General features: G+C 43.8%; 1 protein-coding gene across 3 annotated transcripts; it reads left to right on the top strand.

Moving 5' to 3' along the window:
• Positions 1-49646: 49646 nt before the first annotated feature.
• On the top strand, positions 49647-96376 carry VEZF1 (vascular endothelial zinc finger 1). Of its 3 annotated transcripts, none has more exons than XM_073616089.1 (8): positions 49647-49802; positions 66939-67657; positions 78157-78220; positions 81258-81444; positions 84279-84311; positions 90942-90992; positions 93369-93422; positions 93599-96376. In XM_073616089.1, exons 1-8 carry the CDS (start codon positions 49770-49772, stop codon positions 94021-94023), a joined length of 1566 nt encoding a protein of 521 aa, XP_073472190.1. In that variant the 5' UTR covers positions 49647-49769; the 3' UTR covers positions 94024-96376. The 3 variants fall into 3 exon arrangements, with proteins under 3 accessions (XP_073472190.1, XP_073472191.1, XP_073472192.1); XM_073616091.1 differs by lacking the exon at positions 49647-49802 and adding an exon at positions 50000-50161; XM_073616090.1 differs by lacking the exon at positions 84279-84311.
• The last annotated feature ends 47803 nt before the right edge of the window (positions 96377-144179 follow it).

Genomic DNA, 144179 nt, shown 5'->3' on the forward strand with positions numbered 1-144179 from the left:
TATAGATAAAATGATATATGGGAACCTAGTGGTAAATGAATAATCATAGTAGTAGTAAATAAATTGAATGGATATAAAATTAGCCCTTCACAATGGCTTAGTGCTAGCATTATACTATTTTGTGTATTTCTGGGTCTTCATTTAGGCCTCCAGGGGCGAGACTGCCGAGGGTGAAGATCCAGAAGGCTTCTCTCTTGCATAGCCTCTGGTGTCTTCTTCCTGTATCCAGCTCGCCTCCAATAGACTCAATACCGAATACTTTCATGCCTGCAGGGTCCCCTTGGTGGGCCTCTACAAAGTGTCGGGGGACTGGATATTTGTCTCTTAGGTTTATGATGCCACATTTATGTTCTCCTATTCTAACTCGCATTGGACGTTGTGTACGGCCAACATATAGACGTCCACATGGACAAACAATACCATAGATCACATACTCTGTTCCACAGTTTATAAATTGTTTAATTCTATGAACTTTCCCATCTCTCCCTGCTACAGTTTTCTTTCTATGCCACATGTACACACATGTGCCACAATTCTTAACGCCGCACCAGTAGCACCCTTTTTGGTCAAATATTGTTGTCCAACTATTAGTTGGTTTGTTGGTAGATATCTTTACCCTACTTGGGGCTATCAGGCTCCTAAGGTCTCGTGGTTTCCGGAAAACAATATTGGGGTGGTCGGGGAGTGTCTTACCCAATACTGGGTCGTGCTTCAGAATATTCCAGTTCTTTTTAATGATATTCTGAATTTCGAACGCCTTATTGGTATATTGGGTAGAGAAACAGGCCTGTTGGATATCAGAAGTGGTCTGGTATCGAGATTTTTTGTTGTTTGAGTTTTCACCTGGTGGATCATCATAGAGAGCCAAATACTTGGAGAAGGCTGATTCTATATGGTTGGCCTCGTATCCTTTTTCTTTAAACTTCTGCATAAGAAGCTTACTCTGTTCTAAATAGTCTTCTTTGTTGGTACACGTACGTCTAAGGCGACAAACTTGGCCAAAGGGGACATTCTGTATCCACCTGGGATGGTGGTTACTTTTGGCGTGTAAATATGAATTACCTCGCTGGGTTTGAAGTGAGTTTTGGAAAAAATATCGCCATCTTGGTCGCTCTGCATCTCCAAATCTAAAAAGACCAGACATTTTTCGTCTAGGACATGGGTAAATTCTATCTCAAACGGAGTGTTCTAAGAAATTCTTGAGACTTTGATCCGACCCATCCCAGATGATCAGAATGTCGTCGATATATCTCGCATATAGGACCAGGTTTGCCCCAAAGGGATTGTTTTTCCATATAAAGTATTCTTGCCAAAATCCCATAAAAATATTTGCATAGCTAGGGGCAAACCTGGCTCCCATAGCTGTACCTTTTGTTTGCAAATAATGTTTGCCTAAAAAGGAAAAATAATTGTGTGTAAGAGAGAATTCTACACAGTCCAGTAGAAATTTGGCCTGCCGAGGGTTCATTCTATCATCCTATCATTGAGTAAAAAGTGATTGATAGCTCTTAGACCATAGATATGATTTATTGATGTATATAATGAGGCTACATCTACAGTTTTTATTTTCATTAGTTATATTTGTGTTTGTAAAGTCTCTTATTGTTGGGGAATTTTCTGCTAGTAATTCTCTAGGTAAGTTGGCATTGGTCTCCATGATGTTACTGTTTTTTATACAAGCCTACGAGTACTAATATTAATATAGATCAGAGTGTTATACCCATAGATGCCCTCAAACAAAATCAGGATGTGATCATCCGAAGGGCAGACAAAGGTGGAAGCTTAGTCATCCAAGATAGAGACGAATATATATCTGAGGCAAGAAGACTTTTAGGTGACACCCAAACCTATGCTAAACTAAAAAGGGATCCTACATTTGAGTACACTAAGGTGCTCAAAATACTTCTAGATGATGCACTATCAAAAGAAGTCCTTACTAAAAATTAATATCTTTTTCTGTTTAACAGGCATGCCGCCACTCCACATTTTTATCATATACCGAAGGTACACAAAAGCTTTTCAAACCCTCCAGGTAGACCCATAATAGCTGGGATTGACAGCCTCTCTAGCAACTTGGGGTGCTACATTGACCACTTTCTTCAGGATATAGTGGTCGGTCTGCCATCCTTTGTTAAAGATTCCGGTCATGTACTGGAGATCCTGTCAAATTACAAATGGCTACCCAGCTATAGATGGCTCTCCCTAGATGTAGCCTCATTATACAGTATACATCAATAAATCATATCTATGGTCTAAGAGCTATCAATCACTTTTTACTCAAGGATGATAGAATGAACCCTCGGCAGGCCAAATTTCTACTGGACCGTGTAGAATTCTCTCTTATACACAATTATTTTTCCTTTTTAGGCGAACATTATCTGCAAACAAAAGGTACAGCTATGGGAGCCAGGTTTGCCCCTAGCTATGCAAATATTTTTATGGGATTTTGGGAAGAATACTTTATATGGAAAAACAATCCCTTTGGGGCAAACCTGGTCCTATATGCGAGATATATCGACGACATTCTGATCATCTGGGATGGGTCGGATCAAAGTCTCCAGAATTTCTTAGAACACTGTAAAAATAATCCGTTTGGGATAGAATTTACCCATGTCCTAGACGAAAAATGTCTGGTCTTTTTAGATTTGGAGCTGCAGAGCGACCAAGATGGCGATATTTTTTCCAAAACTCACTTCAAACCCAGCGGAGGTAATTCATATTTACACGCCAAAAGTAACCACCATCCCAGGTGGATACAGAATGTCCCCTTTGGCCAATTTTGTCACCTTAGACGTACGTGTACCAAAAAAGAAGACTATTTAGAACAGAGTAAGCTTCTTATGCAGAAGTTTAAAGAAAAGGGATACGAGGCCAACCATATAGAATCAGCCTTCTCTAAGTATTTGGCTCTCTATGATGATACACCAGGTGAAAACTCAAACAACAAAAAATCTCGATACCAGACCACTTCTGATATCCAACAGGCCTGTTTCTCTACCCAATATACCAATAAGGCATTCGAAATTCAGAATATCATTAAAAAGAACTGGAATATTCTGAAGCACGACCCAGTATTGGGTAAGACACTCCCCGACCACCCTAATATTGTTTTCCGGAAACCCCGAGACCTTAGGAGCCTGATAGCCCCAAGTAGGGTAAAGATATCTACCAACAAACCAACTAATAGTTGGACAACAATATTTGACCAAAAAGGGTGCTACAGGTGCGGCGTTAAGAATTGTGGCACATGTATGTACATGTGGCATAGAAAGAAATCTGTAGCAGGGAGAGATGGGAAAGTTCATAGAATTAAACAATTTATAAACTGTGGAACAGAGTATGTGATCTATGGTATTGTTTGTCCATGTGGACGTCTATATGTTGGCCGTACACAACGTCCAATGCGAGTTAGAATAGGAGAACATAAATGTGGCATCATAAACCTAAGAGACAAATATCCAGTCCCCCGACACTTTGTAGAGGCCCACCAAGGGGACCCTGCAGGCATGAAAGTATTCGGTATTGAGTCTATTGGAGGCGAGCTGGATACAGGAAGAAGACACCAGAGGCTATGCAAGAGAGAAGCCTTCTGGATCTTCACCCTCGGCAGTCTCGCCCCTGGAGGCCTAAATGAAGACCCAGAAATACACAAAATAGTATAATGCTAGCACTAAGCCATTGTGGAGGGCTAATTTTATATCCATTCAGTTTATTTACTACTACTATGATTATTAATTTACCACTAGGTTCCCATATATCATTTTATCTATAGAGCTTTAGGTTATTATCATTCTACTTTCAATAAGTTATATCCTATTAGATCTTGGATCAATTGTGGAATTTTAGTTCATAGATCACATCAGTGTAATGCCCTTCTTGCAGGATATGTTTAATATGCATTTACCATAAGATTAGACCACAGCATGTATAGGTCTTTACATATGTATATATATATAATCAGTGGCTCTATTCAACTCTATATTTATATTTATTCGAATTCCATTCAATTTAATTTAATTTAATTTTATGTAATCTAATTCAATCTTAATTTAATTTAATTTAATTTAATCTATTTCATTTCATTGAAAATTAAATTCAATTCCTCCTAATGTATTATTTATTTTATATACCTTTCCTACTAAGAAAGTATACTAGAATTAGTGTTCATACTCTCACCTTAAACGATTATCATCATCATCATTATTGTATTATAGTATAGTATATTATATCATCATCATTCACTATTTTTTTACCTAATCTGTTGTTCATCATTATCTAATTAACTAATTTGACATAATGATTCTGTTATCCCTTTCTTTGGTGTCTATTAAATAGCCCCTGTATGTACAGGTAGGGGCATCCTAATTATAGCTACACCTGAAATAATGTACAAAACAATTACATGTACTATATATATGTGGTTCTAACAAACCCTTTTATATTACATTGGTAGTGTACGTAAGGACTAGTTCCGACAATATACGGGAGTCCAAGTACACATACCTCTGTATTTTTATACGGATATTTTTAATACTGCATCTTTATTACTGAACTTGAATCATTTAATTTCATGCATGTATATATATGTGTATATAGATGTATGTATATATATTTTTATTACTAATTTTAGTGCATCTCTTGCTGGTTTTCTAATACATGTGTCTTTTTTATAATAGCTTTTTTTACATCTCATTTAGTATTTATTTATATAACATTTATGCTTAACATCCGACAATTGACTATATCCCCCCTCTCTTTTTTCCCCCTCCCCTCCCTTCTAGTGTTATTAACAGATTTATCATTACTCCTTTAGAGGCTCCACTGTAATCAAATATCCCCTTTTAATCCATTGCCTAGACGTTTTTGTCTGGCTTTGGCCTCTATCTTTCCCTATGGTAAAATGTAGGCTATTGTTTACCACAGTGTGTCAATCTCGTGCGCCAATGGGCGCACAGGAAATGACGTTATGACCGCACTTCCGCCTTGTGGACCGCAACCCGGAAGCGGAGGAGCGGCGTGCGTTCCACTCGGCTCTATGGAGCATAGGAACATGTCACCGGCTAGAAACTGCCAGCAATGGAAGCCGGAATAGCTACAGCCTCCACAGAGGCACCCTGCCTGAACAAAAGAGCCGCCATCTAGCATATACACTACAAGGTATGATACTCGATTCTTGATCTTAGATTTTAGATTTCTGATCTGTTTCCTCTGATGTCTGTAATCCAAAAAAGAGAGGGGAGAGGTGCTCCAAGCAACATCTGATATGCCTTGGCTCACCTACATAGCGATATTTGTAGGACAATCTCAGTTTGCCTGCTATTGGATGTATACACATTTGAATATATGTATGGCTGCTGATTAAAATTAGAATTAAAACTAAAATTAAAATTAAAACTAGAACTAAGACTAAAATCATAATTTAAATCTAAATTTAAATCATATTAAACATAAATATTAAAAATAAAAATCAAACTATAATATAAATACATTATGGTCTTACAATAACAAAGCCAAGGCCCATCCTTCTCGTAGGACTGCCCACTAATTAAGGGAGGGTTTCAGCACCAATCTGAAGAGTCTTTTTTAGATGGACACATGTATAAAGACTAGCAGGAGACTAGCACCACCAAGGCTCTGATGAAGAAGGGTTACCTTCGAAACGCGTTAGCCAGCAGTAGTCCGTACGCCCTCTTCCTAGGACCTGGAAAAACTGCTACCATTGGACCAATTGCCTCTGTGCCTGTATACAATGCGATTTTTTTCTCCCACCTTTGTGAGTAGATTTTAATCTTTGTTTTTAATTAATAAATCTGTCAAGGATAATGCACTAGGCTGGTGCGCTCTTTTTTTATACTATAGACACCCCCCAGGTACGATATTTAAAGGAATTGTCAGGAAAGGTCCCCTCCGCTGGTAATATCGATCATTTGGTGTGCAGTACTGAGGTCCACCAGCAGGTATCTCCTGGCAGTTTGGAGATGTCAGAAGAGCTCTTTCCTGCTGGTATTCTGTCACCTTTGGGCCGCAGTACTGGCGTCCACCAGCAGAGGAATCCTGGCAGTATGGAGCAGGTATTCCCCTCTGCAGACAGGTGTCACCTGACCCTAAAGTGGAGTTCCACCCACTTTTACAACTCTTCAGCATCCCTCACTAAACTGTGCACTGTAAACGAATTGGATATTTTTTAATTTTTTTCTCAGCACCTACTGTATATCTGCTGTATTCATTTTTCACTTCCTCCTCCCTGGCCGTGGCCCATCGCATCATTTCCTGTTTGCAATGCCTTCTGGGAAGGGGCGGCAACTTCCTCTGACACTGCCGTTGCTATGGAAACCTGACCTGAAACCTATTACACTGCTTGTGCTGCACTGAGCATGTGCGAGATCTGCAAGGATGAGATCCAGGAAGAAATACAGTCTGGCTTCAGCTGCCCACACTTAAGATGGCCACGGCCTGCTGTAAGGTCATAAAATAACAAACTACTGCTATAAACTAACAAAACAGACCTTAGTTTACAGACTAACTTTATTAGAATACATTAAGCTTGTGTATTATAGCGGTATTTTTATTTAAAAAGTATAATTTCGGCCAGAACACCACTTTAATTAGCAGCTGCAGTATAAATACCCGGCAAGTACACACTCATCTTGCCCTGGTATTTTCCTTGAGCCCTGATCTGCAGCCTGCATCCTGTTTACCTGATTCCTGAAACCTGATTCCTGTTCCTGAGACCTGATTCCTGTTGTTCCTGTTCCCTGTCTGTTTCCTTGCTCTGGACCCTGAGCCTTGTATCTGACCTGTCCCTCCTGTGATCCATCCATCCTCTCTTGTCCTGTTTGTTTCCCTTCCCCAGCTGCTGACCTCCCATTGACGACCCTGGCCTGGCTCTGTTTATGATCTCGGTATTTCCCTTACTTGTATATATTTGTTCTGTTATTATTATTTGTGGGGTTTTGTTTTGTATTGGTTGTGGTGCGATATTGGAGGTGGTCATGTTATATTTATTCATTTATCTTTAATAAATCATTTATATTTTCACTTATACACGTCTGGGTTTCCTCTGTTGCAGTCCACACAGTTCTGGTCTTATCTTGTACATGACAGAATACCAGGGCCATTCCTGACCAGAAGTGGCTGCACAGAGGTACCATCTTGGTTCTGCTGGCTTTGCTAGAATGAATCCCAATGTGATCCCATATTATGCTCTGCTGGCGTCAGAAAGTGGCGAGTTTCTCCGCCAGTCACTAAAAGAGTAGACCAATGACCAGCTACTGGAGCTCATCCGTTTGGTTCACTCCCTGGTTGACCAGGGCTGTATGTTGTTTGGGGATGTGCAGCCTTTGATCCAAATATGTGCTGAGCTAGCCCTGTTCTGTGTTCCTAAGACCAGTGATGATTTTTCTCCCCCTTTCAGTGCTGATCAGGTGGAGTCTCTGGTGTGGCTGTTAGAGGATGATGCTGCATGCTTTTTTGAGCACTATTCCATCTTTTCTCAGCAGAAGCTTTTGGAGTGTATTCACTCAGTACAGACCCTTGTTAGACAGGCAGCATGTGATCCGTCCTTTGTCCAACCCATACTCTCAGCATGGTCTGATATGTTACAACCAGCCCCAACCAATCCACAACAAACCACCTCTGCAATCAGACACCTACCTGCGCACAAGTCTGTCTCCCCATCACCCGCACCAAACTCAGTTGCAGCTCAGTGTACATTGCTCCCAACCAGATACTTATATCCAGTCTCTGCTCCCTGTACCTATCCTGCATTCAATCCACCTGCCTCTTCTCAGCTGCCTACTAATCCACAAAAACTTCCCTCAGCTAGTTATCTCTTCTCCACCATATCCCAATCCTCCTTTCCAGTCTGCTGCACCCCCACCTACAGAGCCTCAGTGACTAAACCCAAGAAAAAAACAAAGTTTTTTCCAACCAAGACGATCCTGCCAGTAACCCAACCTGCCTCCGCACCAGCTAATGCAATCCAGTCTGACGTCCCAGTGCCTGTTATCCAGTCCGATGTCCTGATGTCCGCTTTCTACCCTGATGTCCTGGTACCCGCCTTCCAGCCTGAGGTGCCAGTGTTCTAGCTTGGGGGGCCAGTGTTCCAGCCTGAGGGGCCAGTGTTCCAGCCGGAGGTGTCAGTGTTCCAGCCAGAGGTGCCAGTACCGCTCTCCAGCCTGATGAGCCCGCTTTCCAGTCTGATGAACCCGCCTTCCAGCCTGATGTGCCTGCTGCCCCGCTTGATGTGCCTGCTGCCCAGCTTGAAGTGCCCATGTCTGCTGTCCAGCTTGAAGTGCCCGTGCCTGCTGCCCAGCTTGAAGTGCCCGTGCCTGCTGCCCAGCTTGAAATGCCCGTGCCTGCTGCCCAGCCTGATGTGCCTGCTGCCCAGCTTGAAGTGCCCGTGCCTGCTGCCCAGCCTGATGTGCCTGCTGCCCAGCTTGAAGTGCCCGTGCCTGCTGCCCAGCTTAAAGTGCCCGTGCCTGCTGCCCAGCCTGATGTGCTTGCTGCCCAGCTTGAAGTGCCCGTGCCTGCTGCCCAGCTTGAAGTGCCCGTGCCTGCTGCCCCACTTGATGTGCCTGCTGCCCAGCTTGAAGTGCCCATGCCTGCTGCCCAGCCTGATGTGTTCCTGTTTGCTGCCCAGCCTGATGTGTTCCTGTCCACTGCTCAGCTTGATATGTTCCTGTCCGCTGCTCAGCTTGATGTGTTCCTGTCCGCTGCCCAGCCTGATGTGTTCCTGTCTGCTGCTCAGCCTGATGTGTTCCTGTCCGCTGCCCAGCTTGGTGTGTTCGTGTCCGCTGCCCAGCTTGGTGTGTTCCTGTCTGCTGCCCAGCTTGGTGTGTTCCTGCCTGCTGCCCAGCTTGGTGTGTTCCTGTCTGCTGCCCAGCCTGGTGTGTCCCTGTCCGCTGCCCAGCTTGGTGTGTTCCTGTCTGCTGCCCAGCTTGGTGTGTTCCTGTCCACTGCCCAGCCTGATGTGTTCCTGTCCGTTGCCCAACCCGATGTATTCCTGTCTGCTACCCAGTCTGATGTGCCACTGCCCGCTGCCAAGCTTGAGGTGCCCGCTGCCCGGCTGGACATAATGGACTTTCCCCAGCAACGGCTAGTTGGAGCGTCCGGAGGTCGCTTCTTCGAGGGGGGTACTGTCGGAAAGGTTCCCTCCGCTGGTAATATCGATCATTTGGCGTGCAGTACTGAGGTCCACCAGCAGGTCCTGCCAGTAACCCAACCTGCCTCCGCACCAGCTAATGCAATCCAGTCTGACGTCCCAGTGCCTGTTATCCAGTCCGATGTCCTGATGTCCGCTTTCTACCCTGATGTCCTGGTACCCGCCTTCCAGCCTGAGGTGCCAGTGTTCTAGCCTGGGGTGCCAGTGTTCCAGCCTGAGGGGTCGGTGTTCTAGCCTGAGAGGTCGGTGTTCCAGCCTGAGGGGCTGGTGTTCCAGCCTGAGGGGCCAGTGTTCCAGCCGGAGGTTTATCAGCCTGAGGGGCCAGTGTTCCAGCCGGAGGTGTTCCAGCCTGAGGGGTCAGTGTTCCAGCCTGAGGGGTCAGTGTTCCAGCCTGAGGGGTCAGTGTCCACTGCCCAGCCTGATGTGTTCCTGTCCGTTGCCCAACCCGATGTATTCCTGTCTGCTACCCAGTCTGATGTGCCACTGCCGCTGCCAAGCTTGAGGTGCCCGCTGCCCGGCTGGACATAATGGACTTTCCCCAGCAACGGCTAGTTGGAGCGTCTGGAGGTCGCTCCTTCGAGGGGGGGTACTGTCAGGAAAGGTCCCCTCCGCTGGTAATATCGATCATTTGGCGTGCAGTACTGAGGTCCACCAGCAGGTGTCTCCTGGCAGTTTGGAGCTGTCAGAAGAGCTTTTTCCTGCTGGTATTCTGTTACCTTTGGGCCGCAGTACTGGCGTCCACCAGCAGAGGAATCCTGGCAGTATGGAGCAGTTATTCCCCTCTGCAGACAGGTGTCACCTGACCTTAATTAGCAGCTGCAGTATAAATACCCGGCAAGTACATGCTCACCTTGCCCTGGTATTTTCCTTGAGCCCTGACCTGCAGCCTGCATCCTGTTTACCTGATTCCTGTTCCTGAGACCTGATTCCTGTTGTTCCTGTTCCCTGTCTGTTTCCTTGCTCTGGACCCTGAGCCTTATATCTGACCCGTACCTCCTGTGATCCATCCATCCTCTCTTGTCCTGTTTGTTTCCCTTCCCCAGCTGCTGACCTCCCGTTGACGACCCTGGCCTGGCTCTGTTTATGATCTCGGTATTTCCCTTACTTGTATATATTTGTTCTGTTATTATTATTTGTGGGGTTCTGTTTTGTATTGGTTGTGGTGCACTAAGTGATATTGGAGATGGTCATGTTATATTTATTCATTTATCTTTAATAAATCATTTATATTTTCACTTATACACGTCTGGGTTTCCTCTGTTGCAGTCCACACAGTTCTGGTCTTATCTGGTACATGACAGGAATATTTCACTTTTATTTTTTCACTTTAAGCAACATTAAAATCACTGCTCCCGAAAAAACGGCCATTATTTAAAACTTTCTTTTGCATGGATAGATGTCCCCTGGGGCAGGACCCGGGTCCCCAAACCCTTTTAAGGACAATAACTTGCATATTAGCCTTACAAAATTTTCACTTTTGACTTCTCACGTTCGAATCCCATAGACTTTAACGGTGTTCGAATGTTCGCGTGAACATTAGTTCTGTTCGTATGTTCTGGTTGTGAACCGAACTGGGGGGTGTTCGGCTCATCCCTATCCATGACGTGGTTGAAATAGTGATTACAACAGGTGAGTGTCTGAGACCACTGCTTCAGGTAATAGATGTATGCCTGCATATTTATAATACATGGTGTGCTTTTTTATTTTAGGTGATGTGGATGTTGTGGAAGAAGAAACTCATTTCACAAGTACACACATCCTCATCAGGGAGATCATGGTGTGCAATCGTGAGTTAGAAAAGATAAAGGAAAACATCAATGATGTTCAACAAAAAATGAAGAACATCATTGATGTTTTAGGCAAAATCTAAAACACACAAAGATTGTACCGTTTTGTCAAGGACTTTTTTTATTTTAATTCAAGTTTTAAAGTATTTTAACCACTTGACGACCGCCTTACGCCGATTTACGTCGGCAAGGTGGCACGGACAGGCAAAATCACGTACATATACGTGATTTGCCTTCCGCGGGTGGGGGGTCCGATCGGACCCCCCCGGTGCCCGAGGCGGTCGTCTTTTGTCCCACGGCGATCGGAGGTGAGGGGGAGGCCATCCGTTCGTGGCCCCCCCCTCGCGATCGCCGCCGGCCAATGAGAACCTTCCTTTGCTGCTGTATGCTAAACAGCAGCAAAGGAAATGATGTCATCTCTCCTCGGCTCGGTAATTTCCGTTCCGGCCCGAGGAGAGAAGACAGGTATGTGAGTGCACAACACACACACACACAGTAGAACATGCCAGGCACACTAAACACCCTGATCCCCCCCCCGATCGCCCCCCGATCCCCCCCCCCAATCACCCCCCCCCCCCCGTCACAAACTGACACCAGCAGTTTTTTTTTTTTTTCTGATTACTGCATTGGTGTCAGTTTGTGACAGTTACAGTGTTGGGACAGTTAGTATTACCCCCCTTTAGGTCTAGGATACCCCCCTAACCCCCCCTAATAAAGTTTTAACCCCTTGATCACCCCCTGTCACCAGTGTCGCTAAGCGATCATTTTTCTGATCGCTGTATTAGTGTCGCTGGTGACGCTAGTTAGTGAGGTAAATATTTAGGTTCGCCGTCAGCGTTTTATAGCGTCAGGGACCCCCATATACTATCTAATAAATGTTTTAACCCCTTGATTGCCCCCTAGTTAACCCTTTCACCACTGATCACTGTATAACTGTTATGGGTGACGCTGGTTAGTTTGTTTATTTTTTATAGTGTCAGGGCACCCGCCGTTTATTACTGAATAAAGGTTTAGCCCCCTGATCGCCCGGCAGTGATATGCGTCGCCCCGGGCAGCGTCAGATTAGCGCCAGTACCGCTAACACCCACGCACGCAGCATACGCCTCCCTTAGTGGTATAGTATCTGTACGGATCAATATCTGATCCGATCAGATCTATACTAGCGTCCCCAGCAGTTTAGGGTTCCCAAAAACACAGTGTTAGCGGGATCAGCCCAGATACCTGCTAGCACCTGCATTTTGCCCCTCCGCCCGGCCCAGCCCACCCAAGTGCAGTATCGATCGATCACTGTCACTTACAAAACACTAAACGCATAACTGCAGCTTTCGCAGAGTCAGGCCTGATCCCTGCGATCGCTAACAGTTTTTTTGGTAGCATTTTGGTGAACTGGCAAGCACCAGCCCCAGGCAGCGTCAGATTAGCGCCAGTACCGCTAACACCCACGCACGCACCGTACACCTCCCTTAGTGGTATAGTATCTGAACGGATCAATATCTGATCCGATCAGATCTATACTGGCGTCCCCAGCAGTTTAGGGTTCCCAAAAACGCAGTGTTAGCGGGATCAGCCCAGATACCTGCTAGCACCTGCATTTTGCACCTCCGCCCGGCCCAGCCCACCCAAGTGCAGTATCGATCGATCACTGTCACTTACAAAACACTTAACGCATAACTGCAGCGTTCGCAGAGTCAGGCCTGATCCCTGCGATCGCTAACAGTTTTTTTGGTAGCTTTTTATTGAACTGTCAAGCACCAGCAGCCTAGTACACCCCGGTCGTAGTCAAACCAGCACTGCAGTAACACTTGGTGACGTGGCGAGTCCCATAAGTGCAGTTCAAGCTGGTGAGGTGGCAAGCACAAGTAGTGTCCCGCTGCCACCAAGAAGACAAACACAGGCCCGTCGTGCCCATAGTGCCCTTCCTGCTGCATTCACCAATCCTAATTGGGAACCCACCACTTCTGCAGCGCCCGTACTTCCCCCATTCACATCCCCAACCAAATGCAGTCGGCTGCATGAGAGGCATTTTCTTTATGTCCTCCCGAGTACCCCTACCCAACGAACCCCCCCAAAAAAGATGTTGTGTCTGCAGCAAGCGCGAATATAGGCGTGACACCCGCTATTATTGTCCCTCCTGTCCTGACAATCCTGGTCTTTGCATTGGTGAATGTTTTGAACGCTACCATTCATTAGTTGAGTATTAGCGTAGGGTACAGCATTGCACAGACTAGGCACACTTTCACAGGGTCTCCCAAGATGCCATCGCATTTTGAGAGACCCGAACCTGGAACCGGTTACCGTTATAAAAGTTAGTTACAAAAAAAGTGTAAAAAAAAAAAAAAAATATATATAAAATAAAAAAAAATAGTTGTCGTTTTATTGTTCTCTCTCTCTCTATTCTCTCTCTCTTGTTCTGCTCTTTTTTACTGTATTCTATTCTGCAATGTTTTATTGTTATTATGTTTTATCATGTTTGCTTTTCAGGTATGCAATTTTTTATACTTTACCGTTTACTGTGCTTTATTGTTAACCATTTTTTTGTCTTCAGGTACGCCATTCACGACTTTGAATGGTTATACCAGAATGATGCCTGCAGGTTTAGGTATCATCTTGGTATCATTCTTTTCAGCCAGCGGTCGGCTTTCATGTAAAAGTAATCCTAGTGGCTAATTAGCCTCTAGACTGCTTTTACAAGCCGTGGGAGGGAATGCCCCCCCCCCACCGTCTTCCGTGTTTTTCTCTGGCTCTCCTGTCTCAACAGGGAACCTGAGAATGCAGCCGGTGATTCAGCCAGCTGACTATAGAGCTGATCAGAGACCAGAGTGGCTCCAAACATCTCTATGGCCTAAGAAACCGGAAGCTACGAGCATTTCATGACTTAGATTTCGCCGGATGTAAATAGCGCCATTGGGAAATTGGGGAAGCATTTTATCACACCGATCTTGGTGTCATCAGATGCTTTGAGGGCAGAGGAGAGATCTAGGGTCTAATAGACCCCAATTTTTTCAAAAAAGAGTACCTGTCACTACCTATTGCTATCATAGGGGATATTTACATTCCCCAAGATAACAATAAAAATGATTAAAAAAAAAAAAAAATGAAAGGAACAGTTTAAAAATAAGATAAAAAAGCAAAAAAATAATAAAGAAAAAAAAAAAAAAAAAAGCACCCCTGTCGCCCCCTGCTCTCGCGCTAAGGCGAACGCAAACGACGGTCTGTCGTCAAACGTAAACAGCAATTGCACCATGCATGTGAGGTATCGCCGCGAAGGTCAGATCGAGGGCAGTAATTTTTGCAGTAGACCTCCTCTGTAAATCTAAAGTGGTAACCTGTAAAGGCTTTTAAAAATGCATTTATTTTGTTGCCACTGCACGTTTGTGCGCAATTTTAAAGCATGTCATGTTTGGTATCCATGTACTCGGCCTAAGATCATCTTTTTTATTTCATCAAACATTTGGGCAATATAGTGTGTTTTAGTGCATTAAAATTTTAAAAAGTGTGTTTTTTCCCCAAAAAATGCGTTTGAATAATCGCTGCGTAAATACTGTGTGAAAAAAAAAAAATGAAACACCCACCATTTTAATCTGTAGGGCATTTGCTTTAAAAAAATATATATTGCAAAAAAAAAATAACTTTTTCATGTAAACAATGAGTGTCAGAAAGGGCTGTGTCTTCAAGTGGTTAGAAGAGTTGGTGATGTGTGACATAAGCTTCTAAATGTTGTGCATAAAATGCCAGGACAGTTCAAAACCCCCCCAAATGACCCCATTTTGGAAAGTAGACACCCCAAGCTATTTGCTGAGAGGCATGTCGAGTCCATGGAATATTTTATATTGCGACACAAGTTGCGGGAAAGAGACAAATTTTTTTTTTTTTTTTTTTGCACAAAGTTGTCACTAAATGATATATTGCTCAAACATGCCATGGGAATATGTGAAATTACACCCCAAAATACATTCTGCTGCTTCTCCTGAGTACGGGGATACCACATGTGTGAGACTTTTTGGGAGCCTAGCCGCGTACGGGACCCAAGCACCGCCTTCAGGCTTTCTAAGGGCGTGAATTTTTGATTTCACTCTTCACTGCCTATCACAGTTTCGGAGGCCATGGAAAGCCCAGGTGGCACAAAACCCCCCCAAATGACCCCATTTTGGAAAGTAGACACCCAAAGCTATTTGCTAAGAGGTATAGTGAGTATTTTGCAGACCTCACTTTTTGTCACAAAGTTTTGAAAATTGAAAAAAGAAAAAAAAAAAGTTTTTTTCTTGTCTTTCTTCATTTTCAAAAACAAATGAGAGCTGCAAAATACTCACCATGCCTCTCAGCAAATAGCTTGGGGTGTCTACTTTCCAAAATGGGGTCATTTGGGGGGGTTTTGTGCCACCTGGGCATTCCATGGCCTCCGAAACTGTGATAGGCAATGAAGAGTGAAATCAAAAATTTTCACCCTTAGAAATCCTGAAGGCGGTGCTTGGTTTTTGGGGCCCCGTACGCGGCTAGGCTCCCAAAAAGTCCCACACATGTGGTATCCCCATACTCAGGAGAAGCAGCTAAATGTATTTTGGGGTGCAATTCCACATATGCCCATGCCCTGTGTGAGCAATATATCATTTAGTGACAACTTTGTGCAAAAAAAAAAAAAAAAAGTGTCACTTTCCCGCAACTTGTGTCAAAATATAAAATATTCCATGGACTCAATATGCCTCTCAGCAAATAGCTTGGGGTGTCTACTTTCCAAAATGGGGTCATTTGGGGGGGTTTTGTGCCACCTGGGCATTCCATGGCCTCCGAAACTGTGATAGGCAGTGAAGAGTGAAATCAAAAATTTACACCCTTAGAAATCCTGAAGGCGGTGCTTGGTTTTCGGGGCCCCGTACGCGGCTAAGCTCCCAAAAAGTCCCACACATGTGGTATCCCCATACTCAGGAGAAGCAGCTGAATGTATTTTGGGGTGCAATTCCACATAGGCCCATGGCCTGTGTGAGCAATATATCATTTAGTGACAACTTTTTGTAAATATTTTTTTTTTTTTTGTCATTATTCAATCACTTGGGACAAAAAAAATAAATATTCAATGGGTTCAACATGCCTCTCAGCAATTTCCTTGGGGTGTCTACTTTCCAAAATGGGGTCATTTGGGGGGGGTTTTGTACTGCCCTGCCATTTTAGCACCTCAAGAAATGACATAGGCAGTCATAAACTAAAAGCTGTGTAAATTACAGAAAATGTACCCTAGTTTGTAGACGCTATAACTTTTGCGCAAACCAATAAATATATGCTTATTGACATTTTTTTTACCAAAGACATGTGGCCGAATACATTTTGGCCTAAATGTATGACTAAAATTTAGTTTATTGAATTTTTTTTATAACAAAAAGTAGAAAATATCATTTTTTTTCAAAATTTTCGGTCTTTTTCCGTTTATAGCGCAAAAAATAAAAACTGCAGAGGTGATCAAATACCATCAAAAGAAAGCTCTATTTGTGGGAAGAAAAGGACGCAAATTCCGTTTGGGTACAGCATTGCATGACCGCGCAATTAGCAGTTAAAGCGACGCAGTGCCAAATTGGAAAAATACCTCTGGTCCTTAGGCAGCATAATGGTCCGGGGCTCAAGTGGTTAAAAGCCAAATTTTGAAGATGCACACAGTGTGTCAACATGTGCTTTCGGCCATCACGGGACATCAAGGTATGCCTTTTGGGGGTGCAACCCCTTCCTCGCAACTAAAGTAGATGAGAGGAAGGGGTTGCACCCCCTAAACACGTCTATTGATCCCCCATGATGGGAGCTAGCACATGTTGACATTAGGCATGGGATCAGGAGGGAAATCCACATTTTGACTCCCAATTTATGTGCATCTTCAAATTTGGCTTTTACAGGGGTGACATCACCCCATCTGATGGAGGCAATATGAACACAGTTTTGACATACTAATGTCTGTTATTGCCTTCACTTTTTCAATGTTGAACTTTGTAAATTCATGAGTTGTGTATGTTATGGTTTGAAACATGCCTGTTTAACCAAAAAATTATATTTCTAATGTCAAACATAAAAACAAAGATGTTGGTTTGTTCAAAATCCCCTTTCTAACTGAATACTCTGAACAGCAGCAGTATACAAGCGGTCCCTGGGTTACAAACAAGATAGGGACTGTAGGTTTGTTCTTAAATTGAATCTGTTTGTAATTTGGAACAGGTACATTTTGTAAGTGTAGCTCCAGCCAAAAAAATCAATTTTTAAGCTTTTTGGATAACATAGGGAAGGGTTATCATCACCCCTGTAACATTTGTTTTGCTGTCTGTGCCCCTGTTCAGAAGATTTCACCTCACTTTCTGTCCCAATGACAATTGGATTTAGAAAATTTTGGGTTATTAGGGAAACAAGGATTGGTGATAAAGCATCAGTGGAGACACCTTTTTTCCCATAATAACTCTTAGAGGAGAGAATTTCCCTTCCTAGGGGTAGATTTCCTCTCACTTCCTGTTGTCTCCCTCTGTTTCTAAGTAGGAGTCATTTGTAAGATGTTTGAAAATATATACGATATATATACTATACGGCCTGCCCTATACACTCTGCGGAAAATTGTGCCTTAGGTGTTGGTGGTACCAGAACAGTGTAAGCCCTCACAGTTACTCTTGGTGGGCAGGGAACGGGCCCTGCTGTGAAATATTATATCAAGAATTGTAATTATGCACCCCTGTTAAACAGGGGCATAAAAATTGGGCCTTAGGCGGTGGTGGTGGCACAACACTGTAAAGCCGGGGGGGCGTGTCCGAATGGCGAGGTGAATGGACGCACTGCAGAGGAGCTCTGTCTAGCCCTCTGCAATCCACTGCCATCCGGCATCCACAAACATCAAAAACTGCCCCAAAGCCTATCTAATAACCACTGGGCACTAGGAGAGCCTTTTACTGAGGACATTGGAGCAGATTAGCCGGCGGACTACTTTGTTTTCAGGCCGCGGCCGGCCTTCTACAATCTACAGCCATCCGGCCTCCACAGACATCAAAAGCTGCCCCAAAGCCTACCTGGTAGCCACTGGGCACTGGAGGAGTCCTTCCCTGAGAATATTTAAGTAGATTGGCTGACGGATTGCTTGTTTTCGGGCCGCGGCCGGCCTCACTCCACAGACGCCGGCCGCCATCTTGCGGCCTACGAGACACACAGAATCCCCGGTCTCGGGTGCCGCGGAGGGCGATCGGGGGCCCTGGGGCCGGGAGGGCTGTATCCGGAGCGGAGGGGACACCAGACAAGGCAGAGAAAGCAGGCACTGGATGCTTGCGGCAGGCCCGAGGCCTGTGAGGCCCCCAGCATCACCGCATCTTGGCGCCACGACCGGAGGTAAGGGGGTCATATAATTCACCCTCACTTAAAGTGGCCCCCCCTGGGCATATCTGACAAGTTTATAGCCAGCTCAGACCCATCGCTGACCCCGGTAACACTAGAGACTTCCAGTGACGGCCGCCATCTTACCATCTTGCGGCCTAGCTTACAAGACGGGCCCGCACTATCAGAAACTGTGCCCTGGCTGGACGGTGCTCTCCCCCTTGAACCCATACGGTGTCCCAGCCTTGCGCCCATGTTAATAGGGTGACACCGCTGCTCCCGCAGGCCTGGTCACCCTCCCCAGTCCCCCTCATCTCCGTGGAAGATAGGTTTTGATGGAGAGAGACTAACTATGGATGGCTGAAGACCCGCACCCCTGAGTCCCGTGCTATCCCGACAGCTACAGGCTATTTACATAGCATAGCACACCCACATAATACATGGCGGCAGCTAGCTCACACTCCACGGAGCTTACCGACCCCCAACAAGGCACCATACAGAGGTATCTACTTAGAACTACGCCGATTGATCCCCGAACTCCCAAAGACAAGATGGCACCCGGCCGCAACCCGGGGAAGACCAAGCCTCCCGCCTCAGCAGCAGCTCACACGGCAGAGGACAATAATGAGAGACTTCAGAATTCTACGGGAGAGCCCTCAGCCTCCTCCACAAGGTCAGTCTCATCGTCCGACACAGGCACCGGGGAATCCCAGTCTGCTACGCATCCCCTATCAGGAGAACCCATTAGATCGGAAGCTGCTGCCCTCCTCTCTGCCTTCAGAATGGATTTCGAATCCTGGGCAAGCAAAATGGAAGATTCCCTCCATGTGGAGCTGAACGCCCTGAGGCAACAAGTCACAGCTAACGAGGAAGCAGTATCGGTCTTAACCACGGCTCAGGATGACCACGAGGCACGTATAACAGCCCTTGAATCCTCATCCGCGACACATCTTAGGCGCATACGTCACCAGCAACTCCGCATAGAAGACAGCGAAAATCGCAGTCGCAGAAATAACATTAGACTGCAAGGCATACCGGAGGCAACATCTGGAGCAGAATTGAAACCCACTGTCATAACTATCCTCAATAAAGCACTGGGAAGAGAGGCAACATCACCAATTGAACTGGATCGTGTTCACAGAGTAGGAGGACCAGGGGGGGCCCGAGATGGTCGCCCCCGCGATGTTCTATGTCGGGTCCACTATTACACTTTAAAAGAAGAGATCATGCGAAAGGCATGGAACTTGGGTCCTGTTGACTTCTTTGGTGCCCCTATTCACCTATACCCTGACTTATCTCGCAATACGCTGTATATGCGTAGAGTGGTGCGCCCTCTACTTGACCTTATACGGCAAGCTGGAGTTACCTATACATGGGGTCACCCCTTCAGCATCAAGGTGACACGGGGCGGCAACAGGTTTACGCTCTCTGATCCAGACCAACTGCCCGACTTTTTCCTCTTTATCGAACAAGATCCAGTGGAAGTTTTGAACTGGTTAGACCCTCCAGAGGATAGATCAGGCCAGGTGGGACTTGGTCCACTTCCACAGCGCCGCAGACGTCCTAGGTCCAGATCAGTTTCCTCTGGCCCAGGGATAAGAAGACCTACTTCCCCAGAAGATTAACTCAACAGTTAATTAGAGACTGATGGCTTGTTTTGTCTCCACTGGTTCTTTCCCTGCTCTTTGCCAATTTACAATTTGGCTGGGGTTCGGGTGAGAACATAGATTGGAGTCAATCTTATGCCTCTCATTATGAAGAGCGTCAGGTAATGCGAATGTCTACCAATGCTATGTTTTTGTGTTTTTCTTTTTTCCTTTTTATCTGACGTTTTTCTAAAGATGTTTTGCATTGTCTCAGATTGATTCCTCTCACCTTCCCATGATGATATATGCAGTGGGGGAGGTGTAGCGGGAGTGGGGGGATACCTTCCTCGGAGGGGGGTTTGGTACCCGGTTATACTCGGTCTCTGCTACAGAGAATATAGGGTTTAAAGGACGTTACACATGGAGCAGAGGATTGCCCCCATGGAGGGATCCCCCACTCTCCCTGCCCTCCATATACCCACCCAATTGTCTTGGCGCAATAACTTTCTTTATATACATGAGACAATGCAATAGTTTTATATATACCTCAGGGTTACTTATTTAAATCCAATGCACACACTTGGTTGATTGTTATCATTTGTTGTGGTTAAGCTGCCTTATGCCCCACACTCGTTTTAAATATCAAGTGTGCCACACATACTACTTGCATGCCTGATATGCTGTCGGGAACACGGCTCAGACCCATTCATCTCGACTTTTCCCCCACAATAGGACAGGCACGGTTTGTGCCTAAAACGTGAATTTTCACGCAGTGTTCTGCGTTTGCGGACACATTAGTTTTCCAGACACATCTTTTTAGGTGTCTTTTCATTTATATCGTATTTCTTCCATTATCCTCACGCTCCTTTCATTTTTCTTCCTCCCCTCCCTCTCTTCCCCTCCTTTGTCTGTTTATCTTTTTCTTCATCTCTTCTTTCTTTTTCTTTCCTGCTCCCTATATCTTTCCTCCATATCTTAATACTTTCTCCCTTTTACAGCTTTTGGCACTCCAGCATGGCTCACACGGTGACTTTGCGCCCACACCTGAAACTTTGTTCGTATAATGTAAACGGACTTAACATAGCGTCGAAACGTGGGCAAATTCTATATCAGATGCACAAAAGACAGGTCAGCATACTCTTGCTGCAGGAGACCCACTTCCATTCTGACTCCACTCCTTCCTGCTCCAATAGATATTTCAATAGATGGATACACAGTACCAACCCGACACAAAAATCTAAAGGAGTATCTATTGCGTTTCATAAAACACTCCCTATTGAGCTGCTTGATCAGGTGACGGACCCCCAAGGCAGGTATGTCTTTGTAAAAACTTTATTATGGGGGACTAAATTTACAATTGCCAACGTATACTTGCCTAACACACACCAAGTCCCATCAGCCTTGCAATACCTAAAGATTTTGGCGGGTTTCACGGAGGGCAAGCTCATACTCGGAGGGGACTTCAATACTCCCCTGGATCCACTTTTGGATTCATCGACATCCCGTTCGTCTATATCCTTTCCAAAAATACGGGCCCTAAAACGTACCATCTACAATATGCATCTCATAGACGTATGGCGAATACTGTACCCGGACTCACGAAACTACACACACTTCTCCAACATCCACCAATCATACAGTCGTATAGATTATTTTTTAGTCGAGCACGGCTGCTTAGATTGGTCCCCCAATTGTGAAATAGACCCTATGGTTTGGTCCGACCACTCACCCATATTCCTGACGCTTACAATCCCCTCTACACCAATAAAAGAATGGACATGGAGGTTAAATGACTCTCTCTTGACTGAACCAGGGTTTGAAACACAGATAGCAGAGACGATATCAAACTTTTTCACAGATCACACATCTGATGACACCTCACCACCCATGAAATGGGAAGTATTGAAGGCGGTATTACGGGGTAGGTTTATTCAGATGGGTGCTCGCATGAAAAAAGAACGTTCAACTGCGATAGTTACGGCAGTACATAAGCTAAGGACACTAGAAACTACTCATAAACGCTCCCCGACGGTTGAACTGCTTACGGAGGTTTCTTCTGCTCGCACCCAGCTTAGAGAGTTATATGAGGCATCAGCCCGCACGTTTGCGAACAAACTAGCTTTTCATCAATATAAATTTAGAGATAAATGTGGTAGATCCCTGGCTCGCACCCTCCACACCAAACAACCTAACTCATACCTCATATACGGGACAGCTCTGGGAAAACTGTCTCATCACCTTCCGAGATGGGACAGGTGTTCCGGGACTTTTATCAATCCCTATATAATATACCTGCAGCGAGCTCCACTGATCCTCCCCTCACTACAGCGGAAACACAAGCCTTATACATCGAGCAAACTGCATTACCCACTCTAGATGGCGAGACGATAGAGGACCTTGAGGCCCCGATTTCGGAAGACGAGGTTGCCCGCGCCATTACTTCTACCCCATCTGGTAAAAGCCCGGGTCCTGATGGCTTTACTCCGAAATTCTATAAACAATTTGCTACCCTTCTTACTCCCTTCTTGACAAAAGTATTTAACTCCATCTCTGAACGATCAGTGTTCCCACCACAAACCTTAGAGGCACATATTACCCTCATCCCCAAACCAGACAAAGACCTGAATGTTTGCGCTAATTACCGACCTATTTCGCTAATAGGAGTAGATCTAAAGGTGTACGCAAAAATTTTAGCTAATAGGTTGCAACCATTGTTACCCCGTTTAATACACCTAGATCAGGTTGGCTTTGTGAGTGGAAGGGAGGCGCGTGACAACACCCTAAAAACACTCCTCATTGCTGATTATGCTCGGGCCCACAATATCCCATTGTGCCTTCTCACAGTCGATGCGGAAAAAGCCTTCGACCGTGTCGACTGGCAATTTCTCCGCTTATCATTACAACAACTAGGTCTAGGCCAAAACATGATCTCCAGAATAATGTCCCTCTACACATCTCCTTCCGCTAGGATTAGACTAAACGGCTCCCTATCCCCTAAGTTTACTATACACAACGGAACGCGGCAGGGGTGCCCCTTGTCCCCCATTCTTTATGTAATTGTCATGGAACACCTAGCCATTGCCCTTAGAAACAATCCGGCCATACATGGCGTTAGAGTAGGCCCACTACACACTAAAATTGCCCTATTTGCTGATGATCTACTCATATTTGTAACCCAACCACAAATTTCTCTACCCTCCATTATGCAGGAGTTTCAGAGGTATGGAGAGGTTAGTAATTTTAAAGTTAATCTAAATAAGTCAGAAATCCTCAACATTTCACTCCCAACAGCGGTTCTACAACAGCTTACGACTTCCTTCCCTTTTAAGACAAGCTCCACATCTATCCGCTATCTAGGAATCCATATTCCAACAGTCTCATCCCAACTATTCTCCAGCAACTTCACCCCTTTACTTACCAGAACTCAAGCGGATCTGACCACATATGCCTCTAAACAGCTCTCCTGGCTGGGTAGGGTGAATGTCTTGAAGATGGATGTTCTCCCTCGATTCTTATACCTTTTCCAGACCATTCCTATCTATATCCCCACCTCGTTCTTCAAAAGGCTCCGTCAGATCTTCTCTAAATTTATATGGCAGGGACGTCGCCCCAGGATAAAACATGACACAATGATTCTCCCGAAAGTCAGGGGGGGTGCGGGGGTCCCAGATGCCTCTATATACCATAAGGCAGCGGTACTCGTGCGTATAGTGGATTGGTTCCACCACTCTTCCTCCAAACTTTGGGTTCAACTAGAGAAATATCTTAATGAGGCTGATCTTTGCGCCCTGCCATGGACCCCTATGGCTGGGCGTGGGGACGGCTTATTCTCCACTGCTCTTACTCGCCAAACTCTCCAGATTTGGGACCGCATGATCTCAGCGAGTAAATTGTCTAAAATCCAGGGCCCAATGACCCCTCTCTTCGGGACTCCGGCTTTCCCCCCAGCAGCGAACAAGTTAAGATTTGGACCCTGGAGTAGGGATAGCCATAGACGTTTAGCACAGGTCTTACGCGCTGACCCATCCTTGAGAACGGACATACCCTCTCGGATGGAATTAGGGACCTCAACAATGTGGTTACAAAGGGGTCAAATAACGTCATACATACGCACTTTCTCATCCATCTCAGAGATACTGGCCGACCCATCAGACTTTGACGAACTGCTTTTACAACCAGACCCACCAATACATGTAGTATCACTGTTGTATTCCCTACTACTGAATGAATATGCCCCTGACCTTCCAACATATACACAGAAATGGGAAGCGGAGCTGCAACACTCCATCTCCCCCACTGATTGGCAAAAAAGCTTTATCCTAACGCATAGGATTTCCCTGGCAACCAAGAACCAAGAAAAAGGGTTTAAATTATTAACGAGGTGGTACAGATGCCCAGTAGATATTAAAAAGTTTAACCCCTCTTTGACAGACGTGTGTTGGAGATGCCTGTCCTCTAGCGGGACAATGCTTCACATCTGGTGGGCTTGCCCTCCAATCTGGAAACTATGGCAAAAGGTCTTTGATCTTTACAGCAGGCTGATGGCGACATCAATCAAACCCACACCAGAGATAGCCCTATTATCTATACTCCCAGGCCCCCTCAAGTCGATTAAAAAAGATGTACTGCGCCACTTTCTGGCAGCAGTTAGGACAGTGATCCCCCGACATTGGAAAACGACAGATGTGCCTTCCTTGGGAGAATGGGTGGTTGAAGTGGACCAGATAAGAGATCTGGAGCGCCTGTTGGCGGAGGAAGTGGGAAAGGAGGAGCAGTTTACCGCCACCTGGACCTCATGGTCCATGTTTCGCTATTCTGATGAGTTTTCCCTTTGGGTCAGAGATACCCCACCCTTACCCGCCGATTAGCCATGCTGGAGTGCCTGGTGCCTCAGGTACCATCCCACACTTCTACTCACGTTCTTATTTCTGACTTTTTCTGTCTCCTCTTTGTTAAGTACTGAACCGACCACTCACATATATAGTTAAAGATCATATCTTTGGACTAGCTAAATGACTTGATTATCTATAATAGGTGAATAAAAGACTTCTACAGCAGTCTAATTCGTTGAGAGGGAACCCTCAGATAACACCAACCCGCAAAACTACAAGGTTCATCATATGTTGGCCCCCACCCGTATATTATTCCTCTCTTAGAATAAAGATTTCAATATACAATATGATATACCAGTAGTTCACCGAAAGCTGTATGTTAAAATGATCACTCCTGTTTATACATGGGTAAAGTACACCTCACTATTCTATGTATACTATATGTGTTGCCAAACTGTAAAGAATGGTATTTTTCTGTTATATTCTTTGTGTTCTTACTTTTGAAAATAAACTAAGATTGAAAACAACACTGTAAAGCCTCACAGATACTTTTGTTGAGTGCAGGAACAGGCCCTGCTGTGAAATATTAGATCAAACAGTGTAGTTACGTGCCCCTGTTATACAGGGGCAGAAAAATTGGGCCTTAGGCGGTGGTGGTGGCACAACACTGTAAAGCCTTACAGATACTTTTTTTGAGTACAGGAATAGGCTCTGCTATGAAATATTAGATCAAAAATTGTAATTACATACCCCTGTTAAACAGGGGCAGAAAAATTGGGCCTTAGGCAGTGGTGGTGGCACAACACTGTAAAGGCTCACAGATACTTTTGTTGAGCGCAGGAACAGGCCCTTCTGTGAAATATTAGATCAAAAATTGTAATTACGTGCCCCTGTTAAACAGGGGCAGAAAAATTGGGCCTTAGGCGGTTGTGGTGGTGGCACAACATTGTAAAGCCTCACAGATACTTTTGTTGAGAGCAGGAACAGGCCTTGCTGTTAAATATTAGATCAAAAATTGTAATTACGCGCCCCTGTTAAACGAGGGCAGAAAAATTGGGCCTTAGGTGGTGGTGGTGGAACAACACTACAGCCTCACAGATAGTTTTGTAGAGCACAGGAACAGACCCTGCTGTGAAATATTAGATAAAAAATTGTAATTACGCAGGGGCAGAGAAATTGGGCCTTAGGCAGTGGTGGTGGTTCCCTGAACCGAAAATATTCCTAGAAGCTATCATCATGATGATTGAGGAGGAATAGGATAGTCACTCAGCATAATAGGATAGTCACTCAGCATATGCCGTCTTCAAGGGATCCCACATCCATAGAAAAATCAATCGGTTACATCAGTATCAGGGGCTTGGTAGCTGGTGATCCAAGACTGATTCATTTTTATGAATGTGAGACGATCAACAGAGTCTGTGGACAGGTGCACTCTGTGATTGGTTACAAAGCCTCCAGCAGCACTGAATGTGCATTCAGAAAGAATGCTGGATGCAGGACAGGCCAGTAGCTCAATTGTATATTGAGCAAGCTCTGGCCAGTGGTCCATCCTCAAGACCCAGTAACCCAGTGGATGTTCTGGTGGAAAGGTCTCCAAGTCTGATCTTGCCCCTAGATATTCCTGCACCATGTAATTCAGATGCTGGCTATGGTTGCTGGAACCGATCAGGCCTGGGTGCTGAGGACTGAAGAATTGTCTGAAGGCATCGGTCAGCCAGTCACCTTCTTTTCCGCTCTTTCTGTGACTGAACAAAGTCTCAGCAACACGTTGTCCAGCACCAGGAAATTGTAACCTCCCAGGCTCTGGAAATACATTGCACAAACCTTTTTGCAAGGTCTCCCAAAGATGTTTCATCCTCTGCCCCCTCTGCGAAGGCTGGATAAGTTCTGCAACCTTACCCTTGTAACGTGGATCAAGAAGGGTTGCCAGACAGTAATGATCCCTCTCCTTAATACCACAAATCCTAGGGTCCTTTCGCAGGCTTTGCAGGATCAGGGAGGCCATACAGCGTACGTTTGCAGAGGCATTCGATCCTGAGTCCTCTGGGTCACTAAGGATCACACGATCCTCAACCACCTCCCCCCAGCCACGTACAACTCCATGGGTTTCTGGGGACTGCAAAGATCCCTTGAAGACTGCTGCTCATGCTGAGTGTTATCCTCCACCTCCATGCTGACACAATCCTCCTCCTCTTCTTCTTCTTGTGTGATCGACGGGCCTGCAGGAATACTAGTATCTGGATAAAGGGGGCCTTGAGAGGTAAGGAAGCCCTCCTCTTCCTCCCGCTGTTCTGCCTCAAGTGTCCTCTCCATTATTCCACGAAGCGTGTGCTCCAACAGGAAGACAAGAGGGACAGTATCACTGATGCATGCACTGTCACTGCTCACCATCCTCGTGGTCTCCTCAAATGGTGACAGGACAGTGCATGCATCCTTGATCAGTAGCCACTGGCGTGGCGAAAAAAAGCCAAGCTCCCCTGACCCTGTCCTGGTGCCATACTCATTGATGGCCCTCTGCTGTGTGTGCAGTTGCCGCAGCATTGCCAACGTTGAGTTCCACCTGGTGGGCATGTCATAAATGAGGCGGTTCTTGGGCAGGTTGCATTCTCTTTGAATGTCAGCGAGCTGAGCACTGGCATTATATGACTGGCGGAAATTTTATTTATTTTATTTATTTCAGGTACTTATATAGTGCCGTCAATTTACGCAGCGCTTTACATATATATATATATATATATTATACATTCACATCAGTCCCTATACCCTCAAGGAGCTTACAATCTAAGGTCCCTAACTCACATTCATACCTATACTAGGGCCAATTTAGACTGGATCCAATTAACCTACCAGCATGTCTTTGGAGTGTGGGAGGAAACCGGAGTACCCGGAGGAAACCCACGCAGACACAGGGAGAACATGCAAACTCCAGGCAGGTAGTGTTGTGGTCGGGATTCGAACCAGCAACCCTTCTTACTGCAAGGTGAGAGTGCTACCCACTGCACCACTGTGCCGCCACAATGACCACAGACTTTCATGGCCTGCCTCAGGAGATCCTGTAAGCCCGGGTACCTGCTCAAGAACCGCTGCACCACCAAATTCAGGTCGTGAGCCAAACAGGGAACATGGATCAAGTGTCCCTGTCGGGGAGGAAGTTGGTGCCATTGTCACGTACAACCATTCCTGTCTGAAGCTGGCGTTGCGTAACCACCTCTGAGCCTGCCCTTGCAGAGCTGCCAGAATCTCTGCCCCAGTGTGGCTCCTGTCCCCTAAGCAGACCAACTCAAGCACCCCATGGCATCTTTTTGCCTGAGTGCTTGCTTAGCCCCTTGAATGCTTACAGAGCACCGCTGGTTCAGAGGACATCTGCAGAGGAAGAGGCCATAGAGGAAGAAGAAGAGGAGGGGGTGGAGGAGAGAGCTGTGGCAGAATCACCACTACTAGCATTTTGGAGGCATGGTGGCGGAACAAGCTCCACTCAATACTGAACCCTGTCCTGCATTCTTCCCAGCTGCCAGCAGAGTTACCCAGTGCACCGTGAAAGAAAGGTAACGTCCCTGTCCATGCCTGTTGGACCATTAGTCAGCGGTAATATGCACCGTACTGCTGACTTCCCTGTCCAACGAGGCCAAGACATTGCCTTCCACATGTTGGTAGAGAGCCGGAATGGCCTTCCCTGAAAAGAAATGGCATTTGGGAACCTGCCACTGAGGTACCGCACATTCCACAAATTCACAAAAGGGGGCAGTGTTAGGTACCTGGTAGTAGAGCCTGACTTTGTAGGAGAAGACCTCTCATACAACGCTGGTTCAGGAGTCACTGGAGTGGGAACAGTGATCTCCTGAGCACAGTGGGGTAGGAGTGCCTGTAGAGCGGAGTCTCTGGAGCTTGAAGTGAGGAGAGATCCCACAGGGATGGCTGGACTGCAGATCAGGTAGACACTGGAGACAGCACGCAGGAAGACTTGTAGATGCAGAGATCACTGGAGCTAAGGCTAAAGGTGCAACAGCAAGGACAACAGCAGGCACAAGCAGGGTCAGACGGTCCGGGTCAGCACGGATATGAAGCAGGCAAAAACAGCAGGCAGAGGCAGAGTCGGTAGGCAGGCAAGGATTGGCAACGGTATCAGGCAGGTAGCAGAAGAGTAGTCGGGCAAGCCGGGTCGGATAGAAGCGGAACGGGTAGTCAAACAAGCCGGGTCAGATAGGTAACAGCAATCAGGTTCAGGTTTACACGAATCACAAGCTGAGACGAAGCAGCAATGTGCCAGAGGCACAGGGGGATTTTTATGTGCACTTTGGCGCCAAACCGGCGCTATCGCGAACGCGCGCACGCCCGTACACGCGCACGTGCACACGCGCGCGCGCCCGAGCGCCGCGTACCCGCGCGCGCCCTAGCGCCGCGCTGACGCCCGGGAACACCACAATCTTGCCGAGAAGTGTGTAATGGAGCGCGCCGGCGCATAGGCGCGCGCCGACGCCCAGGTCTGGTGCCGGTGATACCCTGACATTGCCCCCCCCCAAGGGTCAACCTCCGGGTGCCCAAAAGCCTTTTTTCAGGATGGTTAGCAAAATAGGCTCGAACTAAGCGCCTAGCATGCACATTACTATCAGGTTCCCATTAATTATTTTCTGGGCCGTAGCCCTTCCATTTGATCAGGAACTGGATCTGCCCTTGTCTTCTCCTGCAATCGAGGATAGCCTCGACTTCAAATTCCTCGTTACCATCAATCACAATGGGTTCAGGAGGTCTAGTTCCTCTACCAGGAAAGGGATCAGGTACAGCAGGTTTGAGCAAAGACACATGAAACACGGGATGAATTTTAAGAGAGTCAGGCAGAGTCAGTTCATACGAAACTTCATTAATTTTCCTTCTAACCGGAAAAGGTCCCATAAACCTAGGTGCCAACTTCTTAGAGGGACAAGCTAGTTTGATATTATTTGTAGAAAGCCATACCTGATCGCCCGGTTGAAGCTTCAATTCCCCTCTTCTCCTTTGGTCAAAGATCCTCTTGCTGTCCGCCTGAGCCTTGGATATTGCTTCCTGCAACATCTGGTTGTTATGATTGATGAAGTCTACCGTACTCTGTACTGCTGGAACTGAGGACTCTGGAAGGAAATCGGGTAAAAAGGTTAGATGGAAACCATAATTAGCGAAAAAGGGAGATTGACCGGTGGCTGAGTGCTTGGCGTTATTGTAGGCAAATTCTGCCAATGGCAGTAAGGATACCCAATCATCTTGTGAAAAGGAAGTAAAACATCTGATATACTGTTCAAGAGTCTGATTGGTCCTCTCTGTCTGACCGTTGGTCTGAGGGTGATAGGCCGATGACAAAGCCAGCTTGATCTTTAAGGACTCACACAGGGCTCTCCAGAAGCGTGAGGTAAATTGTACCCCTCTGTCAGAGGTTATGTTTACGGGGATTCCGTGGAGTCTGATAATCTCCTTGATGAAGATGTGAGCTGTTTCAATAGCTGACGGAGTTCCTTTTAATGGAAGAAAATGGGCCATCTTGGTAAAACGGTCAACTACCACAAAAATAGCAGAACACCCCTCAGAACATGGAAGCTCTACAATAAAGTCCATGGATATCATTTTCCAAGGCCTATCGGGTACTGGTAAGGGTTTTAACAGGCCCCAAGCTCGACTCCTGGAAGTTTTATTCTGGGTACAGATAGGACAGGAGCTAACATACTTCTCGCAAAAGTCCTTTAAATTGGGCCACCAGAAGGTACGTTGTACCAGTTCCAAGGTTTTACGAACCCCAAAGTGACCTGCCAGTGGGTGATCGTGAAGAAGTGCTAAGACCTTGACCCGAACCTCCTCTGGAACAAAGATTTGACTCCCTTTCCAAAACAATCCGTCCTTGTTACTTAAGGTAATCCCTGTGGGTCTGGCTGATTCAGAGGATGCTTCCTTGATCTGGGAGAGGAGATCAGTTTGTATGAGCAGAAAATTGTTTGCAGGTAAAATGGTATCCGGAGCAGATGAGTCTTTTGGGTTGTCATGCATACGTGATAATGCGTCTGGTTTGACATTTTTTGAACCTGGCCGATAAGTAATGTGGAAGGAAAAGCGTGAGAAAAACAGCGCCCAGCGGGCTTGTCGGGGTCTTAGCCTTTTAGCAGATCGTAAATATTCTAGGTTTTTGTGATCAGTATAAATTAGTACCGGATGCATAGCTCCCTCCAGCAGGTACCTCCACTCTTCTAATGCAGTTTTGATGGCAAGGAGTTCCCGGTCTCCAACATCATAGTTCCTTTCCGCGGAGGAAAGTTTTCGGGAGAAAAACCCTACAGGATGCATATCGTTTTTACTGCCCCTTCGTTGTGAGAGTATCGCACCGACCGCTATTTCAGAAGCGTCCACTTCCAAAATAAATGGCAAGGATGGTTCAGGGTGACTGAGGATAGGTGCTGAAGTGAAAAGTCTCTTGAGGTTCTCAAAAGCCTCTTGGGCTAGGTGATTCCAGGAAAAACGGGTATTCTGTTTGGTTAGTTGTGTGATTGGTGCGATTATTGCAGAAAAACCCCTGATAAATTTTCTGTAGAAATTTGCGAACCCGATGAATCGTTGAACCCCCTTCTTGTCTAGGGGTACCGGCCAATCCAGAACAGCAGAAACCTTCTGTGGGTCCATCCTGATGCCAGTTGAGGAGATTATCAAGCCCAAGAACTGAATGCTTTCTTGCTCAAACTCGCATTTCTCCGCTTTTGCATAAAGTCTGTGTAAGCGGAGACGACCCAACACTTGGCAAACATGTTTTCGATGGAGATCCAGGGATTCTGAAAAGATCAAAATATCATCTAGATATGCAATCACAAACAGGTCTAGGAAATCTCTAAGCACATCATTAATCAGGTGTTGGAAAGTCGCAGGGGCATTGCAGAGTCCAAAAGGCATGACTAAATATTCATAATGCCCGAATCGGGTCCGAAAAGCTGTTTTCCACTCATGCCCAGCCCGAATGCGGATCAGATTATAGGCCCCTCTTAGATCAAGCTTGGTGAAAATGACGGCAGTCCTTAATTTCTGAAACAGTTCGGGTATCAAAGGTAGGGGATACCGATTCTTAACCGTGATCTTATTCAGTTCTCGGTAGTCAATACACGGGCGGAGAGATTTGTCTTTTTTAGCAACAAAGAATATTCCCGCACCTGCTGGAGAGGTGGAATGGCGAATGAATCCCTTGGCCAAGTTTTCATCTATGTAAGACTTCAGCACTTCTTGTTCTTTCTCGGATAGAGGGAAGATGCGTCCGAAGGGAATTTCGGATCCTGGCAGCAATTCGATGGGGCAATCGTAGGGGCGATGAGGTGGAAGAGAATCTGCCTCCTTCTTGCTAAAGACGTCAATGTAGTCATGATAATGTTTGGGAATGGCCTGACAATTTTTCTGGTCGGAGTCCAGGCAAAGCAAGGTAGCTTGGGAATCCAGGTCTTCTGCCAAACAGTGTTCCTGGCAGTAAGATGACAGGAATTTCACTTCTCCAGAGGCCCAATGGATGTGTGGGTTGTGAGCCCGTAGCCAGGGGATGCCCAGGATAATGGGGAACATAGGGGAGGAAATGGCATCCAGGATCAGCAATTCCTTATGCAGAGAGTCAATTGTAGTGGATAATGGCTGAGTCTCTTGTGTCACTTGTCCAGATCTGATACGGGAGCCATCGGCAAGAAAGACAGAAAGTCCATGGGTCTTGGTCTGCAAAGGGATGTTATGCTGTTTAGCAAAGTTTAAGTCTATAAAGCAGCTGCATGCCCCGGAGTCAATAATTGCGTTGACTTGGAGTGTCCTTTCTTGAAGCTGTAATGAGAGAAGAATGGCAAGGTGGGTGGAATTGGTAGATAAAGCAGAAAAACTGTTAAGTATAGGAGATGGACACTTACTCATTCTAACTGGGCAATTATGGACGAAATGCCCATTCCCACCACAGTAAAGGCACAGATTTAATTGCCGACGTCGGGCACGTTCTTCAGGGGACAGAGCGGGTCGCATCACACCCAGTTGCATTGGTTCAGAGGTATCTGGTGTGGTATTGACCGAATTAGGACTGGAAGCCGGGGAGTAGCGTGTTGCAGGCATCGGAGCTCGGGCTGTCATCCAGGTCGGACGGTTGGGTTGAACTGATCGTTCAGATCGTCGTTCTCGGAGGCGACGATTGATTTGAATGGTTAGGGTGATCAAGGCCTCTAAGGTATCTGGAATGCCTACACGAGCAAGTTCGTCTTTCAAGCTTTCAGACAGTCCAATGCGGAACTGGTGACGCAAGGCCGCGTCATTCCACTGTGTGTCCGCGCTCCAACGTCTGAATTCAGTAACATAGTCCTCCGCAGGTCTGCGGCCTTGTTGGAGCGCGAACAGGGCAGATTCAGCCGAGGCCGTCAGTTGAGGGTCCTCATATAATTGTGCCATGGCTTGGAAGAAGGCGGATAAGGATTGAGTTAGAGCAGAGTCCCCTTCAAGTAGACGATGGGCCCAGGTCTGAGGCTCCCCTTGCAAAAGGGAAATTACAAATCCAACCTTAGTGGCTTCTAGTGAAAAAGTTCTGGGCTGTAAGACAAAAAAGAGCTGGCAGGCACTGCGGAAGGCCCGAAACTTAGCCCGGTCTCCAGAGAATCTTTCCGGAATGGGAACCCGTGGTTCAGGCGGGAGCATCACAACTGCGGGTCCTGAAGCAATCTGTGTTGGAGCAGCAGCTGAAGAAGAGGCAGGGGGGTTAGACCCTGCCAGATTCTGAACTTGTCCCTCCAGTCTGTTGTAATTATCCTGGAGGGCTTGTACTGCTTGGGTGAGGGCCGCCAGGTGTGTGCATATCTCCTTCAGTGGAGAGGTATCTCCTGCAGGCTCAGACATGGCTGCTTCGTACTGTTAGGTACCTGGTAGTAGAGCCTGACTTTGTAGGAGAAGACCTCTCATACAACGCTGGTTCAGGAGTCACTGGAGTGGGAACAGTGATCTCCTGAGCACAGTGGGGTAGGAGTGCCTGTAGAGCGGAGTCTCTGGAGCTTGAAGTGAGGAGAGATCCCACAGGGATGGCTGGACTGCAGATCAGGTAGACACTGGAGACAGCACGCAGGAAGACTTGTAGATGCAGAGATCACTGGAGCTGAAGCTAAAGGTGCAACAGCAAGGACAACAGCAGGCACAAGCAGGGTCAGACGGTCCGGGTCAGCACGGATATGAAGCAGGCAAAAACAGCAGGCAGAGGCAGAGTCGGTAGGCAGGCAAGGATTGGCAACGGTATCAGGCAGGTAGCAGAAGAGTAGTCGGGCAAGCCGGGTCGGATAGGAGCGGAACGGGTAGTCAAACAAGCCGGGTCAGATAGGTAACAGCAATCAGGTTCAGGTTTACACGAATCACAAGCTGAGACGAAGCAGCAATGTGCCAGAGGCACAGGGGGATTTTTATGTGCACTTTGGCGCCAAACCGGCGCTATCGCGAACGCGCGCACGCCCGTACACGCGCACGTGCACACGCGCGCATGCCCGAGCGCCGCGTACCCGCGCGCGCCCTAGCGCCGCGCTGACGCCCGGGAACACCACAATCTTGCCGAGAAGTGTGTAATGGAGCGCGCCGGCGCATAGGCGCGCGCCGACGCCCAGGTCTGGTGCCGGTGATACCCTGACAGGCAGAGTCTACCAGCTGAAAAGGCAGCAGTTTTAGTGATAGCAATTTGGCCAAGCTAGCATTCAGACTGGCTGGGGCCAAATTTCTTTTGACGGTTTAGCAACTGGGGTAGGGAAATTTGCCTGCTAAAATCGGATGTTGGTGTACCGCTAGCAGATTGGCCGCAAGTACTTGGGACACCTATTTCTATACCTTCATTCCTCTCAGTGCAGGTTTCTGAGAAGACTGCAGGTATAGTGGGGTTGGAGATCCCAGCTGATGAGGAGCAAGGAGAGGTCCGCCTTGTTCTTTGATGAGCGTCTTTTAAGTGCTGTTGCCAACAGACTGTATAGGAAGTTGTCATATGTCCGGTCAAGCATGTGGTGCCCAAGCGGCTGCTGTTTTGGCCACACTTGATACGTTTCAGACATATGTTGCAAACAGCAACCGTGCGATCAGCTGCATACGTGTCAAAAAAGGCCCACACCAAAGAACTTTACAAAATATGCGGGGAGTCAGCAGCGCCCTGCACTTGCTTAGCCCTGCGGTGTGATGCAATAGGGTGGCTGCCCTTAAGCTGCCCCCTGGAGGGCATCCTGCCTCATTGAAAATGTGCCTCCTCCTCCTCCTCGGCACCCAAGTAGAGTCAGTGACCTCATCATCCCTTCCCTCCTCGTCACTGGAGCAAACTTGGCAAATGGCTGCAGCTGGGGGAACATGACTGCCAGTTTCTTGACCTTCTTGGGCACCTCCTCTCTCTAGGCTCACGTTACTCCCTTCCTCAACCTGGGTACCATCATCGGAGCCTTCAAATCGCTGCGCATCCTCCTGCAGCATGTACCCGACACTGTGGTCAAATAGTTCGGGGGACTCCTCAATGCGTGATAGTGGGGCTAGGGAAGGAGTGACTGTTGACATGGAGCCGATGGAATAGGCCGCTTTGGCAGCTGCATTGGCAGGCAAACTACTCTAACCCCCAATGCGTGATGGTGGGGCTAGGGAAGGAGTGACTGTTGACATGGAGCCGATGGAACAGGCCGCTTTGGCAGCTGCATTGGCAGGCAAACTACTCTAACCTTGGCTGACAGAGGATGAGGATGGCTTTGTTATCCATTCCACCAACTCTTCTACATGTTGTGGCTCAATAACACGGCCAGCTGCAGAAAAAAAAGACAAGCGTGCCCCCCCGGCCACGTGCTGAGGGTTCACTGTGTCCACAACCAGCATCGTCGACTGTAGACACAGAGCCTGCTTGCCCTCTTTTAGTGACCCGTGAGTGTCTGCCTCTCCTTGGTGGCCTTCCGGACATGCTGTAAATTTTGTTTAGCAAAACCACACTACACTGTATGGTGTACTGTGTACACCACCAGAAAAGTAGTAGCAACTGCACTAGGGGTGCACGGTACTGTGTACACCAACAGAAGTGTAATAACAACTATGGGTGCACTGTATGTATTGTGTACTGTGTAGTAGCAACTGCACTATGGGTGCACGGTACTGTGTACACCAACAGAAGTGTAATAACAACCTATGAGTGCACTGTATGTATTGTGTACACCACCAGAAAAGTAGTAGCAACTGCACCATGGGTGCACGGTACTGTGTACACCAACAGAAGTGTAATAACAACTATAGGTGCACTGTATGTATTGTGTACTGTGTACACCACCAGGAAAGTAGTAGCAACTGCACTATAGGTGCACGGTACTGTGTACACCAACAGAAGTGTAATAACAACTATGGGTGCACTGTATGTATTGTGTACACCACCAGAAAAGTAGTAGCAACTGCACTAGGGGTGAACGGTATTGTGTACACCACCAGAAGTCTAATAGCAACTATGGGTGCACTGTATGTATTGTGTACTGTGTACACCACCAGAAAAGTAGTGCATGGTACTGTCTACACCAACAGAAGTGAAATAACAACTTTGGGTGTACTGTATGTATTGTGTACTGTGTACACCACCAGAAAAGTAGTAGCAACTGCACTATGGGTGCACGGTACTTTGTACACCAACAGAAGTGTAATAACAACTATGGGTGCACTGTATGTATTGTGCACACTACCAGAAAAGTAGTAGCAACTGCAGTATGGGTGCACGGTACTGTGTACACCAACAGACGTGTAATAACAACTATGGGTGCACTGTATGTATTGTGTACACCACCAGAAAAGTAGTAGCAACTGCACTAGGGGTGAACGGTATTGTGTACACCACCAGAAGTCTAATAGCAACTATGGGTGCACTGTATGTATTGTGTACTGTGTACACCACCAGAAAAGTAGTAGCTACTGCACTAGGGGTGCACGATATTGTGTACACCACCAGAAGTCTAATAGCAACTATGGGTGCACTGTATGTATTGTGTACTGTGTACACCACCAGAAAAGTAGTGCACGGTACTGTCTACACCAACAGAAGTGTAATAACAACTATGGGTGTACTGTATGTATTGTGTACTGTGTACACCACCAGAAAAGTAGTAGCAACTGTACTATGAGTGCACGGTACTGTGTACACCAACAGAAGTGCAATAACAACTATGTGTGCACTGTATGTATTGTGTACACCATCAGAAAAGTAATAGCAACTGCACTAGGGGTGCACAGTAATGTGTACACCACCAGAAGTCTAATAGCAACTATGAGTGCACTGTATGTATTGTGTACTGTGTACACCACCAGAGAAGTAGTGCACAATACTGTGTACACCAACGTAAGTGTAATAACAACTATGGGTGTACTGTATGTATTGTGTACTGTGTACACCACCAGAAAAGTAGTAGCAACTGCACTATGGGTGCACGGTATTGTGTACACCAACAGAAGTGTAATAACAACTATGGGTGCACTGTATGTATTGTGTACACCACCAGAAAAGTAGTAGCAACTGCACTATGGGTGCACGGTACTGTGTACACCAACAGAAGTGTAATAACAACTATGGGTGCACTGTATGTATTGTGTACACCACCAGAAAAGTAGTAGCAACTGCACTAGGGGTGAAAGGTATTGTGTACACCACCAGAAGTCTAACAGCAACTATGGGTGCACTATATGTATTGTGTACACCACCAGAAAAGTAGTAGCAACTGCACTAGGGGTGCACGGTAATGTGTACACCACCAGAAGTCTAATAGCAACTATGGGTGCACTGTATATATTGTGTACTGTGTACACCACCAGAAAAGTAGTAGCAACTGCACTAGGGGTGCACGGTATTGTGCACACCACCAGAAGTCTAATAGCAACTATGGGTGCACTGTATGTATTGTGTACTGTGTACACCACCAGAAAAGTAGTGCACGGTATTGTGTACACCACCAGAAGTCTAATAGCAACTATGGGTGCACTATATGTATTGTGTACTGTGTACACCACCAGAAAAGTAGTAGCAGCTGCACTAGGGGTGCACGGTAATGTGTACACCACCAGAAGTCTAATAGCAACTATGGGTGCACTATATGTATTGTGTACTGTGTACACTACCAGAAAAGTAGTAGCAACTGCACTAGGGGTGCATGGTAATGAAGTCTAATAGCAACTATGGGTGCACTGTATATATTGTGTACTGTGTACACCACCAGAAAAGTAGTAGCAACTGCACTAGAGGGTGAACGGTATTGTGTACACCACCAGAAGTCTAATAGCAACTATGGGTGCACTGTATGTATTGTGTACTGTGTACACCACCAGAAAAGTAGTAGCAACTGCACTATGGGTGCACGGTACTGTGTACACCAACAGAAGTGTAATAACAACTATGGGTGCACTGTATGTATTGTGCACACCACCAGAAAAGAAGTAGCAACTGCACTATGGGTGCACGGTACTGTGTACACCAACAGAAATGTAATAACAACTATGGGTGCACTGTATGTATTGTGTACACCACCAGAAAAGTAATAGCAATTGCACTAGGGGTGAAAGGTATTGTGTACACCACAGAAGTCTAATAGCAACTATGGGTGCACTATATGTATTGTGTACTGTGTACACCACCAGAAAAGTAGTAGCAATTGCACTAGGGGTGCACGGTAATGTGTACACCACCAGAAGTCTAATAGCAACTATGGGTGCACTGTATATATTGTGTACTGTGTACACCACCAGAAAAGTAGTAGCAACAGCACTAGGGGTGCACGCCACCAGAAGTCTAACAGCAACTATGGGTGCACTGTATGTATTGTGTACTGTGTACACTACCAGAAAAGTAGTGAACGGTATTGTGTACACCACCAGAAGTCTAATAGCAACCATGGGTGCACTATATGTATTGTGTACTGTGTACACTACCAGAAAATTTGTAGCAACTGCACTAGGGGTGCACGGTAATGTGTCAGGTCACCTTGAGGCTAGGTGACATATGCACACCATTGGGATCAGGAGTGCACCGCAAGGCAGTGGACCCTACGGCTGACTGCTGCAGATGGGAGTCCGGGTATAAGGAAGGCAGGGCCGCTGGAACACCAACGCGGATCCCACCGGGGTTTAGAGCGTAGGAATCCCTGGGGCGCGGAGTCTAAGAGCCAGCAGGTGTTCACCAGAGCCTCTAGTGGTGAGGATGGACTGGGCTGCAACTGGCTCCAGGTCGTGACCCCCAGGGTCCCCCAGCTCACACCCACAGGGATAGTAAAGGAATGAGCCAAGGTCAGGGCCACAAGCAGACAAGGACAACAGAGTACACATCACAGGCAAACAGGGATAGTCGGGGACATGCCAAAAGGTCAGGGTCACGAGCAGACAGGAATAGTATAGAACACACCAAGGTCGGTAACAGAAATAAACGCAGAGGACACGGCAGGCAGGAACAGGAAGCCAAACACACAAGGGTTGATCAGCAGGGCTGACCTGCAGTGCAGAGGTTAATATAGAGTTCTCTGATTGGAGCTGGGGTGGAGCCATGCTAGAGGAGAGTTAATAAAAGCAGTCAGGTGAGACACAGCTGGTCTTTGGAGATGAACACATGGAGACAGGTAAGCTGACAAACAAACTCTACTGCATAACCATGACAGTACCCCCCCTCTTATGAGGCCTCCCCCTTCCCCGCCTGGGACCAGGTTTAGAGGGGAACTTCAAATTAAACTTCCTCAACAGACAAGGTGCAAAGACCTCAGAAGCCTTGATCCACGACCTCTCCTGAGGACCAAACCCCTTCCAATGTACGAGGTACTGGAGAATGCCTCTACAGAGTCGGGAATCCAAAATTTGGCTAACCTCGTACTCCTGATTATCCTCAGAGACCGGCGCTGCGGTAGAGAGAGGACGAAAGAACTTATTGAGGACTAAAGGCTTCAGAAGGGCAACATGGAAGGAGTTAGAGATTTTGAGGCTTTTGGGAATCTGGAGCTTGAAACAAACCGGATTCAGTTTAGAAGTTATGGTGTACGGACCAATGAATCTTGGGGCACATTTGAGAGAAGGAACCCGGAGTTTGATGTTCCTGGTGGAGAGCCAGACTTTGTCTCCTGGCTGAAGAGAAGGCGGCTTACGCCTGCGACGGTCATCAAAACTCTTGAATTTGTTGGCAGCTTTCTGGAGGGAATCATGAACGTCAGCCCACATGGAATTGAATGATTCCTGAACAGCAGCCAAGGCTGGAATGTCGGAAGAACAGGTCATAGGAAGAGGGAGTTGAGGATGTCTTCCATAAACAGTGATAAAGGGTGTTTTCTGAGAACTGACGTTAACATGATTATTGTGGGAGAACTCTGCCCACGGAAGTAGTGATGCCCAATCATCGTGATGAGCCAAGACCAAGGTACAGAGAAAGACCTCCAACTCCTGATTAACCCTCTCAGTCTGGCCATTGGATTGGGGATGGTAAGAAGAGGTAAAATCAAAGGTAATGTTGAGGGATTTGCAAAAGGCTCTCCAAAAATGGGACGTAAACTGAACACCCCTGTCCGAAACGACATGGGAAGGAACACCAAGAAGGCGGATAGTCTCTCATACGAAAATGGGAACCAAGGCAGAGGCAGAAGGGAGACCAGTAAGAGGAACAAAATGAGCCATCTTGGAGAACCGATCGATTACCACCCAAATGGCTGTATTATTCTCTGACAGTGGAAGATCAGTGATAAAATCCATGGCGATGTGAGACCAGGGCTACTTAGGAATGGGCAAGGGCATGAGAAGACCAGCAGGGGCTAGTGTGGAAGATTTAGACTGAGCACAGACATGACAAGCCTTAACGAACTCTTTAACATCCGAGCGGAGGTTAGGCCACCAGTAGAGACGACTGATGAGCAGGAAGGATCGGAGGAACCCAGCATGACCTGCCACCTTGGAATCATGTCTCCAACGAAGGATATTAGCTCTTAGCTCCGTGGGAACAAAGGTCTTGTCAGGAGGAATTTTTGATTCCAGGGTGGTAGAATGGGCAACAATGCATAAGGTCAGAATGATCGGCTCAGGATCAGGGGTGGACTCCTCGTCCAAAGTGTCAAATGACCTAGAGAGCGCATCAGCCCGACCGTTGCAGGAACCAGGTTTGTACGTAATCGTCAATTTAAAACGAGAAAAGAAGAGACTACACCTGGCCTGTCTGGGGTTCAGACGTTTAGCATTCTGTAGGTATTGTAGATTCTTGTGATCAGTAAAGATCGTAATGGAGTGAGGGGAACCCTCCAAGAGATGACGCCACTCTTCCAACGCCAATTTAATTGCGAGAAGTTCCCGATCACCAATGGCATAATTTCTCTCTGCCTGAGAATTTTTTTTGGAGAAGAACGCACATGGTTGACGTCTCTTCTCAACTGAAGAAGCACAGCTCCCACCCCCATCAAAGAAGCGTCTACTTCAATAAAAAATGGGTCCCCAGGATTTGGTCTCCTCAAGAGAGGTCCAGAAACAAAGGCCTGTTTCAGATCGTGAAACGCAGAGACAGCCTCGGGAGGCCAGTCTTTGGCATTCGCACCCTTCTTGGTTAAAGCGATAATAGGCGCGGCAATGGAAGAGTAATTCCTTATGAACTGCCTATAATAATTTGTGAAGCCAAGAAAGCGCTGTGTGGCCTTGAGGCTAGCAGGAAGGGGCCAGTTGGTATTGGCCGAGACCTTTCCGGGATCCATGCGAAGACCCAAACTAGAAACAAAACATCCCAGTAACAGGACCTCAGGACATTCAAAGGAACATTTCTCCAGCTTGGCATAGAGATTATTCTCTCTAAGGCACTGAAGAACGGTGCGGACATGGTTTCTGTGAGCAAGCAGATTTTCCGAAAAGATGAGAATGTCATCCAGATAGATGACAACAAACTGGTACAGTAGATCCCTGAAGATTTCATTGACAAAGTTCTGGAACACAGCTGGAGCATTACACAAACCAAAAGGCATAACCAGGTATTCGTAATGCCCGTCCCTAGTGTTAAACGCAGTCTTCCATTCGTCACCTTCCCGTATTCTAATGAGATTGTATGCACCTCTGTGATCCAACTTGGTGAAAATGGAAGCCACCTTCAACCTGTCGAATAGCTCAGATATTAGAGGTAAGGGGTATCGGTTTTTGATGGTCACTGCGTTTAACCCTCGATAGTTGATGCAGGGTCTGAGGGTACCATCCTTTTTAGCAACGAAAAAGAACACTGCTCCTGCAGGCGACGAGGATTTCCGGATGAAACCTCTCTCCAGATTCTCGGTGACATACTCAGACATGGCCTGGGTCTCTGGAATGGACAGAGGGTAGGTACGACCCCTGGGCAGAGTTGCTCCAGGGACAAGGTCAATGGCACAGTCGAAAGATCTGTGGGGAGGAAGCACCTCAGCAGACTTCTTACAGAACACATCCCGGTAATCGCTGTATGCCGTGGGAAGATCAGAAGATACGGATGTGGTAGCAATGGGAAGTCTCTCCTTGGAGACAACCTTGAGAAGACAGGACAAGAAACACGAAGGACCCCAAGCCAGGATCTGCCCAGAGATCCAGTCCACATGTGGAGTGGAGCTGTAGCCAAGGAAGGCCCAATACAATGGGGGTAGAGGCCTTGGGTAGAATGAGGAAGGAAATCCACTCCTGGTGGAGTATCCCTACCGACATCCTAATAGGTAGCGTCTGGAAACGTATAGGACCCCCTGGGAGCACAGTGCCATCAATTGCCGAGACTACCAGTGGTGTAGCGAGGGGACAAAGGGTAAGCTTCATAGAAGAGGCAGTTCTCCAGTCCATAAAATTGCCGGCAGCCCCGGAGTCTAGATATGCTAGGACCGATTGGGGAGAAGGGCCTACATGGAGGAACACCGGAAAAAGAAGACAAGAACGTGATGTTTCTGGGTCCAATACTCCACCTTCCAAATGTATTAGACCCGATTGTTTCCCGGACGAAGCGAGCAGGAGTCACGAAAATGACCCTTGCCCCCACAATAAAGACACAAGCCTAGAGTTCTGCGTCTAGCACGTTCTTCGGGGGTTAGTCTAGTCCGGCCCAGCTGCATAGGTTCCTCAGCAGGCAGAGGATGCTCCACAGAGCAACGGGGGAAGAGTTCTGGCTGACTAGGACCTAGAGGGTGCTGGCGTCTTTTTTCTAGGGACCTCTCCTGCAAACGAATGTCAATCTGATTGCACAAGGAAATTACATCGTCCAGACCGGCGGGGATGGCTCTTCCTGCTAATTCGTCCTTCACTGGGTCAGAGAGGCCATGTAAAAAGGTTGCGACCAGGGCCTCATTGTTCCAGCTCAATTCAGCTGTGAGGATATGGAACTGAAGCGCATATTGTCCCACTGAACAAGATTCTTGGCGAAGGTGTAAAAGGGCACTAGCCGCTGAAGAAACCTGAGCTGGCTCCTCGAAGATATTATGAAAAAGCTTCAAGAAGTCTGACAGGCTGGAAATCACTGGGTCATTTTTCTCCCACGGGGGCAGCCCAAGCTAAAGCTTCAGCAGAGAGGAGGGAAATGATATAGGCTACCTTAGCCCGATCAGACAGAAAGTTTTGAGGCTGGAGCTGAAAATGAATGGTGCATTGGCTGAGGAAGCCCCTGCAGGCTTTGGAGTCCCCAGAGAAACGGGACGGAGCTGGCAGTAAATATGAATGTGTGGCTGCGACTGGTGCAATAGGTGCAGCTGCTAATTGTACTTGAGGCTGCAGGTTCAGGTTTTCCAAGGAGGCCTGGAGCTGCTCGAAGCGGGAAGCCAGATCCTTAAGGAATAGCATCCCCTGAGTCTGATTAGATTCTTGGGTCTCGAGTCTGCCAACTATGCCCTGCAATGGATCGGCTGCAGGAAGCAGCACATCAGCCGCGTCCATGGCTGATCAAACTGTCAGGTCACCTTGAGGCTAGGTGACAGATGCACACCGTTGGGATCGGGAGTGCACCGCAAGGCAGTGGACCCTACAGCTGACTGCTGCGGATGGGAGTCCGGGTAAAAGGAAGGCAGGGCCACTGGAACACCAACACGGATCCCACCGGGGTTAGAGAGTAGGATTCCCTGGGGCAGCAGGTGTTCACCAGAGCCTCTAGTGGTGAGGATGGACTGGGCTGCAACTGGCTCCAGGTCGCGGCCCCCAGGGTCCCCTAGCTCACACCCACAGTAGGCAACAGAAGGATAGGGATAGTAAAGGAATGAGCCAAGGTCAGGGCCACAAGCAGACAAAGACAACAGAGTACACGCCAATGTTCAGGGTCACAGGCAGACAGGGATAGTCGGGGACACGCCAAAAGGTCAGGGTCACGAGCAGACAGGAATGGTATAGAACACGCCAAGGACGGTAACAGAAATAAACGCAGAGCACACGGCAGGCAGGAACAGGAAGCCAAACACACAAAGGTTGATCAGCAGGGCTGACCTGCAGTGCAGAGGTTAATATAGAGTTCTCTGATTGGAGCTGGGGTGGAGCCATGCTAGAGGAGAGTTAATAAAAGCAGTCAGGTGAGAGACAGCTGGTCTTTGGAGATGAACACATGGAGACAGGTAAGCTGACAAACAAACTCTATTGCATAACCATGACATAATGTGTATACCACCAGAAGTCTAATAGCAACTATGGGTGCACTGTATATATTGTGTACTGTGTACACCACCAGAAAAATAGTAGCAACTGCACTAGGGGTGAACGGTATTGTGTACACCACCAGAAGTCTAATAGCAACTATGGGTGCACTGTATGTATTGTGTACTATGTACACCACCAGAAAAGTAGTGCATGGTACTGTGTACACCAACAGAAGTGTAATAACAACTATGGGTGTACTGTATGTATTGTGTACCGTGTACACCACCAGAAAAGTAGTAGCAACTGCACTATGGGTGCACGGTACTGTGTACACCAACAGAAGTGTAATAACAACTATGGGAGCACTGTATGTATTGTGTACACCACCAGAAAAGTAGTAGCAACTGCACTAGGGGTGCACGGTATTGTGTACACCACCAGAAGTCTAATAGCAACTATGGGTGCATTGTATCTTTGTGTACTGTGTACACCACCAGAAAAGTAGTAGCAACTGCACTATGGGTGCACGGTACTGTGTACACCAACAGAAGTGTAATAACATCTATGGGTGTACTGTATTGTGTATACCACCAGAAAAGTAGTAGCAACTGCACTATGGGTGCACGGTACTGTGTACTGTGTGCACTGCCTGAAGTATACAGTGGAACCTCGGATTACGAGCATAGTCCGTTCCAGGAGTATGCTCGTAATCCAAAGCACTCGCATATCAAGGCGAATTTTCCCATTGAAGTCAATGGAAATGAAAATAATTTGTTCCGTATTGACTTCAATGGGATGCAATACAGCATGCGGCCAGAGGTGGGGGAGGGGGGCGCTGGAGAGCCTCGGAACGGCCGAAAAGGCCCGAGGACACTTCGGCTGACCTCGGCAAACCTCGGAAAGACTTCCTACCTGAGATTTGCCGAGGTCAGCCGTGCTGTACTCGGGCCTTTCCGTGCATTTCCGAACGTGACGTTCGGCTCCCCCCCCACCTCAGGCCAAAAGCGATACTGCACACCGCTTTGGCCAGATTTGTGCTCGTTTTAGGAGACAACACTCGCAAACTAAGTTACGATTTTTAAAAATACAGTGCTTGTATTGGGAAACGCTTGTTAACCGCGTTACTCGCAATCCGAGGTTCCACTGCATTAGAAAAAGTACACCAGGAATGGCCTGCAGTCAGATATAGGCTTGGCTACACTGCATGCAGTGTGTATATATAATACAGACAGTGTATTATTTAATATATATATATATATATACAGACAGTGTGTGTGTATATATATATATATATATATATATATATATATATATATATATACACACTGTCTGTGTATATATATATATATATATATATATATATATATATATATATATATATATATATATTAAATACTGCAGCCAATTGAATAACCTGCCTGCCTGAAGTATATTAGAAGAAGTACACCAGGAATGGCCTGCAGTCAGATATAGCTAAACTGGATGCAGTGGAGATATATATATATCTATCTATCTATATATATATCTCCTGTGAAGAAGTCGATGTGATGAAACACGGAGGCATGGCTGTATGGCAACCTATCATCTGAGATCAACGTGTGACGTGTTGTGCTGTGCGTTGTACACTGTCTACTGGTCGGCGGAGACCACCTCGCGCTGCTGAGGATCCAACGAGGGAAAAAGGGTGAGGTTAAATACTGCATCCCGGGTCCGCCGTGACCACAATACAACACTACAGCCATGTCACATGGAGTTTTTCGTTTATGCCCTGTTTTTATTATAAAAGTGTGAGTACAATGATTGAAGCTCTTCAGTGTGCATGTTAAATAAATGTTTTATACGGTATCACACTATTGGAAGCATTAGCATTTCTTTCATGTGGATACACTTGATGAGTACTGCTGCTTATTGAAGGATTTCACCTGCTGCAAATATGGTTTCATTCACTTTGGCTAGCCGCCCCTGGGAGGCTAAATTTCTGCTTATTGGCCGAGCATGAGAATGCAAGGCAAATTTTTCCGGTGAGTGCGGCTCCATAAGACTGGATCACAGTCACAGATGGTGTGGTGGAAGATGTTTTATTGCATGGAAAGTTGCTGCGTTCACTTTTTTGACACTGAATACCTTGCATGAACTTTATCTTATTCATTTTTTAGTTCTCATTTTATTATTTAATTTGTATGGACTGTTGTCACTATTTATTTGCATATTTTATTTGAAGCTAAAAAGGTCCCTACCTGTAGTGTGAGGGATCATTGGATGATCACTACACGGACCCACTATCACCAGTGGGTGGTTCATCACATTTAATATACACATTTTTTACACTGATTCACAATTATTTAGTTAATCTGTCATTTAGCTCCACTATTTCCATTGGGGATTATTCATATATATATATATATATATATATATATATATATATATATATATATATATATTAAATACACTGCAGCTAACTGAACAACCTGCCTGCCCAAAGTATATTACATAAAGTACACCAGGAATGGCCTGCAGTCAGATATAGTTAAACTGGATGCAGTGGATGGAGATATATATATATATATATATATATATATATATATATATATATATATATATATATATATATATATATGAGACTGTCTGTATATATATTAAATATACACTGCAGCTAACTGAATAACCTGCCTGCCGGCTCAAACTCAATCTATAAATTACACTCTCCATCCACGCCAACAACACACTACACAGGGCCAACATGCAGGCAGCCTTATATAGTGTGGGGCGTGGACTTAGTCCCCCTGAGCCATGATTGGCCAAAGGCACCCTGCCTTTAGCTATCTTAGCTGAGGGCGCTGGGATTGGCCAAAGCATGCACGTCATGGTGCAGCCAATCATCATACAGCAATGCACTTACGCAGTGCATTATGGGGCGTTACGCGGCACTCAAATTTGGCACAAACGCCCCATAATGTTCTGTTTTCGACGAACGAGCGACCAGCCAATGTTCGAGTCGAACTCATGCTTGACCCGAACATAAAGTTCATGCTTACTGTATATATGTACATATGTGTATACACATATATGAGACACTCGGTGTCAAGGACAATCGCGAAGAATCATAAAAGTCTTTATAAAACTCTATAAGTGAGCTCACATAAAATGGATGTACATGTTCAAATATTAACAGACACAGCAACCATGATGGCTCGGATTTCACAAAAATTCAAAGTTAAAAACATTGTAGCAAAAGTGTAATTTCTTCAGTGTTGTCACGTGAAAAGATATAAAAAAATATTTACAAAAATATGAGGGGTGTACTCACTTTTGTGAGATACTGTATATCTGCAGTGTTTTGTTATCCCTCTTCAAATCACTAAGTCCTGTAGCTGCCTCCTGCTCTGTTCTAATGTTATCAGCCTGATAACGCCTGACAAGTTCTCTGTCACATATGACATATGCTATAAATAGATTAGCAGAGCCCTGAACTATTCAACGATCAGCTCTGAAAGTCTCTACCTATCAGGAGAGGGGATGTGTGCCTTTCCTACAATCAGCTGTCTTGGATGTATGCCCAGACTTAACTTCAGTGCTGACCAGGAAGAGAAAATCTCCTAACACAATCTGAACTTTCTAAACAGTATATAAAGCTGAAGACAGGAGATATACATGTAAAACTTATGTAGGGAGATTTGTTTCAACCCGGTGTATCATCTGAGGCTGTTCACTTCACTGGGTATATGTGAGGGTTTACATCCACTTTAACACACAGGTCCCAGAAGACAGCGGGGGGGGGGGGAGAAAAAAGGTACAACGACAAAAAAAAAAGATATCGAAAAACGAGGGGGAGAAGGTGTTCTGATTTTCAAGACCTAGATTATTTTTAGCTTGGAACTCCACTTTAAGGCTTTAGACCCACTTTAACCCTCGTCCTCCTGTCTGGGGCAGCACCTAACAAGCTCAATTCCGCCCTGCTTACATGTGGCTAAAAATAAAGACCCTAATGGCCCGTACACACGATCCGAAAATCGGATGACAGATTGTCCGAATTTTTTGCTTAATAGTTGCAAGTAGAAATTGAATAGGTTACTAAAGTCATGAAAATTCTCGTACAACAGAAAAAAAAAATCAGAAGTGATGTCATGTGTTGTAATGTATGTGTATTGTATTTTCGGACGACAACTGTACTGACTAAACGAAAATCGTACGATCTGGCATTGTACGAGGAAATTTTTTGTGCTTGTCCGATCGGATAATATTGGATGAATTGTCGTAATCGGCTCTGTACTAACGATCCAATTATTGTAAGATCGCGTCGAAATCTGTAGTTTTCTTATGATTTTCGGATCGTGTGTATGGGCCATTAGGCTGGGTTCACACTATCTTCGCATGTGTCTCACAGCAGGGGTCCCCGTTCACCATTTCATGTCTGACTTCAACCCGAATTTTTGGCTGAATTCGTACCTGAAACAGACCAAAAGAAGCACAGGACCCCCTGTGCAAATTCGCACCTCAGCGGCAGCGGAGATATGTGAATCGGCTCGGTAGAGAGCCTGTCACAATCTTCTGCTATTTGGATACTGGCAATCCGCATCCAATTCGCAATAGTGTGAACCCAAGCCTTATCCTTTGTGGGTTGAAGCGTACATCATTTTGTCGCCCAATGCTCGTGCTGCTTTCGATCTCGCCACAGTCTGAAATAATGGGAGCTGTAGGCACATGTGGGATTTCTTTCTTATTTTTCAAAGGCTAATAAAGTATGTGACTGTGTAGTAAGCTGCCTCTGACTGAAGAGCAGTGTGCGCTGAGTGTTTATTACTCCTGTATGAGGGCGAGTCACCAACACGGCTCTTTCATTCAACTCTCTCTTCTCGCCTCCCCTCCTCACTTTCTCTTCCGCCTATTAACATAACCCGCAGCCGGCTCGGGTGACTGAAGCTCCCCGCAGGGCACGACATGGCGGGGAGGAGGAGGAGGAGGAGGCGGGGATCCCATTAAGACAATGGGCGGCCAGAAAAAAAAATATGCCATCGTAATAAAGGAAAAGGCACGCGGGCCAGACGTGCTTGCTTTTTTTTTTTTTTTTTTTTGTCTGGGAGACCTCCTCAGCTGTGCGTGAGGTAATTCCGCTACCTCACATAACATAGAGCCGCAGTGGCCATTTTAGCACATCCTCCTCCGCCTGAGACCTCCGCGCAGGCCTCGGGCACAATACACACACCTCTCACTGGGGAGCTTTATTTACACAGACACTTGTCTGCTACACGAAGGCGGGGGGGGGAGATAGGAGACTTGGTTTCCACCCCCTCCCTCCTTCTCCAATGACCGAGGGCTCACTATCTGGCTCCCCATCCCCCTCCTCCTTCCGAATGGTCTCTCCCAGAGGTTACCGGAAGTAGTGCGGCGCTGCCATGTTTTCAGCTGCTTTGTTGTAGGTTTCATATAGGATCTTGCGCTGGTGTTTTTTTTTTTTTTTGTGTTGCTCCCTCCCTCCCCCCTTTTTCCTCAGTTCCAGAAGGCGTACTCCTCCTCCTTCCTCCTCCTCCCCGGGATCGCCATGGAGGCCAACTGGACGGCTTTCTTATTCCAGGTAAGGGAGAAAATCCCGATAATATGTATCTATGTGCCCGGGAGAAGCAGCGCCAGGACTCCGGAGTCGTCCCCCCCCCTCCTCTCCCCCCAGCCGCCTCCCTCCTCTCCCCTCCCCGGGAAGCGGGGACACCCGGGAGCAAACATCGCCCCCCCTTCACCTCCTCCTCCCTCCACATCCTCCTCCTTCCCCGCTCACACACACTACTCTCCGGCCGCCGCACGTTCCTCTCACACGCACTCACTGAGCCTGGAAGAAAACGGCCGCATAACGGGACGTGAGGGAAGGAGGGGGCGCCGGAGAACAAAAGGCTCCAACCTATCCCAGCGCCATTTATTCACAGACGTGTAATCCGATAGGTGCCATTTTCTGTCTCCTTCGTGTGAGGCGGCCTTTTATCCCGCCGCGGTGTGTGCTATAGATAGTCAGGGAAGGAGCCGTGTATTGAGGGGAGAGTGCCCCTCCCCCACTCCCCTCAGTAATGTGTCGGCTGCGGATTATGGCGGGCTCAGGCGGCCGCACTTTCCTCCTTGTGTGCAATGATGTGGGCTGCTTTGTGCTCTACAAATCTCAGCAGCCTTTCCTATAGTCTTATCTATGGCCGGCTGGAGGCTCTCCTGATAGTAGTCACCCTGCATACGCCTTCAGCCCTCTCACGTTTGGGCCTTATGAACACTGAGGCTCTTCTAATAAGGAGTGCACACGGGCTCTTCTAAAGAGCATTGCACAGGGGCTCTTCTAAAGAGAAATGCTTTTTCCTCTGTGAGAAAAAAAAACATTTAGAAGCGCCTCAGTGTGCATGAGGCGGCCCAAATGTGAGAGGGATGAAGACGTGTGCGGGGTGACTACTATCCAGAGAGCCTCCAGCCGGGAATAGATGAGCCTCATACACAATGACAATATCAGACACTCCATCGTTGTCGTTATTTTTATTTTTTTTGCATGATAGTCTCATATCGAAAACAAAGAGGTTTCTAAAGTTACGAACTTTCTCGTATGACATAATACAATGTCGGAAGTGATGTAACGTACTGTATTCTTTTGTTTCCAAACATGGGTTGTCTTAAAGCGGATCTCCACCCAAAAGGGAAGCTCCGCTTGATTGCTCCCCCCCCTTCCGCTGTCACATTTGGCACCTTTGGGGGGGGAGATACCTGTCAAAACCAGGTACCCGCTCCCACTTCCGAGTGAGATCACTCCTCAGCGATCTGCGCTGTTTCCATCTCCTCCTCCTCCTTCCATCTCCTCCTCCTTCCCCACAGAGAACCCAGAAGACAGCAGGACCATTCAGAAAATGCAGCACGACTCACGCAGTGGGAAACCGGCTGTGACTTCACTTCCCGTTTCCCTTAGTGAAGATGGCAGTGTGTTCTGTCTAAAGAGCCAACTGGTCAGAATCTACAATTACGTCACTTCGTGTGGCTCTCCAGCAGCCATAATTGCAGATTTCAATGACTTGGTTTGACGGAACACCGGCAGCGTGTACGCGACGAGTTGGCGGTTTTGACGGAACACCGGCAGCGTGTACGCGACGAGTTGGCGGTTTTGACGGAACACCGGCAGCGTGTACGCGACGAGTTGGCGGTTTTGACGGAACACCGGCAGCGTGTACGCGACGAGTTGGCGGTTTTGACGGAACACCGGCAGCGTGTACGCGACGAGTTGGCGGTTTTGACGGAACACCGGCAGCGTGTACGCGACGAGTTGGCGGTTTTGACGGAACACCGGCAGCGTGTACGCGACGAGTTGGCGGTTTTGACGGAACACCGGCAGCGTGTACGCGACGAGTTGGCAGTTTTGACGGAACACCGGCAGCGTGTACGCGACGAGTTGGCGGTTTTGACGGAACACCGGGTAAGGAGGAAAAAAGTTGACGCCGCCATGTTGGTTACTAGCAGACGGACTAACCATGTCCACTTATATTGTGTACTGTAGTGTATACTCCCAGGGTTCTGTGAAAACAGCCAAATTGTCCAAATCTCCTTTTACAGATGCTGGAGAGTCACCATAAATGATGTGGTTGGAGTTTTCAGCAGAACACCGGCGCCTGCATCCACAGCCGATGGCCAAATTGGCTTGGGGTGCCGACATCGTGGGATACCTGGACATTTAAGTATCCTTATATTAAAAGTCAGCAGCTACAGTATTTGTAGCTGACTTTGTAAAAAAAAAAAAAAAATTATTTTTTTTCTTACAGACTGGAACTCTGCTTTAACTCCAGGTTCACACTACTGCGATCAGACATTGCATGTGATTTGCACCTGCGGTGCATATCGCATGTGAGTTCATGGCTGAACTCATTAGATTCGCAGGAAAAAAAGTACAGGGACTTTTTTTTTTTTTCCCCCGCACTGAAATCGGATCGCATGGGTTTTCTCTTCGTGTGAGTTCAATTAGCACTGCAATCTGTGAACTGATCTGGGGGTGTCATTTAGAGGTCGACCGATATATCGGCCGGCCGATATATCGGCCGATATTTGGCTTTTTTTACTTAATCGGCATCGGCCGATTGTGCTGATAAAAAAAGCCGATTATAACTTCAGCGGGACTTGCAAATGACTTCTGTAATAGAAGTCAATTGCAAGCTGTTTGAAGTTTGTTTTCTCTCCTCCTCTGGGCAGCCTGCCAAATCTGATAAGAAGATACATTTGTATCTCTTCGGGTTCTTTTTATCAATAGACTGAACTCCGTGGAGAATTTCTCAGTTTAACCATTTAAAGACTAAATCTTTTCTGACATTTGTTGCTTACAAGTAAAAATCCTGTATTTTCTGCTAGAAAATCACTTAGAACCCCCAAACATTATATATATTTTTTTTAGCAGAGACCCTAGGGAATAAAATAGCGGTTGTTGCAATATTTTATGTCACACGGTATTTGCGCAGCGGTCTTTCAAACGCAATTTTTTTTTAAAAAATACACTAATTAAAAAAAATAAAAAATAAACAGTAAAGTTAGCCCATTTTTTTTTTCGTCCAAAAGTTTTGATTACTTGTTTTTGTGTATTTAATATTTAAGATATAGTTATTTTTTTTTAATCTAAATTCTACATACAAGTGAACTGATTGGAGGTTTGTTTTGTTTAATAAATGTTTAAATGTAAAAAAAATTTCTGTATCACTTATTACTCAAGGCTGCTTTCACACTGGAGCGGGCATGCGTTGACGGTAAAACGCTGTTAGTTTTAGCGGCGCTTTACCGTCATTTTAGCGGCGCTATTCGGCTGCTAGCGGGGCGCTTATAACCCAGCTAGCGGCCGAGGAAGGGGTTAAATGCGCCCATGAAGCGCTGCTGCCAAAACGTTATGCAGGTGCTTCGGCAGCGGTGCGCATTCATTTTAATGGGCAGGAGTGGTGGAGCAGCAGTATACACCGCTCCAAAGATGCCGCTTGCAGGACTTTTTTTTTTACATCCTGCCAGCGCATCGCCTCAGTGTGAAAGCACTCGGGATATCACACTGAGACTGCAGGGGAGCCGTTTTACTGGCACTTTACAGGCGCTATTTTTATCCCTAAAAAAATGCCCCAGTGTGAAAGGGGTCTAACTGTTAGATTTTATGAGATGAAGGGGGAAAAAAAAAGAAAAAAAAAAAAAAAATCGGCCTAATATATCGGCCCAAAAAAATCGGCATCATATATCGGCCATCGGCCACCGCGATTTCTAAATATCGGCATCGGCCAGAGAAAAAACCATATCGGTCGACCTCTAGTGTCATTACCAATGTAATGACACCCCCAGCAGTTCGCAGAAGGCAATGTGAACTGCCTGCGGGAGAGATACAATACGGAAAGCAGCGATGTAATCACGCTGGTTCCCGAATCGCATCAGTGTGAACCTAGGCTCAGTGGTTGTAAACCTAGTTACACTACAGGTAAGCCTATAATTACACAAATCACATGCCAAATTGGCGGCAATTGCGGGCAATGGCACCGTCTGAACCGATTCCCAAAAGTAGTTTCTGTACTACATTTGGCGACATCAGGGTGCGATTTCCATATACATCTGTGCAGAAACTCGCACAGATGTCTCCGAAAAAGCCACAGAAGTCAGGACTGACATGCGGGAATGAAATGGTGTGAGTTTAGCTGAACTCGCACCATTACATTCCCGTGTGTCCGTGTGAACCAGGGTTTAGTTTCTCAAGAAATTAGATAGGCTGTCAGTCCATTAGGTGTGAACAATTTTTAATGATTAGCACCATGGCTTGTAAACTCTAACTTTGCACAAAGACCAAATATACACTTATTTGGGTTATTTTTACTAAAGAAATGTATAACTTTTGGCCAACATTTGTAAAGAAAAATTACCAATTTGCTAAATTTTATAACCAAAACATAGAAAAATATTTTTTTTTCATTTATAGCACTAAAAATAAACCCAGTGATGATTAACCACTTCATTACCCGGCCATAGTAAAATGACGTCCACAGATGGGATCTTCCATCCTGGGTGGACGTCATATGACGGCCTGGGCTTCCCGGCCGGCTAGGGGGCGCGCGCCCGCCGCGTTGCTCAGGACCCAGGTGCGTGTGCCCGGCGGGCGCGATGTCCGGGCACCCACGATTGCCCGTTTAACCGGGCCGGACCGTGGATCTGTGTGTCAGTTGAGAGGAGACCGATCTGTGTTCCCAGTACAGAGGAACACCGATCGGTCTCCTCCCCTTGTGCGTCCCCTCCCCCTACAGTTAGAATCACTCCCTTAGGAAACATATTTAACCCCTCGTGTCCCCCTAGTGGTCAACCCCTTCACTGACTGTCACATTTATACAGTAATCAATGCAATTTTATAGCCTTGATCGCTGTATAAATGTGAATGGTCCCAAAAATGTGTCAAAAGTGTCTGATGTGTCCGCCATAATGTCGCAGTCACAAAAAAAAATCGCGATCGCCGCCATTACTAGTAAAAAAAATAAATAAATTTTTTTTTTTTTAAAAATGCCATAAATCTATCCCGTATTTTGTAGACGCTATAACTTTTGCGCAAACCAATCAATATACGCTTATTACGATTTTTTACCAAAAATATGTAGAAGAATACGTATCGGCCAAAACTGAGGAAAAAATTTGTTTTTTAAAAAAAAAATTGGGATATTTATTATAGCAAAAAGTAAAAAATATTGTGTTTTTTTTTTTTTTTTTTTTTTTTTTTTTTTTTTCAAAATTGTCGCTCTTCTTTTGTTTATAGCGCAAAAAATAAAAACTGCAGAGGTGATCAAAAAGAAAGCTCTATCTGTGGGGAAAAAAGGACGTCAATTTTGTTTGGGTACAACATCGCATGACCGCGCAATTGTCGTTTAAAATGCGACAGCGCTGAGAACGAAAAATTGGTCTGGGAAGGAAGGGGGTGAAAATGCCCTGTATTGAACCGGTTAAATACCACGAAAAGAAAGCTCTATTTGTGTGAAAAAAAGGACAAACATTTCATATGGGTACAGTGTTGCATGACTAATTGAGTAATTGTCATTCATAATGTGAGAGTGCTATTTAGGAAGGGGATTTAAGTGCCCAGTGGGCGAGTGGTTAAAGGGAACATGAGTGATTATTTTTTTTTTTTTTTTTTTTTCACCATCACGTGTACTAGACATAAGGGTCCATGCACATTGGGCATAAAAATACTGCTTATACAGGCTTTTGTAGTTTTTCAGCCTGTAGAAGCAACTCTGATGCCGCGTACACACAATCGCACATTCCGACAACAAAATCCATGTTTTTTTTTCCGACGGATGTTGGCTCAAACTTTTATTGCATACACACGGTCACACAAATGTCAAATTCCGAACGTCAAGAACGTGGTAACGTATGACGAGCCGAGAAAAATTAAGTTCAATAGCCAGTGCGGATCTTCTGCTTGATTCCGAGCATGCGTGGAATTTTGTGCGTCGGAATTGTGTACACACGATCGGAATTTCCGACAACGGATTTTGTCGGAAAATTTGAGATCCAGATCTCATCTTTGGTTTGTCGGAAATTCCGATGGAGCCTACACACGGTCGGAATTTCCGACAACATGCTCCCATCGAACATTTGTTGTCGGAAATACCGACCGTGTGTACGCGGCATTAGGCTTCATTCCCACGAGACGGATCCGCTGCCACGGAGTCTCTCTGTCCGCCAGCTCAGCGGGAGATCTCTCCGTTGGTCTCCATTGAGCCAACGGATGACAGGTCCCTCTCCACTCACTGAGCGGGGAGGGGCCTGTCGAGCGCCGCTGGTTGCTATGGAGAGATTGGACGAAAACAGACAGCATGTCCATTTTCATCAGATCTCACCTGATCCAATCCGCCAGGGACAGATGCTAAAGTAGGGCCATCCGTCTGATTTTAGCGGATTGAACTGGGTCGGATGTCAGTGGACATGTCACTGCTGACATCCGTCGCATCATAGACTAACATGGAGCGCCCGTTCAGGTCCGCCGACAAAACTGACAGGCAGACCTGAAAGGTCCGACAGTGTGAAAGGGGCCTTAGCCCCACAAAGGATGTTACAAGGTGAGAGAAGAACTATTTAAAGCAGAGCTCCACCCAAAAGGGGAAGCTCTGGTTGACAGGTACCCGCTCCCACTTCTGGCTTAGTTGGCTGCTGTGAAGTGAGCTGGAAGTTTGGCCACCTCCTCCTTGCCCTTGCAGCCGGCCCATTTACAGAGCGCATCGCAATTTGCGCAGTAGGAAACTGTCTGTGGAGCCGCACAGCTTCACTGCCGGTTCCCCTTGAGATGGTGGCGCCAACACCCAACCTATTCAAGAATAGGCTTGGGGGAAGGACACCGCTAGATGCCTGGACAGATACGTGCCTAGCTATGGCTGAAACAACTAATCGATTATGAAATTAATCGATTATGAAAATATTAATCGGCCAGTAACATAATGGGGTTAAAAACTAAAATGAGCCGTTTATAGTACAAAAAGAGCAAATAATCGCTACTGTAAATATTACTTTCACAGTTCTACAGTAAAAAAAATGAACCCCTTACAGTAGTGATTTGCTTTTTTTGTACTATAAAGGGCTGATTTTAGTTTTTTTTTAACCCCATTATGTTACTAAATGTCTTAGACCTGGTTCACATCCATGTGTTTTTTGGTGCTTTTTGCAGAAACACACTACAGTTCATTTACATGGTTTCCTATGGGACACTTTCACATCTATGCTTTTTTCAGCCGCTGTGTATTTGGAGAGGGTTAGGGACTTTTTTAATGCAAAATGGTGCTTTTTTGGTTCAATATACTTCAATGGAGAAGCTGCAGAAAAGCATGTAATGCATTTTTGCAGCAATTTGTGTTTTTTCATCTGCCCAACAATAAATTGGGCAAAAAAAGCAAAAACACAAATCGCACCAAAAACACGTGTGCAAAAAGCGCTGCAGAAACAGATCAAAAGCAAAATGCATAGATGTGTACCGTGCCTTATGCTGGCCACACGGATCAATTTTCAGACGAAAAATCTTTGTACATTCGCTAATAAAAGAATGTTGTTTGAAATTTTCACTTTTTTAACATTCTGTAATGAATGTAATTTCTGAATGAAAGCCACATACGCTTTGACCAAGAAGTTTTCTATTTCCAAATTTTCCCGTCACTGTGCTTGAAAATGAACGTCAATTTGACCCCACTAACGATTAGAAAATCGAACGAACGTTCTTAAAATTAAATTTTATTTGAAGGAAGACATTGTGTTTTTTTTTTTTTTTTTTTTTTTTTTTTTAATAAAAAAATGTGATCTCTGAGTCTGATTATATTTACCAGATTCACCCTTTAATAGTAAATCTCTCCTAAAAGTATATACAGTATATATCTCTTCTGTCTGTTATTCTCAGAGTGGATGAGATTTTGCTCCCTAACCGTATAGTTGGTTATTTATATTTACCACTGTATATAAATATTTAAGATGTCAATTTTCAAAAAAAGGCAATTTATTAACTAAATTATACTCCACAATTCTTTGTAAGGTTATTAACCGATTAATCTAAACAATAATCAGCCGACTAATCGATTATGAAAATAATTGTTAGTTGCGGCCCTATTTGTAGCTGCTGACTTTTAATTTTTGTAGGGGGGTGGAACTCTGCTTTAATAAATTAAACCACAGGACCTCATAAGCAGTGGATGTGTATGAATTGTGGAGAATAAGGCTATTGTTTAGCATCACTTTAAGTCTATGATGAATGCAAGCATGAGGACTTGCCTTTCTTTTTCTGGAAAAAAAAAAAAAATGTTACTGATATCTACGTTATCGCCAATTTGGCGTTGCACCAATTTGAACAATCCTATTACCGACAATAGGATGCAACTTGTCATCGGCCTGTCAAATAGCATTACAGGTCTCTCCAATGTGGTTAAAAGACTAGGGATTTACATATAAATTCTGTCTCGCCCTCGCTGAAAGTAACACTTTCTTATGCTGACAAAAAAAGCTTTGCCTGAGTTTTGTGACAGGTGGTAGGTAACCGGTTCATCAAGTGCCTGAAGGCAAAAAAAATTATCCTGATAATGGCTCTGTTTTATTCTTGGTTTATATGACTGCTTTATACATAATGTGTGTGTATTGCACAATTGAACAGCGAAAGTAACTGAATTCAATCGATTTTTAGAAAGGTACAGCTGTGGCCAAAAGTTTTGAGAATGACAAATATTCATTTTCACACAGTCTGCTTCCTCGGTTTTTATGATGGTAATTTACATATACTCCAGAATGTTATGGAGAGTGATCAGATGAGTTGCAAAATCCCTCTTTTCCATGAAAATTAACTTAATCCCATAAAAAACATTTCCACTGCATTTGTGAAGAAGGCTTTAGGGGGCCCAAGAAAGTCCAGCAAGGGCCAGGGTCGTCTCCTATGGTTGATTCAGCTGAGAGATCGGGGCATCACCAGTGCAGAGCTTGCTCAGGAATGGCAGCAGGCAGGTGCGAGTGCATCTGCATGCACAGTGAGGGGATAACTTTTGGAGGATGGTCTGATGTCAAGAAGGGCAGCAAAGAAGCTACTTCTCTCCAGGAAAAGCATTGGGTCAGACTGATATTCTGCAGAAAGTACAGGGATTGGACTGCTGAGAACTGGGGTAATGTCATTTTCTCTGATAAATCCCCTTTCCGATTGTTTGGGGCACCCAGAAAAAACCCTCACTGGAGAAGAAAAAGGTGAGTACTACCATCAGTCCTGTGTCATGCCAACACTAAAGCATCCTGAGACCATTCACGTATGGGGTTGCTTCTCGCTCACAATTTTGCCTAAGAACACAGCCATGAATGAAGAATGGTACAAAAACATCCCTTGAGAGCAACTTCTCCCAACCATCCAAAAACTGTTTGGTGAGAAACGATGCCTTTTCCAGCATGATGGAGCACCTTGCCATAAGGCAAAAGTCATGACAAAGTGGCTTGGGGAATAAAACATCTAAATTTTGTGTCCATGGCCAGGAAACTCCCCAGACCTTAATCCCATTGAGAACTTGTCCATCCTCAAGATGCGGGTGAACAAAAAACCCCCCACAAATTCTGCTAAACACCAAGCATTGATTATTCAAGAATGGGCTGCCATCAGTCAGGATGTGGCCCAGAAGTTGATTGACAGCATGCCAGGGCAAATTGCAGAGGTCTTGGGGGGTCAACACTGAAAATATGGACTCTTTGCATAAACTTCATGTAATTGTCAATAAAAGGCTTTGAAACTTTTGAAATTCTTGTAGGTATTCTTCATTATACCATAGTAACATCTGACAAAAAGATCTAAAAACACTGAGGCAGCAGACTTTGAAAATTAATATCTCTATCATTCTCAAAACTTTTGGCTACGGCTGTCTAGACCTTTTTAAAGCGGAGTTACAGGCTTTTTTAGTTTATTAAAAGTCAGCAGCTACAAAAAGTATAGCTGCTGACTATTAATAAACAGACACCTGTTCCATCGTCCAGTGATACGGCCGCACAGAGCCCCACTCCTCTCCTCGGCGCCTCCATTGAAACAGTGGGCACCCGGCCGTGACAGCTTGTGGCTTCACAGCCGGGTGCGGGCTGCGCTCTCCCAGTGGACAGGCAATCTTCTGGGACATGTTCTGTCCCAGAAGTTTGTCGAGAGGGAGGGGCTGCTTAGGTGGAAGCAGGAAGCGGGGACAGTAAGTCGCACTCAAAACCAAGCACCAAAGACCCCACCCCCCAACAAAAATTACATGCCAAATGTGGCATGTAAGGGGGCGAGGAGTGCTTAAAGTGGAAGTTCCACTTTTGGGTGGAACTCTGCTTTAAGGGGTTGATTTACTGAAACTGGAGAGTGCAAAATCTGGTGCAGCTCTGCATGGTAAACATCTAACTTCAGCTTGTTCAATTAAAGTGGTTCTAAAGGCTCAACCTCTGTGCAGCAGCTTCCCCTAATACTTACCTGAGCCCCATCTTCCTCTAGCGCTGTGCACAATAGCCACAGCTTTTCGGGGACTCTCCCTCATTGACTGAGGCAGCAGCAGGAACCAATGTCAATCACAGCCAGTGAGCCAATGAAGAGAGGGGCGGGGCTGAGTCATGGCTGTGTGTGTAAATGAACAAGCAGAGCAGCGGCTCAGAAGCGTGCCTTCTTGGGTGCTCCCATACCAAGCTGCTTGCTCCTGGGGGTACTTGGCATGAGGTAGGGGCCAGGAACGCCAGGGGGAGGGTGCATGCGAAGAGAATAATTGGGGCTGCTTTGTGCAAAACCACTGCACAGAGCAGGCAAATATGACATGTTTGTTATTTTAATGTAAAAAAAAATTAGTTTTTTTAATATCACTTTAACCACTTCAGCTTCGGAAGGTTTACCCCCCCTTTCATGACCAGGCCATTTTTTGCGATACGGCACTGCGTTACTTTGACAATTGCGCAGGCGTGCAATGCTGTACCCAAATAAAATTTGATATTTTTTTCCCACAAATAGAACTTTCTTTTGGTGGTATTTGATCACTTGCGGGTTTTTATGTTTTGCGCTATAAACAAAAAAGACAAGACAAAAAAAAAAAAAAAAAAATTTACTTTCTGCTTTAAAACATCCAATAAAAATGAAAAAAATCGAATTTCTTCATCTGTTTAAGCCAATATGTATCCTGCTACATATTTTTAGTAAAAAAAAATCCCAATAAGCTTATATTGATTGCTTTGCTCAAAAGTTATAGCATCTACAAACGATAGGATATATTTATGGAACTTTTATTTCATTTTTTTACTAGTAATGGTGGCGATCAGCAACTTATAGCTGGGCTGTGATATTTCAGCGCACAAATCGGACACTAAGTGAACTTTTTTGGGGCCAGTGACACTAATGCAATGATAAAAATATGCACTGTCACTGTACTAATGACACTGGCAGGGAAAGGGTTAACGGGCAATCAAAGGGTTAAATGTGTGCCTAGGGGGCACAAGATTGCCACTTTTCCTATTGACAGAATGGCGATCTGCCTTGTTTCACATAGGCAGTCCGTTGTTCTGCTTCTCTCCCAAATAATCGCTAGGTGCCGGCAGACATCGAGTCCTCCGGACCCGCTGATTGGCTCCTGCTGTGTCCAATTGCAGCAGGTCGCTGGCAGCACACGCGTGCGCGCCTAAGACCCAAAAGTGCAGAATTACGTACCTGTTTTCTTTCTGTGCAGACGAGCCGCCGCCATGTACGTTGTGTGGTCAGCAAGAGGTTAAGCTTTGACAAATAAAACCTAGAAGCTGATTGGTCCCTATGCAGAGTTGCACCAGATTTTGCAATCTCCAGTGTTGGTAAATTAACCCCCTCATGGTCAGGCATAATTGGACTTGTGTATTTGGGGGGGGGGGGGGGACTGAAAAAAGCATTTTATCTTCCATCCTGCAAAAAATCCAGTGTGCACCTACCTTTTTTTAATCTGCAGAAAAAGTGCATTTTATTTATTTTTTTAAAGTGAGCTTAAAGTGTAAAATTTCAAAATTTGTTTAATGGATAAAGCAAAAAAAAATTCTTAAAATTGTATTCATTACTAGAATACATTACTTTTTCTGAATGGCTAAACACTGATCAGGTAGATTGTATTGTGTTCTGGGTATGAGATAGGAAGTCTCAGCTCAAATCTGGAACACGGTGTGATATGCTGTATGTAGCCTCAGCTTTAAAATTACTCTTTGCACAGGGTCACTTGTACACCAAGCCCACATGCTAAGAGACAATATATCTATCTTTCCAGCGACCCATGCCTTGACATGCCACTGCATTACCAAAAGTTTATTTAACCACTTGCTTACTGGGCACTTAAACCCCCCTCCTGCCCAGACCAATTTTGAGCTTTCAGCGCTGTCGCACTTTGAATGACAATTGCGCGGTCATACACTGTACCCAAATGAAATTTTTATCATTTTTTTTCCCACAAATAGAGCTTTCTTTTGGTGGTATTTAATCACAGCTGGGATTTTTATTTTTTGCTAAACAAACAAAAAAAGATGGAAATTTTTGAAAAAAAAAAAAAAAGTTTAATAGTTTGTTATAAAATTTTGCAAACAGGTAATTTTTCTCCTTCATTGATATGCGCTGATGAGGCGGCACTGGTGGGCACTGATAGGCTGCACTGATGGGCATGGATAGGCACAGATAAGGCGGCACTGATGGGGACAGTTAAGGCGGCACTGATGGGGACAGTTAAGGCGGCACTGATGGGGACAGTTAAGGCGGCACTGATGGGGACAGTTAAGGCGGCACTGATGGGGACAGTTAAGGCGGCACTGATGGGGACAGTTAAGGCGGCACTGATGGGGACAGTTAAGGCGGCACTGATGGGGACAGTTAAGGCGGCACTGATGGGGACAGTTAAGGCGGCACTGATGGGGACAGTTAAGGCGGCACTGATGGGGACAGTTAAGGCGGCACTGATGGGGACAGTTAAGGCGGCACTGATGGGGACAGTTAAGGCGGCACTGATGGGGACAGTTAAGGCGGCACTGATGGGGACAGTTAAGGCGGCACTGATGGGGACAGTTAAGGCGGCACTGATGGGGACAGTTAAGGCGGCACTGATGGGGACAGATAAGGCGGCACTGATGGGGACAGATAAGGCGGCACGGATGGGCGGCACGGATGGGCGGCACGGATGGGCGGCACGGATGGGCGGCACGGATGGGCGGCACGGATGGGCGGCACTGATTGGCACTGGTAGGTGACACTGATTGGCACTGGTAGGTGACACTGATGTGGGTGCTGATGGGTGGCACTGATGGGTGGCACTGTGGGCACTGATGGGTGGCACTGTGGGCACTGATGGGTGGCACTGATGGGTGGCACTGTGGGCACTGATGGGTGGCACTGATGGGTGGCACTGTGGGCACTGATGGGTGGCACTGATTGATGGCACTGTGGGCACTGATGGGTGACTCTGGTGGGCACTTGTAGGCAGCACTTCTGCCTATTGCTTTGTGTTGTAATAGCGCCGTGATCGGGACTGATGTCCCGATCACGGCCGCCGGTGATCGGGTTTTTTTTTCCTCCTCACGCTGTCAGCGCGAGGAGGCAAAATAGCCGATTACCGGCTCTGTTTACATCACATGATCAGCTGTCATTGGCTGACAGCTGATCATGTGGTAAGGGGTCGGGACCAACCCCTTACTCTGATCTGTGATCAGGCGAGTCTCATAGACTCGCTGATCACCGAGCGCGCCGCGCGCGCCCTGCAGGGGGCGCGCAGGCCGCTCGTGCACGGGACGACGTCAATAGACGTAGTCCCGGCAATTTAGATCCGCGCTGTTGCCGTCATTTGGCAATGGCCCGGATCTGAAGCTGTTAAAGTATATCTAAACCCCTAGTTCTTGGTCCCTTCTCGGCTATGCTTTTCTCCACTATACATAAGGGCCCTACACACAGGCTGAATATCGGCCGGTTCAATAGAAACCTGCCAACATTCAGCCCGAGTGTACGGCAGGCGGTCCGACAGCCTCGTAGGGGACTGAAAAATCTGCCAATCGGCACTTGATTGGCTGAGAGCGCTGACCGTTGTGTTCTGGTGGAGGAGTCGTCCTTCTGTCAGAACACAATAGCGCTCAGAAGGGAGATCTACCACTGATTTTAGTACAGCGGCTCCTTCTGAGCTCTTCAGTGTGTGTGTGTGTGTGTGTGTGTGTGTGTTTTTTGTTTGTTTTTGTTTTGTTTTTCTGTTTAGCCAGCTATGTTGAACCAAAAAAAAACTACTTGTACCGGGCAGAAACTGCCATGGTTCTCACACAGGGTAGACATCAAACATGTCTGCTTTTGTTCATCTCCATCACATGGTGGATCAATTGGATTGGTAGTGTACAAAGGAGATATTATTCTGTTTTCTGTCTTTTCAGATGCCATGAAATAACAATAAAACTGCATTTCTGGCAAGATCAACAGATATTTTCTGTGATTGCTAAAAATGTTAGCCTGAAATATCCAAACAAATACAGCCACCACCTCTAAGGACTGTTAAGCTTTATCATACTACATTTTTGTTTTTGGGTTTGGATATACTTTATTGGAAAACTATTTCACCCCTTCCTGTAATCTGGAGTGTTGTGGCTCCTGTGGAGAGAGGCACTTTGACAGAAGCAGTTGACAAGCTCTTAAAGTAAAATGCAGACCGTTAAAATAAAAAATAAATGCAATTAACATTTACTTGTAGAGAAGACAGTCCATACAATACACTAGTAGTCCCAGAGCCTATGAGCCTCATAATGCTTACAATGGCGAGCAGTCATTGGTCATATGACTGCGCTGCCCAATAAACACTTGCTATTGCAAGCATAAAGATGCTTACAGGCTCTGGGGATGCTAGTGCAGTGTTCAATCGTCTTTATTAAAAGTAAACTTGTACTTTTTAATAGTTAAAACAAAGACTGTTAATGTGAAACATTCATCCTTTACATTTTTGTCTGTCTTCTTCCTTGCTGTATATATTCTGTGTATGCCCTTTGTTAAAAAAAAAAAAAAAAACTGCTAGGTAGGCAAACTATTTGTACAGTTTTATTCAAATAAGCTTACGCATGCAAATGCTGCTAAAAAGACATCAAAGCCCCCGCTTGGTCATAAAAGTTTTAAACCTAGCCTTAGAATGTTTGAGTGGTTCTTGCACTAGCAACACGTATATTGTAAAACTTTACCACGGATATGTCACTGTTGGGAGCCAAGTTTAAAAAGATGGCTGTCCCAACAGAATTGCCAAACATGTGTTTTCTTTATTAGTCAGAGTGAAGTGAGAAAGGCCTGGAACATTAACAGCAAGTATAAAGATTCCTCTCCATTCTAGCTTGTTGCTCATCATAGTCTTTTCTTCTCTCTTTTGCATTATTGCAACACAGCATCACTGATTTAACTTTAGATGTACACACCATCTGTCATTACATAACGTTAAACTACAAGAGCAGCAATTGCTTCAGTCAACCTATGCCTTTTATTTAATTCCCCTGCAAAACTGCTAACCACCTCATCGAAATGTATTATACAATGACAATAAGAGCTGTTCTAATAAACCTGATCTTGCCCTCCCTGCTTCTTCCCTCCCCTATTTTGTTTCATCAAAATACCAATTAAATTTTTAGTTATCAAAAATGGTAATGGTGCTCTGTTCCTTTAAAAATGAACTGATGTGGCCTAGTACTCCAGTAACAGGTGAAGTGAATAAAAATAACCAAATATGGTAAATCTAGTGGCAAATAGTGATTTCACTTTAGAATGAATAAATATGTGCATAAAATATTCATTCTAAAGTGAAATCACTATTTGCCACTAGATTTACCATATTTGGAAGCTGCACCTAAAATGTTTTTTACTTTCATGCAGGGCATGCATTGGGTTAAAAAAACTTTAGCCTTCACAACCACTTTTATATAAAATCTAATGTATACACTATTGTTTCTACACCAAATATTTTCCCCAAAATTATAGTAAAAACTGGCAAAATTTGGTATTGCATATTTTAAGACTTGGCTTTTACATTTGTATGTGGTCAAAATCATCAGAACATTGTTTTTCACCAGTATTTGTTTTCATTTCCAAACAAAATTAAAGTACATCATTTAAAGTGTGGTATCAAAGAAAGCAGAATCTGTCCCCCGAAAAAAAAAAATAAGATTTGCTGTTAAACCATCCACACAAAGCAATTACTGTATTGTAAAATCTATTGCATGGCCAAAACCTGAGAAAATCCTTGGCACCAAAGGGAGTTTATATAGGTTAAAGGTGCTGGAACTCAAGTGGTTAAACAATCAAGCCTAAAACGCACAATGTGATCATATAAAGACTATTTTCAGGCAGCCATGCAAGGACTAAAATGTTTATAGATTTCCTTGATTTACTTTTATGTATGTGTAGTATACTGTAGCTACAAACAGTATACAGCACTGTTTCGGCAGCAGTGTAAGGACTTCTTATTGCAGTTTTAAAAACAAACTGCCCCACCATTGTATTTTAATGATTGAATACAAGGCTTCCTCTGGCTGTGGTAGCGGATGAGCTCATGATCTCCACCTCAGCCAGTCAGAGGAAGCCTTGTATATATTGATAAAATACAAAGCTTCTTGGGAAGGGCTTAGCCCAACTTGATTTTTTTTCCTGCAGCAGACAAAGTCCTCCTACCACTGCCAGTACACAGCACTGTATAGTTTTATGTAGCTAATGCTACATACAGTTTATATAGTGCTGACAGTGGCAGCGTGTATTAGTAAAGGTAATGGTTTGTTTGAGCCATAGCAAAGTGATAGCAAAACTGTCAGCACAGGATGACTTTATGTAAAAGCATACTTGTAATAGAAGAAGCAATATTCTTAACTTTGTAATGCTGCTTTGTCGAAGCGCTTCCTATTTGCTGCCCCTCTCTCACTTTTTCACGTAATATGGTCCTTAAATAGAAAAAAAATTCCAGGAGGTCGTATATTTATTTACTTTTCTTTAAACAGATGTTGAATACTTGGGTCTCATTGGGATGGTTTAAGGGGGCGTGCTTTTTCGTTTTTTTTTTTTTTTTTTTTTTTTTTCTTACTCTGACTTGTGTTTCCAGATTAGGTGAGACTTTTTTTCTAAGAAATCTTCCAAAACAGCCTAGGTTGTCCTAACTTCTCTTCTGTAGTCTTTGCATATTGCACTTGTAACTGGAATTTAAAATGTTTTCAGAAATGTTTCTAAATCCAATTTTATTTTCTTCCTTTTTTTTTTTTTTTTCAGGCTCACGAAGCTTCACACCACCACCACCACCATCACCATCATCACCAACAGGCTGCTCAAAATAGCTTGCTGCCATTGTTGGGAGCACCAGTTGAGCCTCCCGATCAAAAACCTATGTTACCTTTACCAATAAATCAAAAACCTCAACCTCCCCCAGAACCTATGAAAGAGCCTGTTGTAATAAAGAAAGAAAAATCTAAAACCTCCTTTGTGTGCACATATTGCAGCAAAGCTTTTAGGGACAGTTACCATTTGAGGCGCCATGAATCCTGCCACACAGGAATTAAGTTAGTGTCACGGCCAAAGAAAACACAAACTGCGCCAGTTGTGCCACTCATATCGACTATTGCTGGAGACAATAATAGAACATCCTTGGTTTCAACAATTGCAGGGATACTGTCTACTGTTACAACATCGTCTTCATCTACAATTCCTAGTGCAAGCACTAGCATCCCAACGATGCCAGTTCCCCAGCCAGTGAAGAAGCCTAGCAAACCTGTTAAGAAAAACCATGCCTGTGAAATGTGTGGAAAGGCCTTCAGGGATGTTTATCATTTAAATAGGCACAAGCTTTCCCATTCAGATGAAAAGCCGTTTGAATGTCCAGTCTGCAATCAACGTTTTAAAAGAAAAGACCGCATGACCTACCATGTAAGATCGCATGAAGGAGGAATTACCAAGCCCTATACATGTAGTGTTTGTGGGAAAGGATTTTCAAGGTATGTCATTTCAGTTCATGTCAGGACAAATCCTGGAGGTGAGAACACTGAGTTCCCAGTACAGAGAACGGACCACACTGTTTTCTGCTTAGCGTGGCCAGTTTTTAGTAGGAGAGCAGAGGAACTGACAATAACACCAGATATTTCATACAAAGAGAACAGGGTACAGCAGGCACATATCAGGAATATGAAATGTTGGGAATATCATAGTCTTTAACTTTATACATAGAGTACTATCATCTCTAACTGATGGGTTTTGGTCTGCATGTGGCTCACTCTTTTGCAGTCCTGAGTTGGTTTAAAAATGAAAATGTAATGAGGCTTTAGCTCAGGGGTCTCAAACTGGTGGCCCTCCTGCTGTTGCGGAACTACAAGTCCCATCATGCCTCTGCCTATGGGAGTCATGCTTGTAACTGTCAGCCTTGCAATGCCTCATGGGAATTGTAGATCTGCAACAGCTGGAGGGCCACCAGTTTGAGACCCCTGCTTTAGCTGGTTTCCAGTTTATAAAGATAGGGCTAGCTATATGCAGCTAGACTTCTCTCATTCAGGCCACAGCATTACACCCGGCACTACTCTGCGTTGCACCCGGCACTACTCTGCGTTGCACCCGGCACTACTCTGCGTTGCACCCGGCACTACTCTGCGTTGCACCCGGCACTACTCTGCGTTGCACCCGGCACTACTCTGCGTTGCACCCGGCACTACTCTGCGTTGCACCCGGCACTACTCTGCGTTGCACCCGGCACTACTCTGCGTTGCACCCGGCACTACTCTGCGTTGCACCCGGCACTACTCTGCGTTGCACCCGGCACTACTCTGCGTTGCACCCGGCACTACTCTGCGTTGCACCCGGCACTACTCTGCGTTGCACCCGGCACTACTCTGCGTTGCACCCGGCACTACTCTGCGTTGCACCCGGCACTACTCTGCGTTGCACCCGGCACTACTCTGCGTTGCACCCGGCACTACTCTGCATTACTCCACAGTACCCTGCAATTTTTAACCAGTTCCCGCCCGCCATCATATGACGTCCTTGACTTTGAGCGGGGATATCTGAATGATTGTTAAAATAATACAGTCAGCGCAAAAATGAATGCTGCACTGCTTTATTGTATTATATCTGAATGATGCCTGCAGCTACAGATATCATTCAGATATCAGCTTTTTCAGCCGGCGATTCCCTACACCATAAGAATGATCATAGCGGCTGTTCCACTGCTTGATCATTCATATGGGAGGCGAGAGGGGACACTACCCCCCCCCCTTCCCGCCACCCTCCGGTGCTTCTACCCACTCACCGCTACGATCGAAGCCAGGATCGTTTGTTGTTTTTTTTTTTTTGTTTTTTTTTCAGGCTTCCCAGCCTAGAGGTGAGATGTGGGGTCTTATTGACCCCATATCTCACAGTAAAGAGGACCTGCCATGCCATATTCCTATTACAAGGATGTTTACATTCCTTGTAATAGAAATAAAAGTGATCAAAAAATTTTGGGGGGGGGGGGGGTGGGGGGTGGAGAAGTGTCAAACTAAAATAAAGTAAAATGAACAATAAAATTTTTTTTTTAACGCGCCCCTGTCCGTGTGCTCGCATGCAGAAGCGAACACATACGTAAGTCCCGCCCACATATGAAAACGCTGTTCAAACCACACATGTGAGGTATCACTGCGAACGTTAGAGCGAGAGCCATAATTTTGGCGCTAGACCTCCTCTGTAACTCAAAACATGTAACCAGTAAAAAATTTTAAAGCGCCACCTATGGAGATTTTTAAGTAGCGAAGTTTGGCACCATTCCACTAGCGTGTGCAATTTTGAAGGGTGACATGTTAGGTATCTATTTACTCGGCGTAACTTCATCTTTCACATTATGCAAAAACATTGGGTTAACTTTACTGTTTTGTTTTGTTTTTTTTTTAAAGCACAAAACTGTTTTTTTTTTTTTTTTTCCCAAAAAAATGCGTTTGAAAAATTGCTGCGCAAATACCGTGCGAGATAAAAAGTTGCAACAACCGCCATTGTATTCTCTAGGGTCTTTGCTAAAAAAAAAAAAAAATATATATATATATATATATATATATATATATATATATATAATGTTTTGGGATTCTATGTAATTTTCTAGCAAATAAATGATTATTTTTACATGTAGGAGAGAAATATAAGAATTGGCCTTGGTGCTCCAGAACGCCTGGAGGTGCTCCCTGCATGTTGGGCCTCTGTATGTGGCCACGCTGTGTAAAAGTCTCACACATGTAGTATCCCCATACTCGGGAGTAATAGCAGAATGTGTTTTGGGGTGTAATTTGTGGTATGCATATGCTGTGTGAGAAATAACCTTCTAATATGACAATTTTGTGAAAAAAAAAAAAAAATCTTGATTTTGCAAAGAATTGTGGGAAAAGATGACAATTTCAAAAAAACTCACCGTGCATCTTTCTAAATACCTTGGAATGTCTTCTTTCCAAATAGGGGTCATTTGGGGGGTATTTGTACTTTTCTGGCATGTTAGAGTCTCAAGAAATTAGATAGGCCGTCAGTACTTCAGGTGTGATCAATTTTCAGATATTGGCACCATAGCTTTTGGACTCTCTAACATTCACAAAGACCAAATAATATACACCAAGTTGTACTTATTTTTACCAAAGATATGTAGCAGTATAAATTTTGGACAAAATTTACGAAGAAAAAATACTAATTTGCTAAATTTTATAACAGAAACAAAGAAAAATTCATTTTTTTTACCAAATTTTCAGTCTTTTTTTTTTTTTTTTTTATAGCGCAAAAAATAAAAAACCCAGAGGTGATTAAATACCACCAAAAGAAAGCTCTATTTGTGTGAAAAAAAGGACAAAAATTTCATATGGGTACAGTGTTGTATGAGTAATTGTCATTCAAAATGTGAGAGCACTGAAAGCTGAAAATTGGTCTGGTTAGGAAGGGGGTTTAAGTGCCCAGTTGTCAAATGGTTAAAGGAATTTTTCATTTTTTTTTTGTTTGTTTCACTTTAAGCATCAGTAAATCACTGCTCATTTAAAATGATCTTTTTTACAAACTTTTTTTTTTTTTCATTGATGCATGTGCCCCAGGGCAGTACCCGGACCCCCATATCCTTTGTATGTCCAATAACTTGCATATTATCCTTCAAAATGGGCCCTTTTAATTTCCATAGACTTCAGTTGGGTTCGTTGTTCGGCATCAAACTTTTGCGATGTTTGAAAGTTCTGTCGCAAACCGATTCGTGGGGGACGGGGGGTGGTCGGTCGTTCGGCCCATCTCTATATACTGATTGTATTAGAGGGAAACTATGATTTTGTTTTGCTGCATTTCCCCCTACAGCAAGCCAAGATGTTTTATTACATCATTATATAAAAGCCCGTAGATGGTTTTACTGAACTTGTACAGTTTATTCCTTTTTTGGTTACTTAAAACTTATGTTAGTAGAATAATACATTTTTAATTATTTCTTGAAAACTAATAGCAAGTATTACATAAACAAAATGGGTATTAACCACTTAAGGACCAGCCTCGTTTTGGAATTTAGGTGTTTACATGTTTAAAACAGGTTTTTTTGCTAGAATATTACTTAGAACCCCCAAACATTATATGTTGTTTTTTTTCTAACACCCTAGAGAATAAAATGGCGGTCATTGCAATACTTTTTTTCACACCGTATTTGCGCAGTGGTCTTACAAGCGCACTTTTTTTTGGAAAAAATTCACTTTTTTGAATAAAAAAATTAGACAACACTAAAAGTTAGTCCAATTTTTTTTTTTTTTTTTACATGGTGAAAGATAATGTTACACCGAGTAAACTAATACCCAACATGTCACGTTTCAAAATTGCGCCCGCTCGTGGAATGGCGTCAAACTTTTACTCTCAAAAATCTCCATAGGTGACGTTTAAAAAAATTCTACAGATTTGCGTTAGTGGAGGACTAGTGCTAGAATTAATGCTCTCGCTCTACCGATCGCGGTGATACCTCACATGTGTAGTTTGACCACCAATTTCATATGCGGGTGCTACTCACATATGCGTTTGCTTCTGCGCACGAGCTCGTCGGGTTGTGGCGCGTTAAAATTTAGTTATTTATTTTTTCAGTCATTTGAAAAAATTACAACAGTAAAATGTGCCTTTTTAAGACGTATTGGTGGAAGTGACGTCGCTTCCGCCCTCCTATGGTATGGAGACGGGTGGGGGCCATCTTCCCCTCATTTGTCTCCATACACAGACAAGGAAAGGTCCCGATTGCCTCCGCCGCTACCGACAGCTCCGGTAAGCATCGGAGGGCGCGGGAGGGGGGTGGCACCTCTCCCGCCGCCGATAATGGTGATCTTGCGGCGAATCCGCCACAGAGACCACCATTATCGTAAACAGAACCGCCGGCTCTAAAGATGGATACCTCGGTTGTGGCAGCAGCTGCTGCCGTTGCCAAGATATCCATCTTCAAACTGCCGACGTATATCTACATGAGCCAGTCGGTGAGTGGTTAAGAAGGTTATTGAAAAATGCCACATTGTTTATGGGATATCAAGTTCACTGTAACGGACATGATGGTTTTTAAAATAGCAGCATGGATCGTTCATCCAAGGGACACTGCAAGGGGCCATTTAAAACACTGTTGGTTTTATACCCATTTATTCTGCGTATCCAATTGTACTATAGAATTGCATTGGTATGCACAATAAGGGCATTTTGTTGTGTGTGTTTTTAAGATGACATGTCCACATAGTAACAAGTAAAATGTCAGAGATGATACGATTCTCTATAGACTAATACAAAAAAACCTGAAGCTGAAACACTATAACAAAAACACGATGCTCAGGTGTGAATGCAGCCTCAGAGGTTTGGGACAAACCATTTAACACTGACAAGAGTGCTTACAATTATCAGCAGTAAAACCTTTATCCCAAAAGGAAAAAAACTATTGCTGTCTAAAAGTTTTTCAGTTTGTCAGTTGTGTCTGAATTTGCTAGTAAATCTTAACGCCATCTCCCTCCTGTTGCTCTTTAATCCAGAGTGGAGGCACTCTAATACATGAAGTGTGTTTACTGGTCAGATCACCAGGAAATACAGAAGAAAAAAGCCTAAATAAACTACATCCAACACATCTTATGATTGAGCTGTAATTTATTACATTTTTGGTAATGTAATATATTACAGCTCTAAGATGCAATTTGTCTTAAAGCCCAACTCCAGGATATTGGCAGTCCTACCCAACTAAACTTGCCTTCGTAGATGAAAAAGATCGTGGAAAATTAATATTTATATATACAGTTCTGTAGGGCTGAAACAACTAATCGATTAATCGACAACTAATCGATTATGAAATTAATCGATTACTATTTTCATAATCGATTAATCGGCCAGTAACATAATGGGGTTAAAAATAATAAAATGAGCCCTTTATAGTACAAAAAGAGCAAATAATCGCTACTGTAAATATTACTTTCACAGTTCTACAGTAAAAAAATTAACCCCTTACAGTATTGATCATTTGCTTTTTTTGTACTATAAAGGGCTCATTTTAGTTTTTTTTTAACCCCATTATGTTACTAAACATTTTAGACCTGGTTTACATCTTTGTGTTTTTTGGTGCTTTTTGCAGAAACACACTACAGTTCATTTAACATGGTTTTCTATGGGACACGTTCACAACTATACTTTTTTTCAGCCGATGCGTATTTGGAAAGGGTCAGGGACTTTTTTTTTTTTTTTAACGCAAAACGGTGCTTTTTTGGTTCAATATACTTCAATGGAGAAGCTGCAGAAAAGCATGTAATTCGTTTTTGCAGCAATTTGTATTTTTTAATCTGCCCAACAACAAATTGGCCAAAAAACTGTATTTCTCTTCTAATAGTGTATATATAGTATATCTCTTCTGTCTGTTATTCTCAGAGTGGATTTAATATTTTGCTCCCTAACCATATAGTTGGTTGTTTATATTTACCACTGCATAGAGATATTTAAGAATACATTGTTTTTTTTTTTTTAAAACTTTACATACTAACTAAATTATACACCACACTTTTTTTTAAGGTTATTAACCGATTAATCGATTAATCGAAACAATAATCGACCAACTAATCGATTATGAAAATAATCGTTAGTTGCAGCCCTACAGTTCTGTGCTCATAAGTTTACATACCCTGGCAGAATTTATAATTTCTTGGCCATTTTTCAGAGAATATGAATGACGACACACAAACTTTTCTTTCACTCATGGTTAGTGTGTGGCTGAAGCCATTTATAATCAATCAACAGTGTTTACACTTTTTAAGTCATAATGGCAACAGAAACTATCCATGACCCTGATCAAAAGTTTACATACCCCAGTTCTTAATACCGTGTATTGCTCCCTTTAACATCAATGACGGTTTGAAGTCTTTTGTGGTGTTTGTGGATGAGGCTCTTTATCTTCTCAGATGGTAAAGCTGCCCATTCCTCTTGGCAAAAAGCCTCCAGTTCCTGTAAATTCTTGGGCTGTCTTGCATAAACTACACGTTTGAAATCTCCCCAGAGTGGCTCAATGATATTAAGGTCAGGAGACTGAGATGGCCTCTCCAGAACCTTCACTTTATTCTGATGTAGCCAATGATGGGTTGACTTGGCCTTGTGTTTTGGCTCATTGTCATGTTGGAACGTCCAAGTACGTCCCATGAGCAGCTTCCTGGCTGATTAATGCTCCTCTAGTATTTTTTAATAACATACTGCATTCATCTTGCCATCAATTTTGACCAAATTTGTAGCTCACACATCCCCAAAACATCAGCGATCCACCTCCCTGTTTCACATCATAGACCTTGTTGACTCCTCTCCAAATGTAGCGTTTATGGTTGTGGCCAAAAAGCTAAATTTTGGTCTCATCGCTCCAAATGACTTTGTGCCAGAAGGCTTGAGGCTTGTCTCTGTGCTGTTTGGCGTATTGTAAGTGGGATACTTTGTGGCATTTGTGTAGTAATGGCTTTCTTCTGGTGACTCAACCATGCAGCCCATCTTTCTTCAAGTGCCTCCTTATTGTGCATCTTGAAACAGCCACACCACGTTTTCAGAGAGTCCTGTATTTCACCTGAAGTTATTTGTGGGTTTTTCTTTGCATCCCGATCAATTTTCCTGGCAGTTGTGGCTGAAATTTTAGTTGGTCGACCTGACCGTGGTTTGGTTTCAACAGAACCTCTCATTTTCAACTTCTTGATTAGAGTTTGAACACTGCTGATTGGCATTCTTAATTCCTTGGATTTTTATATGCCTTTCCTGTTTTCTACAGTTCCATTGCCTTTTCCCGCAGATCCTTTGACAATTCTTTTTTGCTTTCCCCATGACTCAGAATCCAGGAACGTCAGTGCAGCACTGGATGAAAGATGCAAGGGTCTGTCAGGAGTCCAGAAACGTATTGACCACACACACACACACACACACACACACACTACAAGAAAACAGATTATGACTTAAAAAGTGTAAACACAGTTGATTGATAATAAATTGCTTCAGCCAAATACTAACCACGTTTTGCACAGAGTGGCCCCGATCATCCTCTTCTGGGGTCCCCCGGCGGCGCTATCGGCTGTTCCCCGCATCGTATAACCCCCGAGGAGAAGCGCTCTCCCGGGGGGTTACCTTGTGGGCGCGCTCCTGAGTCCAGCATTTGCATCCATAGACACAGAATGCAGGACTTGATCCCGGCGCCCGCATCATTGGATTTGATTGACTGCAGCGGGAGCCAATGGCTGCGCTGCAATCAGTCTATCCAATCAAGAGCTGAGAACCCTGGGCAGAGAAGATGAGCGCATCTCCGCCGAGGGAACAAACTGACTCAGGTGAGTAAAACTAGGGGTCTGGGGGGCCGGTCACTGTCAAGTTTTTTTTTTTTTTTTTTTTCACCTTAATGCATAGGATGCATTAGGGTGAAAAAAAACACGAGGGTTTACAACACCTTTAATTGAACGAGCTAAGGTTAGAAGCTGATTGGCTACCATGCACAGCTGCACCAGATTTTGCACTGTCCAGTTTTAGTAAATCAACCTCATGTGAATAAAATGACTTTTTTTAAGCCCCCTTCTCTGACCGTGTTTTGTCCTCATTGCTGTTACTTTTATTGGACACAAATTTTTAGAAATGTTCTCCTTTTAGAATTGCCATAGTATAAACATCTTATAGGTATGGAATCTGCATTTTTATTTTTTCAATAAAATGAGTATTTGAACTCCGGAACTTTTAATTTTCTCGTGAATTGATCCTAATCTTAAAAACATTATTTTATAACCTTCGCAATAGAAACTTCAATAAAACACTTGTGAGTGATACTTACTGTATGTGCTTCCCCCACTGTCCGCTATAGGTCTATGGTAGACTGAAAATAAGTAACCGCGAGGAATGGAAGGAAGTATTTAATAGGCTTTACCCATTTTTTTTATCTGTAACTACAGCACCTCTAAAGCCCAACATAAGTTTGTCACATAGAATCTAGATTAGAGGTAAGCAACCTGAGGCCCTCCAGCTGTTGTGGAACTACATTTCCCATGAGGCATTGCAAGGCTGGCAGTTACAATTACTCCCAGAGGCATGATGGGACTAGTTCTGCAACAGCTGGAGGGCCCAAGGTTGCCTACCCCTGATCTAGAGTCCCCTCTCCCCCTCCATTTTTGTATTCATTACAGTGGGGCAAAAAAGTATTTAGTCAGCCACCAATTGTGCAAGTTCTCCCACTTAAAAAGATGAGAGGCCTGTAATTGTCATCATAGGTATACCTCAGCTGTGAGAGACTATGTGGAAACAAATCCAGACAATCACATTGTCTGATTTTTGAAAGAATTTATTTGCAAATTATGATGGAAAATGCCTTAAGTATTTGGTCAATATCAAAAGTTCATCTCAATACTCTTGTTATATATCCTTTATTGGCAATGACAGAGGTCAAACGTTTTCTGTAAGTCTTCACAAGGTTGTCACACACTGTTGCTGGTATGTTGGCCTATTCCTCCATGCAGATCACCTCTAGAGCAGTGATGTTTTGGGGCTGTCGCTGGGCCACACGGACTTTCAACTCCCTCCAAAGGTCTTCTATGGGGTTGAGATCTGGAGACTGGTTAGGCCAATCCAGGACCTTGCAATGCTTCTTCCGAAGCCACTCCTTTATTGCCTGGGCGGTGTGTTTGGGATCATTGTCGTGCTGAAAGACCCAGCCACGTTTCATCTTCAATGCCCTTGCTGATGGGAGGAGGTTTTCACTCAAAATCTCACAATACATGGCCCCATTCATTCTTTCATGTACACGGATCAGTCCTCCTGTTCCCTTTTCAGAGAAACAGCCCCAAAGCATGATGTTGCCACCCCCATGCTTCACAGTAGGTATGGTGTTCTTTTGTTGCAACTCAGCATTCCCTCTCCTCCAAACACGATGAGTTGTGTTTCTACCAAACAGTTCTACTTTGGTTTCATCTGACCATATGACATTCTCCCAATCCTCTTTTGGATCATCTAAATGCTCTCTAGCAAACCTCAGACAGGCACGGACATGTACTGGCTTAAGAAGGGGGACACGTCTGGCACTGCAGGATCCGAGTCCCTGGCGGCGTAGTGTGTTACTGATGGTAGCCTTTGTTACGTTGGTCCCAGCTCTCTGCAGGTCATTCACTAGGTCCCCCCGTGTGGTTCTGGGATTTTTGCTCACCGTTCTTGTGATCATTTTGACCCCACGGGGTGAGATCTTGCGTGGAGCCCCAGATCGAGGGAGATTATCAGTGGTCTTGTATGTCTTCCATTTTCTAATTATTGCTCCCACAGTTGATTTCTTTACACCAAACTGCTTGCCTATTGCAGATTCAGTCTTCCCAGCCTGGTGCAGGTCTACAATTTTGTTTCTGGTGTCCTTCGACAGCTCTTTGGTCTTCACCATAGTGGAGTTTGGAGTGTGACTGTTTGAGGTTGTGGACAGGTGTCTTTTATACTGATAACAAGTTCAAACAGGTGCCATTAGTACAGGTAATGAGTGGAGGACAGAGGAGCCTCTTAAAGAAGATACAGGTCTGTGAGAGCCAGAAAGCTTGCTTGTTTGTAGGTGACCAAACACTTATTTTCCACCATAATTTGCAAATAAATTCTTTCAAAAATCAGACAATGTGATTATCTGGATTTGTTTCCACATTTTGTCTCTCATAGTTGAGGTATACCTATGATGACAATTACAGGCCTCTCATCTTTTTTAGTTGGTGGCTGACTAAATACTTTTTTGCCCCACTGTATATCAGCTCTTAACCAATAAACAACTTGAAAGTGGAACGTTCATCAATGTTTTTCCTTTTCCTGTATACAGTGACTGCTCCTGCATACTAGTAACATGAATACCTTTTTGTATTTTGTTTTTCTTTTCTTCACTAATTCTTGATATAGTGTATGGTGTAACCCACCACATTTTGTTTAATTGCTATTGATATGTACCTTTTTTTTTTTTTTTTTTTCTATTCTTTTTACTAGTGTATACTTATTTTATTTTCCCTGACAGACCTGATCATTTAAGTTGTCATGTGAAGCATGTGCATTCTACCGAAAGACCCTTCAAATGCCAAGTAAGAAAACAACATTTTTGTTAACTCCAGTAGTTTGTTTATTGCAGATACTTAAATAGTGCTGTCAATTTATGCAGCACTTTACATATGTTGTACATTTACATAAGTCCCTGCCCTCAAAGGGCATACAATCTAATGTTCCTAAGGCTCTGTTCACACTGCAGCGACTTTGGATCCAACTTGTGAGACCCTGAGTTATGTGACATGTGAAATCCCATGTTTGTCATTGAAAGCTGTCTTAATTGGCACTACTGAAGTTGCTCTGACTTCAGAAAAGGTTCCTGTTCTACTTCAAGATGACTTCTAGTCGACTAATATTCTATGCTTCTGTCAAAGTAGTACTAAAGTCACCAGGAAGCCGCTAGGCTCGGTTCACACTGCTGTGACCTTACCAAACTCGCATTCATACATACACACAGTAGGGCCAGTTTTAAACGGGAGCCAATTAACCTACCAGCATGTCTTTGGAGTGTGCAAGCAGTGCCCAGAGGAAATGCATGCAGGCACAGGGAGAACAAGCAAACTCTCTAGGCAGGTAGCGCCATGGTTGGGATTCAAACCAACGACCCTAGTGCTGCTAGGCAGAAGTTGTGCTAAAAAACGTCAGCATTATCAATGCCTCTATTTTGCATTGTTATATAGCATGTTATTTGCAATGTATCTTCTGCTGATGAATGTAAACAGTGGGTGCAGATAGTATTTATGTAAAAAGGATTATCTTGACCATACTGAATTTGACAGTAAATTGTTATGAAATTTTTACACAACACTCATAAAAATGGTAAGGCCATGCTTAAAGCAGAGTTCCACCCAAAAATGGAACTTCCGCTTTAAGCACTCCTCGCCCCCTTACATGCCATGTAATATTTTGGGGGGGGGGGGGGGAGTAGGTACCTGGTTTTGACAGGTACTTCCTGTCCCACTTCCTGCTTCCATCTTCTAGCTGCCTAAGCGACTCCTGCTCTCCCCCTAGGCAGCCCCTCCCTCTCTGCAATCCTCTGGGACATGTCACTAAAAGATTAGGACTAAAAGATTGCCTGGCCACTAGGAGAGCGCAGCAGCGACTCGTGCATGCACGGTGTGCACCCAACTGTGAAGCCGCAAGCTGTCACAGCTGGGTGCCAACACTTGCAATGACCGCGGAGGGGAAGAGACGTGAGGCTTTGGGTAGCCACATCGCTGGACCGTGGGACTGGTGAGTGTCTGTTTATTAACTGCTTGCCGACCAGCCGCTGTCATTTTACTGTGGCAGGTCGGCACGATCCCGCAAACTATCGTAGCTATAGCAGGATAGCAGATGCACGCGCTGCACATCAGGGGTGCCGATGCTTGTGGCCGACGGTCGTGATCACGAGAGACAGAACAGGGACGAGTGTGTGTAAACGCACACTTCCCTGTTCTGAGAGAAGCGACAGATCGTGTGTTCCTATTAGCTAAGAACCACGATCCGTCACTTCCTCTACTCGGTCTCCTCCCCCTTCAGTTAGAAACACGTACTAGGGAACACAGTTTAATCCCTTGATCGCCCCCTAGTGTTAACCCCTTCCCTGCCAGTGACGTTTTTACAGTAAGCAGTGCATTTTTATAGCACTGATCGCTGTATAAATGCCAGTGGTCCCAAAAATGTGTCAAGTGTCTGATGTGTCCGCCATAATGTCGCAGTCCCGATAAAGATCACAGCCATTACTAGTATAAAAAAAAAAATAAATAATAATAAAAATGCTATAAATCTATCCCCTATTTTGTAGACGCTATAACTTTTGTGCAAACCAATCAATATACGCTTATTGTGATATTTTTGGTAAAAAAAAAAAAATGTAGGACACATATCGGCCTAAACCGAGAAAAAAAAATTAGCTTTTTCTTAAAAAAAAAAAAAGGGGGATATTTATTATAGCAAATGTACAAAATGTATTTTTTTTTTAATTCAAAATTGTCGCTCTTTTTTTGTGTATAGCGCAAAAAATAAAACCCGCAGAGGAGATCAAATACCACCAAAAGAAAGCTCTATTTGTGGGAGAAAAAGGATGCAGTGCCGAAACGCAAAAAATGGTCCGGTCATTCAGCAGCCAAATCTTCCGGGGCTGAAGTGGTTAAAAGTCAGCAGCTACACTTATTGTAGATGCTGACTGTTAATAAACTGAAAAAAAACGAGTGGAACTCTGCTTTTTTAATCACTTACTGTACACCTGTGGTACATGAGTAGCTGTGTTTTCAATATTAGCTTTAACTACAGTGCATGTTTACATAACATACAAGTGAAATTTTAAAATTGTTAAAACTGTATTCATTATTCCTTGCAATAATGTGGTCTTGTTAAATATTTTCTTATAGTAAATGTGTACAGCGTGTCATAACATTGTAGTTGCACGATAAAAGTGCTGACCTTTCTATATGCTAAACTATATAAAAAGGTTTTACTCGGGGCACTTTCACACTGGGCGGGCGTCTGCGGTAAATCGCTGCTATTTTTAGCAGTGCTTTACTGTAGTTTTTGTGGCACTTTTAACCCCCCGCTAACGGCAGAAAAAGGGTTCAAAGTGTCCCTGCCCATTGATTTCTTTTTTTTTTTTTTTTTTTTTTTTTTTTTTTATTTTAGCGTGCTGCCAGCGCAGCACTCCAGTGTGAAAGCATTCAGGCTTTATCACTGGAGTGATAGGAGAGGCGCTTTGCAGGCGCTATATTTAGAGCTATAGTGCCTGTAAAGCGCCTCAGTGTGAAAGTAGCCTTAGAATTCAGTTTCAAACTGAATTAGTCTTCCATGTCAGACTGCATTTTTTTATATTCTAGTGAACAAAAGGTGCCTCACGCTGTTGACTTGTTGATGGCAGGCACACAGCTTTTGTAATTCCGGTTCCATTACCATAAGTAAACATTGTAGAAATGCACTGAATGCAGCTTTGTTAAAGGTTTGTTCATGGCAATAGAAACTAGCAATAACTTGGTCAATTCCACAAGCTTCTGTTAACATTTTAATTTGTCAACTGTGTGAAGAACTTGAGTCAGTAGAAGTTGTTGTAAAATTCTTCTCTTTCAGACCTGTACTGCTGCCTTTGCCACCAAAGACAGGCTGCGAACGCATATGGTGCGCCATGAAGGAAAGGTGTCTTGCAATATATGTGGCAAACTTCTTAGTGCAGCCTACATCACAAGTCACCTAAAGACACACGGACAAAGTCAAAGTATTAATTGTAATACCTGTAAGCAAGGTAAAAAGTTTCAAGGTAAATAGATTTTTATTTATTATCTTAATTGTTCTGTATACTTATGGTCTGCACTGTCCAAATCGGTTCTCAACCCTGTCCTCAAGTACTCCCAACAGGCCATGTTTTGGGAATTTCTCTTAGATAAAATAGCTGCCCAAAATACTAAGCCATTGACTCTGATTTAAAGCACCTGTGCAAGATAAAGGAAAACCTGCAAACATGGTCTGTTGTGTGGGGTACTTGAGGACAGGATTGAGAACCACTGGTGTAAATCATTGCTTCCAGTGATTTTTTTTTTTTTTTTTGTATTCGTCTTTCTAAGACTGTGTTGATAGGCTTTTGGCTTCATTTAGAACTTTGACAGGTGCTTTTAACCTGAAGTTAACCTCTGTGGCCTTCATTTGATCTACAGCCCTGGCCAAAAGTTTTGAGAATGACATACTATTTTTCACAAAGTCTGCTGCCTCCATTTTTTACGATGGCAATTTGTATATATTCCAGAATGTTATGAAGAGTGATCGGATGAATTGCAGTTAATTGCAAAGCCCCTCTTTGCCATGAAAATGAACTTAAACCCCCCCCCCAAAAAAAATTTCCACTGCAATTTAGCCCTGCCACAAAAGGACCAGCTGACATTGTCAGTGGTTCTCGTTAACACAGGTGTCAGTGTTGATGAGTACAAGGCTAGAAATCAGTTTGTAATGCTGATTGAGTTAGACCCCTTTCACACTGGGGCGGTTTGCAGGCGGTATTGCGCTAAAAATACCGCCTGCAAACCGCCCCTAAACAGCCTCCGCTGTTTGTTCGGTGTGAAAGCCCGAGGGCTTTCACGCTGAAGCGGTGCGCAGGCAGGACGGTAAAAAAAGTCCTGCAAACCGCTTTTTTGGAGTGGTGAAGGAGCGGTGTATTCACCGCTCCTTCACCGCTCCTGCCCATTGAAATCAATGGGACAGCGCGGCAATACCCGCGCTGTACGAGGGATTTTAACCCTTTTTCGGCCGCCAGCGGGGGTTAAAACTGCACCGCTAGCGGCCGAATACCGCTGCAAGAACTACGGTACAGCAGCGCTAAAAATAGCGCTGTTGTACCGCCGACGCCCCCACCGCCCCAGTGTGAAAGGGGCCTAAGAGTAGCAGACTGGAAGCTTTAAAAAGAGGCTGGGTGATGCTTGAAATTGTTCTTCCTCTGTTAACCATGGTTACCTGCAAGGAAACATGTCATCATTGCTTTGCACAAAAAGGGATTCACAGGCAAGGATATTGCTGCTGCTAAGATTGCACATAAATCAGCCATTTATCGGATCATCGAGAACTTCAAGGAGAGAGGTTCAATTGTTAAGAAGGTTTCAGGGCACCTAAGAAAGTCATTCAAGCGCCAGGACTGTCTTACAGTTGATTCTGATGCTGGATCGGGGCACCACCAGTGCAGAGGTTGCTCAGGAATGGCAGCAGGTGAGTGCATCTGCACGCACAGTAAGGTGAAGACTTTTGGAGGGTGCCTGATGTCAACAAGGGCAGCAAAGAAGCCACTTCTCTCCAGTAAAAACATTAGGGACAAGCTGTAAATCTTCAAAAGTGCAGGGCTTGGCCTGCTGAGGACTGGGGTAAAGTCATTTTTTTCTGATGAATCCCCTTTCCGATTGTTTGGGGCATCTAGAAAAAACCTTGTCTGGAGAAGAAAAGGTGAGCGCTACCATCAGTCCTGTGTCATGCCAACACTAAAGCATCCTGAGATCATTCATGTGTGGGGGAATTCTCAGCCAAGGGAATGGGCTCGCTCACAATTTTGCGTAAGAACACGGCCACAAATACAGAATGGTACAAAAACATCCCTTGAGAGCAACTTCTCCCAACATCCAAGAACAGTTTGGTGACAAACAATGCCTTTTCCAGAATGATGGAGCACCTTGCCAATAAGGCAAAAGTCATAACTAAGTGACTTGGGGAACAAAACACTGGTCCAGGAAACTACCCACACCTTAATCCATTGAGAACTTGTGGTCAATCCTTCAAGAGGTGGATGCACAAAAAAAACTAATTCTGACAAACTCCAAGTATTGATTATGCAAAAATGGGCTGCCATCAGTCAGAATGTGGCCCAGAAGTTGATTGACAGCATGCCAGGGCCAATTGCAGAGCTCTTGAAAAAGAAGGTTCAACACTGCACATATTGACTCTTTGCATAAACTTAATGTAATTGTCAATAACAGCCTTTGACACTTATGAAGTGCTTGTAATTATACTTCAGTATACCATAGTAACATCTGACAAAAAAAATCTAAAAATACTGAAGCAGCAGACTTTGAAAATTTCTATTCGTCATTCTCAAAACTTTTGGCCAGGGCTGTACTTCAAGCTCATTTTGCATTTCAATAGTACAGTATTGGGTATGCAAAACTCAGCTGACATGAACAAAAGCCTATCGACACCAGTCCAAAAAATTGTTTAGAATAGCTAATTTATTTTTTTTTTAGTCCTTTTTAGAGGTAACGCTGATATAAACAGGCATGCTCAAAATATTTGAAATTACCTTGATTATTGAGAATTGAAACTGATATGAGGTTTGCAAAATGGTAGATGTGAATTCAGCCTTTTTTGGCATCATTACTAGATGGAAACAAACACCTCCGTGCCCCATAAGTATTACATAAAGAGCTACAGCCTATGGTGTTTACAGCTTCCAGCAGCACTCCTATGACTAAGCTCCAGTGTGCCCTTGTTATCCTAGATTTGTAGTGTTTCATGGTTTATCCTGCAAATTAGTGTATACAAATTTATGCTGTTCAAAGTTTCTCTTTCAAATATAACCCTTTTCCTAAAACATACTACTTTTCTGTGTACCTCATCATTTAGGGTCCTGTTCCTTCCAGCCTTATAATTTCAAAGGTGAGAGTGTTACAAGACTAGAGCCTGCTTGAACTTACCTGTAAAGTATGTGGTTACAGCCTTGCTGTTAACTGATAAAGCGGCCACAGTGAAATAACCTGTTATGTACTGTCATGCTCCTGAGGGCAATCATTACTCTTGGTGGAAGCAGAAGCCTCCCTGCATTGGTCTGACAGAGCTATCCATTTAGGGGAGTGAGCAAAGCTCAAAGCAAACTGAGTGGGGAGCTCTGACTAGAGGTGCATGATTCTGGATAAAATGAGAATCAAAATTTATTTGCTTAGGATAAAGATCATGATTCTGAACTTTTTTATTTTAAAGATTTACAACCCTCCAATATTAGGTTATCAAACAAGATGGCAAAAAAATAAGACACAATACTCTGCTTCAATCAAATTTAAAGAAATATAAAATGTAATGTGTAAAGAAATAAAAAAATTGCCATTAACCACTTCAATACCAGGCACATAGACACATTCCTGCCCAAGCCAATTTTCAGCTTTCAGAGCTATTGCAGTTTGAATGACAATTGCGCGGTCATGCAACACTGTACCCAAACAAATTTTTTATCATTTTGTTCCCACAAATAGAGCTTTCTTTTGGTGGTATTTGATCACCTCTGCGGTTTTTATTTTTTATGCAACAAATAAAAAAAATACCGAAAATTTTGAAAAAAAAAACAAGTTTTTTTTCTTTGTTTCTGTAAAAAATTTTTGTAAATAAGTATGTTTTGTTCAATAGCGGGCACTGATATGGCTGCACGGATGGGCACTGATAGGTGGCACTGATGGGCACTGATAGGTGGCACTGATGAACACTGATGGGTGGCATTGCTGGGCATTACTGATGTCATTTGTTACATAATGGTGCCAGTCGGTGCCCATTTGTGGGCACTGATTGGCACAGATTGGGCATTCATTTGCACATGTGGATGGCCATGGGGTACATACCTGGCCATCCACATGTTGCCCCCTTCCCTGGTGGTCCTGGCGGCTTCCCTGGTGGTCTAGTATGGGCATCCGCAGGGGGTCTGCGCTGATAAACAATCAGTGCTGACCCCCCCCCCCCCTGTCAGACGCGAGTGAGCAAAAGCCGATCAGCGGCTTTTCCTGTTTACATCGTGATCAGCCGTGATTGGACACGGCTGATCACGTGGTAAAGAGCCTCCGATGGAGGCTCTTTACCGAGATCGGTGTAGCGGTGTGTCAGACTGACACAGCGCACCACCGATCACCGCAATGTGCGCCCCCACAGGCGCATGGTGGCTGTTATCCTGCAGGGCGTTGTATGACGCCCAGTCAGGATAACTGAACCACCCCCCGGCTGTCATTCTGCTATAGGCCGAGCAGGAAGTGGTTAAGTTTATATTAGGGTCTTTTTTCTTTAGTACTCGCCGATACCAAATACTGATACATACCGCAACTTTTTTGTTTACACTTCAGCTGTCAGCAATGGTGCAAAGCATTGAAAAGTTGTTTTTAGGGGTGCACCGAATTCGTTTTTTGGTGCCGATACCAAAAAATAAAGTTTTTTTAAAAAATATTTATTTTTATATACAATTGTATTGTATTCGACTTTTTATTGTTGGCCATTATTGGCACCTTTTGGTGCAAGAAAGGCTCAAGAAAATTCAGTCCGCATTCTCCAGCCATCTCTTGTATCATGTCCCCAGCCTCTAACCATCTGATATAGGAGACGGTCAGACTGCGGACATGCTACAGGAGACAATCGGGAGACTGCAAACTTAGTACAGGAGATGGTCAGAGATTGCAGACATGATACAAGAGATCAATGCAGCCTCACCAGTTCCCCTCAGATGCAGCCTGCCTGTGTCTGGATCAGAGCAGCATATTCGTGTGTCCTAGCACTGTGAAATGCATTTCCCCTGCGGCTGCAGTAACCATGTCCTGCCTCCTGTAATCGCGTCACTCTGATTCAATGTCCCGCCATTGAATGTGTGCCGTCTGTCACAGGAGGCGGGACATTGTTACTGCAGCCGCCTGAGAAATACAATTCACAGCTGCAGGACACACGGAGATGCCGCTCTGTGGGGAGGGAGGACTGGGCTGAGACAGGAAGATGCCCCCGCAATGGTCGGCACCAGGGGGCGGAGGCCTGCCCAGTCCCCACCCCCGTTTTCGGCAAAATTTTTCTTTTGGCAATGCACCGAAAACACCATTTTCGTCCGATATGTTTCGGCGGCCTAAATTTCGGTGCATCCCTAGTTGTTTTACAAATGTATTTTTTTTTTTTTTTTTTTTTTTTTTTTTTTTTTTTTTTATTGTGCAAAGTGTAAAAATATTAATGAACAAAGCTGATTAGAGTAAATTAAAGGTTAATAAGGGGTTAAACAGGAACAATTTAATAAACAACTTGTCAAGGTTGCATTGGGCTGGGTTCAAACCTTTGACGGATACAGATCGCAGCAAGGGTCCAGTGCGTCCCTGTTCTCCATTTCAGGGCTGAATTTTTGCCTGAAACTGAGCCAAAGATGCACAACGTTCCTGGGCAAGCCACTCCACAGCTGCAACTGAGATATGTGAACTGGCTCCATAGAGGACTGGACACGATCTCCTGTCATGCGAATTGGATGCTGGGAAAGCCGCATCCAATTCGCATAGGTGTGAATTCAGCCTTAACCACTTCAGTACCCGGCCATAGTAAAATGATGTCCTCTACTTTTAGAGGGGATATCTGAATGATGCCTGCAGCTAGATGCATCATTCATATCTATTTCTTTGCTGCCGGCGATTCTGTGCACGATAAGAACGATCATAGCGGTTATTCCGCCGCTTGATCGTTCTTATAGGCGACGGGAGGGACGTCCCCCCTTCCCGCCGCCATCCGGTGCTTCTCCGGGCTCTCCCGTGCCATTGGGGGGCCCGGAGAATCGGCTGGCGCCGGATGAGGACGATAGAGATGACTGGTGACCAGATAGTCACCAGTCATCTCTATGACCGTCTGAGGCCCAGGCGCGAAGTTATGACGTCACGCCCAGGTACCTGGAAATAAACTAAGCGCGATTGCGGCTGTCAGCATGAGATCGGTAAAAAAAAAAATTTCCAATCTCATGCTTTCCAGCCTGGAGGAGAGATGTGGGGTCTTATTGACCCCACATCTCTCCATAAAGAGGAACTGTCACATAGATTCCTATTACAAGGGATGTTTACATTCCTTGTAATAGGAAAAAAAGTGTAAAAATAAAAAAATTAAGTAAATTAATAAAAAAATTTAAAACGCCCCTGTCCCTGGTAGCTCGCGCTCAGAAGCAAACGCACACGTAAGTCCCGCCCACATATGTAAACGCCGCTCAAACCACACATGTGAGGTATCTCGACGAGTGTTAGAATGTGTGCAACAATTCTAGCACTAGACCTCCTCTGTAACTCTAAACTGGTAACCTGTAAAAAATTTTAAATCGTCGCCTATGGAGATTTTTAAGTAATGAAGTTTGGCACCATTCCATGATTGTGCGCAATTTTAAAGCGTGACATGTTAGGTATCTATGTACTTGGCGTAACATCATCTTTCACATTATACAAAAAAATTGGGCTAACTTTACTGTTTGTTATATTTTAATTCATAAAACTGTCTCCCCCCCCCCCCCCCCCAAAAGGCATTTGAAAAATGATTGCGCAAATACCGTGTGAGATAAAAAGTTGCAATGACCGCCATTTTATTCCCTAACGTGTCTGCTAAAAAAACATATATAATGTTTGGGGGTTCTGAGTAGTTTTCTAGCCAAAAAACAATGATTTTTACATGAAGGAGAGAAGTGCCAGAATAGGCCCAGTATTGAAGTGGTTAAACTGACTTTATCTGCAGACCAAAGTTCATCCCTTTGATCTGTAAATAAATAAGCAGGAGGACAGTTAAGAAGATGCAATGTTTCTTTGTATCTGTCTCTCTCCATGCTGAGCAATTTTGTTACTAAACATGGCAGGCTGCTCCTTCTTTTTTTTTTTTTTTTTTTTTTTTTTTTTTATATGACAGCTTTGAGCAGGGGAACTGCTGTTCACTTTTTACATGAATCGTGGAATTGCTGGAGTGAGATCTTGTAGGGGGTCGAATCAAGATTGCAAGATTTCTAATGATTATTTGTGCAGCTCTAACAGAGGGTATGTCAGACCGTTGACTGTTTCCAGATGTTGCTATTTTACTATGGCCGCGGCTACCTGATCAGTTTACTGCATCTGAAATCTACCCACAACCCACGGTTTTACAGAATTTAGTTGAGCTTTACAGATAGACATGCAAGATCATGATTTAAACCACCAAATGATTGCATAAACCTAGATGTGTGTATGTATCGCACAGCTGTGCAGATTACTGCAGCATCTGATTACTGCAGATGGATTTTGCTGAAACCATTGAGGATAATGCTATCATGGTTGGCAGCAGCAAAGGGAAGTCTGACTGTTGGCTAGAGCTGCACGTTTAATTGTGCAGAATAGTTATCGCGATTCTCCGCCCACCGCGATCGCAACTCCGAATTTGTGCGATTCTGACCATTAAGCAATTTGAATATTGTGAGCTGAAAAGCGCGCACCGATCGATGTTGTCCCCGGGATGTTTCCCTGTTTCGGAGCAGAGGGGAAGCTGTCGGAGCTTTTTTTTTTTTTTTTTTCTCTATCAATCTTGTGCCCTCTCTATCAATCTCGCGCCCTCTCTCGCTCTCAAAAAAAATTACGTCACAAGAATCGTGATCTTTTTATTCTAAGTAAAAAAAAATTGTGATTCTCATTTTTGCCAGAATCGTGCAGCTCTACTGTTGGCCTAGTACCACCCCCCAATAACAAGTACTTTAAACCACAGCATAGAAACATAGGGGTCATCCCTAAGAATAAACATTTATTAAAAATAAACAAATCACTTGCTTTTAAGTTCAACTCAAGGAATTTTGGATAGTGAGCAATGGTTAGAACCTCTTCCTAGTTTCAAATGCTCTGCGTCTAAATTTAGGGTAGTTACATTTTTTTTGTTTTTTTTTTTACAGACCTGAGTGTAAAGAAACCTTCCAAATAGGGACACAGTTAACAATATAATGTCGACCGAAGTCCTAACAATTTTATTCATCTAAAAAAAGCTCTGTTTGAAGAAGGATTTGGAGTCCGATAAATATGTTTAAAGTTAAATTCCAGTCAAAACCTAACTAAGATAAAATCTACTCCCACTCCAATTCTAAGCCTATTTGATCTACCCTGTAAAAAAAGACATGCTTATACTTACCCATTCTGAAGTCGGGTCAATCACATGATTGGGCCCCAGCCGTTGTCAGCGTAGAGAAGGGACAGCTGACAATGGCTGCCCCAAAGTAAGCCTATGGATGACCTCCGTGCCTGGGCTCTACAGCCATTGTCGCTGCTCTCTCTACACTGGACAGATCTTGTGACCAGAGCAACTTCAGAATATGAAGTAAAAGCATCTTTCCTTTTATAGGGTAGATAGAATTAGCTCAGGTGGTGGGTGGGGGTAAATTTCAGCTTAGTTTTGACTGGAATCACACTTTCAATTTTTCTATAAAGCTAAAGAATCCCAGAAAATAACTAAATCGATGTACAACTTGGAGAAAAAAAGGTGATCCATCCAATTACGCTGCTTAGTTGCCTTGCTTGTAGGACAAAGTTCGGAGTATATCTCTTTAAACAAAATTCTGCTAACCACAGCAACGTGCTTGGTATTGAAGAACTCGTGGTCCCCCTGGCACCATCCTTCTGTGTCTGCCCATCACTATATGGACCTGGCTTCAACATTGGTGGGGCGTCCAAAACCTATTCCATGAGTGTGCGCAATGTTTAAAGCATGATATGTTGGGTACTCGGCATAACATATTTCGCATTATACAAAAAAAATTGGTGCCAACTTTGTTTAGTTTTCTTTTAAATCATGAAAGTGTATTTCTTCCAAAAAAAATTGCATTTGATAGACCACTGCGCAAATGCAGTGTAACCTAAAATATTGCAACGATCGCCATTTGATCGTGCTGCCCGTGCGCCCCCTGCAGACTCAGCTAATCACAGATCGGGGTAAAGGGCCAATGCCAGCGGCCCTTTACCACATGATTAGCTGTGTCCAATAACAGCAGATCACAGATGTAAACACAAGCCGGTTAGCAGCTTTTCTTTCCTCACGCTAACCGCCAATAACCGGGACATGGACACTGATAATCAGGACACTGATTATCAGTATCACCTATCAGTGTAGCCTCATCAGCGCACATTAGTAAAGACAAATAATGACCTATTTGTGAAATGTTATAACAAAACTATGAAAAAAAAAATTCAAAATTTTTAGGGGTGTGGTTTTTTTTTTTTTTTTTTCATTTGTTTAGCAAAAATTCCAGTGGTGATTAAATACCACCAAACAAAAGCTCTATTTGTGTGAAAATGAATGATAAAAACTTCATATGGGTACAGCGTTCATGACCACGCAATTTTCATTCAGAGTGCGACCACGCTGAAAATTGGCCTGTGCAGGTAGGGGGTAAAAGTGCCCAGTAGACAAGTGGTTAAATAGGCTTTATTCCTCTTAAAGTGTTAGTTTTGTTGTGCATCCTCTTTTTGGTAGGCGTGAAAATGCTAAAATGTCTCTTCTATAGTGCCATATAACAAATCTACTCTTTAATTGTAGGTCAACTTCATGAACTCCAAACTCCAGTTCATTGCAGAATTAAATATGAAGGTATTTAAATTTTTCTATACAATATATTATCGGTTTTGTATTATAAACAGACTTTTATGAGATTCTTGGGTGGTATATACTTCACTTTGTTATAGTTCTTTATCTGCCCTCCTCGAAGCTTATAAAAAGTATGTATGCTCCTAAAAGTATTAGGCCCCTTTCACACGTGCGGATCCATGTTGATCCGACCCATGAACATCCGCTTGCTCAGCGGGGATTGCTCTGTTGATCCCCGCTGAGCCGGCAGATGACAGGGCGGTCCCTGCATACTGTGCAGGGACCGCCCTGTCAGATCTCCGCTTTCCCCTATGGGGGATCGGATGAACACAGACTGTCTGTCCGTGTTAATCTGATCCGCCCTGCAGACAGATAGAAAAATGGGATTTTCCTCCGTCTGCACAATCGGACAATAGCGGGGCCCAATGATATTGGGTGTCAGCGGATGTTCATCCGCTGACACCCGCTATCCCATAGGGATGCATGTCTGTCCGTATTTCATCCGAAAGCGGATGGATGAAATACGGACATACGGTCCGCATGTGTGAAAGGGGCCTTACACCACATTGACACTCCCTGTTATGGCTTTTGTTCAGAATTAACGTTGCCAGTGAGATGGGAGCAGTTCATCAAGTGACTTTCTATGGGGGCTAATGTTTCAAGGCAAATACTTCCTTATTTACAAACACTGCATTCTAAAAAGATTCTTTTTTGTTTTCAAATGGGCTATTCATTTTTAAACAAAAGTGATGCTCAATCAACTTTATGGTTGCTCATCCGTGAAAATGTTTTCAAAATCTGTTTGCGTTCCTTATCCAGTGTAATTCTTAAGGCCTAAACCAGCGATGACGAACCTTGGCACCCCAGATGTTTTGGAACTACATTTCCCATGATGCTCCTGCACTCTGCAGTGTAGTGGAGCATTATGGGAAACGTAGTTGCAAAACATCTGGGGTGCCAAGGTTCCCCATCACTGGCTTGAACTGTGATTGGAGTTTGTTGGTGGATAGCGGTTTACATTTTGAAAGTTGCGCTAGATAGCACTAAATTGGGTATGAAGAAATATGTGCTGTGAGTTTTTTGCCTGAGTTCAACTTTTATTGCAATCGGTGTATAAATTTCCAGTTTGTATTTTGCTAATTTTTTGAATGATGGACATGCAGTTGAATAAGAGGACCAACAAGACATAAATTCTGTGCAAAAAAAAGTGCAAAAAGTTTTATAGAATTAGTTTATTTCATGAAATAATTTTATAGATTACTTTTTACTTTAGACAAGGTGGTGTTGTGCAACTTTGAAAATGCTGATCCATGCTAAGAGGTCCTTTTAAGGAGTTGTAATGTCTCAAGGATTTTTCACCTTAATGCATTCTATGCATTAAGGTGAAAAACCTTCTGTGGTGCATCTGCCCCCCTTTTTCTTACCTGAACCCAATCGTTCCAGCGACCAGAATGAGCCCAGCAGTTCCAGCTGGTGTCTCGGGTCCTCATTGGACAGATTGATAGCAGCAGGAGCCATTTGCTCCCACTGCTGTCAATTAAATCCAGTGACACGGAAGCCGAGGGGCAGAGCTGAATCCTGCGGTCTCAATGGATGCAGCAACAGGACTTGGTAGTGCAACTGCATGAGTGCCCCTATGGAATGCGCCTCTGTACGGACACTCGAGGAGGAGGGACCCCAGAAGAGGAGGATCGGGCCGCTCTGTGCAAAACCCTTGCACAGAGGAGGTAAGTATGACATGTTTAACTCTATTGTATGAAATGTATGCACTCAAATGAAAATGCTTGTTTAATTGTTATTTTATAGTATTGTTTATGCCTGCATATTACAGCAAATTCATTTGCTAATGTATAAATTGCTGCAGTATATAATGGCTGTTAAAGGTAAAACACTGGACAAATGGCTAAATACACAACTGATATAGGTCAGCTTTTTTACCTGACAGATTTGTAATTCTGTAATGCCAGTTTCCTGAGCCGTACACCCTTGTCACACTGCTGTTTTCAGCTTTACAGCTTCCTGGGTCAGCGCTCTGCCCACTCGACAGAGCAGATGCTGATTTTCATATTTGTGAGCAATCCGGAGGTGGAGAGGGTGACACTGGAAACTGCAAGGCTAAACCAAAAAGGTTTCAATCAGCTGGCTCTGTAGTGTGGCAAAAGTGTGTAGATCATAAGACTGACAACAGAATTACAAATTTGGCCAGTACACCACCTCACATATATGTTCAGCAGTGTATTTGTTATTGGTTGGAGTTCTACTTTAACTTCTGGGTTGTTTCTAAGTTTTCATAGTAAATACATATTTCCTGGTTTTTACCAGTTATTAAAATACACCTAATGTTGGGACTTTGATATATTACTTTGCCTCTTATTTCAGCTCCAGACTCACTCTTTTGTGCTGTGGATCAGAATCATAGGACCTTTTCAATAGGTGATTGCATGTCTTCATACCAGTTGATGCGTAAGAATTTACATGACACTGTAATACCTCTTACTGCCATAGGACATTTTTTTTTTAAATAGAATAAAAGTAATCACACAACTGTAAAGAAATGTATGAAAAGCAAATTGTGCTTATGTGGTAAATGACTTGCCATTTATTTTTAGACACGAGCAACATGTGCCAAACTTCTACTGCAGCCCAGACGTCTGTGACTCTTACCTCTCCCTTCAATATTACGTCCGCAGCATCGGGGACCCTTACAAACCCTGTAACAGTGGCAACAGCCATGAGCATGAGAAGTCCAGTGAATGTCTCCAGCCCTGTCAATATCACTTCTTCTATGAACCTAGGACATCCAGTGACCATAACAACGCCGATTTCTATGACTTCACCTTTGTCCTTAACATCTCCAGTCAATTTGCCTACCCCAGTCACTGCTCCAATGAACATTGCACATCCGGTCACTATAACAAGCCCTATGAATCTGCCTACACCAATGACTTTAGCTGCTCCGTTAAATATAGCTATGAGACCAGTGGAGAGCATGCCGTTCTTATCACAAGCTCTGCCATCTACCCCACCTTGGTAAAGGGAAAGCGAAAAAAAACATATAGATATATTTTTAAAGCAGTATTATGGGGTTGTTCAGTAGTTGTTTACCAGCAACTGACAGTCATGATTTTATAAGAAGCTTACAGCAATGTATTTGTTGATGTTTGAACCCTGAGTTTTACTAATTTCATCCATTCTTCTGCCTTCAGAATTATTCTGGGCAATACCCAGCTGAGGAGAAGAATGCAACAAAAAAAAAACACAAAAAAAACAAAGACAATATAGGCTAGATGACTGTTTATTGGCAGCATTTTTTTTTTTTTTTAAAGAAATGGTTTTAGTATTTTACCCAGGTAACTATTGTTTTAAATAACACTAGCAATGAATTCCTTCATTTTTTATGCCAAAAATGTCGATATTTTTTGTCACTACTATAATTGAGATACTAGTATAGGTGCTACTCTGTGCTTCTTGACTGTTTAAGTTTATGACGTGTAATAACTAAGAAGAAAAAAAAAAAACATGTATTCGCAGTATGCATTTCATGGTGATGGATTTTGGTTTTCCAGCACTATATCATAAAAATAAAGAGTCCCAACTCTATTCTGCACGGAACATTATTTGTAATTTTGAATTTACACACTGATTAAGTATCGAGCATATTGGCAAAGGGTTTAAACACATGCGGAGGTGAACAACTGTCCTGTCTTGACTCTCCAGAGGCGAAGAATTTTCCATTGGAAACTAGAATCTGCTTCTAAGCTCCTTTCTTAAATACCGGGCATATCTAGCAGCAGTTGCATGCAGTCCTTTTAGAATTGCCTACTAGGGTACTTGGTTGCCAGCTCTTCTAACCCTTCATTCTTTACAAAAGCTTCACTGACCTTATTAGAGTTGAAAATATGTATTTGTGCACGGAAAACAAAAAAAAAAGCAGAGTACCCGGAGAAAAACTCATCCAAATATGGACACAAAATCAATGCAGATAGTGTTCCAAGAGACATTTGGACTCAGGATCTTCGTGCAACTATTTGTTGCAGCAGAAATCCAAATAAAAAAAAATTGAAATTATATATTGATATATAATGTAGAAATTCTCTCCAGCTTGCACAAAAAGGTTTTTAAAATATGGTAGCTAGGGTTTTGCTGTTGGGGAACCTACAACTGTGCTGAAACCTTACTGCAAGTTTTCCCCTTACAAAATTGAAATATGACTATAAATGGACTTTGGCCTGTTGTAGGCTAAAATAACCTTTCCGCAGGAGGACATGTACTATCGACTTTCTTGATGTAGAAGCACAAAGAGAAACTGCGCTTAGTATCCCAATTTGGACTTGCTGATGCATTGGAAAAAAAAATAATGGAAAAGAACTGTTAATGGAATTGTATACAGTATGTGTATTTTTTTTTTTTTTTGTTTGTTTTTTTTTAACCACTAAGTAGTTAGCCCAACAATGCAAGCCAGGATTTGTTTTTTGGTTTGCATTTATTTTGATTTTTATGGGGACTTCTTAAATGTGTGTTGTAGAAATGTTATTTTTTAACATGTAAATATTTTCATATTTAGATCTGTGTTTTTGATATTTTATTTGTTTTAAGTGACAGTGGGATAGTTCCACTTTGGCCTGTCCCCAATAGCACTTGCTTATGGTCAAATCTCACACTTAACTAGACACCACCTCCAGCTACGTGCATATAGATATTTCTTATTTTGACCTTTTTATTAATTTTTTTTTTTTTGACATGGTAATTCATGTTTTTAGAAAACCAAAAGATTTTCCTGCATTTTAGAGTAACATTTTTACTTTAACCCTTTTTTTTTTTTTGTTAAAATCTTTAAGTGCTGTAGATAACTAGCAAACACATTTTATAAGAAAGGTGTTTAAGACTTTTACATCCATTGAATTTAGAGATATTAAAAAAAAAAAAAAAACTACATTTTTGCTAATAGAGAATTTTTTTTATTTATACATTCAGCCTGTTCTCTGTTAAATTATGCCAGCGAATAATGCGATTGCAAGGGATGTCTGAGCAAAAAAGGCCCGTTCAGCCATGGCAGTAGAAAAAATTAATGCTTTAATATAATTCGACAGTGTTCTCAGATCTGAACTGTCTGGGCAGAAGGCAACAGACAAGTTGTAGGGGCTTGATATATACAAGAAAATAGAATTCAGTGTAAACAATTATTTTATAACTGATCTTTTATATTGTAGAACATAAAAAGTGTACATCTTTTGTATATACAAAGCTTGGTTACTTTCTGTTTAGCAGAAATCAGCTACATTCCTACACTTTCCATGTATGTTTGTTATAATGTCCATGTAAACATATGCCCCATGTTTGTGCCTTTTTTAATTAGTTTGTCTCAATAAACAAAAATGTAGAGAGAAGTTTTATTCCCCAATTCATCTATATGGTCAGTGTGTTTCCTATTCATTAATATACACCAAAGAAATATAGATACCAAAGCGACTAGCTATGAATGTGTTCATGCACTTTTTGTTATTTCAGATTGATAATTATTCAAAGAAGATGGTTTGCATTTTTAAGACTTTAAATTGTTACTGTCAATAGTATTTTTTTTTTTTATATTGATCATAAATGCAAGCCTAAGCTGACCTTTTAGGGCAAGTGTTAGTGAATGCAGCTTGCCTTCAGGTGCATTCTGCTTGCATTTAACATCAATTTGAGTTGCAATTTATTGACCGGCACATGTGACTTCCTAAGGTACATTAACTCCTTCCCGCCGAGCGTACGCACATATGCAGCCTTGGCTTTAAGGGGTTATACCGGAAAGATGCAGCTGCATGCATCATCCTGGTACCATTTTTAGAGCAGGCGGTCGGCTCTTCAGGGATAACAACCGATGCGGCTAAAAGCCGCTCGGCTGTTATACCAGAGAAGCGAGAGGAGCGTCCCCACTTTAACTACTTACGGACCGCTCACCGCAGTTTTAAGTTGGCTGTTTGAATGAGGATATCATTATGGCGGCAGCAGCTAGCTGCCACAATCCCGGGGTCCTCTTCTTCAGCGGGCAGTCCACTACAAGATAAGTGGTCTTTGCGGCAGGTTCACCGCAAGATCACTTTTATCGGCGGCAGGAGAGGGGGCTCCCGCCGCGATCCGGTGCTCTCCGCCGCTTACCGGAGCCGTCGGTGGAGGCGATCGCGTCTTGTCTCCTGCTTGGTATGGAGACGAGTGAGGGGAACATGGCCCCCCACCCGTCTCCATACAATTGCTGGGTGGAAGCGACATCAAAACGTCACTTCCACCCACACTCTTAAAGGGTAATTTTTTTTTAAATTTTATTTTTTTAAATGACAATTGTTTTATTGCATTTTAGTGTAAATATGAGATCTGAGGTTTTTTTTGACCCCAGATCTCATATTTAAGAGGTCCTGTCATGCTTTTTTTCTATTGCAAGGGATGTTTACATAACTTGTGATAGGAATAAAAGTGACTTTTATTTTTACACTTTTTAAAAAAAAAAAAAGGTAAAATAAATTAAAAAAAAATTTTTTGAACGCACCCCGTCCCGACGAGCTCGCGTGCAGAAGCGAACGCATGCATGAGTAGCGCCCGCATATGAAAACAGTGTTAAAACCACACGTGAGGTATCGCTGCGATCTGTAGTGCAATAATTCTAGCCTTAGACCTCCTTTGTAACTCAAAACCTGCAACCTGTAGAATTTTTTTTAAACGTCGCCTATGGAGATTTTTAAGGGGTGAAAGTTTGTCGCCATTCCACGAGCGGGCGCAATTTTGAAGCGTGACATGTTGGGTATCTATTTACTCGGCGGAACTTTTTATCTTTCAAAATATAAAAAAAAAATTGGGATAACTTTTACTATTTTTTACTTTTTTAATTCAAAAAGGTGTGTTTTTTCCAAAAAAAGTGCACTTGCAAGACCGCTGCGCAAATACGGCTTGACAAAGTATTGCAACGACCTCCATTTTATTCTCTAGGCTGTTGGAAAAATAAAGTATAATATTTGGGGGTGCTAAGTAATTTTCTAGCAAAAAAACTGTTTTTAATTTGTAAACAACAAATCTCAGGAAGAGGCTTGGTCCTTAAGTGGTTAAAGCGTCGCCAATGGAGATTTTTAGGTACCGTAGTTTGTCGCCATTCCACAAGTGTGCGCAATTTCAAAGCGAGACATGTTGGGGGATTCTATTTACTTGGCGTAACATCATCTTTCACATTATACAAAAAAGTTGGGCTAACTTTACTGTATTTTTGTTTGTTTTTTTCATGAAAGTGTATTTTTTCCTAAAATAAAAAAAAAAAAATTGCATTTGAAAGACCGCATTGCGACGATCGGCATTTTATTCTCTAGATTCTTTGCTAAATATATATATATATATATATATATATATATATATATATATATATATATATATATATATAGTGTGTTTTTGGGGGTTCTAAGTAATTTTCTAGCAAAAAATACGGATTTTAATTTGTAAGCAACAAATGTCAGAAATGAGCTTAGTCATGAAAGGGTTAACCTGCTTTTAAGGTGCTTTTGAATTTACATTGTCTTGCATGAGGAGAAAAGCAGTTCTGACATAGGGCCTGTGTCGACAAGCTTCTATGGCATAGTATATGGCATATGGCAAGTCGGCCAGTGGTTCTATAAACTGTTAGAGCATATTCAACCCTAGCATGAGCTTGTTGATCCAAGCTAATCAAGGTAAAGAAACCGCAAATACTGTTGCCATTGTGCCGAGATCACACCAAAGAAATTCCATTGATGTACACTGGGAAAAATGTAGACATGCTGAATTTTTTTGCAGCACATAATCAGTGCATTGACTTGCAAAGACATTAAAAATGGGGGGAAAAAAGCACACATTGCAATGCGTTCACCCTACATACATGTTTTGTTCACAATAAGACATGCTGTCATGGAGTCCTTTAAAGCTCAACTTGGCTTATCATTCATGTTTAGGTAAAATGAGGTGGGGGTTAAATGAGTAGCATAGGCCTATAAACTGTACGTGATTTTTAGGCAAGTGAGTATTTTGACCAAATCATCATTTATATGCGTGAAAATTATTAGATTTAACCATATTCGGTGATGTGTATTGAGGGACGGTGTGGCCTAAGGAAATCAACACCCTATATTAAGGTGTGCATAATTATTAGGCAGCTTTTTTTCCTCAGACAAAATGGGCCAAAAAAGAGATTTAATTTAACTCTAAGTCAAAATTTTTAAAGTTTTTCAGAGGGGTGCAGCTCTTGAAATTGCTAAGATATTGGGAAGTGATCAAAACCATCAAACGTTTTGTTGCAAATAGTCAACATGGTCGCAAGAAGCGTGTTGAGAAAAAGACGCAATTTAACTGCTAAAGATTTCAGAAGAATCAAACGTGAAGCTAACAGGAACCCATTATCCTCCAGTGCTGTTCTATTTCAGAACTGCAGACTACCTGGAGTGCCCAAAAGTACAAGGTGTTCAGTGCTCAGAGACATGGCCAGGGTAAGGAAGGCTGAAACCTGGGCCAAGAAATATCTGAAGACAGATTTTTCAAAGGTTTTATGAACTAATGAGATGAGTGACTCTTGACAGACCAGATGGATGGGCCTGTGGCTGGAACAAGAATTGGCACAGAGCTCCACTTCAACTCAGCCATCAGCGAGGTAGGGTACTGGTATGCTGGTGGTATTAAAGATTTGCTAGTTGGACCTTTTTCGGACTGAAGATCAAAATCGACTCCCAAACCTAAAGCCAGTTTTTCTTTAAGCAGTGGTTCAGGAAAGTCTGCATTTTTCAAGAAGACCATGATATTTCTGCAGGACAATGCTCCATTGCATGCATCGAAGTACTCCACTGCGTGGCTAGCCAGTAAGGGATTTAAAGATGAAAGAATATGGCCCCTTCCTCACCTGACCTAAACCCTATTGAGAACTTGTGGGCCCTTTTTAAACTGGAGATTTACGGCAATGGAAAATAGTACACCTCTCTGAACAGTGTCTGGAAGGCTGTGTTTGCTGCTGCACAAAAAATTTGTCAACAGATCAAGAAACTGACAGACTCCATTAATGGAAGGCTTATGTTATTGAAAAGAAGGGTGGCTATATTGGATTTTTTTTTTTTTTTTTTTGAATGTCACTTTAACAGATGAAAATAAACACGTGAGGTGGGAAAATGTTCATTTAGTTGCATGATCATTCTGCATGCTAAAAGTTGCCCAATAATTGTGTGCGCACAGATGTTCTAAGAAAACCAAAACCTCACTTTTTTTTTTTTTTTAACTTTAATATTCAGGTTTGAGGTTTATTAACATTTTGGATTGCCCGAGAGCACTGTAGTTAAACAATGAAATTAATCCTCAAAAATACAACTTGCTTAATAGTTGTGCACACAGTATTGCTGGCACTACTTGACAAGGAACAGCAGTTATCGGGGCATGTTTATCCTGCCTGATTGTTCCCGATAGCAGTTGGCATATGGACAGTCAAAATGTCATAAGAGTTATCATAAAGCACTTTATTTAATCATACATTTCAGAACACAGTAGAAGTAGTCAGGTACATCGGGATATGCACCTGCCTTCAGGGGATTGGACACTGGCAGTCAAAGCTATAAGAACAGGCCAGTATGCACCCACCTTCTCCCCAGCTCGCCTCAGATTTTTTTGCTAGTGTCCTTAGAACATACAGTGCATCTGGAAAGTATTTGCAGCGCTTCACTTTTTCCACATTTTGTTTATGCTACAGCCTTATTCCAAAATGGATTAAATTCATTATTTTCTACAAACAATACCCCATAATGACAGCGTGAAAGAAGTTTGAAATCTTTGCAAATGTATTAAAAATAAAAAAGGAAGAAAATCCCATGTACATAAGTATTCACAGCCTTTGTTCAATACTTTGTTAAAGCACCTTTGGCACCAATTGCAGCCTCATGTCTTTTTAAGTATAATGCTACAAGCTTAGCACACCTATTTTTGGGCAGTTACTCCCATTCTTTGCAGGACCTCTCAAGCTCCGTCAGGTTAGATGGGGAGCGTCTGTGCACAGCCATTTTCAGATCTCTCCAGAGATGTTCAAGTCTGTGCTCTGGCTGGGAAACTCAAGGACATTCACAGAGTTGTCCCCTAGCCACTCCTTTGTTATCTTGGCTGTGTGCTTAGCCATGTCTTGTTGGAGGATGAACCTTTGCCCCAGTCTGAGGTCCAGAGAGCTCTGGAGCAGGTTTTCATCAAGCATGTCTCTGTACATTGCTGCTTTCATCTTTCCCTCGATCCTGACAAGTCGCCACCACCATGCTTCACTGTAAGGATGGTATTGACCAGATCATGAGTTTGGCCTGGTTTCCTTTCACTTGCCTGTCAGGCCAAAGAGTTCAATCTTTGTTTCATCAGACCAGATCATTTTGTTTCTTCTAGTCAGAGTCCTTCAGGTGCTTTTTTTTTTTTTTTTCAAACTCCAGGCAGTCTGTCGTGTGCCTTTTTGGTGGAGTGCTGCAGAGATGGTTCTCCACAAATGCTGGAGCTCTGTCAGAGTGACCAAGGCCCTTCTCCCCCGATCGCTCTGTTTGCCTGGGCGGCCCGCTCTAGGAAGAGTCCTGGTGGTTCCAAACTTGTTCCATTTACGGATGACTGAGACCACTGTGCTCACTGGGACTTTCAATGCTGCAGATGTGACCACGCCCCATGCCTATATAAGTAGTTGCTCACCGTGAATACAGCATTACAGCGGGAGAGAGCGTCGTGTCAACATTGGAAGAAGAGAAGACAATGGAGAAGACCGGGCCACCGCTAGCAGAAGATAGCGGAGGAGCCCGGCAGAAGAACCGGACACCGGGAGAAGAGGCCGGAGAGCGCGGAGAAGTCGGAAGAGACCCCTGAAGTCAGAAGAAGACCCCCGGAGCCGCCTAATAAATTACTTTAATAATCTGTCTAGTGTGGGTTTTTTTTTAACTTTTTTTTCCCCAGGTAAATGGGTAGGGGTACGATGTACCCCATACTCATTCACATAGGGAGGGGGACCGGGATATGGGGGCCCACCTATTAAAGGGGGCTTCTGCATTCAGATAAGCCCCCCGCCCGCAGACCCTGACAACCAACGGCCAGGGTTGTCAGGAAGAGGCCCTTGTCCTCATCAACATGGGGACAAGGTTCTTTGGAGTGGGGGGGCGCAGGGCGCCCCCTTTCCCCAAAGCACCCACCCCCCCACGTTGAGGGCATGCAGCCTGGTACGGTTCAGGAGCGGGGGCGCTCGCTCGTCCCAACCCCCTTTCCTGACCAGCCAGGCTGTGTGCTCGGATAAGGGTCTGGTGTGGATTTTGGGGTGACCCCCATCCCGTTTTTTTGGCGTACGGGGTTCCCCTTAAAATCCATACCAGACCTGAGGGCCTGGTATGCTCTGCGACGGGGCTCGCAAGGTGTTAATCTCGCCGATAAAAGTGGTGAGATTGACTTCCTTTTCTAGTCCCGCTGTACCTCATCACGTTCAAAATGAACGGACTTTAGTTCGTGTGTGGGCAAGTCCATTCGTTCGTAAGTCCGCCGTAACTCCGTCGGGAAGACCGTCGGACCTATTCTGCTGGAAAGTCCAGTCGTGTGTGCGCGAATCCGTTCATTTGGAAAGTTCGTCGGAAAGACCGTCGGACTTAGTCTGCTGGAAAGTCCGGACGTGTGTACAGGGCATAAGAGAAGCAATTGGTTTATTATTTCCTCTACCTCCTTTGTCAAGATTTTTTTCTGCTAGTAAGATTCTTCAGTTGCAGTTCCACTGAGGCTCATTTTTGCAGGGGTGTGCTGGAAGCTATGCCTAGACACTTCTGGGAAGCGGCAGCAGGGTCTCTTTAAGCACAGGTCTCTCCGTCAGACTCGTACTGCGCATGCGTGCACCATTTACTACACGCGCAGACCAGCTCACTATTTCCCACCATCTGCTAAACACTTTACTGATCCTCTGGGACACACTTTGGGGGCCCGCCGGTCTTGCCAGCTATCTGCTAGCTATTTAGGGAAAGGGGGGTTGTGGTACACCCCCTAGGGGGTCCTAACCTTGGTGTCTTGCCTGAGACCATACCCTCCTCCAAGGGTCTCTATAACCCTTTCAGGTGCAGCTCCCTCCTGCGTATCTAGAGACTTCTGCTAGTGTGTCTGCGTTAACTTGAAATGCAGGGGTCTGCAAGCACCCACACTCTTCTCTGGGCTGCATCCCTGATTTTCCGCTAGCTCCTGCACATTCAGCTGAGGGTGGCACCTGTCTGTTTTTGATGAACTGGTTGCTGAGGACTCTGTCCATTGACATTTCTCATAAAATTGAAGACACTATGTCAGTCCTTTTATTGAGGCAGCACACAGTGGCGGAACTACTGCCATAGCGACCCACGTGTGTGCTATGGGGCCTGCAGCTGAGTGGGTCCCGGTGAGTCGGCGTGCAGGGTGAGCTGCCGAGCTGCTCGGCGCTTGCACACTGACTGCGAGCGGACGCAGTTGGGTGGCTCGGGGGGGCGGGTCCGAGAGCGGATGGGAAGCTGCCAGCTGGGGGGCTCGGTGGGTGGACTGGCCAATGACATCTCTCACCGCCCGGTGCCCGCCCTGCATCCCAGCAGTTCCTCCCTCACTCACTGTGCAGGCAGCAGAGAGATTACATTATCTCTCTGCTGCTTGACTCAGACTGGGACACAGGAAGTGACAATCCCCATTCCCCACCTTAGGAAAGTGACAATCCGCAACTTGTGGCAGGTGATGTGGCAAGTGGACAATCCGCAACTTGTGGCTGGTGACGTGGTAAGTGAAATCCGCAACGTGTGACAATTCGCAACGTGTGGCAAGTGACAATCCACAACTTGTGGCATGTGACAATCTGCATCTGGTGGCAGGCGATGGTGGCAAGTGACACTCGGGGCTCACACTGATTCTGCATTATGGTGAGTTGAACTATTTCATTTTCTATAACAATGTAATGATAGAAATAATGCGCTTCAATCATCCTGACACCATAACAACCATGGTGCAGTGATGATTGAAGCGTTAACACGAGCCATGTCCTAAATAAATTGCCCCCAAAAAATCGTATTTTCTGGCAGTGCCCCTCCCGAGACTAAACTCTGGATCCACCCCTGGGTGAGGATGAGGAATGTAAGCTTACTGTTAAGCCTCCTGGGCCCCGTGAGTCCGGCCCTGTCCTGACACACGCAGCCGCATACAGCAGCCACTGTACCCATAAATTGCCACCACTGTGCCCATCAAACGCTGCCACTGTGCCATCAAGCGCAGCCACAGTGCCCATCAAGCGCTGGGGCCGGACACCTGAATAGGGGGCAGCAGCGGTGACAATAGATAGATTCATGCAATGCATGAATTTATTGGAGATTGACAGGTGCAAGAGAGGGGGCAGCGCTCCTGCGCCCTCTATGGACCCACCGCCACTGAGGTCAGCAATGTGTGTCCTTCAGAGGCTGCATACAGTATACTGCATACTTTGTTGTTCAAAATTAATATAAGCCGTTGCCTGGGTGCTGTGCCACATGGGTGTGGTAATCTGTTGTTCAATGGCATTAGTTCATTTTTTTTGGGGGGGGGGGGGGGGGGCAACATTTTTGCTATGGGGCCCTGTGATTTCTAGTTACGCCCCTGGCAGCACACGTAATTGGACCTGAAGCAGCCTGCATTGGCTGACACCAGCCTGGATTCTTTAAATGGTCCCTGGCCTGCCTGGCTTACTTTTGTAACTCTTTTTTTTTGCTCCCCTCAGGTGCTTTGCCCAGAAATATCCTTTTGTGCAGAGGTTCCTAAAGGATGAACTATCCCTGCTTTGGACCCAGTTATCTCCACTCTTAACTTTAGCTGTTCCTGTGGAACAATCTCCCAGCATGGGGTTCCAAGTTTTCTCCTTTCCAGCTCAGACGCTCCTTCCCCTCAGCAGGATATACACCAATCTCCCAAAAAGAAACACGGTGATTGTTAGGATTACTCTCCTCTTGTGATCAGTCGAACTCCAGATGTATTGAAAAGCAGACAATTTATTTCAGATGTGTCACACAAATGGATGATGCTTACAAGCCAAAAGATGCAGGAAGAATCATACAAAGAGATGATCATCCCCCCTCCTAATACCTACAATAATATAGAGATAACGCTTCTATTGGCTGAGGAAACACACATAGCGTGCCTGGTACAAAATGGTACTTTATTTGCTAATTAGTGTTTCCTGTACATTCTTGTTCTACCATATATGGTTAAGCCTAATCATCCTACAACTTACTATGGGGTTAGTTAAAGCAAATGATACAGCAAGTTAATACAACAATGTGCTCAGAAGTCATTTTAAGAAAAGTCTCAGGGTTATTGTTTTTCTAATAGTTTTTCTAATAGTCACACAATAAACATTTAAAACTTTTCTAACATTCCCTCCTTGTGTGACTATTTTATCTCAACACATTTCGATGATAGTCCCAGTGTTATACACTTTCGGTCTGTATGTTATTAAGTTGAGCTTCAATGTCCACAAAGGTCTCCTCAGATGTAGGTAGGGCTTGATACATCGTTCTTTAGACTGCGGTTTCAGTCAGTTTTTGTGAAAGTCCTCAAATACAGGGAATGCAGCAGCATCCGCAAGTGACCAAAACGGCCAAAGCCACAGCAATTGAGATCAAACATGATGTGATAAGTCCAGTCCACTTACCGAACCATCCTTCAAGCCAGTTTGTTAATGGATCATCAATACCTGAGTTTTCCGCTAATTCATTCGATAGAGCAGTCAGTCCTTCCAAGGCTCTGGTCACGGTCCCTCCAGGAGCTGTATTAGGGATAAAGGTGCAACACATGCTACCAAACATTTTGTATACCCCTCCTCTTTCAACTAGGACCATATCTAAAGCCATTCGGTTCTGCCATGACATTGCAGATGTGGTGGCCAACTGTTCTGTTAGGCCCTTCACAGCGTCCCTAGTATAGTTTACAAATCGTTGGTTATAGTGTACGTGTGTGTGTATACATATAATCCAGTCAACATTTTTATCTATAGTCACCCACCAGAGAAGAGACTCAAACCCAGCTGTCACCTGATTCCTGGCCCTAAACTCATCCAGCACTCCGTGAGGAACCCCAATCTCATCTATGTAGATCCGAGAGTCAAATGACCCTATGGGAGGTGTCCCTCCGATACCGTTGGCGACTCTTAGTCCACGGGTGTTCTGACAGGATCCTCAGGGGCATAGCCAGCTGGACCATAGCGCAATCCCCTCGGGCATTGGCCAGTATCCTAGCTCACAGTTTCTTATCCCCACACATCCACCAGACATCAGCTCTCTGAATGGGATGTTCAACCCAGTCACCATTGCCCATGTTAATCCTCTCCTTGCAGTAGTCATCGGGTAGCGTCCCAAGATCCACCCAGCTACGGTTCCCTGGGAGTGCAAAACAAGTAAAGTTGCCCGGATAAGCAGTAACCGCTGGCGGTATCTGAGGTCTCTGTACTGGGGGAAACAACAAACTCAACGTGTGACAGGTAGAATTTGTTTCAGGTTTATAGCTCTTATTATACAATCGCAACATAAATTTTAAACCTGGATCTGTATTGTGATCTAGAGGAAAAGGAATAGTTGCTAAATGTAGCCTTGCTCTGTCACAAATTAAACAGTTTTCCTTTTTTTTTTTTTTTTTAAAGTTTTAACCGTGTACCTCAACCATTCTAACCACTCATTTTTTCCCTGGTATCCTGTCGCCAAAGCTATGGCATCTTCAACTGTTAGGTTAGTAAATCTTATAATTTTACTCAGAACTTCTATTTTAGTATGGCGTCACTTCCGGTCTGAGCGGCGATTGTTGTTTACACAGCGCCGGCTCTTGTTTTATCATGTGAGTATATCTCCTAAACTTTTTAATAAATAAAGCCTTTTTAAACTATATCACACTATGGGCATTACTCTTTTCCCTATGTGACATCTCTGTGGAAAAGCCAGCAAAACCCAGTAGCTCACACTGTGAAGGCATAACACCCCTGGGGGGTAATGTCATCTGGTGAGTGCAATCACATTATCAACACAGATAATATCACCTGGCACCACTGTCACTTGAAAGGGTAATCAGCACCAAATTTTGATGAAGCACTGGACACTGTTGTTTTTTTTTGTTTTTTTTTTTTTTTCTTCACACATCACTTTATTTATTGTATAGACTTATCTACTAATAATTTTGTTTGCAATAATTTCATCATTTGTTTTGGTTTTGAATGTGGTCTTACTGTGGTGTAACACAGAGACATATATTGAATTGTGCATTCACATTTTTGTTTGTTTCTTTTTTTAATTTATTTTTCACTTCTGCTTAAAGTTTATCTATTGGCATAATTGGATTTTTATTCACATATCAGATTTTTGATACAGCAGACATCCATATTTATCACTTTGCCAACTAGGTATTAGATCACTGCATTTCTACAGTTCCAGATATTGTAGATCATAGATTTTAGTTTACGGACTCCAGAGGGTGTAACACACCAGTTGGACACCCTATCTGAAGTTCAGCACCTTCAACACACACACTCTGATATTCATCAACAGGGGGTGTAACACTATCACTTGTATAGGTTATTTTTAATTCTTGCCCCCAGGGGGTGCAACACAAAAGTGGCTTACTGCATCAGAGGTTTAATACAGAAAGTAGTTGCATTTGTTTAGATGTTTGGCACTTATATATATTTTTTTATTTTTTTCAAACACATTTTGAGACCAACAGACAGAGGATGTATCACAGTTCATTTTATTTGAGGCATACCTCCCCTAATATTTTACATATATATATTTTTGATTTGAAGGGAAATAGCGCTACACTCCCATAATCTACCTTTTCCTGTTGTCAGGTTTTATTAGGTGGTAATACCTTGAGGAAAAATTTGCCTGAGGGGTCAGTTTCTGACACCCATGCTCCCATAGAGTACAACCACTGATCTTCCTTCCTCGACTCCTTTAATGTTATCAGTAATTATTTACGGTTCTTACTATGTGTGTAGGGGGAGTTGGCCGCTTCTGTAATTGAATCTTTCCTTTATTCCACTCTTTCTAGGCCCTGGTAGATTATACCCCTAATCTTGATGTGCTGTGGTCCACAGGGCTTGATCCCATGCTTGACATCCTGCCCTATTCCAGAGCCAGCAAATGTATTTATCTGCCCATAGAAGTCCTCTAGCCCCAGTTGTATCCCCACAATCTGCACTCTGACAGAAATCTACCAGTATGGTGCTAGTTATTCCCTCATATAAAGGTTAGATTCAATGCTTTTCCTGTTCTTTCCCAATCCAAAGGTTCCTCTACTCTTCCATAACATCTCCCCCCTCTTATAGACACCTCTCCTAGAGTCACCAGTAACCCAAGGATAATTACTGTCCCTTTCATCCTAACCAGCTACAGAGTTCCAGCGGATAGGGTAGGGGTGACTTCACCGGTTTGAGACAAGTCCCACCTTGTGCAGGACCTCCCTTTGTAGCCGGACTTTCTGAACCTCTTGTAGCCAACTGGCCCTACTCTACCTGTAAAACCTTTTTGCAATGGGACTGGTGAGTCCAGGTAGACCACTCTGCAATCCTTTTCGCAGTAGGGGTAGTTAGGAGGACTTTGAAAGGGCCATCCCACCTTGGGGAGTACCACTGCTTTTTCTTATTACTTTTTGTTAAGACCCAATCTCCCACATGCACCTTTTCATCTTCTCGAATTGGACCTTCTAGAACAGAACAAAAATCATTAGTACGTCTTTGTCTTAACAGCCTAGACATGTTCTGCTAGTGTGTGCTCAGACTCCTCAGTTTACTTTTTAGAATGCCATTATGTCTTTCCACCAATCCACCTGATTGGGAATGATAGGCACAGTGGTATTTCACTTGAATTCCCATCACTTCTGTCAAATGTTGTATAGTTTTATTTAAAATAAGGGTCCATTATCACTGTGCATCTGCACTTCCTGTCGGGAATTCTCCACCCATTTGGTCAGGGTGTCTATGATTAGCAAACAATATTTCTTCCTTTCACATTTGTCCAATTCAATAAAATCCATGCAAAATGTGTTGGAATGGATATTGCGGTGTGGGGAACTTCCCTTTCCGTGGTCTTATGCCTCCCTAAGCATTGTGTCTTGCACATATAATCCATTGAGAGGAAAAAGTTTTTTAGTAGTTAGTGAAGCCATAGGCTTTACATACCTTATTTAACATCTCAGTCACCCCCCTGTTTGACACATGTGTTACTCCATGTGTCAATACTGCTGCATATCTAAATAAGGATTTTGGCAATACCGGTTTTCAATCAGGTGACATGTAAATGTTATCTGTACTTGTGCAACCTTTTGTTTTCCAATATTGTTTCTTTGTCTCTAAGGACTGTGTAGTCTACATTATTTCATACCTTAATTTAATGTTCTAAACTCTAAAATACCTCTAAAGGTTCAATTTTGTACCCATTCATATAATCACTAGACACCCACCCCATAAAAAGGAACTCGTCTCATTCTTCAGTTGTGTAGAGGGGGGGGGGTGGTGTCATATCTGCACTTGAATTGGGGCTGGGAAAATAGATACTCTTTATCTAACATGAATGAGCGCAGGATCACAGATCAAACTACCAAAGAAAGCCTTCCTTACTTTGGAGTTGTTAAAAAACAATATTCTTTCATTTATTCAAATATAAGTCCATAAGTCCACCAAGTATGCAGACATAAAATGTTTCCTAGTGGCATTTACATTATTTGACATATATATACAATATATATATAAATATTTTTCTCAGACCCCGATATTTTAGCAGAATTGAATAAAACATCGATCCCCTTTTTGTATTGTTCCCCTTATTCTCTGGTCCCAAAACATTTTTTTTTTTTTCTCAGTTTCAATATTTACAATATAACCCTTCTGTATTGTTATAGCTGGTCAAGAGTTAATTTTTTTTTACAGACACAATCTCTCACACAGGAATTTGAAACAGAGGAGCAATTCACTCCCTCCTGTAATACAGGAGATTCACACGAGGGGAGGGGTGAGGAAAAACTACAGGCTTTAATCTCCCTGTGATGATTTCTCGCACTTATTTATTTATTTTTTTACTCAGTCATACTTAGCTATTTTTCTGCTTCTCTAATATTTGTTAAACATTTAGATAACATTTGCGTCTGGTCTAATTCTCTTTTGCTAGACCCATCAGTGATATGGCTATTGGATCACCTTTACCTGAAGTTGCAGCGCCAACTGTTTGGTTTCTATGAGTCCCACCGAGGGTTGTCCCCGTGCAGGTGGCCCAGATGTAGCACAGTCTCCCAGACAATGTTGTCCAGTGGTACCTGAGACGGTGCAGTAATCCAAGACGCCGGCTCCAGTCCAATCCCCATGGGCCATATAGTGCAATGTCACCTGGTATTTTACATATTTATCTGCTTAATACATTGGCGGCTAGCAAGGTGTTGGCTGCTTTACAGAGCGAAGCCATAAGACAATTAAACCAAGTATCTCTTTAAGCTTTTCTAAAGTTCCCTGCTTCTCTGCCAGCTCCCAATCTGTCACTGATAGGCAAACAGGCTACAACACAAATTTTACAAACACACAGACCATAAGGTGTGAAGAGAGATTCTTTGCTGGTTATTTAAACTCCTATTATCAACCCATACCTTTTTGATCTTTGGGTCCTAACAATTTAAATTTATCCATCAAATCCTGACACTTTTACAGTTCGTTTACTATTGAATCCAAACTTCCCTATAAAGCCCTGTGACCCTAAAGAGCAGTTCCAGTCTCCCACTTGGCACATCAGGAACACAGCAGCCTCATAAGCAGGCACAAAACATTCTTTTACAGAGACTATTCCCCATTGTCAACGCCAGACGGGTCTCTCATTTACCTATAAAACACTGGTAATAGTGACCCTCCACCCACGGTAACAATAGGAATACAAGAAGTGTAAAAATATCATCACTCCCCACACTATAGGGAGTATCAAAAAATAATTAACTTGCCTCTGCAGTACTGTTGTTTTTTTTTTGTTTGTTTTTTCTTTTCAATAAAGTTACAGCATCAACAGAAAGGTTAACCATGAGAAAGGAGAAACTAAACACACAAAAGAAAGTTAGTCTTGTGATCTTCCTAGATCACTTAAGCGCTTACATCGTCGGGCAATCCACCTCTGACGATGACGTCAGGCATTCACCCTCTGACGTTCGGTATACCTCAAATCTTTTTTTTATCCTGGACAGCGGGTAACGCTATTTTTTACCTTAGACAACGCTCCCAAGTGTCTCTGTCTTCGCACACTGGATTATTAAGATATTATACAATCAATACCAGTGTCGGCAATTACAACACATTAAACCAGAATCAAGCAGAAAGAGAAGAAAAGACTCTTAGAGAGTATTAAGAATAAGTTAAATTATCTTACCTCTCAAACACCAGGAGGACTGGATCACGAAGTTCGAAACCAGTCAGTGGATCTGGGTCTCAGGCCCCCGCCCCTATTTCACCACTAACGTTGAGTGGGGGGACTTTTAATTCTCAGTGAGCTTTGAGGTCCAATACTCACCAAAGTTTTTCGTCGGGACCATCTGACCCGAAATGCACTTGTTGGTTCCAGGCGCGGAGGACCAAAAATGTTAGGATTACTCTCCTCTTGTGATCAGTCGAACTCCAGATGTATTGAAAAGCAGACCATTTATTTCAGATGTGTCGCACAAATGGATGATGCTTACAAGCCAAAAGATGCAGTAAGAATCATACAAAGAGATGAACATCCCCCCTCCTAATACCTACAATAATATAGAGATAACGCTTCTATTGGCTGAGGAAACACACATAGCGTGCCTGGTACAAAATGGTACTTTATTTGCTAATTAGTGTTTCCTGTACATTCTTGTTCTACCATATATGGTTAAGCCTAATCATCCTACAACTTACTATGGGGTTAGTTAAAGCAAATGATACAGCAAGTTAATACAACAATGTGCTCAGAAGTCATTTTAAGAAAAGTCTCAGGGTTATTGTTTTTCTAATAGTCACACAATAAACATTTAAAACTTTTCTAACAGTGATCATGCAACAACATTCTTTTTAGGTGATTGGTGTATATCCTGCTGAGGGGAAGAAGCATCTGTGAAGTGGATAAGAAGAAAACTTTGAACCCCATGCTGGGAAATTGTAATATTACACGCGTTGTGGTCCAGCGGGCCTTTGGGCTCTGGTGAGTGAGCATTTGCATTATTGGTGGAGCACGTTTTCTCTTGGAATCATAAAGATTCATGGTGGACTGGAGTCATTCAATTAAAATGCAAGGATTTGGAAATGGTCACCGTTGAATAAGGACTTCAACCTGCATATTTTCACAGCACTTTTCATCTTTGATATGTATATGCACTAAGTTATCACTGATAGAACACTGGTATTATTATTTGGGATTTTTTTTATAGCGTCTTTGGAATTTTTTGTGCATTTTTTTTTGGCATTGCACAATAGTAATTATCAATTTTTTTGCAATTTTTGAATGTATATGCACTAAGTTATCACTGATGGAACACTGGTATTAACGAAACTTTTGTGTTTTTTTTTCACAGCACCTTTGTGGAATTTTTTTGTGCTCATTTTTTGTTGATTTTGGTAGTGATTATTACAGTGCTTGTAATCTTTACTAACGCATGTTTTTAGGATGCATGTAGTTTAACCACTTAAGGACCGGCCCTTTTTTTCAGACTTGGTGTTTTAAAATTTAAAATCTTCTTTTTTTTTTTTTTTTTGCTAGAAAATTACTTAGAACCCCCAAACATACAAACACAGATCATATGTTGTAAAGCGCTGCGTAAACTGTTGGCGCTATATAAATCCTGTATAATAATAATAATATAATCTTAACCACTTCAGCCCTGGAAGGATTTACCCCCTTCCTGACCAGAGCACTTTTTACAATTTGACACTGCATCGCTTTAACTGCTAATTGCGCGGTCATGCAATGTTGTACCCAAACGAAATTTGCGTCCTTTTCTTCCCACAAATAGAGCTTTCTTTTGATGGTATTTGATCACCTCTGCCGTTTTTATTTTTTGCGCTATACACGGAAAAAGACCGAAAATTTTGAAAAAAAATGATATTTTCTACTTTGTTATAAAAAAAATACAATAAACTCAATTTTAATCATACATTTAGGCCAAAATATATTCGGCCACATGTCTTTGGTAAAAAAAATGTCAATAAGTGTATATTTATTGGTTTGCGCAAAAGTTATAGCGTCTACAAACTAGGGTACATTTTCTGGAATTTACACAGCCTTTAATTTATGACTGCCTATGTAATTTCTTGAGGTGCTAAAATGGCAGGGCAGTACAAAACCCCCACAAATGACCCCATTTTGGAAAGCAGACACCCCAAGGAAATTGCTGAGAGGCATGTTGAGCCCATTGAATATTCATTTTTTTGTCCCAAATGATTGAATAATGACAAAAAAAAAAAAAAATTACAAAAAGTCACTAAATGATATATTGCTCACACAGGCCATGGGCATATGTGGAATTGCACCCCAAAATATATTCAGCTGCTTCTCCTGAGTACGGGGATACCACATGTGTGGGACTTTTTGGGAGCCTAGCCGCGTACGGGGCCCCGAAAACCAATCACCGCCTTCAGGATTTCTAAGGGCGTAAATTTTTGATTTTACTCCTCACTACCTATCACAGTTTTGAAGGCCATAAAATGCCCAGATGGCATAACCCCCCCCCCCCCCAAATGACCCCATTTTGGAAAGTAGACACCCCAAGCTATTTGCTTTAAGGCATGTTGAGTCCATGGAATATTTTATATTTTGACACAAGTTGCGGAAAAGTGACAAATTTTTTTTTTTTTTGCACAAAGTTGTCACTAAATTATATATTGCTCACACAGGCCATGGGCATATGTGGAATTGCACCCCAAAATACATTTAGCTGCTTCTCCTGAGTATGGGGATACCACATGTGTGGGACTTTTTAGGAGCCTAGCCGCGTACGGGGCCCCGAAAACCAATCACCGCCTTCAGGATTTCTAAGGTTGTAAATTTTTTATTTCACTCTTCACTGCCTATCACAGTTTCGGAGGCCATGGAATGCCCAGGTGGCACAAGCCCCCCCCCAAATGACCCCATTTTGGAAATTAGACACCCCAAGCTATTTGCTGAGAGGCATGGTGAGTATTTTGCAGCTCTCATTTGTTTTTGAAAATGAAGAAAGACAAGAAAAATTTTTTTTTTTTCAATTTTCAAAACTTTGTGACAAAAAGTGAGGTCTGCAAAATACTCACTATACCTCTCAGCAAATAGCTTGGGGTGTCTACTTTCCAAAATGGGGTAATTTGGGGGGGTTTTTTGCCACCTGGGCATTCCATGGCCTCCGAAACTGTGATAGGCAGTGAAGAGTGAAATCAAAAATTTACGCCCTTAGAAAGCCTGAAGGCGGTGCTTGGTTTTCGGGGTCCCGTACGCGGCTAGGCTCCCAAAAAGTCCCACAAATGTGGTATCCCCATACTCAGGAGAAGCAACAGAATGTATTTTGGGGTGTAATTTCACATATTCCCATGGCATGTTTGAGCAATATATCATTTAGTGACAACTTTGTGTAAAAAAAAAAAAAAAAAATTTGTCTCTTTCCCGCAACTTGTGTCACAATATAAAATATTCCATGGACTCGACATGCCTCTCAGCAAATAGCTTGGGGTGTCTACTTTCCAAAATGGGGTCATTTGGGGGGGGTTTGAACTGTCCGGGCATTTTATGCACAACATTTAGAAGCTTATGTCACACATCACCCACTCTTCTAACCACTTGAAGACAAAGCCCTTTCTGACACTTTTTGATTACATGAAAAAATTATTTTTTTTTGCAAGAAAATTACTTTGAATCCTCAAACATTATATATTTTTTTTAAAGCAAATGCCCTACAGATTAAAATGGTGGGTGTTTCATTTTTTTTTTCACACAGTATTTGCGCAGCGATTTTTCAAACGCATTTTTTGGGGAAAAAACACACTTTTTTAAATTTTAATGCACTAAAACGCACTATATTGCCCAAATGTTTGATGAAATAAAAAAGATGATCTTAGGCCGAGTACATGGATACCAAACATGACATGCTTTAAAATTGCGCAACAAAATTAATACATTTTTAAAAGTATTTAAAAGCCTTTACAGTTTACCACTTTAAATTTACAGAGGAGGGCTACTGCTAAAATTACTGCCCTCGATCTGACCTTCGCGGTGATAACTCACATGCATGGTGCAATTGCTGTTTACATTTGACACCAGACCGACGCTTGCGTTCGCCTTAGCGCGAGAGCAGGGGGGACAGGGGTGCTTTTTTTTTTTTAATTATTTTTTTGCTTTTTTATCTTATTTTTAAACTGTTCCTTTCATTTTTTTTTTTTTTTTTAAATCATTTTTTTGTTATCTCAGGGAATGTAAATATCCCCTATGATAGCAATAGGTAGTGACAGGTACTCTTTTTTGAAAAAATTGGGGTCTATTAGACCCTAGATTTCTCCTCTGCCCTCAAAGCATCTGACCACACCAAGATCGGTGTGATAAAATGCTTCCCCAATTTCCCAATGGCGCTGTTTACATCCGGCGAAATCTACGTAATAAAATGCTCGTAGCTTCCGGTTTCTTAGGCCATAGAGATGTTTGGAGCCACTCTGGTCTCTGATCAGCTCTATGGTCAGCTGGCTGAATCACCGGCTGCATTCTCAGGTTCCCTGTTGAGACAGGAGAGCCAGAGAAAAACACGGAAGATGGTGGGGGGGGCATTCCCTCGCACTGCTTGTAAAAGCAGTCTAGAGGCTAATTAGCCACTAGGATTGCTTTTACATGAAAGCCGACCGCTGGCTGAAAAAAATGATACCAAGATGATACCTAAACCTGCAGGCATCATTCTGGTATAACCACTCAAAGTAGTGAATGGCGTACCTGAAGACCAAAAAATGGTTAACAATAAAGCACAGTAAACGGTAAAGTATAAAAAATTGCATAACTGAAAAGCAAACATGATAAAACATAATAACAATAAAACATTGCAGAATAGAAAACAGTAAAAAAGAGCAGAGAATAGAGAGAGAGAGAGAAAACAATAAAACGACAACTATTTTTTTTTTATTTTATATTTTTGTTTGTGTTTTTTTTTTTTTTACACTTTTTTTTGTAACTGTAACTTTTATAACTGTAACCGGTTCCAGGTTCGGGTCTCTCAAAATGCGATGGCATCTTGGGAGACCCTGTGAAAGTGTGACTAGTCTGTGCAATGCTGTACCCTACGCTAATACTCAACTAGTGTATGGTAACGTTCAAAACATTCACCAATGCAAAGACCAGGATTGTCAGGACAGGAGGGACAATAATAGCAGGTGTCACGCCTATATCCGCGCTTGCTGCAGACACAACATCTTTTTTGGGGGGTTCGTTGGGTAGGGGTACTCGGGAGGACATAAAGAAAATGCCTCTCATGCAGCCGACTGCATTTGGTTGGGGATGTGAATGGGGGAAGTACGGGCGCTGCAGAAGTGGTGGGTTCCAATTAGGATTGGCGAATGCAGCAGGAAGGGCATTATGGGCACGACGGGCCTGTGTTTGTCTTTTTGGTGGCAGCGGGACACTACTTGTGCTTGCCACCTCGCCAGCTTGAACTGCACTTATGGGACTCGCCACGTCACCAAGTGTTACTGCAGTGCTGGTTTGACTACGACCGGGGTGTACTAGGCCGCTGGCGCTTGCCAGTTGACCAAAACGCTACCAAAAAAACTGTTAGAGATTGCAGGGATCAGGCCTGACTCTGCGAACGCTGCGGTTATGCGTTTAGTGTTTTGTAAGTGACAGTGATCGATCGATACTGCACTTGGGTGGGCTGGGCTGGGCCGGGCAGAGGGGCAAAACGCAGGTGCTAGCAGGTATCTGGGCTGATCCCGCTAACACTGCGTTTTTGGGAACCCTAAACTGCTGGGGACACCAGTCTAGATCTGATTGGATCAGATATTGATCCGTTCAGATACTATACCACTAAGGGAGGTGTACAGTGCGTGCGTGGGTGTTAGCGCTACTGGCACTAGCCTGACGCTGCCTGGGGCTGGTGCTTGCCAGTATACCAAAACGCTACCAAAAAAACTGTTAGCGATCGCAGGGATCAGGCCTGACTCTGCGAACACTGCAGTTATGCGTTTAGTGTTTTGTAAGTGTCAGTGAACGATTGATACTGCACTTGGGTGGGCTGGGCCGGGCGGAGGGGCAAAACGCAGGTGATAGGTATCTGGGCTGATCCCGCTAACACTGCGTTTTTGGGAACCCTAAACTGCTGGGGCCCTTCACCCTCCGATCCCCCCTCGGGGGGGTAGTGCATGCGTGATCCCTTGCAAGACATGTCAGCCTGACACCCGCCCTCTGGGGAGCTGGCCTATCACTGGGGAGGCCAAGGACACAGGAAGGGCTATACTCTTTTCACCATGACCATTCAGAGCCATCTGGAACTTTTTGACTGGTAACTATGTAACTTATGAAGCTGGTTTTACATATACACAGATCCATTGTTGTTGCTGTCTTGTGCTATGTTTTGATATATATTTACATCCCTACAGCTGCTAACCATCCTCTGAAGAAGACCCAGTTAGGCTCGAAACGCATCAGATTTTAGTATCTTTGATCTTGTTGTCTTGGATATATTGTATTGTACACTGTTCCCGATTATGGGCATTGCTTGTTGTTTTTTATCCTATGTTGTACTCCAGTTCATGTCTTGACTTTGAATGTCAGAACCTATCCGTTTTATACAACTTTTGTATCAATAAAGCTATTTCTGATTACCCACTCACCTTGATATTATTGGCTGCATTAAAGCCCCCGTTAGGGGGTTTCGTGTTTTCTTATGCATCTTGTGGGGTGTGCAGCCCATTTGTCTGTACTCCTGTGAGTGTCCCTTTTTTGTCATTGAGACCTCAGATCTCATATTTACACTAAAATGCAATTAAAAAAATAAATGGTGTGTGTTTGTAAAAAAAAAAAAAAAAAAAAGTTTTTCCCCCTTTTAAGAGCATTAGGCGGAAGTAACGTTTAATGTCACTTCCGCCCTCCCAATGCTATGGAGCTGAGTGGGGCCATCTTTCCCTCACTTGGCATGAAGACTGTGGGGGGAGCAGATGCGATAGTCTCCGCCGCTACCGACTGCTTCGGTAAGTGGGGGAGACGAACGGAGCGCGGTGGGAGGGGGGCCCTCCCCCACCCCCAAATAAAAGTGATCTTGTGGCGAATATACCGCTAAGACCACTTTTATCGGAAAGAGGACCACCAGCCGTTTTTTAAAAAGAATCCGGGGTTATGGTAGCTAGCTGCTGCCATAGCTGTATTTAACGTCAAAGTACAAACATGTAACGGCCGTGGGCGGTCCTTAAGTGGTTAATTAGCGCTTACTTTACATTTACACTTTTACAATCTATTAGTGTGATTCAGACTTAAAGGGCAGCTATCACATGCATTTAGGTAGGGTTGGCGCCTTTTATATTTTGGAATAATTACTCAGTGCTCTCACACTTTGAATGACAATTGCTCAGTCATGCTACACTGTACCCAAACATTTTTTTTTTTTATTTCACACAAATAGAACTTTCTTTACATGGTATTTAATCACCACAAAAAAAAAAAACAAAAAAAAACACTTATTTAGTTTTCTATTATAAAATTTTAAGAAGTAATTTTTGTTCATAAATTTGGGCCAAATTTTTTTACTGCTACATATCTTTGGTAAAAATAACCCGAATTAGTTTATATTTAGTCTGTGTGAAAGTTAGTCTACGAGCTTATGGTATCAATCGTTGCAAATTGATCACACCTGATGTACCAACGGCCTATCATTTCTTGAGGCCCTGAAATGTCAGAACAGTACGAATACCCCCTAACTGACCCCTTTTTGGTGAGTAGCCAGGCCAAGATATTTAGAAAGGCATGGTGAGTTTTTTTTTTTTTTTTTTTTTTTTAGTTGTATGTTTTTCCACACAATTCTTAAGAAAATTAAGACTTTTTTTTTTTTTTTAACAAAAAATTGTCACATTAAACCATTTCTCAATCCCGGCATAAGCATATTTGCAATGACACCCCAAAATACATTCTGCTATTCATCCTAAGTATGGCGATACCACATGTGTGAGACTTTTACAAAGCCTAGCCACATACAGAGGCCAAACATCCAAGTAGCACCTTCAGGCATTCTAGAAGCATAAATTACACATATACAGTTGTGCTCAAAAGTTTGCATACCCTGGCAGAAATTGACATTTGGCATTTATATTGGAAATATGACTGATCATGCCAAAAAACTGTCTTTTATTTAAGGATAGTGATCACATGAAGCCATTTATTATCACATAGCTTTTGGATCCTTTTTAAATCATAATAACAGAAATCGCCCAAATGGCCCTGATAAAAAGTTTACATACCCTGGAATGTTTGGCCTTGGTACAGACACAGAAGGTGGCACACATAGGTTAAACTGGTAATTAAAGGATCATTTCTCACATTTGTGTCTTTTTAAATCACAGTTAGTGTCTGTATAAGTAGTCAATGAGTTTGTTAGCTCTCACTTGGATGCCCTAAGCAGGCGAAACACAGCCATGAGGCGGTAGTAAAGAACAGTCAAAAGATCTACGTAACAAAGTATTGGACCTTTTATAAAGATGGAAATGGATATAAAAAGATACCCAAAGCCTTGAATATGCCGGTCAGTACTGTTTAATCCCTTATTAAGAAATGGAAAATTCGGGGCTCTTTTGATACCAAGCCAAAGTCAGGTAGACCAAGAAAGATTGCAGCCACAGCTGGTGGAAGAACTGCCCAGGATACAAAGAAAAACCCAGAGGTAACCTCAGGAGAAATACAGGCCGCTCTCCAAAAAGATGGTGCGGTTGTTTTTAAGGAGCACAATTCAACAATACTTGAACAAAAAAGAGCTGCATGGTTAAGCTTCCAGAAGGAAGCCTTTACTGCACCAATGCCACAAAAAAGCCCAATGAGGCATGTCAAGGTGTTGGGCATATTGTAACCAGGCTTTTTTGTGGAACTTGTGCAGTAAATGCTTCTTTCTGGCAACTTGACCATGCCGCTCTTCTTTGTTCAAGTATCATTGTATTGTGCTCCTTTAAAAACAATCACACCCTCTTTTTCCAAAGCAGCCTGTACTTCTCCTAAGGTTACCTGTGGGTTTTTTTTTGTATCCTGAACAATTCCTGTGGCAGTTGTGGCTGAAATCTTTCTTGATCTACCTGACCTTGGCTTGGTATCAAGAGATCCCCAAATTTTCCACTTCTTAAATGATTGAACAGTAATGACTGGCATATTCAAAGCTTTGGATATCTTTTTATATCCTTTTCCATCTTTGTAAAGTGTCATTACCTTGTTACGCAGGTCTTTTGACTGTTCTTTTCTGCTCCCCATGGCTTAGGGTCTAGCCTGATTAGTGCATCCATGTGAGAGCTAACTCATTGACTATTTATACACAGACACTAATTGTGATTTAAAAAGCCACAAATGTGAGAAATGAATATTTAATGGCACTTTTTAACCTGTGTGTGCCACCTTCTGTGTCTGTACAAAGGCCAAACATTCCAGGGTGTTTAAACGTTTTATCAGGGCTATTTGGGTGATTTGTGTTATTATGATTTAAGTTTTTTGGCTTGATTAATATTTTCAAAATAAATGCCAAAATGTCTCAATTTCTGACAGGGAGTGCAAACTTTTGGGCACAACTGTAATTTCCTGACTACCAATCACATCTGTGAAGGCCCTGGAGAATCAGGACAATGTAAAACGCTCACAAAATGACCCCATGACACAGGTATTCGGGTACTCTGATGAGCTGGAGACGGATACTCTGATGGGCTGCAGATAGGTACTCTGGTGGGCTGGAAACAGGTACTTGGGTACTCTGGGCTGGAGACAGGTCCTCTTTATTTTTGGGGCAATCTAGGGACTGTGTTAAGCACTATAATTTGTAACTCGCTGTTACCAGATTTCCTCCTCACACTGGATCAGTGTGTGAGGAAGAGAACCCAGTAACAGCGAGTTACCGCAGTTTGCTGACGTGTTTGACCGGCTGTGATTGGACACAGCCAGTCACGTGGTCAAGAGCTTTTTTCATTGGTTCTTTACTCCTGTCTGCGTCATTTTACAATACGCCAGTAGGGAAGGGGTTAATGACCCTGTGGGTAAAAGGTTGAAAGCCCTGCCCTGCAACCTTTCATTTTGCCCAAGCTTAGCTGCCAGACCCAGGGCTGGATTTCTCAATAGGCACTGTAGGCATGTGCCTACAGGCACCCTTTCTAGATGGGTGCCTGTCGGTACATGGCCGGATCTAGGGGAGTGCTAGGGTGGGCTGCGTCCAGGCTCAGACTGGCCTTAGGCCATGCATGTCAGGGGCAGAATAGATTGAAATTAGGGGGAGTGGTTAGACATGGCGGAGTTAGAGCATGTGCAGGCAAGCTCTACAGCCCCAACCTGTTTTACAGAAGACCTAAGATGGGCCCCTGCAGCATACCCTTGACATACCTTGTTTGGGGACTGCTTCAGTCCCTTTTGCCTCAGGGTGTCTGGTTGTCCAGTGCTCTTCTCCTTTAGCTCCTTGGGCATCCATCTGCCTCTCCATCAGCTTCCGCTGCTCAGATAATCTGCGTTGTCTGCACGTTGTTGCCTGGGTCCATCAGAGGGAAAAAACCCAGGTACCCTGCAAGAAATGCAGGACAAGAGATGAGGGGGATGCAGCAAATTGTGCTGGGAAGGGTCATTTGAAGTGGGTTGTGCTAAGATGACGGATTTGTGCTAGGAGGGGGAATTTTGGGAGGAAAATTTGTACTAGCGGGGGTATTTGGGGGGAGAAGATTTACGCTAGGAGTCGGGAAGACTATTTGTGTTGGGAGGGGGGATTTGTGGGTGAGGATTTGTACTAGGAGGGGAGATTGGGTTTACGCTAGGGATGGGGATTCGGGAGGAGGATTTAAGCTAGGAGGTGGGAATTTAGGTGAGAGGATTTGTGCTAGGGGGATTTGGAAGGAAAGATGTGTGCTAGGAGGGGGGTTTGTGTTGCGTTTGTTAAAATATGGTTTTTTTTTTATAGTAATCAGACATAACATTACACAATAGTGGTTGGTCATAGAGATACTGTCAGGTTTTGGCTTGAGTAGATTTCTCAAACAAATGCTGTTGCATACAGTGGGTGCGTAGATACCATTGTTGTATTCAAATTGACAATTTGAATAGGCTATTGTCTCTATAGCTACAGTAAACAAGTAAGAGATTTACTTTGAGATTCTTTTAGCTCTCAAACTGAAAGAATGACTGTTAGTTGGTTGTTATGGAAACAATTTTGTAACCATTAACTTTTGGCAACAAACTTAAAAACAAATAAAAAGGGATGAGTAGAGACTGGAACACACATCATCATGCTCTAAGATCAGAAGCCACTCATGAGGTCTCAAGGAGAATCGTTGCCAATGGAGATCATGAACATACAATAACCAAAAGTTAAGTAACCTTTAAGTGTATTTGTACTGTTATAGACCATAGGCTGTTCATTTGCTAGGCATTTTGCTTGTTATAGATATCTGTCAGTCTTGTATTATATTCCCAATATTGTAATAGTTTTGCATGTACAGCATCTTTGTATATTAAAAGCACATTTACACACTGCAGAAGTCTCAGCTTCCTTGCTTATACCACAAAGTAACCTTGCTAGATAGACGCACGCAAAACATTTGGGGGCTTGTCTAGGATCTGTGCTATAATGAAATTGAAGCAGACCTGTTTTTCTGTAGTGTGTTGTGTAGCTTGTGCTAGGTAAAATGTTGCGTAAACTGTTTAGGAAAAGCAAGGCTGCAGAGGATTCTGGTGGCCAGAAGGAAGTGTGCAGCTTACCTATCTGGGCCAGAGACAATGAGTGGGAGCCTCTTGCTAAAGAATTTGTGAAGTATGCTTCTCCCTTGAACCTGACTTGGGGCGATAAAGTCTCAGATCATTTTGTATTTGTATTGTATTGTATTGGATTTAAGTAAAAAAGAGAAGAGGACAGTGTCCACAGTGAGCTGGTATTTTCTTCATGCTATTTATACCGAATCACATAGAAGAGGCAGAAGTTAAGGCATTAAAAGACCAGCTAGCAGTTGTTTCAGAGTGTGTACGTTCAAGCGCAAGTCGGGCTGATGATTTGCAAGAGCGGTGTGCAGCCCTCATGACCAAATCAATTAATGCCTTAAGGAAAAGGAAGGGCCGTAAACCTGTTAGTAAAGCCAGGGTACGTGCCATTGTCACATCCCAAAATTGGGATAGTGAGGATGTGCTCTTCTCAAATGATAGTGAGGATGAGGCGATAGTTTGATATTTCGCATGATGATCTGCTAGTGGGAAAGAAAAAGTATGCCAGACCTCTCATTACTAAGCTTAGGAAACGACAACATGATAAATAGGATATGGAAGATGGGGAGGTGCATTATTGCAACCCCAGAGATGTTGAATTTGAAGGAGTACGGGAGTTTACCTACTCCTGGAGATCAATAGGAGAGGGTATTTCCAGGTTACGTGCGATGTCTTGTATAACCGGATTAAATAAGTTTCCATAATGGATGGATCCAGATATGGAACCCTTTACGTCTGCTCTGCACTCTAAGCTGATGAACTCTGCCCCATTTAATCTCAGGGCTCCATTATTGTCCTTGTTGGGAGGCCTGGGATTAAACGGCAAGATTCATGAAGCCACAACCCTTTTTAAGCCAGTTGGGAGAGCTAGAGGAAACTAAAACAAAACCTGTCAGAGCAGTAGATAAGGTCAAGGCCAGACAGGAAGAATACAAACAGAAAAGAACAGAGAAGAAAGGGAATGGGGTAGAGAAGACAGGAGGTGAAGAGAAAACCAGGCTAGTTCCTTCTAGGAAAGAAATGTGGGTGTACCTATTAAAGGCAGGAGTACCTAAAGATGCGATAGATGGCATTTCTACTGCAGAAATGCTGAAGAGGTGGAAACATTTAGTAGGGAAAACTGTCAGGGTTAGAAACACTACTCCTAGTGAAGATAACATCAGCCTAGACTTAGAGGAAACAGAACAGACCCCTCCTGTTGGCCCCAAACCAATTCCCAAAACTGAACATGAACCCAAACCCAAATTCCTTTATCCTGGGGAGGAGTTCGATAGAATCAGAAAAGGTGATTGGGAGGTTCCTTATCCTTTATGAAGAGAAGGTGAGTCTCCTGTAATAGCAGTAAGGGCAGTGACAGCAGAAGACCAACGCCAATATGCACCTGTCACTGTATGGTGGGGGTAAGGCATCTTTTCCTACACATGTAATGGCTTTAGTTGATAGTGGAGCTGAAGTTACACTTTTGCAAGGAAATCCTTCCCATCACAAAGGAGAATTGATTTATGTAGAAGGTTTGGGAGGGCAAACTACACCAGCAGTTAGGATACGGGTGAAATTGGCTATTGGCAAGGGATCAGGATTTCTGACAAATGTTTTGGTATCCGTTACCTGAAAATATTCTTGGGATGGATGTACTTCAAGGTCAGTCAATTCAGACTGAAAGAGGTACATTCACATTTGGGTGTCCTGATAAAGCATATCCGGTAAGGGCGGTGAAGGCTGTGGTCAGAGGTCATGGGAAATGGACCCCTGTCTACATTCCTCCACCAGAGAAGCCAGTCTGTCTCAAGCAATACAGACTTCCTGGAGGCCACAAAGAAATTGGGGAGACTATCCAAGAACGGTTGAGAGTAGGGATCCTTAGACCTGCTGTAAGGCCTTTCTCGTCTCTGGTGTTCCCAGTAAAGAAACCTGATGGGACATATAGAATGACTGTGGATTACAGAGGTCTAAACAAAGTGGCACCTTCATTGAAGTCAGCTGTACCAGATATGATCTAATTGTTGAGAAAATTGCTACAGATGCAGGAGAATATCATGCTGTGATAGACCTGGCTAATGCTTTCTTTTCGATAGACCCAGAGTATCAAGACCAGTTTGCTATGGTGTGGGACGGCCGTCAGTACACTTTTACTGTCCTTCCGCAAGGCTATCTTCATTCTCCAACGATTTGTCATGGACTGATTGCCCGAGATTTAAGTACCCTGAATTTGAAAGTCGATGTGTTTCACTTCATTGATGACATCATGCTCTCTGGGACAAAAGAAGATGTAACTGAAGCACTGCACCTGCTGATAGCCCACCCTCTGTTCTCCAAGTGCTCTACCAACAGAGACAAAGTCTAGGGACCTACCACAGAGGTGAAATTCCCAGGAATTATGTGGACTGGGCAACAGAGGAAAATTTCAGAGACCGTTGTGCAAACTATCCAGGCGCTGTCGCCCCTTACTACTAAAAAGGAGGCACAGAAGTTCATTGGAGTTGTGGGGTTCTGGAGATCATTCATCCCACATCTTGGACTGATTCTGAGGCCTATATACAGTCCCTAACAAAAGTCTTGTTACTTCTCTATTTTGTAAAAACTCCTGCTATTAACCTGACTTTTAATTAATCAATTGGTGTTAGAAATAGCTCATATGAAAAGCTAAAGCCCTCCCAATGATGTTTAATGCACTGAAATAAATTAGTTTCACTGAAAAAAGATTTATCATTTAATCAAGACAGACAGGTCAAATTTTGGCAAGACAAAAGTTTTGTCGCCTATACAGAAATTGAACAACTTTACTGAAAATCCAAAAATATGTCAGCAAATTAAGTAGTGGTGCTGTGAGATCCAAATTTAATATCTTGTATGACTTCCATGAGCTTGAAGGACAGCATCCATGTGGTTTGGCAAGGATTGATACAATTTATTGATGAAGTCATCAGGAATAGCAAAGAAAACAGTCTTGCATACCTCCCAGAGTTCATCAATATTCTTTGGTTTCGTCTTCCATGCTTCATCTTTCATCCTACACCACATATGCTCAATGATGTTCATGTCTGGTGACTGGGCTGTCCAATCCTGGAGCATCTTGATCTTCTTTGCCTTAAGGAACTTTGCTGTGGAGATGGAAGTATGCGATGGAGCACCATCCTGCTGCAAAATTTGGCCTTTTTTATGGTTGGGAATATAAGAGGTAGCTAAGATTTCTTGGTATTTTAGACTATTGATGTTGCCTTCCACCCTGCAGATCCCTCGCATACCCCCAAACTGGATGTAACCCCAGACCATGATTTTGCCTCCACCAAACTTCACTGTTTTCTGGGTAAATCTCAGCTCCATGCAGGTTCCAGTAGGTCTCCTGCAATATTTGCGGTGACTGTGGTGTAATTCAACAGAAGATTCATCTGAAAAATCCACCTTCTGCCACTGTTCCAGAGTCCATCCTTTTAGCAGGCTGTGGCCCTTGGCAAATGCCACACGGTTTTTCACTTGTTTTTTGTTTAGTGCTGGCTTATGGGCACTGATTCGACCATGGAGGCCATTTAGAGACAGAATCTGACAAACTGTTCTGGTTGGCACAGGGACTTCAGGTGACCAGGTCTCGTGGAGCTCCGCTGCAGTGGAAAATGGGCTGGCCTTGGATTTTCTAGCCAACAAACGGTCCTCTCGAGCAGTTGTCTTGCGGGGTCGGCCTGACCTGGCCTTGTCCAAAACGTCTTCAGTCTCTTCAAATCTTTTTTTTTTTATCCTCTGAACTTGACGCTGAGACACATTGAAGGTGTCTGCCACATTAGCAGTGGATCTGGTCTTCAGCCTCTTGATAATCAACACTTTAGTCTCCGGGTGAATTTTAGGCATGTTTGCAGAGGTCTAGTTGCAGTTGAGAAGGTCTAGTGTACTGGTGTTCTTTTTATACACACCTGAGACCTAATTGATCCATTATTAGTCACAGGTGAAGCTCATATAACAAGGCGACAACACTTATGTCTTGGCAAAAATTGACTCAATGGGCTTTACCAAGCTGTGAATATTAGAATACTTTTTGTCAGTTTCGTTTTGCACTGAAACATTATTACAAAAGCTGTTGGGATTAAAATGACCCATTTCTTGTAACAAAATCTTGATTAGAAATATATTTTAGCAGCACTTCAGGTCAATTTGTACACAAGCGACAAAACTTTTGTCAGGGACTGTATTATGTCACCAGGAAAAAGACTGAGTTCTCATGAAGTTCAGAGCAGCGGACTGCATTCCTGGCTGCTAAAGAAGCTATTTTGCAGCATCAGGGATTAGGACCTGTGAGACAAGGAGTACCATTTCAGGTGGATGTAGTGGAGCAGAATGGTACCATATCTTGGAGTCTATGGCAGCCAAATGAAAAGAAAAGACTGTACAATAACCATTGGATTTTGGTCCAAACTGACAGGGGCACAGAAGAGATACACGCCCCTAGAGAACTTCCTGTTTGGGGCTTACACAGCACTTCAACATGTAGAGACCATTACAGAAAAGGACACCGTCACCATCCATACTGCATTGCCAAAGCAGGATGGGTGAGAGATAATGGTCTGACTACTAGGGCAGCTGTAGCCAAGAACCAGACATTGATGAAATGGAAGTGGTACCTTTTGAGAAAGAGGGGGTATTGCAGCTGGGGATGTTAGAGACATTTCAAAACAGTTGGCAGGGCTTGTTACTTTTACAAGCACCCAGCCAGAAGAAATTCCTGTGCTGCAGTCATCCCCCATTCAAGAGGCTTCATCCTTTGAGTCTCTGTCAGAAGACATGAAGGACTCAGCGTGGTTCACTGATGGTTCAGCCATAGACGCCTCGTCTGGGCGTAAATAAGCAGCAGCAGCCTACAACCGACACAGTCCTGCAGGAGACCAAAATTGGAGGGTCCAGTCAGTATGCAGAGTTGAAAGCTGTAGTGATGACTCTTCAGGAGGATCTTTCTTCCCATGTCACTTTCTACACTGACAGCTGGGCGGCTTTTAAAGGACTGACAACTTGGATGCCCACGTTGAAGTCCAATGAATGGATGATTTATGGAAAGGTGGTGTGGGGAGGCAAGGAAGTATGGGACTACATCTGGAAGGAAGCTCACTCCCGCATGATAAAAGTGGGGCATGTTGATGCACATGTGCCCCTAGTCCCAGACTTTGAGAACTATAACAGAGTTGCAGATGAAATTGCCAAAGTGAAGGCAGTTGTGCCAATTGATCCTGTTTTGATGAACTTGGCCAACTGGGCCCACAAGCAATCTGGACATTTGGGGCAGAAAGCAACATATGAAAGGGCACAGCAGAGAGGATTGCCTATATCCATGGACATAATAAAGACTGTAATAGGGAACTGTACAGTGTGTGGAAAAGTGTGACAATGGCCATTGCAAAAGTACTCCACCAGGTCGATTTAAGAGGGGTGAGAGGCCTGCAGAGATCTGGCAGATTGACTTCATCGGTTCCCTGCCCCGGGGAAACAATGGACTGAAATATTGTTGCACTGCAGTGGACACCTATTCAGGACTGATGCTTGTTCATCCTTGCAAACGTGCAGATCAAGCTGCAACGCTTCAGAAACTTGTCGTTGCTTATGGTTGTCCCAAACAAGTCCAAAGTGATAACGGCTCGCACTTCACCGGATCAACAGTACAGCAGTGGGCCAAAGATTCTGGAGTGTACTGGTTGTGCCACATCCCATACCATCTACAGGCACAGATCAAACTTACACCCACACATACACTAAGGGGGTGGGATTGGGTCCTCACACAGACAGTCATGTTGTTAAATTCTAGGCCAAAAGCACACTATATGAGGGGATGGTAGGGGCTGAGGCACAGATTCCACAGCTGGAGTGCAGAGTTCATTATTTATGTAAGGTTCCTGAAAGAACAGGGCTTAACAGATACCATCTTACTGCTTCCTATGACATAGAAACCAAGAGTGATGTATCTGAAGCTGAAGCCTATCTAGGAATGAGAGGGAATCTGGAAGGAAGGTTTGAAGTTATATTTGCATTGGCAGATGAGCTTGAAGACAGTGGCTGGGACTCTGACTGGTTAGTGGATATTTCTCAGCAAGAGTGGAAAGTGAGGGTACATCACATCAAACTTTCCAAAATAAACAGCAGTGATCTTCTGCGAAATATCAGTATATTTCCTCTCCTCCCTATTGATGTTCTTTGGAGGGTCAGAAGTGGGTACAGGCAGGGGGCAAAGTGTTAGCCAGATATCCAGGCAAGAAGCCATTTAGAGGAGATATTGTAGCTGAAGGGCTTGGATCTACGGTTTATGTATTATTAGAACAGTGGTTCTCAACCTTTCTAGGGCCGTGACCCCTTGCTAAAATTTCCCAAGTTGTGGGGACCCCCAACAGATTTATTTAGAAAATTATTTTCATAGCGTGGGTTGTCAGCACCCAAGGCAAGACAAGCAATTTGCGCCCCTAACCCACAGATATTTAGCGCTCCCTGAGTTCCTTCCACTCGTACAGTATTAAAACCGCTTATGGTACATTTTAGGATGTACCACTCTTTCTCTTTGTTCTTTGTTGGGATCAGTGGCATTGCTAGGGGGAGTTCTGATCAGCCAACTTAGGTGCTCTTGATCAAGGTCATCTGCTGAGCTGAGAACTGTAGTGGGGACTTTTAATGGCAACTATAATCACAGGTAGTGTTTCTCACTGTGTCTCCGGCTTCACTGTGTCTCCGACTGTGGTGCCTCGTAGCAGTGGCAGCTATGCCGAAATCAGGAGATAGGCTCTCCTTCATCCCCTCCCACTTCACATTCCTCACCAATCAGCTGACCTCTAGTCTCTGTCCTTCAGCCATGCCGTGAACTGAATGGGAGGCTGCAAAGAGGCTGAGTGGGCGGCCACAGGCTTCAGGAACAGCCCTGCTCTCGGTGGCTGCAAAAAAAGCTGGGAGAGCGGTGCAGGCATCAGGAACAGCCCAGGATTCGGTGACCCCTGGCAAATCATCACTTGACCCCTGAGGGGGTCCCGACCCCCAGGTTGAGAACCACTGTAATAGAAGGAACAGATAATCCACTTTGTTTTCCACTCCACAGGCTGTCTCCGATTTGATCCATAGGAAGACCAGAGAAAAGTGGTTACATGATGGAAAGGATGACGGAAGATCGCACGAGCTGTGGAGAACAAGACCTTTGATGTATTAAAAGCCTGGACTTGTTTCTAAAGAACTTTAGAATGGACTTTCTAATGAACAATTAGTTAAAGACTGAAACACCTTCTCAATGACAGAAATATGGGAGGTGTTGCATTCAAGAAAAATGAATATTTAGAATGAGTTTTCTTAGTAATGAAGTGATTTTCTGCATGGAGTCTGAAAGAAAGAAAAAAAAATCTAGGGTGGAATGTGTTGCTTTTGTTAAAATATGATTTTTTTTTTTATATTAATCAGATATAACATTACACAATAGTGGTTGGTCATAGAGATAGTCAGGTTTTGGCTTGAGTAGATTTCTCAAACAAATGGTGTTGCATACAATGGGTACGTAGATACCATTGTTGTATTAAAATTGACAGTTTGAATAGGCTATTGTCTCTATAGCTACAGTAAACAAGTAAGAGATTTACTTGTTTGAGATTCTTTCAGCTCTCAAACTGAAAGAATGACTGTTAGTCTATTGTTATGGAAACAATAAATAAAGTGGAATACCGCGCTGTGAAAAAATTGAGCTAATACAAAAATAATAAATTAAACTGAATACAAATACCCAGAAAGAAGCTGCTGCTACAAGTGAGATACACACAAAAATAGATAAACCAGAAAAAAGCAGCGCTAACCCACCTACATTGAAATTGTACAGTAAAAATCAATATGAAAAAAATAATATAATATAAAAGGTGATCTGTATATTAAAAATAGATTAAATTCAAACTAAAGAGTCCATCTTCTTAATTCCACAGTGCTAATAGTGCTGTAATCAAAAGTTCAATAGTATCCTCCACCGTACCACCAGTGCCAAACACCCAAAATGCTTGCTTACCAGACAGGCAAGCAATGGAGGCTTGCGACCTATACCAGGCCAGGGCCTTTATCCCGTCAGGAGCCAAACAGATGGATACCAGGAAGAACCCTCAGGCCAATCTCTATACCAGACAGGGACCACCAAACTCGTGGTTCACGGATACCAAGTGTGAGTAGATGCAGATACCGTTCAGATATATCCAAAAATGAAAGAAAGGTACCATAGCGTAATACTGACAAACATATTTATTAAAGAATGAGAAAGCCACTTACAAGATCGTAGTGTTTAAAAGCAAATTAGCCGGCCGGCTTGTACAATCACCCGTCCCTCGAACAGCACACGCGAGACGTCAGCACGTTAAAAAGTTTGGATGATTTTTAATCTGTCCCATAACTTTTGGTCCCTTAAAAAGTGGGAGGCACATATACAAACTGTTGTAATTCCTACACCGTTCACCTGATTTGGATGTAAATACCCTCGCATTAAAGCTGAAAGTCTGCAGTTACATGTTTCATTTAAAATCCATTGTGGTGGTGTATAGAGCCAAAAAGATTAAAATTGTGTCCATGTCCCAATATTTATGGACCTGACTGTATGGGGAAGAATGGTGGCCGGGGGGTAGGGTATCTTAATTGTACGGGACTGGCATTCATAGACCATGGGTTATATGCTGATACCTTCAGGTGATTGGGAAAAAAAATAGTTGAGAGCATACCTATACAACCCTACTTGAAGCTTTTTTTTTCAGACAATTTCTTGAGGATGCTGAAATTATAAGTGGGTATGCTAAAGTGGCACGTGAAACACCCACCTGTTCCGCGCTCTTGTTGGTGTGGCCAAAAAGTGGGTGTGGCAAATACTGTAGGTGGGCGTTTTTTCATGGTTTATCGCATTGTGTAGAAAAAATAGGGCCTTGGGGCATACTAAAAAGATTGTTGGAGTAAAATAAGCCCAAATGGGACCAGCAATGATACCCCCCACCAAGTGTCAGGTTCAGCAATTACCATGCAAGTGTAAAGGCCAGAATGGCATAAAAACCCCCTAGCATGGAACAAAAATAAACACCCAGCCTGGCACAATAATTAGCCCCAAACACAGCACAATACTTAACCATTAGCATGGAAAAATAATATACTCCCAGCACTGCACAACAATGAACCTCCAATATTGTTATTATTATTATTATACAGGATTTATATAGCACCAACAGTTTGCGCAGTGCTTTACAATGTAAAGGGAGACACTACACCAACAGTACAATTCAAAACAAGAGGGTTAGAGGAGCCCTAATGCACAATAAATAACCTCTTAGCATGGCACAACAACTAACTCACAGCAAGGCACAATAATAAAACCCAGCATGGCACAGTAACTCCTAGCTCTGCAATAAACCCCAGGATTAACCCCCAGATCTACCCAATAATTACCACAACAATAAATAATTGTATGTAGTGGTGGCACTATGCAGTATGGCAGTATGCAGTGAGGATAGAATGTAGTGGTGGCAGCAGGGCAGTATGTAGTGGGGACAAAATGCAGTGGGGGCAGCAGGGCAGTATGTAGTGGGTGCAGTATGCAGCTGAGCAATATGCAGTGGTGACAGAAGGGCATTATGTCGTGGTGGCAGTATGCAGTGGAGGCAGCAGGACAGTATGTAGTGGGGACAGTATGCAGCTGGGCAGTATGTAATGATGGCAGTGTTTAGTGGTGGCAATATGCAGTGGTAGCAGTATGTAGTGGGTGCAGTATGCAGTGGTAGCAGTATGTAATAGTGGCAGTATGCAACTGGGCAGTATGTAGTGGAAGCATTATGTAGCTGGGCAGTATGCAATAAACCCCAGGATTGTGCATTAACCTCCAGAACTGTACAAATTACCCCCTAACATTAAATAATAACCTCCAGGAGTATAGCAGTCAGCATGCCCCCTTTTGTATGTAGTGGAGCAGTGGGGGCAGTGAGAAATATGTAGTGGGGCAGTATGTAGTGGTGGCAGTATGCTGTGGGAGCAGCAGGGCAGTATGCAGCAGAGCAGAATGTTATGGTGGCAGTATGCAGTGGGGGCAGCAGGGCAGTATGTAGTTGTGGCAGTATTCAGTGGGGGCATCTGGGCAGTATGTGGTGACAGTATACAGCAGGTCAGTGTGCAGTGGTGGCAGTATCCAGTGGGGACAGAATGAGGCTGGGCAGTATGTAGTGGTGGCAACAGGGCAGTATGTAGTGGTGGCAACAGGGCAGTATGAATAGGTGGCAATATGCAGTGGGGGCAGAATGTAGTGCTGGCAGTATGCAGCGGTGGCAGCATTTAGTGAGGGCAGCAGGGCAGTATGTAGTGGGGACAGCAGGACAGTATGTACAGTGTCTTAAAAAGTATTTATACCACTTGAAATTTTTCAAATTTTGTCATGTTACAACCAAAAACATAAATGTATTATTATTGGGATTTGATGTGATAGACCAACACAAAGTGGCACATAATTGTGAAGTAGAAGAAAAATGATAAATGGTTTCCATTTTCTTTTACAGAGAAATATCTGAAAAGTGTGGAATGCATTTGTATTCAGCCCACCTGAGTCAATACTTTGTAGAACCACCTTTCACTGCAATTACAGCTGCAAGTCTTTTGATGTATGTCTCTACCAGCATTGCACATTTAGAGAGTGGCATTTTTTCCCATTTTTCTTATACCCTGTTTCCCTGAAAATAAGACCTAGCGTGATTGTCAGTGATGGCTGCAATATAAGCCCTACCCCCTAAATAAGCCCTAGTTAAAGTTTGTAGGTCTTATTTTCGGGGAAACTGTTTCCCCGAAAATAAGACCTACAAACTTTAACTAGGGCTTATTTGGGGGGTAGGGCTTATATTGCAGCCATCACCGACAATCACGCTAGGTCTTATTTTCGGGAAAACAGGGTAGCTCAAGCTCTGTCAGAATGGATGTAGAGTGTCTGTGAACAGCAATTTTCAAGTCTTGCCACAGATTCTCAATTGGATTTAGGTCTAGACTTTGACTGGACCATTCTAATGCAGCGTACACACGAGCTGTCTTTTCGGCCGGACTGGTCCGACGGACCGAATCCGGCGGAAAATCCGACTGTGTGTGGGCTGCATCGGACTTCCGACGGACCGTTTCAGTCGGAAATCCGACAGACTTTAGATTTGAAACTTGCTTCAAATCTTCCCGCCGGAACTCTGCCGGACTCAGTTCCTATCAGAATGCCCGTTCATCTGTATGCTTGTTCGACGGACCAAATACGACGCAAGGGCAGCTACAGCACCTGCCGGCGAGAATGTTTCCAGTGCAATCCTATCGCGCTGGTTCTCGGCGACAGGGGGCTACATCTTGAGGCGACAATGTCCCCTAGGTCTGGTATGGATTTTAAGGGGAACCCCTACGCCGAAAAAACGGCGTGGGGTCTCCCCAAAATCCATACCAGACCCCTATCCGAGCACGCAGCCCGGCCGGTCAGGAAAAGGGGTGGGGATGAGCGAGTGCCCCCCCTCCTGAACCGTACCAGGCCGCATGCCCTCAACATGGGGGGGTGCGTGCTTTGGGGGAGGGGGCGCTCTGCGGCCCCCCCACCCCAAAGCACCTTGTCTCCATGTTGATGAGGACAAGGGCCTCTTCCCGACAACCCTGGCAGTTGGTTGTCGGGGTCTGCGGGCGGGGGTTTATCTGAATCCGGGAGCCCCCTTTAATAAGGGGGCCCCCAGATCCCAGCCCCCCACCCTATGTGAATGAGTATGGGGTACATCGTACCCCTACCCATTCACCTAGGGAAAAAGTGTCAATAAAAAAACACACTACACAGGTTTTTAAAGTAATTTACTAGACAGCTCCGGGGGTCTTCTTCCTACTTCGGGGGTCTTCTTCCGACTTTGACGCTCTCTCTCCGGCCTCTTCTCCCGGCGTCCAGTTCTTCTCCCGCTTTCCTGCCTCTTCTGTCCGTGTTCGACCTCTTCTCCCGGTATCCGGTTCTTCTGCTGGCTCCTCCGCTATCTTCTGCCGCTCTTTTGCTAGCGGTGGCCCAGACTTCTGCTTCGTCTTCTTCCCTCTTCTCTTCTTCTGATGTTGACATGACGCTCTCTCCCGCTGTAATGCTGTGTGAGCGTTCCGCAATGACTGATATAGGCGGTGACACCGCCCCCCTTATGACGTCACAGTCCCGGGGCATGTTGGGACTTTGGGTGGTCGGGGGCGTGGTCATTGGGCCTACAGGAAGCGCAGAACACTGCTCAGGGTGATAGCTGGAGCAATGCCCAGTTCTTGGACCCTGAGGTCCCAACAATACCCCCACAATACAGTTTTACATCAGAGTTCTAGGCCTAATGGTGCTCCTTGAAGCAGTTACCTTTACTCATTTTTATTCCAGATCCTGTTATAATCCAACATCATCGAGAAGGAACAAGCAGATCCAATCCTTGGATTGCGCACTGCTTCTGTCCAGTCAAGGGAAGATCTCCCTGGCATGGTGGACCTCCAATCCTGCCCTGGAATTGGCAAAATCTTTCCTTCACAAGACTCATGTAGTAAGAACAGATGCAAGTCTTACAGGCTGGTGTGGAATTTACAAATCTCTGACTGTTTAGGAAGTCAAAACTACCTATCAATATTCCAGAACTGAGAACCATCACCTGTCTTCCTCCTTCCTACAAGGTCTCACAGTACAATCAGACAATGCCACAGCAGTAAATCATCAAGGGGGCACCAGAAGCCTAACAGCCCTGAAAGAAATGAGTCGAATACTCTGGAAAACTTACATTCCACCTCTCTTGGGTATCCATATTCCAGCACTAGATTGCTGGCAGAGGGATTTTTAAAGTGGTAGTAAACTCTGCTTTTTATTTTGTACCTACGGGTAAGCCTATAATCAGGCTTACCTGTAGGCACAGTAAATATCTCCTGAATGTGCACCGTTTAGGAAATATTTATATGTGTATAAGCTGGTGATGTCACCGGCGCACGTACACTGCGCTCTTGGTGGACGGCATGCCACCCATTGAGAGAGCTGTGCCACAGCCGTGACTCCTGCAAGATTTATGATCCCATATGGAATGCCTTCTTTGCTTGGTGTGAGACAAGAAGGCTTAACCTTAGGGGATACTCTATCACTTAAATTCTGGCCTTTCTTATGGGCCAAGTTCACCTTTGGTAAAAAAATAAATATATATATATTGACAGAGAGAGGCTCTGTCACTATAAGTATATAGGAAAAGGTGACCCAGAAGTCTCATTAAGTCGAGGTTCAGAACTTGCATTTCTGAGTGGAGAAAGCGGAGTATTTGGCTTTCTCTAGATTCTGTAGTTCTGAATCAGAACACTCAATCCTGGGTCCAGGTTTTGCTAGACGCCTGCAACCTGGCTCACTACACAGGTGTTCAGGGTCATTATATAGTCAGGTCTGAGAATTGCTCAGAGCTCCCATTTTGGAGACCGCTTCCAGTTTTGGAGACCGCTCCCAGTGTGGGAGACGGAAGGTCTCATCAAGGGGTCAGAGGACCCAGCCAGAAGCCACGAGACAGAGGTCTCACAGAGGGGTCAGAGGACCCAGCCAGGAGACAGCAGATCTCGGTTCCAGGAATCAGGTCGGCTCCTTTCAGGGGTGTCAGGAGAACCCCAATCCTTAGACCAGAGGTGGGCCATGCAGCAGGGCACTGCGACTGAAGGCTAGAGAGCCAAGTGTTCTGAGAGAGCTGGATGACACAATCAAAAGGACTGGTAAGAGAAGCAGCAGTGCTGCCAACACGTAAGCCAGCTGGCTTGGTATTTTCATTAATGCATGTTATGTGGAAGAAACCCCTGCGTGGGCAGCTGATGTATATGTGAACTTCTCCTTTATTCAATAAAATTGGGCTGCCACGCCCTAAAATTACAGTTTGGACTGGCGCAACTCATTGTAAATGCACCTCCTACTTGAGTTTAATCACCCCAATTTCACTATATATATTTATATATATTGGGCGGCACAGTGGTGTAGTGGGTAGCACTCTTACCTAGCAGTAAGAAGGGTCGCTGGTTCAAATCCCAGTTTGGACTGGCGCAACTCATTGTAAATGCACCTCCTGCTTGAGTTTAATCACCCCAATTTCACTATATATATTTATATATATTGGGCGGCACAGTGGTGTAGTGGGTAGCACTCTTACCTAGCAGTAAGAAGGGTCGCTGGTTCAAATCCCAATCACGACGCTACCTGCCTGGAGTTTGCATGTTCTCCCTGTGCCTGCGTGGGTTTCCTCCTGGTACTCTGGTTTCCTCCCACACTCCAAAGACATGCTGGTAGGTTAATTGGATCCTGTCTAAATTGTCCCTAGTATGTATGAATGTGAGTTAGGGACCTTAGATTGTAAGCTCCTTGAGGGTAGGGACTGATGTGAATGTACAATGTATATGTAAAGCACTGCGTAAAATTGACGGTGCTATATAAGTACCTGAAATAAATTAAAATAAATACAAAATATATACAGTGTGTGTGTGTGTGTATGTATGTGTATATATATGTATATGTATGTATGTATATATATATATATATATATATATATACAGTATCTCACAAAAGTGAGTACACCCCTCACATTTTTGTAAATATTTTATTCTATCTTTTCATGTGACAACACTGAAGAAATGAAACTTTGCTACAATGTAAAGTAGTGAGTGTACAGCTTGTATAACAGTGTAAATCTGCTGTCCCCTTTAAAATAACTCAACACACAGCCATTAATAGTTCAAGAGTGTGCCACATGGTTAGAAGAATAAAAATTGATATCGTTAATAGGTACCATCATCCTAAACATGAATAGAACAAAGTGGGGTTGAAAGAGAAAAGGAAACAAAGACCTCTCCAATTAGGTCCTACCTCCTTCAGAAAAATTGGGACTTTTGCGGTACCCGAGAGATATGAACAAACTTTTTATAAAATTTAATTTATTTAGAAATAACATTAAAAAGGTCCTACATAGGACACAAAATATACACGATCACAAATTAACAAAAACAAAAAGTAATTGTTACAGCAATGTTGACATTCAGTTAGTGGAAATAATGCCCACACAGATGCATGAAAACAGGTTGTATAATACTTGCAGACGTGACCTCTACAGTTTCGCGGTCACAGCCGCTTCTTCAGGAGGCGTCTGATAGTACATATTCTACAAGATGAAGAAATATATACAGTATCAACATTACAGACAAAAAAATGACAGGTGTCATGAAAAGTACAAAATTGATATTGGAGAGGGTACTTCAAGTTTAAAAATTGCACTCACCGACCTATAACCACAAAGGGTTTGGAGCGATACTGTGAGACGCCTTCAAGAGGCGTTCCCCCGGGGGCGAGCCAGGGAGGCAGTTTGAGATGATACTATTGTAAAAAAATAATACATAAGGATTGATAATTGATAAACTGCGGCTTCTACTCAGCGCAAGAACCACCCGGGTGTGTAAAGTCAAGAGACAAGGAGAAGTGGATCAGAGGAAAGAGGGGGGAGGAGGGGAAAAAAGGGGGAAGGAAGGGAGGGGGGGGAGGGAAGAAAAAAAAAAAAAAAACACAGCCATTAATGTTTAAACCACTGGCAACAAAAGTGAGTACACCCCTAAGTGAAAATGTCCAGATTGGGAACCAATTAGGCATTTTTCTTCCCCGGTGTCATGTGACTCATCAGTGTTACAAGGTCTCAGGTGAGAATGGGGACCAGGTGTGTTAAATTTGGTGTTATCGCTCTCACTCTCTCATACTGGTCACTGGAAGTTCAACATGGCACCTCATGGCAAAGAACTCTCTAAGGATCTGAAAAAAAGAATTGTTGCTCTACATTAAGATGGCCAAGACCCTAAAACTGAGCTGCAGCATGGTGGCAAAGACCATACAGTGGTTTAATAGGAAAGGTTCCTTTTAGAACAGGCCTCGCAATGGTCAACCAAAGCAGTTGAGTGCATGTGCTCAGCGTCATATCCAGAGGTTGTCTTTGGGAAATAGATGTATGAGTGCTGCCAGCATTGCTGTGGAGGTTGAAGGGGTGGGGGGTCAGCCTGTCAGTGCTCAGACCATACGCCGCACACTGCATCAAATTGGTCTTCATGGCTGTCATCCCAGAAGGAAGCATCTTCTAAAGATGATGCACAAGAAAGCCTGCAAACAGTTTGCTAAAGACAAGCAGACTAAGGACATGGATTACTGGAAGCATGTCCTGTGATCTGATGAGACCAAGATTAACTTATTTGGTTCAGATGGTGTCAAGCGTGTGTGGCGGCAAACAGGTGAGGAGTACAAGGACAAGTGTGTCTTGCCTACAGTCAAGCATGATGGAGGGTGTGTCATGGTCTGAGGCTGCATGAGTGCTGCCGGCACTGGGGAGCTACAGTTCATTGAGGGAACCATGAATGCCAACATGTACTGTGACATACTGAAGCAGAGACTGCTTCAGACTTCAGAGACTGGGCCGCAGGGCAGTATTCCAACATGATAATGACTTTAAACACACCTCCAAGATGACCACTGCCATGCTAAAGAAGCTGAGGGTAAAGGTGAAGGACTGGCCAAGCATGTCTCCAAGACCTAAACCCTATTGAGCATCTGTGGGGCATCCTCAAATGGAAGGTGGAGGAGGGCAAGGTCTCTAACATCCACCAGCACTGTGATGTTGTCATGGAGGAGTGGAAGAGGACTCCAGTGACAACCTGTGAAGCTCTGGTGAACTCCATGCCCAAGAGGGTTAAGGCAGTGCTGGAAAATAATGGTGGCCACACAAATTATTGACACTTTGGGCCCAATTTGGACATTTTCACTTAGGGGTGTACTCACTTTTGTTGCCAGTGGTTTAAACATTAATGGCTGTGTGTTGAGTTATTTTGAGTGGACAGCAAATTTACACTGTTATACAAGCTGTAAACTCACTACTTTACATTGTAGCAAAGTGTAATTTCTTTTCTTTTTTTTTTTTTTAAATATGGATTTTATTCATTTTAGAAAAGCCCAACATGGGCTTAAACAATACAGTACATACATATATTGGAAACATCAGGGGAGGAAGGGGGAAGAGAGGGAAGAGGAGAGTAGAAAAAAACAAGGGGGGGGGGAGAAATATACACATTTACTTCATCACATGAATGGAAGGAGAGGCAAAGTGTATATACATTTCAAACCCATCCGTGTACATCAGGTAACAATATCTGTGATTACCTGTTGAGGTGCCTAAACCCTCCTGATCAGAAATCTTCTAATGGAAGGTAATAAGTACACAGCCAGTTATTCTCTATATTCTCCATATATATGCAACAGTGTGCCCCTTTCCATCTGACATCTCCAGCAGAGTGGTAAAGCAGTTGGGTAGAAAGTATGCAAGGCTTGAGGAGTTAAATACCAACTCGTTAGGAGCTTATAATTAGATTCCTGTATTTTCGTACAGATGGAGGATTTAAGGGCAAACGTTAGAATACGTTGAGTCTGGTTCGAAGTAAATGTACAATTCAGATCCCTCTCCCACTTTTTCAGGAAGGTCAGGTGTGTGTTATCTGACGGGGCAGTAAGGAGGTTATACATTGTAGACAGCGTTCTCGGGAGTGCCCCGCCATCGGAGCAGTAATTTTCAAAAGTAGTTAAGGGTCTGGAGAACTCTCTCGGGTTAGATATAGACGTAAGGAAATGCCTTAGCTGGACGGCAGACCAGAAGAGTAGTTTAAAAGGGCCCGTATTATGACTTAGTGTCTCTATAGAAGGCCGAGAGTCGTTTATTAGGAAGTGTCTGGCTTGCGTGCAGTTTATGTTGGTTAGTGCATTCTTAAGTTGGGGGTCCAGTCCCGAGGGGAATTGCGGATTTCCTATAATGGGGTATAATGGAGAATTAGGTGTAGATAATGACTGCGCAAAACTGGCTTGTGCCCCTACCCGAAGTGTCGTCCCTGTCAGTGGGTGTCTCTTAACTTCTGTTGTAAGGTGTTCATGACACCAGATTGCTTCCTGCAGAGGTATCTGTACTTGAGCTTGTTCCAGGTGCGGCCATAGTTTAAGATCTTGATGACGGCACCAATCTATAATTCTACCTAGATGCACAGCCTGGTAATATTTCTTCATGTCCAGAACAGCTAAACCTCCATTTATCTTAGGTAACGTGAGTAGGTTTCGGGACAGTGTAGATTTCCTATTTGCCCAGATGAATCTATTAAATTGACTATGCACCTGTTTGAAGAATGATGGGAATCTTAATTGGAAGTGCCTGTCGTAGGTATAGGAATTTAGGTAAAATCTATACCTAATAGATATAAATGCAATAAGGTTGCATCTACCGAACCAGGAATGGAGGCCTTTTTGCCACGATTCCAGCAAGGTTCGGGTCTTGACTAGTAAGGGGGGGAAATTCAATTCAAAACTGTGGTTTATATTGGCTGGGACAGAGGTACCTAGGTATGTTAAAGCCGTAGACGTCCATTTGAAGTGGAAGCTAGAGCGGAGAGTTTGCATTGTGGTTTGCAGGGTCTCTATGCCCATGGCCTCTGACTTACTATAATTAATTTTAAGATTGGATATCTTCCCATAATCGTCAAACTCCCGGAGGAGATTTGGAAGGGATGTGACTGGATTTGTAAGGGAGAATAACAAATCGTCTGCATATGCAGACACTTTGTATTGTACATCCCCAACCTCCAGGCCTTGGATGTCAGGATTATTCCTAATTTTACACAAAAAAGGCTCTAATGAAAGGGCAAAAAGAAGGGGGGATAATGGGCAGCCCTGTCTAGTCCCATTCTTGATTGGGAGGGGATCCGATAAAATCCCATTCACTTTAATTTGTGCTGTAGGGGTAGTATATATTCGGGCAATCCAACCAATCATTGTTTCTCCTAGTCCTATATGTCGAAGGACCTTGAACATATATTCCCAATTAACCCTATCGAATGCTTTTTCTGCGTCTGTGTTTAGGAAGATTGAGGGTGTATGGGTCTGGTTGGCTACATGTATTAGATTCAGTACTTTAGTTGTACTGTCTCTAGCTTCTCTCGTGGGGATAAAGCGCACTTGGTCTTGATGGACCAAGGATTGTAGATGGCAGGCTAGTCGTGTCGCTAAAATTTGGGTAAAAAGCTTAAGATCTGTGTTCAACAATGAAATTGGTCTATAGCTGCTACAGATTAAAGGATCTTTGCCTTCTTTAGGGATGACCGTGATATGTGCCCGCATGGTCGCACTCAAAAAGGTTGCCGTCTTTCCTAATTCATTAAAGAAAGTTATCATATGGGGGCTAGGGATGATAGTAATGTTTTGTATAGATAGGCATGTATAAATAATCAATAAGTCTAACATCAAAAGTGCAGTCTTCGTGTACAACAATGGAAAAATTAATGTGAGTCCATATGTGAGCAATAGAACACCCGAGTGTTGAATTAAATGAAATGAAGATCCTGCTGGATAAGGACAAAGTGCTTGAATCCACCACCATGTATAGAGTGACTGGTAGCTTACCAGAAACCCATGACCCCCCGTTACCTCTTTCCCTGGCTTAGTCGAATTGAGTGCTAATTCTAGTTCTTCAGGCGTTATCGGGGTCTCTAACTCGGCCACACTTTCTGGCGATAATGTAGGGATCTGGCTAGAGGATAAGTAGGCTTCCATCGAGTGTTGTGTTCCCGACAATGTCGGTAGATTGTACAAGGATTTATAATATTCCTTAAATGTGTTAGCTTTCTGGTGCGGTAGGCTAACCTTCATATCCGTTTCCGTCTTAATATGTGGGATGTATGTTTGCATCTTAAGGTCTTTGACTGCTCTAGCAAGAATACGCCCACATTTGTCTCCTGATTCGTAGGCTATGAGCCGACATTTCTGCATCTATATCCTAGAAGGTTGTTGATTTGGCTGCGAAGAGAAGAAAGTTCAGCTTCCACTAGGGGGTCTGGGGAGTGTTTGTGTTGTGACTCAGCATTGTGGAGTTCAACAAAAAGTGAGTCTAGTTGTTTTCCAGTTTCTTTTTTTATATGTGCACTGTGTTTTATAAAGACACCCCTGATGACCGCCTTGTGTGCCTCCCATACCGTTCCAGGGGAACAGTCTGTTGTTGTGTTAGTCTGGAAATAAAATTTCAGTTCCCTAATCACTTCCTCCAAAATTTCAGGTTTCTGTAAAAGGTTTTCATTTAACTGCCAAAATCGCATCCTGTGAGAGGGGTCATTGGATAGCTTGTAACTTAAAGTTATGGGAGCATGATCGGACCATGTCCTCTGGCCTATAGCGGAGTCTTTGACGGCATGGAGCTGGCTGTGGGGTATAAGGAAATAGTCTATCCTTGTATATAATTGATGGGGAGGAGAATAGAACGTGTAGTGTCTTTCACAGGGGTGCTGGAGACGCCACGCGTCAATCAGTCGTGTTTCGTGTAAAGTTTTGGCGATTCGCTTACGGGCCCTTATCGGTATGGAGGATGATCCCGAGGAGGTGTCCACATTAGGGGCTAGAGGAACGTTACAATCACCCCCCAGAATTAACTGGTCTTCCTGAAAATCAGTTAGTTTAGAGAGAGTGCGTTGCATAAAGACATCCTGGCCTTCATTTGGAGCATATATGGTCGCTATAGTTAATTGTACATCTCCAAGACCCTTAATAAACACAAATCGTCCCTCAGTATCTATCTGGGAATCATGATGGGTCCAATGTATTTTGTTGGATAGGAGAATGGAAGTCCCTCTAGATTTAGTTTTATTGGTAGAATGAAATGCTAGGGGGAAGGACCTGTTTTGAGGACCGGTAAACAGTCATCTTTAAAGTGAGTTTCCTGAATTAGGGCTATATCAACTCGAGCTCGTTTTAAATCATTCATCAACATACGTCACTTCTCCGGGATGTTGAGGCCCTTTGCATTAATAGAATATATTTGCAGGTCTTCCATCCTCAACCCAAAGGAGAAGAGAAAAAAAAAGGGGGGGTGGGAAGGGGAGGGCAAACGGGTTCGAGGAAGGATTAGCTGTATAAAAGAGTTACAAGGGGCCTCTACCAAGAGACCGCCCAATCTAGTATTGTAATAGGAGGAGTACAGCTAAATCTAGGGTGGGAATCTAAATAGTATGATTCAAATCAGGGGGGAAAAGGGGGGTTAACTCCTAATGACAAGCAAAATGCTTGCATATACACGTCTCGACCTACACAGTCGAGGAACGTGCTGGCCTATGTGGGGGAGTGACTGGAGTGTGCTTCGGAGAGGTGCTCCCGACCTCCCTCGCCCACCCCAAGCCTAATTTGGTCCTGGAATTAAAGTATACCCGATAGGGTTATGTGTGCGGCTCACTGCATAATGGAGTACCAGACATTTTGCTGTCATAGACAGATATTGAACCTTCCGGACATACTGCA

This window comes from Aquarana catesbeiana, linkage group LG02 (assembly GCF_042186555.1).
Source record: "Aquarana catesbeiana isolate 2022-GZ linkage group LG02, ASM4218655v1, whole genome shotgun sequence".
Lineage (NCBI taxonomy): Eukaryota > Metazoa > Chordata > Amphibia > Anura > Ranidae > Aquarana > Aquarana catesbeiana.

Bases quoted from the DNA above. Each gene is read 5' to 3' on its own strand.
- VEZF1 (XM_073616089.1), top strand. From the start codon at position 49,770: ATGGAGGCCAACTGGACGGCTTTCTTATTCCAG. The intron at 90,993-93,368 runs GTATTTAAATTT...CTCTTATTTCAG, and splicing joins TTGCAGAATTAAATATGAAG to CTCCAGACTCACTCTTTTGT. The intron at 93,423-93,598 runs GTGATTGCATGT...ATTTATTTTTAG, and splicing joins TCATAGGACCTTTTCAATAG to ACACGAGCAACATGTGCCAA.